The following is a 118,636-nucleotide window of genomic DNA, read 5'->3' as shown; positions in this document are numbered from 1 at the left end:
GGGGATTGGGAATGAGAAAGGTGGTTGGTGGCTGACCTCAATAAACTTCTTCCTGCACTTAATTTTTGGGATCTGTGCAGTGCAGACAAAAGTAGCATTTAGTACCCATCCCTAATTGCCCTTGAGAAGCAATCGTGAGCCTTCTTTATGAACCACTGCAATCCAAAGAGGTACTCCCACAGTGTTGTTGTACAGGGAGGTCTAGGATTTAGATCCAATGATGTATTCCCAAGTGAGCGACTTGGAGGAGAACCTGCAGGTAGTGATGTTCCCATACCCTTGCCGCCCTTATCCTTCTTGGTGGTTGAGGTCACGAGCTGGGGAAGCACTGATAGAGTAGCCTGGGTGAATAACTGAACTGCATTCTATACATGGTATATACTGCAGCCACTGTGGACTGGTGGTAGAGGAGAAGGTTATGTAGGGTAGTTGATGGAGTGTCAATCAAGGGGCTCCTTTGCCCTGGGTGGTGTTGAGTTTCTTGAAAGTTGTTGGCACTGTACCCATCCAGGCAAATTGAGAGTATTCTATCACGCACCTGACTTGTGCCTTGTAGATGATGGAAAGGCCTTTGGGTGTCAGGAGGTGAGTCACTCCCCACGGAACACCCTGCTTCTGACCTGCTCTTGTAGCCACAGTATTTATGTGGCTGGTCCAGTTGAGCTTTCAGTTAATGGTGGCTCCCAAGATATTGATAATGAGGGTCTCAGTGATGTCAATGCCAATGGTAAGTGCTCAGACTTTCTCTTGTTGGCCACAGCCATTGCCTGGCACTTTTGCGACACAAACGTTATTTGCCAGCTAAAGCCCACGCCTTGATGTTATCCAGGTCTTGCTGCAGGCAGGCATGGGGTGCTCCATTTGCAGAATTGCGCAATCATCAGGATGAGGAAGATAGGAGGAGGGGAAGGAGCTCAAAAGGTGTACGTTCCATGGGTAAGAAGAGGACAAAATGCTGGAGTGCATGTGCATCTTTGGAGGGTGGTGGAAAATTGGTTAGGGAAGGTGAGGAGTAAGGTGAGGGAATTGTGGTGGAGAGGATAGTGGTTGGGCAATTGTGGACTTGAGCACTGTCAAGAGATTTCTAGAGGAGATGTAGAGAGTTACAGTCTGGGGAAGGATGGCATGAGGATAATGGTGGGGTGATGGGCTGGGTGGAGGTACGAGGAGGTGTCAGGGAGCTGGCGTTCAGTATCTGTAACCAAAAAGATCAGTTCACCAAACAACAGAACTACTACCCTAGTCAATAAGTTTAATAACAATGTTTGGTTGTGACTGGAGATGGAAGTCCAAGGTGAGATGGTGGGAGGTTAAAGCAGGTGAGTGGGGTGGAGACATTTGATGTCATGCTCGCAGTTGTAAATTGTAAATGGGCAGGGGGAGCTGTTTGGATCTATGTGCCTGTGATGCTACTGCAAGTAAGTTTTTCATTGTACCTGTACTTCACTGTATTTGTGCACATGACAATAAACTTGACTTGACTTGACAGCCTGACCATTCAAGCAATGGGAAAAGGGGATAGTTTGCTGGAGGAAAACTCTTGGCCACAGAAATGGGGGTGGAGGCAAAGACCACAAAGGAGCTGCAAAATCTGCAGTAATTTCCTTTTACCTCAATCTTTTATTTCCTGAGTTTATCTTTCCTGAGTAAATGCAAAATCCAAAACGGACACCATGGGATTTTTAATTCCCTTTCCCTAGATTGTTAACCTCTCAGCTTTGCATCAGGGCTGGCATACAGGCAGCAACCCCACTGTAACTTCTCCTTTCCAAAGTCCAGGTGAATTAGATAAACAAAGGACTGCAGGTGCTGGAATCTAGATGAAAAACGCAACGTTGCTGGAGGAAATCAGCAGGCCAGGCAGCATCCACGGAGAAAAGCAGGTAGTCAACGTTTTGGGTCAGGGACCCTTCTTCAAGACTGAAGATAGGAAAAGGGGAAGCCCAGTACATAGGAGGGAAAAGCAGAGCAGTGATAGGTGGACAAAAGAGGGGAGACAGGGTGGGCACAAGGTGGTGATAGGTAGATACAGGTGAGAGGTAGTGATGGGCAGGTGTGGGGGAGGAGGGGAGAGCAGATCCACCAGGGGATGAGTCAAAGGTAAGGAGAGAGAGGAAAAAAAGGGGTAGAAAAATGAGAGAGAGGCTGGGAAAGGGAAGAAGAGGAGAAGCGTGGTGGGGGGAGGGTTTGTGGGGAAGGGGGGTTGGGGTTATTGAAAGTGGGAGAATTCAATGTTCATGCCGTTAGGCTGCAAGGTTCCAAGACGGAAAATGAGGTGCTGTTCCTCCAGTTTGCGCTTGGAATTCTCCTGGCAGTGGAGGAGGCCGAGGACTGACGTATCAGTGATAGTGTGGGAGGGGGAGTTGAAGTGACCGGCAACGGGGAGATGCAGATCGCGGTTACGGACGGAGCGCAGGTGCTCTTCGAAACGGTCACCTAGTCTGCGTTTGGTCTCACCAATGTAGAGGAGGCCAGGTGAATTATCTTGTTTACTCCTTTTTTTCAGTATGTTAATGCTCCCACAATTGTCACAGGGTACGGGTGTTTAAAACGAATTGAATAGCTTTTAATTGTCTCTTTCAGCCCATTCCCACCTTGTGAGATACCTCTGGGATGCAGGGAGTCAGGCCGTTTGACCCTCACACCTGGGGAGGGCAAGTGCGAGAGGGCAGGTACTGTGGGCATCCAGTCCAGGTGGTGCTGGGCCCAGCACACCCCAGCTGTCATTTTGTTGATCATCTACAGTCTGGCCTGCATTGCAAAGGGGTGGGAGTTTAAGAATGGGGAGGCTTTGTTTCAGTTGTATAGTTGTGTTGGTGAGGCCACACCTGGGATACTGCGCACAGTTTTGGTCCTCTTGCCTTAAAAAGGATATCATGACATTTGAAGGCAGTCCAAAGGAGATTCACCAGGCTAATTCTTGGGATGAGAGGGTTGTCCTATCAAGAGAGGCTGGACAGTTTGGTCTGCATTCCTTAGAGTTTAGACATATAATACTCCAAGGGGACTTGACAGGGTAGATTTTGAAACGCTTTCCCTAAGGCAAGAGTCATGAACAAGGGGACATAGCTACAAAATCAGAGGCCATTTAAAACTGAGGTGCATAGAAGTTTCCTCTCTCGGAGAGTAGTGAATCTCTGGAATTCATTCAGGTCTACCTGTATTTGCTCCAATGATACAATTAGATTAAAATGTCTATCATAGGAACACAGAAATAGAAACTGGAATAGGCTGTTCAGCTCTTCAAATCTGCTCCAGCACACAATAGAAAAATGGTTGATCCTCTATCTCAGTACCATATTTCCCACTCTCTCCCTTGACACTCCCAGTCTCTGGTGCCCAGCTAAAGTGGTGACAGTGGATGCAGAGTCATTGGTGTGTCCTTCCTGCCAGATATGGGAGATCAGGGAGACCTCAAGTTTCCCTTATAACTACATCTGCACGAGGTGCATCCAGCTGCAGCTCCTTACAGACTGTGTTAGGGAACCGGAGCTGCAGCTGGATGACCTTCGGCTCATACAGGAGAGTGAGAAGGTGATAGATAAAAGCTACAGGGAGTAGCCACACTTAAGTTGCAGGAGGCAGGAAGCTGGGTGACTGTCAGCAGAGGGGAAGGGAATAGGCAGATAGTGCAGAGTACCCCTGTGACCGTTCCCCTCAATAACAGGTACACAGCTTTGGATACTGTTGAGGGGGACAATCTACCAGGGGAAAGCCACAGCGGTCAGGTCACTGGCACTGAGTCTGGCTCTGTGGCTCAGAAGGGAAGGGGGGAGAAGAGGAGAGCAATAGTGATAGGGGACTCTATAGTTAGGGGAACAGACAGGAGATTCTGTGGACGTGAAAGAGACTCCCGGATGGTATATTGCCTCCCAGGTGCCAGGGTCAGGGACGTCTCGGATCAGGTCCACAGCATTCTAAAGGGGGAGGGGGAGCAGCCACAAGTCGTGGTACACATTGGTACCAACAACAAAGGATGAGGTCCTGAAAAGTGAATATGGGGAACTATGTAGGAAGCTGAAAATCAGGAGCTCAAGGGCAGTAATCTCTGTATTGCTGCCTGTGCCACATGCCAGCGAGGGGAAGAATAGGTTGATTTGGTCAATGAATGTGTGGCTGAGAAATTGGTGCAGGAGGCAGGGTTTCAGATTTGTGGATCATTGGGATCTCTTCTGGGGAAGGTACAACCTGTACAAAAGGGACGGGTTACATCTGAACTGGAGGGGGGCCAATATTCTTGTGGGCAGGTTTGCTAGAGCTGTTGCAGAAGGTTTAAACTGGTTTGGCAGTGGGATGGGTACCTGAGTGATAGGTCAGAGGATGGAGCATTTGGTGTACAGGCTGATGCAGTGTATAGAGAGACTATGAGGAAGGATAGGCATTCGATTGGGCAAAATTGCAGTCAGCTGGATGGGTTGAAGTGTGTCTATTTTAATGCAAGAAGTATCAAGAACAAGGGTGATGAACTTAGAGCATGGGTCAGTACATGGAACTACGATGTTGTGGCCATTACAGAGACTTGGCTGTCACAAGGGCAGGAATGGCTGCTGGATGTTCCGAGGTATCGATGTTTCAAAACGGACAGGGAGGGAGGTAAAAGAGGTGGGGGAGTGGCATTGCTAATCAGGGATAGTATCACAACTGCAGAAAGGGAAGACATCCTGGAGGGATCGTCAACTGAGTCAGTGTGGGTGGAGGTCAGAAACAGGAAGGGAGCAATCACTCTATTGGGAGTATTCTATTGACACCCTAATAGCAACAGAGACACCGAGGAACAGATCAGGAGGCAGATTTTGGAAAGGTGCAAATGTAACAGGGTTGTTGTCATGGGTGATTTCAACTTACCTAATATTGATTGACACCTCCTTAGTACAAAAGTTTAGGATGGGGCAGAATTTGTTACCTGTGTCCAGGAAGGATTCTTGACACAATATGTAGACAGGCCGACTGGAGGAGAGGCCATTCTAGATCTGGTACTAGACAATGAGCTGGTCAGGTGTCAGATCTCTCAGTGGGAGAGCATTTCGCATACAGTGACCACAACTCCCTGACCTTTATCCTTGCCTTGGAGGGGGATAGGAGCAGACTGTATGGGAAAGTATTTAACTACGGGAGGGGGAATTATGATGCTATTAGGCAGGAACTTGTTAGTGTAAATGGGGAGCAGATGTACTTGTGGAAATGCACAGTGGAAATGTGAAGGTTGTTTAGAGATCACTTGCATGCAGTTCTGGATAGGTTTGTTCCACTGAGGCAGGAAAAGGATGGTAAGGTGAAGGAACCGTGGTTGACAAGAGATGTGGAATATCTAGCAAAGAGGAAGAAAGAAGCTTACTTACAGTTCAGGAAGCAAGGATCAGACAGGGCTCTAGAGAGTTACAAGGTAACCAGGAAGGAGCTTAGGAATGGACTCAGGAGAGTTAGAAGGGGGCATGAGAAGGCCTTGGCGAGTAGGATTAAGGAAAACCCCAAGGCATTCTACTCGTGTGAAGAACGGGAGGATGACTAGAGTGAGGGTAGGACCGATTAGGGATAGAGGAGGAAACATGTGCCTGGAGATGGAGGGGGTAGAGGAGGTCCTTAATGAATACTTTGCTTCAGTATTCACCTGTGTGAGAGAACTTGACGTTTGTGAGGACAGTGTATAACAGGCTGATATGCTAAAACATGTCGATGTTAAGAAGGAGGATGTGCTGGAACTTTGAAAATCATTAGGATAGATAAGTCCCTGGGGCCGGACGGGATATATCCCAGGATACTACGGGAAGTGAGGGAAGAGATTTATGAGCCCTTGGCGATGAACTTTGCATACTCACTGGCCACAGGAGTAGTACCGGATGATTGGAGGGTGGCAAATGCTATTCCTTTGTTCAAGAAAGGGAGTAGAGATAACCCCGGGAATTATAGACCAGTGAGTCTTACTTCAGTAGTGGGCAAATTATTGGAAAAGATTCTTAGGGACAGGATTTAAGAGCATTTGGAGAAGCATAGGCTGATTAGGGACAGTCAGTATGGCTTTCTGAGGGGCAGGTCATGCCTCATGAGCCTGATTGAATTCTTTGAGGATGTGACAAAACATGTTGATGAGGGTAGAGCAGTGGATGTGGTGTATATGGACTTTAGTAAGGTGTTTGATAAGGTTCCCCATGATAGGCTCATTCAGAAGGTCGGGAGGCATGAGATCCAGGGAAACTTGGCTGTGTGGATTTGGAATTGGCTCGCCCATAGAAGGCAGAGAATAGTTGTAGATGGAACATATTCTGCCTGGAGGTTGGTGACCAGTGGTGTCCCTGGTCTTTGTGATTTTTATAAATGACTTGGATGAGGAAGTGGAAGAGTGGGTTAGTAAGTTTGCAGATGACATGAAGGTTGGTGGTGTTGTGGATAGTGTAGAAAGTTGTCAAGAGTTGCAGCAGGACATTGATAGGATGCAGACCTGGGCTGAGAAATGGCAGATGGAGATCAACCCGGAAAAGCGTGAAGTGATTCATTTTGGAAGGTCGAATTTGAAGGCAGAATACAAGGTTAATGGCAGGACTCTTAGCAGTATGGAAGAACAGAAGGATCTTGGGGTCCAAGTCCATAGATCCCTTGAAGTTGCTGTGCAGGTTGATAGGGTTGTTAAGAAGGCATATGGCGTATTGACCTTCATTAGTTGGGGGGTTGAGTTCAAGAGCCACGAGGTAATGTTGCAGCTCTATAAAACCTGGTTAGACTACACTTAGAATATTGTGTTCAGTTCTGATTGCCTCACTATAGAAAGGATGTGGAAGCTTTATAAAGGGTGCAGAGGAGATTTACCAGGATGCTGCCTGGATTGGAGAGCATGTCTTATGAGGATAGGTTGAGCGAGCTAGGGGTTTTCTCTTTGGAGCGAAGGAGGATGAGAAGTGACCTGATAGAGGTGTACAAGATGATAAAAGGCATGGATCGAGTGGACAGTCAGAGAGTTTTTCCCAGGGCTGAAATGGCTAATATGAGGGGGCATAATTTTAAGGTGATTGGAGGAAGGTACAAGGGGGATGTCAGAGGTAAGTTTTTTACACAGAGACTGGTGGGTGTGTGGAACGTGCTGCCAGGGGTGCTGGTAGAGACAGATACATTAGGGACATTTAAGAAACTCTTAGGTAAGCACATGGATGATAGAAAAATGGAGGGGTATGTGGGAGGAAAGGGTTAGATTGATCTTAGAGTAGGCTAAAAGGTCGGCACAACGTCGTGAGCCGAAAGGCCTGTACTGTGCTGTAATGTTCTATGTTCTACGTTCTAGGGAATAGTGAGCCTGTTCTGCACATCGTTGGGTTTCCTGGTTGTTCCTTGTCTTACACACATCTTGGAGGTTTAATGTAATTATCCCACCAGGGTGTTAGAATGTGCATCAGAACTGGACAGTGACGCTTCAAAATAACATATGTGTACCAATGAAAGGAATACTTCTTTTAAGAAATCTCATTGTTAATTTCAAAATATAAACTATGGAACTAATTGATACACAGGGAGATTGAAATCCTGACTTGGAGTTCAGATGGTTCATGATTTATGATGTTATCTTCCCTCAGTCTCATCATTGTTACCACCTGTCATTAAACCAACACAATGCTAAATCAGACTGGAACTGAGAATAAATATCTCTTTGAACTCCTTCCGACTTATTTTCAGATGTTATCTTTCTGTATTGTGAAGCTGTGGTTTATTGTCCATTGGATAACATTTCACTGGGCCAATTTTCTTGTCCATCTGCCATGAGATTCCTGGAAGCACAACAGGAGACAATGTGTCCAGGTGTCAGCTTCTATACTGGTGGCTCCACGGAATGGAAGCCACACATCAAACCCATATCCCTTTCACCTCAAGCTAGCAGAACATCTTAACATCACATGTTCCAGGACCCTTCACCTACTTCTTAAAACTGTAAAATGTAAAAGCTTCAAAATATAACAACTAAATATGACTTACTCTCATTTGTCCACCACCTGGGGTGGTGGTGCAGGCAGATACATTAGACAGGTTCAAGAGTTTGTTGGATAGGCATATGGAGGAATGTGAGATAGAGGGATATGCGGGAGGAAAGGGTTAGATAGTGTGAGGGTGGTTTGATGGACGGCACAACATGGTGGGCCGAAGGGCCTGTTTTGTGCTGTATGGTTCTATGGTTCAATACAATTAATCTTGAGGGATTAGCAATCAGGAAAATAAACCCTTGTAAACCTTATTCAGATTATTCAGAAAGAGGCAAGTTGACACAGCTGATTTTCCTGAGCAGTTCTGCTCCACACCAGCATCCTCATAGCCTCCCTGTCTAACCCTGCAGCTCATCCTTACACTCCTTTCTCATGTGCTTCTCAAGCTTCAGTATTATTTGACTCAACTACACCTGATGTCACCTGGCATATCATCTGCCTCTGTGTGAAAAAGATTATTACGAATTCCCTACTGAACTTAGTGATTAATATCTTAGATTTATGCCCTATAGCTTTAGTTCCCCTACAAATTCTTTCATAATATTGAACACTGGCTGAAAAATTGTTCAGCGCCTGGGAAGGCACGTTAAATGGGACAAAGGAGCTGGTGCTGTAATGCCTATTCAATGGGCTGAACGGCCTTTCCTTCATGTGACCCACCTCTGTAGTAGGTCATGGGCCGTGCTGTCATGAGGAAGAGAGGCTTAAGGACGGTGAGGGGAGGTCAGGGCAGTCACAGGGTGCAGGATCTCAAGGGTTAGCTTGATTTATTGGAGGGCAAGATTCTGAAGGTGGGCATAGGAAGAATTGTTGGCGGTCCCTAGCCCCTGACCACGTTTATCCTAGGACATTGTTGGAAGCAAGGAAAAAAATTCCTGGAGAAACAAAGGACTGCAGATGCTGGAATCAAGATGAAAAACACGATGCTGCTGGAGGAACTCAGCAGGCCAGGCAGCATCCGTGGAGAAAAGCAGGCGGTCGACGTTTTTTTGATCCGTGGAGAAAAGCAGGCAGTAGCCCTTCTTTAGGACTGAAGATAGGAAAAAGGGAAGCCCAATATATAGGAGCGGAAAACAGAGCAGTGATAGGTGGACAAAAGAGGGGAGGCGGGGTGGGCACAGGGAGGTGATAGGTAGATGCAGGTCAGCTGGTTTGATGACAATGTCAGGGTTAGTGCAGAAGAGGCAAGATTGGAGTAGGTGAGGGGGGGCAGAAAAGTCAAGATGGCTGATGTCACACCGATGCTGGTTGGATGACAATGTCAGGGTCCAGAAATTTCTGGAGCCCTGGCAGAGATTTTTGTATTTTCAATAGACATGGGTGAGAAACCAGAAGATTAGACAATACTAATGCTGTGCCTTTATTTAAGAAGGACTGCAAGGAAAAGCCAGGGAACTACAGGCCAGTGAGCCTAACATCAGTGGTGGGAAACTTGCTGGAGGGGATTCTGAGAGACAGGATTTATTTGCATTCGGAAAGGCAAGGACCGATTAGGGACAGTCGGTACGTGGGAAATCACGTCTCACGAACTTGATTGAGTTTTCTGGAAGAGGTGAGCAAGAGAATTGACAAGCGCAGGGTAGTATATGTTGTCTACATGGACTTCAGCAAGGTCTTTGGCAAGGTCCCACATGGTAGGCTGGTCCAGAAGGTGAGATCACATGGGATCCAGGGTGAGCTAGACAATTGGATTCAAAATTGGCTTGGTGATAGAAGGCAGATGGTGGTAATGGAGGTTGCTTTACATATTGGAGCCCTGTGAAGACTGAACTGTGCTGCTCGGTCCCCTGTTGATTGTAATATATATCAATGATTTGCACAAGAATGTAGGTGGTATGATTGCTAAGTTTGCCGATGATTGGTAGTATAATGAATAGTGAGGAAAGTTGTCTAAAGTTTACAATGGGATATTGCTCAACTGGGAAAGTGGGTGAAGAAGTGGCAGATGGAATTTAACTCAGGCAGTGTGAATCGATGCATTTTGGGATGTTAAACTAGGGCAGTACATACACAGCCCTTGGGAGTGTTATAGAACAGAGACCTAGAGTTCACGTTCATCGTCCCCTGAAAATGGCAACACAGGTAGACAGCATGGCAAAGAAAGTGTATGGAGTGCTTGACTTCATCAGCCATGGCATCGAGTACAAGAGTTGCGACGTGTGATACAGTTCTACAAAATATTGGTTAGACCACACTTGGAGTATAGCGTGCAGTTCTGGTCACCGTGCTACAGGAAGAATGTGAGTAAGCTATAGAGGATGCAGAAAAGATTCACGGGACTAGTTGGTTTGTTACAAGGAGAGACTGGAAAGGCTGGCACTGTTTTTCCTGGAGTGAAGGAGGCTGAGGGCTGACCTTATGGAGGTTTATAAAATCATGAGGGGCGCAGATAGGGTAAACAAACACAGTCCTTTCCCCAGGGTAGGGGAGTCTGAAACTAGAGGGCATAGGTTTAAGGAGAGAGTGGGAAAGATTTAAAGGGGATCTGAGGGGCACACTTTTCACACAGATGGTGGTGGTATATCGAACAAGCTGGTACAATTACAACATTTAAGAGTCACTTGGACAGGTACATGGATAGGAAAGAAATAGGGAGATATAGGCCAAACATAGGCAAAGAGACATCTTAGATGTCTACTTGCATCATCTTAGATAACACGAGTTTAGATAGACATCTCACTTGGCATAGATGTGTTGGGCCAAAGGGCCTATTTCCATGCTGTATAAATCTACATAACAAGGCCTGTGAATCCTTAGCCTACATGGTGAAGATGGAGGTGCTTCTCAAGACCAATAACACTCTTGAGCTGGATTACAGTGTTGAAAATGCACAGGCGTTGATTGCTGCTTTGAAGTAACATAAGAAAGCAATATCACTAATGGACCTTGGCTTCAAAGCATGACTCACACTCATCAAGCAAAAAGACAGCCTCATGTGACCACAAGTGGCACTACTCACTGTTATAAATGTGTGAGCAGCCATTCTCCACACAGCAGGACTCTCAAAGAATCTAAGTGCTCTTCATTTAAAAAGAAATGACACATTGCTGTAGCTTGTACAACTAAACACAAGAGAACAGAGAGCAGGAGTGTAGTTTTGAAAGCAGAATCAGCTTAGAGAGAATATATTTCTTACAGATAGTCACTAAAAGGTAATCTGCACAATATTACAAAGTTTCAAATGGCAGAAAATTTTCTTTGTAAAGCATCTATACTGTAGAGAGGAGACCATAGGCTTACAATCCTGATTGATGGAAAGTCAGGAGAGATGCAGAGTGACAGGGCCGCAGACTGTTCCATTATGGGGAAGGACACATATGACTAGCAGTTTAGTCATCTGCCTTTAATAAGGAACAAAGTCAGACCTAAGACCTATTAAGGACAAGTTTTAAAAGACTTCGGACAGATGCGATAGATGGTATGCTATGATGGCCAGTGTCTCAAGTTTACTCACAGTTGCAAAGGACTACACTAGGCAACCAGAGATAATTGGCAACAATTTGTTAACAGGACTAAAAATTGATGGGGCAGAAGTGCTTACTGCTCAGACTAAGGCTGTGTCCAGATTACCACAACACTCACCCAATAATGGGAATGAAAGTTTGCTTTTCACACCACATCCTGAACATGAAGATTTCCCACTAACAGCCACTAAGACTTACATGGACAACTCAGCAAGATGTATTGCTATACCCGGACCATGAACACAGGAGGGACTAGCCTGGGTAAGTGCCCATATGAAGCTACACAGCCACTCTTATTAATGTCAATCTGAATCATCAACCAGCCAAGGGTATTTAAAATGGGGCCATCTGTTAGTCATTCCGTGTGTTTTCTAGAAATTATTGTAGCTGAGCCAAGTGCTGAACACGCAGGAATCAACAATATTGTCAGGATTTTTGTGAAATGGGTGAATATTGATAAAGAGTTGCAGGAGGTTGTGTCTATGTGTACAGAAGGCTGGCATTGCAGAGCAACACTATGTATGATACCTATTACAACCATGGAAATGGCGGAATCAGCCACTCCAGGTAGTCCATCTTGACTTTTGTCAAAAGGGCAATGGTCAATTTCTTGTGCTTGTTGAAAATGTGGTGTAGTCAGACATGTGGGAACTTGCATGACGATTGAATGTTACCATTGAAGAGTCGCGATGTATTTTTGACACACAGTGGAATCTGTTCAATGCAGATTTATCCAGGAGTTTTATTGATCCTTTCATATCATCTTGCTTCCAGTGGCGCATCTATACATGTGTTAAAGGAAGCTTTGAAGAAGCAAGTGTTCAAAGGTAACTAGTTCAGGGTAAATCATTGATTGGCTAACTTCACATTTAAATAGTGTATGACTCCACACTCTACGATTGGTTTTACTCCAGCAGAGATATTAAGGTATCATTGTCATTGCATGAAATTGAATAGTGCAGCCTAGCTTACAGAGGGCGCAGAGAGAGACAATGTTATAAGGGAAAGAAAATCTATTTCAACTGTGTGAATGAGATCAGTGAGCAAGTATATAGGACTATTTATGTTTTTTGTTTAATACTGAAAGCAGTGTTTTGTATTTGTATATAGTTGTGGAGAGAGGACACAATGATGTCTATATGTATGATGTGGGCAACATGTGCAGTGAGAGCTTCTTGTGGTTAATGTTAGAATTGTCAGATCACATCCCTCCAGCAATTAAAATTGACAATAAGTCCCTGGAAAACAGGAACTACTTCCCACATTTCTGAAACCACCACTTGGTGAAGGCAGACATTGATGATAAAATTCACTGTTGCCATGAATGTTCCAGCACAACTTTAAGTTGATTGAGGAAGAGGGCATTTGAAGATCAGGACCTTAGACCTGGCACAACACCTATGGTCCAGCAGGCAGCATTACCCCTGTCCTCCTATATGCCTCTGAGACCTGGACTACCTGCAGCAGACACCTCAAGGGCCTTGGAAGATATGACTAAAGATGTCTCTGCTAAATCCGCCACATTTAATGGAATGATAAGCAAACCACAGAAAGATGCAAGGATGTTCACAAAGCATCTCTGACCCATAACCATGTAAAGTAGAGAAGGAGCATTCAGGACAGCATTGAGGGCATCAAATCCGTGCATCAGGAGCACGCAGAAGCCCTGCATAAGTGGCAGAAGGAACACATCACCTCACATACTACCCACTCTCCCGCTCCGTTAGACACCTCCTGCCTCGTGTTTGGAAGAGTCTATGGTTCCCAAATTGACCCCAGAACCCACAAAACCAGAGTGGGAGGAAGTGATCCCCAATCCTGAGGGAATGTTTAAGCAAAAGAATATTAGAATAAACAGCTTTGTTCAAAGCTCCTGTGGTTGCAGTTATTACAACCTGTGGAACCCCACTGTATGAACAGAATGCCAATAGCTACATACGATGCGTAACATGAAAGATCCCCAAGAGTATAGCACTTGCAAACTTATTTGAGTGGATTAGTCCAGAATTTGGCGTACTTCTCCCTCACCTATTACTTTATTTGAACCAATCCCACCTCCCACATGACCCTACCTCCTTCCATTCAGATGGCAACAGGACACAGCTTAAGCCCTGCAGAGGGTCAATCTCCTTTGGTGCTGAAAAATAGGTGGTCTGCATTCATTTGTTATTTACTTAGGCAGGTGGAAGGTATTCATTGTGAACTTGTTAGGGATTTATACATGAAAACACAGTGAAATACATCTTTTGCGTAGAGTGTTCTGGGGGCAGCCCGCAAGTGTCGCCACGCTTCTTGCGCCAACATAGCACGCCCACAACTTCCTAACCCATACGTCTTTTGGAATGTGGGAGGAAACCGGAGCACCCGGAGGAAACCCACGCAGACACGGGGAGAAGGTACAAACTCCTTACAGGCAGCGGCTGGAATTGAACCTGGGCCGCTGGCGCTGTAAAGCGTTACGCTAACCGCTACACTACCATGCCTGGGTTTCTTCTCATCTATGGGTAAACTTTAATGAACAGTACAAGGTAATGGGAGGAAGGGGACTGCTCCTACACATTCTAAACACTTCCTTTATCCATAAGCAAAGAACGGACAGGGCCTCCAAATGACCAGCAGAAATTGGTAATAGAGTTACTGCTAACTTAGAGAAAAACATAGAAAAACTACAGCACAATTCAGGCCCTTCGGCCCACGGATTATATAGCATTTAGTTAAGGAAAACCATGTGCACAGGACTCATTAGCACTCCACCAGAGGTATCCCAACCGTTCTCCTCATGCACCATCTTCCTGATATGCCACCTCCCCACGTAACCCTTCCGGCACACGTTAACACACAGGAGTGGCAGCAATTGTGAAGGTGACAGCAAGGAAATGGCTCTACCTAGGCCCTAGTGAAGGTGACAGAGGAGAGGCCAAGGTCGGTAGGCAGATGGACCATGGGAGCCTGACAAAGCACAGTTGCACTGGACAGGCTGCAACAACCTCCAACACCACCACTGCCAAGCTCAGGGCAAGTGGTTCCCGCTCTCCCACTGCACCAACACATTGATGCAATCACGAAGAAGGCATGCCAGCGGCTCTACTTCATTAGTAGGAGTTCGAGGAGATTTGGTATGTCACCAAAGAATCTTGCAAATTTCTATAGATGTACGGTGGAGATCTTTCTGACTGGTTGCATCACTGCCTGGTCTGGACCCTCCAATGCACAGAATCGCAAGAGGCTGCAGAGGGTTGTAGACTCAGCCAGCTCCATCACAGGCTCAACCCTCCCCACCATCGAGGACATCTTCAAGGGGCGGTGCCTCAAGAAGACAGCATCCATTATTAAGGACACTCACCATCCAGGATTCTCTTCTCATTACTACCATTGGGGAGGAGGTACAGGAGCCTGAAGACCCACACTCAACGATTCAGAAGCAGCTTCTTCCCTCTGCCGACAGATTTATGAATGATCCATGAACCCACGAACGCTATCTCATTATTCCTTTTTTTATTGCATATTTATTTATTATTGTAATTTATAGATGTTCATGTCTTTGTACTGCTGCTGCAAAACAATGAATTTCACATCATATGTCGGCGGTAATAAACCTGATTCTGATTCTGATTCTGATCACGGATCATGCTTGGACCAGCTAAGAGGGAGGTGAGTAAGAGGGACGGATGAGATAAGTTGAGCCACCCATGGGCTTGCTTTGCCCACCAGTCATCCAGTAGCATACGTTCCATTCTGTCAAGAAACCCATGGATTTCCATGCGGGGTGAGATTTGAATTATCTTCCATTTTCATTGTGGGTTTCCACGACATTTGCCTTGAACTCACCATCTCCAACTCACGTCTGTTGTAAGTGAGCCAGTGAATACCTTCATGATTATCAAGGAACCATTACACCTATTTTGACAAATGGAAATGGAGAAACAATTGAACTGAGGAACGTGGCAATTAATGGAGATCATACACAGGCTGAGATGGAACTATATAGCAAGGAACTGAGCCCGCGACCCACCATGCCTTGACTTGCGCTGTGAACTGCAACTTACTCACTTCAAGAATAAATCTGAAGGATATCATTGGATCTGTTTCCAGCACCCATTCAGGCAGCACTTCCCTCCTTGTGACAACTTGCTGCACGAAAAAATTTTATCTAACCTTCCCTCCCACTAGGCTTTCATCTTAAAACTACTTCAGCCTGTTCCAAACCCTCTTTATAATGGACCAATTTCTACATTATCAAATCTTACACAAGTTATCCCAGCACTGGAAAGATAGGCAGGGGATATTCACCTTTTTGACATTTACTTCACATGGATGAAAATGGTCATCGTTCAAGGAATCTGTCAGTGAAATACAGTAAGGATCAGTGGAGCTATTCTAGAAGCAATTTTCCTTCATCTTTTGTTCTGTAGTACATAAAATCAATTCTGCCAAATCCAGCCTCAAAGAGGAAATAACAGCTGACCCACTAGAGAATTTGTCCATTAACCCTGGCAAGCAGCCAGGTAGCATCTGTGAGAGAGTTCTGGTAATATTTTTATTGTTGTGACTCAAGGAAACAGAGAGATGGACTGAGCCAGCTGTATGTGCCTTACTTTCTCAGCGTGTTAATGATAGGCAAAACAATTCAATTTCATTTATCTCCACTCCTGTAATCCAGATCATTTAAAAACTTTCCCATGCTGGACGAGCTTGCTTGATTTCCTCGTTGATTTACGAACTATCTTCTTTGCTAATGTAATTTTACCTGTGGCTGCTCTCCCATCAGTAAAGTTATTTAATTGTCTGAATCTGACAACTACTAGATGAGGAAATAGGACTTTGAACATGTAAAATTAAGCAACCAATAAATGTAGTTACATACGATGCTTAACATGAAAGATCCCCAAGAGTAGAGCGCTTGCAAGCTTATTTGAGTGGATTAGTCCAGAATTTAGCATACTTCTCCATCATTTACTACTTTATTTGAACCAACCCCACGTCCCATATAACCCTACCATTCAGATGGCAACAGAACACAGCCAAAAAAACAAAAAGGAAACCCTTTATACTGTGCCGTGAGGATCTTCTGTACTCTTTTGTTCTATTTGTTCATCAGGCCGTTCTACAGCCTTAGAGGCAGCTAAATGATTTTCCCGCCCTTCCATAAAGTTATTTTTGTGCTCACCATCAGAATGTTCTAAAATGACTTGGTCTCGAGATTCCTTCCCTTCTAAGAGTTTTTAAGTTTCACTTTTGGCTTTGTTTTGGCACCTTTCTGATCTGTACAGTCTATACCCTACATCACCCACATCAGCACCTGCATCAAGGCAATCTACACATTGCTTTCTAGTACTCATATTCTGGACTCTTGTACAATTATTTCATCCTAATTTTGCCAGTGGTGGGTGCCGTAATCAGCAATGATGCCCAGAGTGCTTAAGTACTCTGGCAGGCATGGTAGTGTAGCAGTTAGCGTAACACTATTACGGCGCACGCGACCCGGGTTCAATTCCGGCCGCTGTCTGTGAGGAGTTTGTATGTCCTCCCCGTGTCTGCGTGGGTTTCCTCCTGGTGCTCCAGTTTCCTCCCACATTCCAAAGACATACGGGTTAGGAAGTTGTGGGCATGCTATGTTGGCGCCGGAAGCGTGGCGACACTTGCGGGCTGCCCCCAGAACACTCTATGCAAAGATGCATTTCACTGTGTGTTTCGATGTACATGTGACTAATACAGAAATCTTATCTTATCTCTTACACAAAGATAATACTAATTTAATTACCAAAAATGCAATTAAAGCTTTTTTGGTTTGGATAATAGTACAAAATTGTTGATATTGACTTGGCTGTAAATTGAGAGAAATGTACAACTTGAACTGAATCAACAGTGTGTGTGTTTCACCATGGTCTGGCGAAATTTCACACCACTTGATGGAAACTTATCCATATGTGCCACAGTACAATAGTGGAATTTGAATGCTTTACACTGAGGAGTCCAGTAGCAATAGACTGCTTGTACCTGCACAAATATTGCACTAACAAGGTGAATATGCTCCGACTGAAATATGCACCTTAAACATTTAGTTTAATTTTACTGTCCTGCGTATTTTAAATCAAAACCGTAATGGATCCTTCTTCAGAATCTGGTAATTACCTGCAAATATTTTTGTCCTGTTCTGAACAGAATCCAACAACATATAGTACCTGTACATATAGTATTGCAGGTGACTTTCAGAGGTGTCGGGTGTAAAACTATCCTGCAGCAGCCATCCTGCAGTATTGGAGGCCCATGTTTTCACTGGTTGATGTGGCGAGTCAGTGCTGAGTATATTTGCAGTCCACTAGTGTAGTTAGGAGTATTTCTCATCAGCAACTAGTACTATTTCTTTGCATTGGAACAAAATCCATGGCATATTGTGCTTGACTTGCTTGTAAGGGCTCCAGAAAAACTATATCTCTTTTTCCCAATTGAGTGTGAGCTGAAGTCAATGTGTGATGGGCATCCATGTGACACTGTGATCATCGATCCAGGCTCTGGGGAGGTTCACGTGCAGGAGTTTCAGTGGGACATCAGGAGTCAGACATAACCAGGCGGGGAATGTGCCAGAGAAATAATTGGTTCAGAGTCCACAAGACATCTGTGGGGAGGTAGACGTGAGGGATATTAAAACCTTGATCGACCTCCCTACAGGAGGATCCACACTTCGAACTCCACAGAATACCAGCTACCCTTATAGTAGCGCAGAGCGATCCTCTTGCAAGGAGCTGCCTCTATGTCGTGGGTGGGCCAGGACTGTGCAGCTGTCATTGAGAATGTCCTGTGGCCTCCATGTGTGCAGGTCACTTGCCTGGAGGACCTGGAGCCAATGTCATGACCTACGCCGTAAGTACGGGCTTGCGTGGGTTTCCGCCGGGTGTTCTGGTTTCCTCCCACATTCCAAAGACGTACGGGTTAGGAAGTTGTGGGTGTGCTATGTTGGTGCCGGAAGCGTGGCGACACTTGCGGGCTGCCCCCAGAACACTCTACACAGAAGATGTATTTCACTGTGTGTTTCAATGTACATGTGACTAATAAAGAAATCTTATCTTATGTTATCTTATTCACACTTCAGCTTTGCAGACAAAGAAACTACAGAAGTATGGATCCAAGTATACTACAAGTTACTAAAGGTTTACAGACCAACCAGTGATTATACAAACATATATGGGTGTAAAGAAAGCTAAAACTACAAGGAAAAACACAGTCTGGACCCTAATCCAACAGTCCTAATGAAGGGTCTCGGCCTGAAACATCAACTGTTCATTTCCCTCCATAGATGCTACCTGACCTGCTGAGTTCCTCCTGCGTGTCGTGTGTGTTGCTCCAGATTCCAGCATCTGCAGAATCTCTTGTGTCCCCCCACAACTGCTCATCTCCCATTAAGGCTTCCATCTGGAGAATAAGGCTGACTTGAATTTGTTGAAATCTTGTGGACCCAAACAAGCTCTAGTACTTTATCTACAATTTCAGTTTTTATTTGGCCTAAAGCAAACTGTTTGCCAAATCGTATAAAAAGCTTACCTAGGACAAAAGTATGTGCTGGCGATGAGTTCTCCAGCATATCTCAGCCCACAGCCAGGCACACTTTCCTTGGAACATTAATGCGGACCTGGAGCTCTCCAGACATCTGTGTTCCCTTTATCTATGGAGGGAAATAAACAGTTGGTGTTTCAGGCTGAGACCCTTCATTAGGACTGTTGGATTAGGGTCCAAATTCTTTAACATGGATCATCTTCCATCTTATCGAGCAACACTTCCTTCAGTCTTACATTATCAGGTAACAATGATATTACTATTATTGTAGAGATCAATTTGATTTATATCACTCTGCTTGCAAGCTTCCTGATATAGCACACCAATTCAAATCTCTGCACCTCACACAGATCTAGATTCTCAGTTCAGTTGCAGGTTTTAATTAACCCAAATTAAAACTTGGTATTGAATTGTTTCATTTACCATTCCATTGCCTTTTGGATCTGATTTAAGGAGGAATACTTTCCACATATGTCCTTTTGAGACCAGTTGTTCTTAATAGTGTGACATCCTTATCTAAAAATCCCTGAAAATAGACCCACTAATTATTTTCATATTCATATTGCCCAGCTGTCGGCTCGTCTGATTTTCTTCCAAAATTGCACATTTCCATAGCAGTACATTTTTCATTCTTGAAAGTATATTAGTTGGAAGGCAAAAAAATTAATAATCATAATATATAAGAATTTCAATTCACTATCAGTACATTACTGGCTCCTTTGCCCTTCTGTTTTAATATAACATTCCACAACGTGAAATGAATACAAGGCTTATACTTATATGCAACTCCTTTGGTCAGGCAACAGCACAATGTAGTACAACTGTACATTTCTCAAGTGGATGAGACATATTGATAAGGCATCTGTAAATAATCACCACTATGATTTGAAAACACACGGTGTCACAATCAGTCGTGAATGTTGTCCAGTGTTACTTGATGACTCCCAAAGTGTTGATCAGCTGGGATGGATGTGTCATTTTGAATCTGCTCATTACCTTGCTTTGATATTACTAGCTGCTAGTGAAATGTATTGGACCTGGGCATAATGCTTTATAAACTAAGAGATGATGGAGGAATCATTTGCAGAAATTTGGATACCTCAGCGCATTCTTTACTCAAATGGGCGGTGTGCGTCTTGATTGACTTGAGAACCTAATTCAAAAACAGCTTAACAAGTCAACAAATTTTTGAGGAGGTAACTAGTCGGATAGATAAAAGAGAACCAGTGGATGTGATTAATTTGGATCTTCAGAAGGTTTTTGATTTGGTCCCACATTAGAGATTGGTGTGCAAAATTAAATCACACGGATTGCAAATAATCTACTGGTATGGATTAAGAATGGGTTGATAGGCAGAAAGTGAGAGTAAGAATAAACAGGCAGTGATTAGTGAAGTGCCACAGGAGTCAGTGCTTGGGGCCCAGCTATTCATAAACTGTCACAAAACAGAGGGCAGGGCAGGGAAGAGACGGTGTGAGCTGTGAGGACGATGCAAAGAAACTCCAATGTGACTTAGACAAGTTGAGTGAGTGGGCAAATGCATGACAGATGCAGTTTAATTTGGGGAAACTGACGTTGTCTGTTATTGGTTCTAAAAACAGAAAGACAAATCGACAGATTATCATCAGAATGTTGATAGATTGGGAATAGGGAAGGTGCAACAACTTGTATACCAGTCATTGAAAGCGAGCCTTCAGGTGCAGTAAGCAGTTAGAAAGGTAAATGGTGTGTTACCATCACCAGTGAGAGAGTGCAATGAAGGTTTACCAGCCTGATTCCTGGAATGGCAAGACCAACATATGAAGAGAGACTCGGTCATTTACGCCAACATTTAGTGGAGTTTAGAAGCATGAGACGGGATCTCAAACATATCTACAGAAATTCTAACAGAACTAGACAAACTAGATGCTCCCAATGAGAAACAAAGGACTGCAGTTGCCGGAATCTAGATGAAAAACACGATGATGCTGGAGGAACTCAGCAGGCCAGGCAGCGTCCATGGAGAAAAGCAGGCAGTCAACATTTTGGGTCAGGACCCTTCTTCAGGACTGAAGATAGGAAAAGGGGAAGCCCGATATAGAGGAGGGAAAAGCAGAGCAGTGATAGGTGGACAAAAGATGGGAGGCGGGGCGGGCACAGGATGGTGATAGGTAGATGCAGGTAAGAGATAGTGATGGGCAGGTGCGGGGGAGGAGGGGAGAGCAGATCCACCAGGGGATGGATCAAAGGTATGAAGAGAAAGGTAGAAAAAAGAGATAGGCTGGGAAAGGGAAGAGGAGAAGAAGCGTGGTGGGGGGGGTGGGGTGTGGGGAAGGGGGTGGGGATTACTTAAAGTGGGAGAATTCAATGTTCACGGCGTTAGGCTGCAAGGTTCCAAGACGGAAAATGAGGTGCTGTTCCTCAAGTTTGCTCTTGGAATTCTCCTGGCAGTGGAGGAGGCCGAGGACTGACGTATCAGTGACAGTGTGGGAGGGGGAGTTGAAGTGACCGGCAACGGGGAGATGCAGATCGCGGTTACGGATGGAGCGCAGGTGTTCTGCAAAACGGTTGTCCCAGATGGTTGGAGAATCCAGAACCAAAGATCACAACATTAGGATACAGAGTGTGCCATTCAGAACCAAGATCAGAAGAAATCTCTTTACTCAGAGAGTGGGAAGCCTGTGGAATTCTCCATCATAGAAGACAGTGGAGGCCAAGTCACTAAATATATTCAAGCCAGAGATGCTAAAGGAATCAAGGGATCCGGAGAGAAGACAGAAATAGGGTACTGAGCTGGCCTGAATCACGTTGAGTGGTGGAGCAGGCCCATGTAACCAAATGGGCTACATCTGTTCCTATTTGCTGTGTTTCTAAAATAACTGATTGGTATTGCATGTGTAGAATAATAAAGATATAGAGTACTAGAACAGGCCATTTGGCTTACTGACTCTGCTTTAACCATCAACCATTCATCCTTTATTAATCCTAATTTTTATTCTCCCCACATTCTCATCAGCTCCCCCCAGATTCTATGCATTAGGGGCAATTTACAGTGGTCAGTTAACCTACCAACCTAAACGTTATTGGGATATGGGAGAAAACCCACGCACCCAGAGGAAACACAAGCAGTCACGGGGAGAACGTGCAAGCTCCACCACACATAACACCAGAGGTCAGGATTGAACCCCTGTCTCTGGTGCTGTGAAGTAGCACCTCTATCGACTGCACACTGTGCCTCCCAGGTGCCCGAGACAGCTATTGGAAAGGATACCAAACTGTCTGAGCTGCTTGTGTTGGTAAAGTCATTGTCACTTTTCAAAATCAAACCAGTTGGAGGTAAAAAAATAAAAGGATATGTCTATGAATAGAATCAGAGAAGAAAATAATCACCATGGCAGATCTGAAAACTATTGACAGAGAACGACGTCAGCATCAACAAAGTGCTATTATTACGGTGGTAACTTCCATCACAAAGCAGTATAAGTCACGTGAAAAGTTCAACCATTTCATGAACGTTTGTCACTCAACAAACTGTGCATCAGATCTCATTAAGGCATGTAACAAACGTTGAAACCACTGTAGGGAATAATAATTCTGATGGTTCTAAGTACAAATTTGTTACTCAGCCATCATCAGAAGTGAACATTTACAGCTTGTAAATCACTTCGCTGGCTGATGCAGGCACATCTGTGAATGTGGTTAGTGAAAAATCTTGCAATAATTTTCTTTGTCATTCTCCCCCAACTCAGGGAGGAAGTGCCAGAACATTTCCCTCCGATATTACATCAGCATCAAGTAACTCCAACAGCCGACGAAATCACTGCAATAGTCAATGCTTCCAAGCGTTTCACAAAGCTGGGCTTTAATGGTGGATATCATCAGACTAAGCTTGCAGAAGAATCCCACATTGTAACACTTATCGTTACCCATTTTGGAGTTTTCCAATGCAAGAGGTTCAACTTCGGCGTGAAATCAATAGCTGAGGTGTTTCGGAATCCCACGTAGGCAAAAAACTGGTAAATGGCCGTACAGATAATGAGCTCCAAATGCAATTTGAAGCACATTTGTATTGGTTTCTATATTACAGTCTCACACTGAACTTCCACCACAAGTTCAGAAGTGGGAATGTTTGCTGTTGATTGTGTAATGTTCTATTCCATTCGCAACACCTCAGCCAATGAAACAGTCCATGCCTGCATGGAGCAAAACCTCGGCAACTTGACGATGAATTGCAAAAACTTTGGAGTCACATGAAGGCCAGTTAATGACTATCACCTTCCAATAAGAGAGAGTATAACCCTTGCCATTCGAAGGCATTATCATTGCCAAGATTCCACCTGGGGGTTCCCACTGAGTAACATACCAGCCACATAAATAGAAGAGGAAGTTAGACGCTGGGTATCATAAGGGTGAGTGACCCCCCCTTTCTACTATGTGAGCAATGTGGTAGAAAACCCTCCACTGGCCTGGATAGCTGTAGCTCCAAAAACACTCAAGAAGGTCGACTTTGTCCAGGTTAGCAAGGCCTCCACCATGCAACAACGAGTTTCTCCAACACCTCCACACAAGGGTTGAGGCAGTTATCATCGATGAAATAACTGGAGTTCATCACTTAGGTTCCTGTGACAGTGCCTCACAAACACACAGGCTCCACCACCAGTGAGGACAAGGGAAACAGATGCATAGAAACACGACCTCCTGCAGGTCCACCTCTAAGTCATTAATTATCCTAACTTGGAAATATATCACCCTTCCTTTATAGTTTCTGGGTCTAAGTCCTGGAACTCACCAGTCTAATACACTGCCAGATTACCTTCACCAGAAGGATTGCAGAAGTCCAAGTGGCTCATGACTACCTTCTCAGTTAGTGCTGGGCCTTGTTAGCAAGTCCATGACCTGTAAAAGGAATAGAAAGTAGCTTGACCAACCAACCAGCTATGGCTGAAGCATCGTGTCTACATCGTGTTCAAACTTTGTTGGTACAGGCTTGAAATAATTCAGACTTAGAGTGCCGTGTGATTGATTCCTTTGCTTATAACCTGCAACTGTATAAATTTAAATGGTCATGGTTCAGGTCGTTCAGGCAGCTGACTGGGTGGTCTGTTCACTGTATTTGGTCACTGCCTGTCACCACAACATGGAATACGAGAGCAGCATTAAGTAAGGGTATGAAAACATATTTGATTTTTCTTTGCTCTACCCAGCTCCTTGTCTTTAATTTTGTGTCCCCCTTCACAGTGGCCCTCACATAATGAGTTTAGTGTGTGAAGAGTTCACAACTGCAGTGTGATCCAGTGCCAAATTATGTAATCATGAGCCACACTGGGAACTGGGATTGCTAATAATGCCTAAATAATCTTTGCCAACGTCTTTAACAGCTGTGGGAAATAGGAGCTATTCATCTGCCATCCAAGGTTTGATCCAGCACTATGTCTCAGATTTGCTGGAGCCGATCTCAATAATATGGGTCGGTTTCCAACCTTCCCCTGTAAAACGTCTGACCACCTCTTCCAAAGTTGCTTTATTATTTGTTTCATGTTTCATTAAGCTCTGAAAGGGAATCTTTTCCATTGGATGTTAGCACCAGGCAGGGCAGCAACTGCTGACCAGAGAAAAGAGGAGGAAAGTAACCTTGTCCTGTTCATAACTTATGAGATAAAATGATGCCTCACATGTTTTGCTGGCTGTGCAGATTCAATACTGGAATGCTGCTGGCAATCACAACTCTTGTTTTTCAAATTACTGAGCACTTTGAGATCTGAAATATACAGCATCCTGGCAAGCTGCTGTGATCAGGGGCAGCAGTGAGAGCCCAGTACCATTTAAAAGTGTTGCAATTGATTTACCAAGCAAAGCAGTTTTGGATTCTGGCAAGAGCTTTGTGTTGAATGCTAAAAACTTAAACAAAGGGAGAAGCAAACAGAACTGAGAAATTGCATGGCAGTATTTTCACTAAGGGATTTAAACAGGCTTAATTTTGTGACAGCTTCAATGTATTCTCTCCTTGTGAATATGAAGAAAATAATCCTACCTTGTACACACTATCCTTCAGCTTAACTGCTTGGTAAACCATCCTGGCAATAAGCCAGCTGCTTTGAGTGATACAGCTGGGTCAAGACTCATTTTGTGTTGCCAGTCAGTCCTTTATTGGTTGTTGGCAGATTATGTGCCAAAAGTAGAAATCATCACAATGTCTGGATTGTGCCTGAATTTATATAACTTTTTAAAGAGGCTGGATCTCAACAGCACTTGCACAGTAATCATAAAGCTTCACTGTCATCATTAACTGCAATGCTTAGCCACTGAAGGAAACATTCATCAAATGGGCATCAAAACTGGCTGCATTCAATGAGCACCTCCTGGGATGACCTGTCTTTTCCCTTACACACGTTGCACGAAATTGGTACTCTCACACAGAATTACTTGCTTTATTCTGAGCTGCTGGAGAAAGACTCAAAGCTGCCAATGAGAGTTGGATGAAACGCAACAATGAGACCAACAGATCTCTCCCTGGTTTTGCTTCAATTTTTTTTATTGTCAAGCCTTTAAAACCTAATTCCCGGAGCAGAGGTGAGGGATCTACCTCCTCATTCAAAATGAACCAGTCTTTCTGGCAGAAAACAGCATGGCAAAAGACAAACTATTTTAACTTCGAGACAAGTGAGAAAAGTGTGAAAAACAAATTCCCTGGACCTTTGAATTCAACCCGACAAAAAATTTCACAGACCAATGGAATTACGGCTTCAATGTGCATTGAATACAGCAAATTCCTGGCAATGCAGTCCTCTGTATTGGAACGTTGCAAGGAATGGGATGAGGATATTTCAGAGAGATTTCTTTGGGATCCCAATCCAGCCATATAATTGGTTTGTCCTCCTGCTTTCATGTACTGCCGTTTTTGCACTGGAACACACCAGTGAGGAAGGAACCAAGCTCATGGATTCACTTTGTGAAAGGTGAAGGAAGCAATTCATCCTTCAAAACAACCCAATTGGAAGCAATGCATAAAATCACAGCCCAATCCACAGTTTGGGATCACTGCAAGTTTCTTAAAATTCAATGTACTTCTCTGCGACCATATCCAGCATGTACAATTAAAGTCATAGAGTTGTACAGCATAGAAACAGGCCACTCTAAAACTAGAGGACATAGGCTTAAAGTAAGAGTGAGGAGATTTAAAAGGGATCTGAGGGGTAGATTTTTCACACAAAGTGTAGTTGGTATCTGGAATGAGCTGTATATTGGAAAAATTAAAACTGAGGGTTTGGATTTAAAAAGGAACGAAAGATAAAACAAAATTCACCTCTTTTACTGTAGAAAATTATCCCAAGGTATTGACGTGACCAGTGTTGGGCGCACAGATTGTGACACTTACGGGCCAGGCTATGCTTAAGGAGTGAGTGGGTGGCTTGTGAGGCGCTGTGCTCTTTCTGCCATCTGTGCTGGGCTACCAAGATCTCCTGGCATATGGAATCGAGGTTTTCAGTGCCATCACTTTGAGCTGTCATGGGCCAGAGATCCCCAAGAGTTATGGGGGATAAGGCAATTTTCTTGAGAAAATCCTTTAATCTTTTCCTCTGTCATAATCTCTTCTCATGGTAGGGCCTGGGATGGAGTGACTGCTGCAGGGGTCTGATGTCAGGCATGCAAACCACTTGGCCTGACCAACGGGCCTGACTGAGTGTAATTAGGGTCTCAGAGCGTGGATTGTTAGCACTTCCACCGATGCACCAATCCTTCCAGTGGATCTGTTGGATTTGGCAGAGGCAGCATTGCTGGCCCCTTTCCAATGCCTTGAGGTGCCTGTTGTAAATAGAACAGGTCTCAGAAGCATACAGAAAGCAGGGATCACGAGTTTTCTGCCAAGTCTGAGATCTTCACCTACAAATATCCTTTTCCTCAATTGACTAAAGGATATGCTGGTGCACTGAAAGCAGTGATAAATTAAAGATAAGATTTCTTTATTAGTCACATGCATATCGAAGCACACAGTGAAATACATCTTTTGCGTAGAGTGTCCTGGGGCCAGCCCACAAGCGTCGCCACGCTTCGGGCGCCAACATGGCACGCCCACAACTCCCTAACCCGTACGTCTTTGGAATGTGAATTGAATGGAATGTAAATCATCAGTGTCTGCCTTTGCTGAAGCGTGACTTCCAAGATATAGGAAATGGTTCCTGTTTTCCAGGGTTTCACCATGAACTTTCATTGTCAGAAGGCAGTATTGTGCATTTAGTATTTAGTAAGATTATATCATCGATAGGTGATTAGCCAATCATGCTTTCTGTAATTATACTTACCTGCTATCCTATGTTTCTCTATCTATATTTTGGTTTGACATATGCTATAGCCTCATTGCATAACATCAGATTAAATCCTAAAAAAGGTACTGAGGTCTTTATCCACAACCACATTCAACTGCATTAATGCTTCATCAATTAGGCAATCTTTCCAAGTACAAGAGACAATAATGATTCAATCAGTGGTTAAAGCACTGTCTTGAAATTAAGCCAGTGAATTCTAGCATTTAAGTACTTAATATACTTATCTAAAATGTCATTCTCTGTGGCAGAGTCATTAATCATTTTGATGTGTACAAGTGCTTAGCATATTTGTTGAAATCTTTTTCTCCGCACTGCATAAACATTGGCATTAACTGGTTTAAAATAAATGCTAAAGTAATGGGGATAGGTATTTATGGCAGGCATGTTAAACATTCACATGGTAATATTGCACAGAATGATCTCAAGGCCTGTATTATTTTCACATAAGGGTCAACAGTCAGCTACCTTTAAAAGCAGAGATGAGCACTTTCTCATTCAACTAAGCTGGAAGCAAACATCTAGGGTAAAGTTTTAAGGTAGGATTTTTCCAACTTGTCATTTTGCAAAAGAGCACAGACACCTTGAAATAAGGGTGCAACACTGTTTATATAATATTTCCATAAGGACTGTGCACATGGGTGAGTCAAGCTGGGCCATGGATCCTTTCCGACCCATAACAGTAATTATCCACAAAAATATGCACAATTTGAGGTCACGGATCCCATGTGATTGCGTTCCCCCCCAAAAGTCACCAAAGCTAAATTCCTGCACACTGCTCCACTTCCAAGATTTCTACAGCTCTTTCACCTACATTGCAGTGGACAAGCAAGGAAACACTCCTAAGATTTACTCCCAGTGTTACCAACAGTTTGGGATTGGGTAGGAAGCATTAGGCACCACTGTACATGGATATCATTATTACATGGGGTTTTATGTTCCAAGCCATACATGTTGTCTCACAAATATTCCACAAGCTCATTTACCAGTTACTAAACTTGCTCGGACTCCACATGTTCTCTGAAGCGCCCGTTTTCATTCATTGGTTTGTTTCCAGGAATTGGCTCTTGGGTTCTCAGTGCCCTTTCATCTTTCTAAAGATCTTGAGTGGATTTATAATAAATGATATGAACAAAACAACTTCCCAGTACTTCTGCCAAGCCAATTGTTCCAGGAATGCTGCCCTGAAGATCCATTAATGACATTGTGAAGAAAATGTTTCATTCATTTCAACTACTTATCCTTCCTTATTTAATGTTCAGATCATCTTCATTTTTACATTCCTTCAGACGGCTGATGACAACAAATTAAATTCTGAGGTGCCTAAACAGAAACTATTTGAATTAGTTTGAGTACATGCTCAAAGTTTATATAATTGGCAATAGCTTTTGCCTTAATTGATTTTAGGAAGTGTCACTGTACATATATAAAGAACAGAACAGTAATTATACATCAGAATGATACATGGTGCTTTGGGATATTCTGTGGTACAGTAGCAAAGTGGTTACATTGCCAGCCTAACAACCAGGGTTATGCCAATTTTTCCAGAAACACGAGTTTGGATCCCACCACAGCAGATGGGGAATTTAAATTCAAGTCATTAAGTAAATCTGAGACAGAAAACAAATGTTTCTCTTGGTACCAGTAACCATGAAACTGCTGGATTGCCATTAACAGCCTACCTTGCTCCCTAACGTCCTTCATCTTAAACCAGTTAATGCCAACGTTTATGCAGTGCAGAGAAAAAGATATCAAAAAATAGGCTAGGTATTTGGACATGTTGAAATGATTAATGACTCTGCCACAGAAAACAACATTTCAGGTGGGTATATTAAGTACTTAAATGTTGGAATTCACTGGCTTAATTTCAAGACCTAATAGTTCTTTGACCACTGATTGAATCATTATTTTTTGTATTTTGAAAGATTGAAGCATTGATACAGTTGAACATGATTTTGGATTAAGACCTCTGTGACATTTCTAGCTGATGTTATGAAATGAGACTATAGCATATGTCAAACCAAGGCATAGATAGAGAAACATAGGATGGTCCTCATCTGGGCTGACCTACCTATGACTATACTTCTCTACTTTATCTTAAAGTGCCCTTCTGTATGTGCAAGAAAACCTCCAAGTACATTCCAGCACATCAGCCACACCAGTGGGATCTGAAGAGAAGAAGAAGGTTAAGCTGATCCTTTTCCTGGGTGTCCTTATTTTCCCTTAATGCAGCTGCCATGGACATGGATGAACCTTTCTTGTGTGGGGAGGCTGTGGGTGGTGAGGACTCCTTGGTGTTGATGGTGAGGACTGAGGCATTGACTGCATCTCCTTTATTTCCCACACCTCTGCTCTCACCCTTTCTCCTCCTGGACAGAGCAAGGACAGTGTTCTCCTGGCCTTTAACTTCCACCCACCAGCCTCTGCATTCAGTGGATCACCCTTTGCAATTTCTGCCAGCTCCACAAGAATCCACCACCGGGCACATTTTCCCTTCTCTCACCATTTCAAAGGGATTCACTCCATTCATGACTCTCTGATGCACTCTCCCTGTCAACGCCACTTTCCCATGTTACTGCAGGAGCTGCAACACCTGTTCTTTCACCTATTCCCATCAGCCAGGACCCTAAACAGTCTTTCCAGGTGAAGCAGTGATTCACTTGTACTTCTAAGCTAGTGCTTTGTGTTCGCTGCTCACAATGTGGTAGCCCCTACAGTGGAGAAACCAAATGCAGATTGGGTGAATGTGGAATACCTCTACTCCATCCCAGGATTGACTCCAAGCTTGCTGTTGCCTGCTAATTTAATTCTCCATCCCACTGCCACTCTAACCTTTCTGCCTCTGACCTCCTGCACTGTCACCAGCTTTAAGATCCTGGGCGTTAACTCATTGGATGACCTGTCCTGGGCCCAGCATGTGGATGCAATCACAAGGAAAGTGTGCCAGCATCTTTGCTTTCTCAGAAGGTAAAGGAGGTTCGGCTTGTCACTGAACACTCTAACTAATTTCTGACTGGTTTCATCATGGTCTGGTACGGCAATTCAAATGCGCAGGAACGTAAGAAGCTGCAGAGAGTAGTGGACTCAGCCCAATGCATCATAGGCACATCCCTCCCCATCATCGGTGGTATCTACAGGAGGCACTGCCTCAAGGAGGCAACATCTATCATCAAAGATCCCCACCATCCAGGCCATGCCATCTTCTTGCAGCTACCATCGGGCAGCAGGTACAGAAGCCTGAAGTCCCACACCACCAGGTTCAAGAACAGCTACTTCCCTTCAACCATTCGATTCTTGAACCAACCTACACAACCCCAATCACTGCCCCAGTACAGTAACACTGTGACCACTTACATCACTTTGCACTACAATGGACTTTGTTTTTTTTTGTTCTAATTGCGTTCTTTCTTGTAAAAATTGTCTCTAATTTATGTTTAATTTATGTTTTTCTTGTGAATGTTGCTTATCTGATGCTGTGTGCCTGTGATGCTGCTGCAAGTAAGTTTTTCATTGCACCTGTGCACACGTGGACTTGTGATTGTGACCATAAACTCGACTTTGATTTTGACTTTGACTTTACTACCAACCCAAGACCCAACACAAAGTCAAGGAAACACACACCTCCTCTTCCATCTGGACACTTTGCAGCCTGCAGGACTCTGTATGAACTCTCCAACTTTAGACAACTCTCTTTCTCTCTGTTCATATCAGAACTGGTCATTTTCGCATACCACCATTTTGATTCAACATTTCTCCTTTTCTTTGTGTTGTCTGGCCTCTTGCACATGCCCCAAGATCTTACCATCGGCAAGACATTGCACAGACAGTTGATGGCAGTCAGGAAGGACGATTCTCTGCAGTAGGTTGAGAGATTGACTCCATCAGCCACTAAGAGCTTCAGGAATGAGCACGATATACAGCATTGGATCACAGATAGGGAGAAGCAAATGGAGACAATGTAGAGGGAGAGCCAGAGGTCCCTTAGGCACGTGGCCCAAGCAGTTTCTCAGCATTATGGTCAAGGGTCTGGTGCACTACTGGGAGAGGTTGTCAAAGAATTGTTCATTGTTCATCAAAGGTTGTTCATTCCCAAAATCTCTGCAATAATGTGCAGAGGACTTTTCACAAATGCAGTGCAATCTGGAGAAGGTGGCAACTTCACAGGAATTGCTCATGGATAGAGAAACAGAATCTGACAGCTGGACTTCAGCTAACGTGAGCAGGCTAATGGGATTCATACATCCCAGTCTAATCCCACACTCTGCTCTGCAGCTTTCAGTCTCTGTGCATGCGCTTGTGAGTTTCACCTTGCAAGAGTCTAAAAGAGACACATTTGCAAATTGTTACTAGTTGACGGGCTAATTAACAGCAATGAATAAAAGGAAGGCAGGTATAAGTAGAGTGGCTATTTTGGGAGTGGACCAGTGTTAGAGTGGGGAGCTCTGGCTCTGGCTCTGGCTCGAGGAGGTGGAGGCGGAGGCCAAGGCCAAGGCCAAGGTAGGTCTCTGCTAAGTTTGTTTCTTTCTCTGATACTTCCTCTAGTGCCAGGCTAGAGTAGTTAAAATGGCTCCAGGGTCAATGGTGTGCTCATCTTGTGAGATGTGAGAGCTCTGGGAGACCTCCAGTCTCCCTGATAACTACATCTGCATGAGGTGCATCCAGCTGCAGCTCCTCACAGACTGTGTTAGGGAACTGGAGATGCAGCTGGATGACCTTTGGCTCCTATGGGAGAATGGAGAGTTCATAGATAAGTTTGACAGGGAGGCTGTCACTCTGAAGCTGCAGGAGACAGGTAGCTGGGTGACTATCAGGAGAAGGATGGAGAATGGGCAGGTAGTGCAGGGTACCCCTGTGGCTGTTCCCTCAATAACAGATGTACTGCTTTGGATACCGTTGGGGGGGGGAAATGACCTACCAGGGGAAAGCTGCAGTGACCAGGTGTCTGGCACTGAGCCAGGTCGTGTGGTGCAGAAGGGAAGGGGGAAGAAGAGGGTGATAGTGATAGAGGATTCAATAGTAAGGGAGGCAGACAGGAGATTCCATGGACATGAGACTCCTGGATGGTATGTTTCCTCCCCAGGGTCAGGGATGTCTTGGATTGGGCCCACAGCATTCTGACGGGAGAGGGTGAACAGCCAGAGGTCCGTGATACATATTGGTACGAATGACATACGTAGGAAAAGAGACGAGGTCCTGAAGAGGGAATATCAGGAGCTAGGTAGGAAGCTGAAAAGCAGGACCGCAAGGGTCGTAATCTCTGGATTGCTGCCTGTGCCACGTGCCAGTGAGGGTAAGAATAGGTTGATTTGACGGATGAATGAGTGGCTGAGGAGCTGGTGCAGGGGGCAGGGTTTCAGATTTATTGATCATTGGGATCTCTTCTGGGGAAGGTACGACCTGTACAAAAGGGATGGGTTACACTTGAACTGGAGCGGGGCCAATATCCTTGCGGGCAGGTTTGCTACAGCTGTTGGGGAGGGTTTAAAATAGTTTGGCAGGGGATGGGAACCAGAGTGATAGGTCAGAGGTTGGGGCATTAGGTGTACGAGTAGATGCAGAGTGTAGAAAGACTGAGGAAGGATAGGCAGTTGAAAGGGCAAAATTGCAGTCAGTTGGATGGGCTGAAGTGTGTCTACTTTAATGTGAGAAGTATCAGGAACAAGACTGATGAACTTAGAGCATGGGTAAGTAAGCATGGAACTCTGACGTGGTGGCCATTAGGACACTTAGCTGTCGCAAGGGCAGGAATGGCTACTAGATATTCTGGGGTTTAGATGTTTCAAAAGGGACAGAGGTAAGAGGTGAGGGGGGTGGCTTTACTGATCAGGGACAGTGTCACAGCTGTAGAAAGGGAGGATGTCCTGGATGAATCATCCACTGAGTCAGTGTGGGTGGAAATCAGAAACAGGAAGGGAGCAATCGCTCCAATGGGAGTATTCTACAGACCACCCCCCCCCCCCCCCCCCACCCCAGTAGCAACAGAGACACTGAGGAGCAGATCGGGAAGCAGATTTTGGAAAAGTGCAAAAATAACAGGGTTGTTGTCACGGGTGATTTCAACTTCCCTAATATTGATTGGCACCTCCTTAGTGTAAAGGGGATAGATGGGACGGGGTTTGTTCAGTGTGTCCAGAAGGATTCCTGACTCAGTATGTGGACAGGCTGACTAGAGGAGAGGCCGTACTGGACCTGGTACTAGGCAATGAGCCTGATCAGGTTTCAGATCTCAGTGGGAGAGCAATTTGGAGACAATGACCATAACTCCTTGACCTTTACCATAGCCTTGGAGAGGGATAAGAGCAGATGATATGGGAAAGTATTTAACTGGAGAGGGGGAATTATGATGCTGTCAGGCAGGAACTTGGGAGTGTAAATTGGGAACAGATATTCTTGGGGAAGTGCACAGTGGAAATGTGGAGGTTGTTTAAGAAATGGGGTTCTGGATAGGTTTGTCCCATTGAGGCATGGTAGAGTGAAGGAACTGTGGTTGACAAGAGATGTAGAATAGCTTGTCAAGAGGAAGAAAGAAGCTTACCTGAGGCTTAGAAAGCATGGATCAAACAGGATTCTGGAGATTTACAAGGTTGCCAGGAGGGAGCTTAAGAATGGACTTAGGAGAGCTAGAAGGGGACATGAGAAGGCCTTGGCAAGTAGGATCAAGGAAAGCCCCAAGGTGTTCTACTTGTATGTGAAGAATAGGAGGATGACTAGAGTGGGGTTAGGAACGATCAGGGATAAAAGAGGAAACGTGCCTGGAATCAGAAGAGGTAGGGGAGGTCCTTAATGAACACCTTGCTTCAGTATTCACCAGAGAGCAGGACCATGACATTTGTGAGAATGGTGTACAATAGGCTGAATCACTAGGGCATGTCAATGTGAGGAAGAGGAGGTTACTGGGAATTTTGAAAACACTTTAGGATAGATAAGTCACTGGGGCCAGACGGGATATATCCAAGGTTATTATGGGAAGCTAGGGAAGAGATTGCTGTGCCTTTGATAATGATCTTTGCATCCTCACTTGCCACAGGAGTAGTGCCAGATGATTGGAGGGTGGTAAATGTTGTTCCTTTGTTCAAGAAAGGGATTTGGGACAAGCAGAATTACAGACTAGTGAGTCTTACTTCAGTGGTGGACAAATTACTGGAGAAGAATCTTAGAGGCAGGATTTATGGGCATTTGGAATAGCATAGGCTGATTAGGGACAGTTAGCATGGCTTTGAGGAGCAGGTCATGTCTCATGAGCCTGATTTGATTGAATTCTTTGAGTATGTGACAAAGCACATTGAAGGTAAAGCAGTAGATGTGGTGTACATGGATTTTAGTAAGGTGTTTGATAAGGTTCCTCATGGAAGGCTCATTCAGTAAGTCAGGAGGCATGGGATCCAGGGAAACTTGGCTGTGTGGATTTAGAATTGGCTTGCCCATAGAAGACAGGGTGGTGGTAGATGGAGCATATTCTGCCTGGAGGTCAGTGACCAGTGGTGTTCTGCAGGGATCTGTTCTGGGACCCCTGCTCTTTGTGATTCTTGATAAATGACTTGGATGAGGATGTGGAAGGGTGGATTAGTAAGTTTGCAGATGATACAAAGGTTGGTGGTGTTGTAGATAGTGTAGAAGGTTGCTGTAGATTACAACAGGACATTGATAGGATGCAGAGCTGGGCTGAGAAGTGGCAGATGGAGTTCAACCTGGAAAAGTGTGAAGTGATAAACTTTGGAAGATTGAATTTGAAGGCAGAATACAAGGTTAAGGGCAGGACTCTTAGCAGTGTGAAGGAACAGAGGGATCTTGGGGTCCATGTCCATAGATCTCTCAAGGTTGCTGCACAGGTTGATAGGGTTGCTAAGAAGGCGTATGGTGTGTTGGCCTTCATTAGTCGGGGTATTGCATTCGAGAGCCATCAAGTAATATTGCAGCTCTATCTAATGCTAGTTAGACCACACTAGGAGTGTTGTTCAGTTCTGGACACCTCATTATAGGAAGGATGTGCAAGCTTGAGGGTGCAGAGGAGATTTACCAGGATGCTACCTGGATTAAAGCATTTCTGATGTCTTAAGTGAGCTTGGGCTTTTCTCTGGAGAGGAGGCTGAGAGGTGACCTGATAGAGGTGTACAAGTTGATAAGAGGCATAGATCAAGTGGACAGTCAGACTTTTTCCCAGGGTAAAAATGGCTAACATGAGGGGGCATAATTTTAAGGTGATTGGAGGAAGAGATAGGGGGGATGTCAGAGCTAAGTTGTTTTTTTTTTACAGAGTGGTGGGTGCATGGAATGCACTGCTGGCAGAGGTTGTGGGGACAGGTACATTAGGGACATTTAAGACACTCTTAGGCACATGAATGATAGAGAAATGGAGGGCTATGTGGGTGGGAAGGGTTAGATAGATCTTAGAGCAGGATAAAATGTCGGCACAACATCGTGGGTCGAAGGGCCTGTATTGTGCTGTAATATTCCATTCTATCTGACAACCTGGGAGGAAAGGTGAAGCACCTTCCTGTCAAGATGACCATAAATTTAATGAGACGACGATGAGCCTGCTACTGGTAGGTGCCGGCAGCCTCCCTCTTCTTGGTTGTGTTTCCTGAAATGGAAGTATGCAGAGTTATCAGAAGTTTAGCACCAGATCAAGTTAAAAAAGTTGAAGAGATTACATTCACCTCAAAATGTGAATACTGGGCCAAATCTTGCTGGGCTGGTGTTGGTGTTTCTGACTGAATGTTATGTCCACCCGCTGAAACATCAGTAAGTCTCAGACCTGCATGCTTGCGGTGGCGATAGTAAAAGTCCGAAACTCACGGAGTGACAGATTACACTGTATGTCATCGTGGTCTGTCCCAGGTTCTGGACCCGCAGGGTACAGGGCAAAGGGGAGGATGTTTAGTTTAATGTTTTAATTATCAGAATCAGATTTATTATCACTGACTTACATGACATGAAATGTGTTTTGCAGCAGTACAGTACAAAGAATTACTATAAATTACAAAAAAAAGTGCAAAAAAATAATAACAAGGTAGTGTTCATTGCCCATTCTACATGCTTTTTTCTTTACATTTTTAATGTTATATTTAAATTATTTACTTCAGAGTTAAAATTTAAATGTCCCTGAATGTCAGAACTTCAAAAATTATTCAAGTGCCTCAAAGCTTTGACAGGAGGCAAGGTTCTGTCTTCTGTCAAATCCAGTTTGGGGGCACTCTGGGTGTGGGGCCATAGGACTGGGCTGCCTGAGGCCTGGTTGCTGATGACATCTCACTATCCAGTTAGAAGGCGAGGATGGCCAGCAAGATCAGCCCCTGCAGCCAGACTGTGTGACTGTGGGCAGTTTGGAACCAAGCCATAGTCTGGGTCCAGTGAGGTCTGGCCCCAGTGCCATAATAAATTTGGGAGAAGCAAAGGACTGCAGATGCTGGAATCTAGATGAAAAACACGACGATGCTGGAGGAACTCAGCAGGCCAGGCAGCATCCGTGGAGAAAAGCAGGTGGTCAACGTTTCGGGTCAGGACCCTTCTTCAGGACTGAAGATAGGAAAAGGGGAAGCCCAGTACATAGGAGGGAAAAGCAGAGCAGTGATAGGTGGACAGAAGAGGGGAGGCGGGGTGGGCACAGGGTGATGATAGGTAGATGCAGGTAAGAAATAGTGATAGGCAGGTGTGGGGGAGGAGGGGAGAGCAGATCCATTGGGGGGATGGGTCAAAGGTAAGGAGGGAAAAGGGGGATAGAAAAAATTGGGACACTTTTTTCTACATGGTAGGCATCACTTCTGTTGAGAAAGACCCTGCTAATATTACAATGAAAAATGATATCACTAAAGCTATACCTGATGGTAATATTCAGGACAATATTCTTGTGACATGTTTGATGCTTGTACAAGAGCCTCATCTGGAGATCACTGCAAGCCAAGATCACTGCATTCTCTTCCGACCTTTCATCCATTCCTTTTATTGTGTTCAGCTGGCACATCCTTTCTGCTAGGAAAGAGCTGAATGTGTTGAATTGGGAAACAAGTGCCTGTCCTTCTCTATATCAGTGGTGTACAGATCGGCTGCTGAGTCCAGCAGCATTGGTATCCTAAGAATTATTGGAGGTGTTCCTCCTGTTCTGGATGCCACCTGCAGATCACTGGGGACCAAGTGACATGGTTCAGTGACTGCCCTCCTTGTAAACCAAATTTCTAGATGTACATGAGTTAGAGCACTAGAGCATAGTCATAGGGCTATGATGGATGTGGATAAACACTCAAGTATTCACATTTTCTGTCCCCTTTATGATCTACCTCATTCAAATTATGGAGATCAAAGGGATCCCTAAATGAGAACTAATTTACTTTGTATGTCTCTGATTCTTGTGAAGCAGCCTTCAATTGTAATGTGAGGAAGACTCAAAAGAAACTGTTTATAAATGGTGGTCTCCAGATTACAATTGCTGCAACAGGGAGAACGATGTAATTAAAACAAAACGAACAACAATTAAACAATGTAATTGAAACAACAAACAATTCCAATGTGTATTCAGAAGAAAAATGAGGCTTTGACAGAACAGCTACAACAGGTTGAGCTGTCAGCTAACAAAGTCATTCATTTGCAGAGAACAGGAAGAGCCAGATGTGAGTCCTTCCATGAATTGTTCATGTAATGTGGGTTCTCACCATCAGTACCCCTCTGTTACAGAGGAAACGGCCTGAAACCCAAACATTGCGGAACCTCAATAGAAAACTTCAAAAATACTACCAGTTGCCCTTCCACCAGTGATGTTACTGAGACATCCATGGTGCAGTACACGGCACTGTGCTGACAAGTGAATTGAACAGGTCACTGCTCCATTCAGTCAATATTGAATATCTGATAATTAAATTTTGAAATCTAGATTGTCATAGTTATTATGACACAGCAGGAAGCTACTCACTCATCGGGTTGATGCTGGCTCCCAGGGTAGTGATCTCATTGATCAAATGACCCCTCTCCTTATTTTTCTGTATCCCAGCAACTTATTCTCTCCCACACATGCCCATCACAGCACCAAAGAGCAAAGTAACCCACCAGGACGCCTTTGAGGTCTGGGAGGAAACTCTCATGGTCACAGAGGGAACATCTACCTGCATTCGGAATTGAAACCAGTCCCTGGAGCTGGGAGGTAGCCACAGTAGCTGCTCCACGACTCTGCTTCCCTTGAGTGAGATTGCCTCCCGAGGTGTCTAGGAGCAAATATGATGCAGGAGAGATTAGTGCAGCACTCACAGCAAATGCTGAAGCTTCAGAAGATCCAGGAATCAAAACTTGGAACAAAATGGCTTGTTCCCTTTTAATATGACAATGCATTGTTTGTTGGTACTCCTGATAAGTGGGAAGTGTCAACTCAGGTAGGTTATGGTAGTGTGTGGTTATTGGATTAGCCGGCAGAGTTCTGGACCATCGATCCAATGTTTCCCACTCTCCCCCTACACTGTTGGGTCCTGGTTCCCTTGCACCCTTGAAACTCTCCAGGGCCCCAGCCACCACACTCCTCAGACTCTCAAGCCAATCCCTTACCTACTCCAGGAATCACTGGGGACCCCTGGTCCCCATGCTTCCTTCAAACTTACCGAGAACTCATAAGATAGTGTAACCCCACTGGTCACATGCTGCCAGTCCAGCAATATCAAAGGACTGAGCTTGTCAGATTGTCCAAGTTTTACTGTACCTTTTTATTTTTGTGGTGGAAATTTGTTTCTAAATCTAAGAACACCTCTGTGCTTTTTGTCAGCAGTACTGCCAAGCTGGAAAGGCACCAAGATCCAAACTGCAACTTTAAAAACATCTCAAAATTGACAGCTCAACCTAAACCAAAAGCAAGTGAAGGAAATGGGTCAGGCTCAAAATGTTAATGTGCACATTTACCAGAACTTATCACTTTTACTGCAGTGCACAGTAACATGTTTAACATTGGAGGAGAATTAGAAATTATCAAAGCTATGTGACTGCAAATGGCATACAAATTATTTGCCATTGGGACGTCCTCCCAAAATATCCATTTCTCATGTCTGATTGTTTCCATTATTTTTCATTTTTTGACTCTTGTAATTCTGAGAGCTCAGTATCAACCTTGTGAGTGTGTGTTTTTAAAAAAAAAAGTCATTCCCCTAACTTCTAGACAGCCTTCCTGCTTTCCTCACAGGCCTTGGCACTTAGACAAATAGAATAATAGGAAATGCCAAATCTTTGCCAGTTAACATATTCACACCAGGAAATATCCACCTTCACTAAAAACAAGTCATCTCCCACCTGCACTGAAAGAACTAAATCCTCATAGAATACATTAATAGGTTTAAGGTGCTGGGGAGTAGATATAGAGGAGATGTTAGGGGTAAGTTTTTTTTTTACTCAGAGTGGTGAGTGTGTGGAATGGGCTGCCGGAAACGGTGGTGGAGGCGGATACGAGAGGGTCTTTCAAGAGACTGTTAGATAGGTACATGGAGCTGAGTAAAATAGAGGGCTATGGGTAAGCCTAGTAATTTCTAGGGTAGGGACATGTTTGGCACAGCTTTGTGGGCTGAAGGGCCTGAATTATGCTGTAATTGTTCTATGTTGTAAGTCTGGTACACTCTGGAAACTTGCTCAGAGTTATAGAGTCATAGATTAATACAGCCCGGAAACAGGCCCTTCAGCCCAACTTGTCCACGCTGATCAAGTTGTCCATCTAAGCTACTCTCATTTGCCAGTGTTTGGCCCATATCCCTCTGAACTTTTCCTATCCATGTCCTTATCCAAAAACAGGCCCTTTGGCCCAACCTGTCTATGCTTAAATCTGTGGAAAGGGTCTAAGACCCTTTCCATGGACTTAAGCACCAAAATCCTGGCAGCACTGATGAAGTGTTGCACTGCCAGAGGTGTTGGCTTTCAAACAAGACACCTTAGTCGGCATGGACAAGCTGTGCTGTGTTACTCTATGACTCCAAGCAAGTTTCCAGAGTCAACCAGACTACTGCATTCTATGAAGATTTAGTTCTTTCGTTGCTCCTGAGAAAAGAAAAACGTTTTAAAAGATGGGTTCTAGCAACTAACTTTCCTATTTATCGCCAAAGAAGTTATAGGTAAAGAAGTACAACCAGAAATGAGACCCTCAGAAACAAACATTTCATATCTTTCTGCCTCAATGTTGTGCATGAGGTAATGGAAAAGAGGAATGCCTAGCTGGCTGCAGGACCACCCTCCAAGCTGTCTAATTCTAACAGGCCACAATCTCACCTTCCAACTGACATGACTGGTGGATGCTCAAAAAAGCTATTTCCTGCAAAACACAGCTAAAAGCTGATGGTTATTATGTATCATATGACATGAAATAACTCAAGTGGTGAATGATTCCACTGGCAAGATGATTCTTGGTCTCCAAGGCTAGGCAGATGTATAGGCTGCAAAGCTTGGCCATGGTGCACCTGTATTTTAGTCAACATGTTTCAAATATGGGAACCCAATACATGCAGGCTATGTTCTCTGTGGCCTCCATGTTGGGGAGGTCATTTGCAGGTGCAGTGCTAGCATCTTCTAATGGTATACAGATCAGTCAGATCACGTCAATCAGTGGGCTGATTTAATGCCAGGACTGCTAAATTAGAACTCAGTGGTTCAGATGCTAGTGTTCAATGTGCACAAAGGATCAAATGTTTAGCAGTAGCAGGGATTCAGCAAAAAGATAGAATATCTCATTGTACAGCACAGAAACAGGCCCTTCAGCTCACCACATCTGTACTGATCATTGTACTTACCCATACTAATTCCATTTACCTGCATTTGGTCTGTAACCTTCTGTGCCTTGGTGACTCAACCACTGGTCTAGGTGCTGCTTAAATGTTGTGTTAGTATCTGTCTCCAACACCTCTTCAGGTAGTGTGTTCTTGATTACAACCACTCTTTGCGTGATAAAATTCCCCCTCAGATCCCCTACCTCTCAGCTGATATCTATGCCCTCTTGTTTGAGACACCCCCACTAAGGAAACAGGATTCTTACTATCCACCTCCTCTATAATTTTGTATACCCCGTCAGGTCATCTCCCAGCCTTCTCAGCTCCTGGGAAAACAAACCTAATCTATCCAATTTCTCCTTGTAACCATAATGCATTAATCCAGGCAACATCTTGGTGAGTCTCCTCTACACCCTCTCCAGTGCCGTCACATCTTTTCCTATAGCGGTGACCAGAACTGCACACAGTACTCCAGATGTGGTCTAACCAACGGTTTATAAATTTGTAACATAACATCCCTGCTCTTATATTTTTCACCAATAGCCAATGAAGGCAGGTATCCTAGATGACCTCTTCACCACCCTATCTACTTATGCTGCCACTTTCTATGGACTTATACCCAAGATCCCTCTGTTCATCAACACTCCCAAGGGTCCTATCATTTGCTATGCAAGTCCCACCCTTGTATGACTTCCCACACAGCATCACAACAAACTTGTATTAGCATGTAGGGAAGTGTGAAGTAATCCTCTTTAGATAAGATTTCTTTACTAGTCACATGTACATCTAAACACAGTGAAATGCATCTTTTGCATAGTGTTCTGGGGGCAGCCTGCAAGTGTTGCCACGCTTCTGGTGCCAACATAGCATGCCCACAACTTCCTAACCTGTATGTATTTGGAATGTGGGAGGAAACCGGAGCACCTGAAGGAAACACACACAGGCACGGGGAGTACAATGGGAAAATTGAATATTTCTTTGCAAATGAGAGACTGTGTGTTGGCATATTGGATTTGGGAATCCCTGTACAGGATCCAGATGACATTTCACTGCAGTAACAGCAGTTACTTGGCAAGATAAGCAATATGTTCGCCATGCAATCAAGGGGATTGATGGGTAACAAAATTTTGCTGCAGCTGTAAGGACATTTATGGGCAATTTTCTGGTTAAATCTGGACAAAGACATGAATAAAAACAGAATGGAAATAACCAGCAGGTATTGGTCACTTTAGAAAGGGGTATTTTGATATTCTAGGCCATGTTGATATTAAGGAGCAGTATTTGTTGGCTGTCTTGGAAAAAAATATTAAGGTAGATAAGTCCCCAGAGCCTGACTGGGGGATCTATGCCAGGATATGGTGGGAAGCAAGGGAAAATATTGCTGGGATCTTGACTCATGGTATGTTGGTCCAGAAGATCAAGTCACATGGGATCTGTGGCTAGTTAGTAAATTGGATCCAAAATTAGTTTAGTCATAGAAGACAAAGTAGTGGTAGAGGGGTGTTTTCGTACCAGAGGTTTGTGACCAGTGGTGTTCAGCAAGGATCAGCATTGGGACCTCTGCTATTTGTAATATATATAAATGATTTTGATGAAAAGGGAGGTGGTCTGATTCACAAATTTGCAGATGACACAAAGTGGTGGACTTGTGAATAGCAAGGAAGGTTTCAAAGGATACAGAAGGACGTAGATCCATTGGAAATTTGGGCGAAGTTATGGTAGATGGAATTTAATTCGGACAAATGCAAGGAGTTGTATTATGGGAAGGCAAATGCAAGAGGGAATTATACAGTAAGTGGCAGGACCCTGTTGGATTTGACTGTTTTAATTAGTTTTTTAACATGTGTAGTGTTTAATACACCTCACGTGGCTGCACAAGGAATGGCCACTTACTAGCTTATTGGTTTGTCCTTCAGGGGAATACGTGTTTTTTTTCATTGGTTGGTTTTGCTGCAGGTATCTAATACGTTTTCTGATTGGACTATTGTTAGCTAAGGAGTATCTCTTATTTCAAGTATAAAAGGTATTGCTTTTTGTTAATCTCTCTTGCTCTCCTCCCCCCCCCCACCCCCCTCCCCCTAGCTCATCTTTTGTTCCTTTGTCTCGGCTCATCAAAGCTAGTGCTGTGTGCTCTGTGACTGTTTCTTTGTTTTAAACTTTTCCAATGAAACTTTGTGAAGCACCAAGTTTTCAACTCATTCCTGGACTCCTGAAAAAACTGGATTCAAAAATAACTGGATCCGACAACCCTTAGCACTCATGTACACAGGGATCTTGGGCTGTGAGTTCATAGCTTCCTGAAAATGGCCACACAATTGGAAAGCATACTCCATGCTTGCCTTCATCGGACAGGGCCTTGAGTATAAAAGTTGGAAAGTCATGTTGCACCTGCATAAAACTTTGGTTAGGCCAAATCTGGAGTATTGTGCACAGCTCTGGTCAAACTGGAGGCTTGGGACAAGGTGCAGCAGAGGTTCACCAGGATGCTGAAGTGCATTAGCTATAAAGAGAGGTTGGACAAACTTGGATCATTTTTTCTGGAGCGTCAGAGGCTGAGGGGTGATCTAATAGTAGATAAAGTAATGAAAGGCATAGGTAGGGTTGATAGTCAGAGTTGTTTCCACCCAGAGTGGAAATATCAAATACTAGAGCAGGTAGGTTTAAGGTGAGAGGGGGAATGTTTAAAGGAGATATGCGAGGAAAGTTTTATTTACACACAGAGTGGTGGGTGCCTGTTACATGCTGCCAAGGGAGGTGGTAGAGGCAGATATTAGGGCAACCTAGAGGCATTTAGACAGACGTGAACAGGCAGGAAAAGAGGGATATGGATCAGGTGCAGGCTGATGAGACTAGTTTAACTTGGTATCAGATTCAGCACAGACGCAGTGGGCCGAATGGCCTGTTCCTGTGCTGTACATTTCTATGTTCTATGTCAGGCAGCATCCGTCACACGAGTTGCTAAAAGGACTACTTATTATTAAAATACACACCTTAGAGAATTGAATTTTATAAAAGGAGTAAACCATTAATCCCAAAAATTCCCCATTCCAGACCATGCTTAGCAGATAATCGACTAGATTACCGATGATATAAACGCCATCAAAAATGTTAATGTATTACTTGAGGAAAGACTTAATCTTGTAGTTCTTGACTAAACTTGATTAGCTTGAGCTACTGATTACACAGAAACTAACAATAAAAGCAAAAACATGGAGACAATAGAGACACGAGACTGTAGACGCTGGAATCTGGAACAGCACAAGGTGCTGGAGGAGCTCAGTGGGTCAGGCAGCATCTATGGAGGGAAGTGGACAGTTGACGTTTCGGGTCGAGACCCTTCAACTGGACTGGAAGAGAGGGGGAGATAGCCGGCATTGCTCCAGGTGATCGGTGGATCCAGGTGAGGGGTGCGATAGGCAGATGAGGGCGGGAATGATGTCAGGAGCTGGGAGGTGGTAGGTGGAAGTGACAGAGGGCTGAAGATGATGCAATATGATAGGACAGGGAGGTGGAGTAGAGGGAGGGAGGTGGGGAGGGGAACCGGTGGGAGGAGTGTGTGGGCGATGGGCAGAAGGAGAGGGCTGGGGAGGGGAAAGAGATCGGCTGATGGGGGCCAGTTGGATCAGGAGGAGAGAAAGAAGAAGAGGGAAAGGGGACAGAGGGGGAGCGGTTACCGGAAGTTTAAGAATCCAATGTTCATGTGGCCGGGTCAGAGACTGCCCAGGCGGAATACGAGGGGCTGTTCCTCCAATTTTCGTTTGGCAGTGACCTGGCAGTGGAGGAGGCTGCGGACAGACATGGTTGGTGTGGGAATGCAAAGTAGAATTGAAACGGCTGGTCACTGGGAGATCCCAGCTGGTACGGCCAGTGGAGTGGAGGCAACATGACATTCATGAAAACAGTCTCAAATGTGTTTTAAGAAGAATAAGTCTGACAAAAGTAAGAGTTCTCAAAGAACATGACATTACCTCTGGTAACATAGTCAATTTTGACTTAATCTCAATATAGAAGAATCTCACATTTGAATTAATGGATTGAAACCTAATACCCAAACAGCATAGAGAATCAGTCTTCACAAGTAACATCCCAGAAGTAGCTGTAACTCTGGAATTAGAGAAGACAGGAAATCAGGGAAATTACAATCACCAGGGCAGTGATACTGAGCAAATTGTTAGATCGTGGACTGATAAGTCTTCAGATCCTGATGGACTTCATCCCAGAAGAGACTAATGAGATAGTTGATGCATTGGTTTAAATTTTCCAAAGTTCTGCAGACTTTGGAAGGTTCCATTAGATTGGAAAATATAAACTGTGTCATCTATTTTCAAAAAGGGAGACCGAAAGCAGGAAACTACGGCCAATTAGCATAACATCTGTCATCGAGAAAATGTTAAAGAAATTCTTGCAGGTCACTTAGAAACATTCAAGTTAATCAGGCAAAGTCGGCATGGTTTTGGTGAAAGGGAAGTCATGTTGAACCAATTTACTGGAGTTCTTTGAAAAAGTTAAACGGGCTGTAAGTAAAGGAGAACTAATTGGATTTCCAGAAGGCATTCAATGTGCTGCATCAAAAATTACAGTGAAAAGTAAAAGCTCATGGCGTAGGAGGCAAGGTACTGGTGTGGATAGACTGGCTGGCCAGAAGACAATAGTAGGCATAAATGGGTCCTTTTCTGATTGACAGGATGCAATGAGTGATGTGACAAAGGGTTCAGTGCTGGGCCTCAACTTTTTTTTTGAACAATATATACAAGACTTGGAAGGTGGCACCAAGCTACGGTTGTTAAGTTTCATTGATGACACAAGGAGAGGTGGGAAAATAAGCTTTAAGAATAAGCACAGTAGTGTAGCGGTTAGCATAACGCTATTACAGCACCAGCGACCGGGGTTCAATTCCGGCCGCTGTCTGTAAGGAGTTTGAATGTTCTCCCCGTGACTGTGGGGGTTTCCTCCGGGTGCTCCGGTTTCCTCCCACATTCCAACAACGTACAAGTTAGGAGCTGTGGGTGCTGGAAGAGTGGTGACACTTGGGGGCTGCCCCCAGCACGTTTGGTGTACATGCGACTAATAAATAAATATCTTACAAGGATATAGATAGGTTAAGTGAGCAGTGGGCAAAAAGCTGGAGATGGAGTATAATGTAGGTGAATGTTAAATTATCCATTTTACTGGAAGACTTAAGTATCTTATCTGTTAGTGTTAGATAAAGGTTAGTGGGAGGTAGATTTTGGAAACCTACTAACCATAAGCACCAGCCACTAATATCCCTCCACTACTTTGCGTTTGCCTCGGATAACTTGAATGCATATAATCACTAATTTTGAGTTGTAGTTAGTCTAAACCCACTAATTGTACAAGCTGAAGTTTGAAACTATACTCTGCACTGTTAAAAATTAATTTGACCAGCTGTCAATTGTTGATAGTTGCCTTTGTCTCAATTGTGCATGGAACAAGCACTTTGTCAGTCTGATTGTGTCAGAACGGAAGCAGAGTTTTAAGAACATTTTTCAGATGGTGGGATGAGGGAGCTGTGGATAAGCTGAGTGAGCGAGGGCTTTTCTCGTTGGAGAGAAGGAGGATGAGAGGTGAGTTGATAGAGGTGTACAAGATGATGAGGAATAGATTGAGTGGACAGCCAGAGACCTTTGTCCCAGGGTGAAAATGGCTAACACGAGGGGGCATAATCTTAAGGTGATTGGAGGAAAGTACAGGGGGTTGTCAGAGGTAAGGTTTTTTTAAACACAGAGGGCAGTGGGTGCATGGAACACACTGCCAAGAGTGCTGATAGAGGCAGATACATATAGGAATTTTAAGAGACTCCTAGAGATGCACAAGGATGATAGAAAAATGGAGGGGTATGTGGGAGGGAAGGGTTAGATTGATCTTAGAGTAGGCTAAAAGGTTGGCACAACATTGTGGGCTGAAGGGCCTGTACTGTGCTGTAATGTTCTATGAATTTAGTCAGATCAGTATTAATTAATATTTCAGGTTCCAACAGCTGAAATGGCATTTGCTTAATTTATGCAGTTGCCTTGAAGTGCCAAGTGACTGACTGTCACTCCCAATTTATGTTCACATTTGGTATCAGTACCTTGGCTGCAATGCATCAATACTACTTTTCACCCTGATTGTTTGTCGTGTCGTTAAAATCAGTTTCAGAGCACGTTAGTCCTGTGAGACTTGAATATCACCTTATAATTTTCCCTCGTGTGAGATGCCTGACAGACTGCTCACAATAACTTTTCCCAAGTAGCATGTTTGCTTTCTCTTTTCGTGTCTGGGTATGGATGCGAGCTGAACCTCAAACACTGCACGAACAGCTTCCTTCTCCCTTGGAGTTCATTCTGCATGAACTGCAAAGTACACTAATTGATGTATAGAATGTAATCTTCCCTGTCAGAGCCAACATATTCAATAAAAAGCAAATGAATCAAATGCAATTCATGCCTTTACAGAGAATTGGGGAATTCCCTATTGATGCAAGGAGGAATTTGGTTGTGTACCCAAAATCCATCAAAACTCTTGACAAAATGGCTCTCATCATCACCCAAAGGCTTTCTAATAAACTCGCATGGAATCTTAATTGTTACCCACTTTTTGCATCTTTCCTTGGTTCCAATTTTGGTGGAGTGGGGGACAGAAAGCAGTGGCCTGTGTAATTTTGGCAGCTTTTGAAAGTGGATGAGAAATGTCTCATCTCTAGATGACCTGCAGCACTGACAGTCCCTGATCTCATCTTCCATACTCACCATTATTCCTGGATAGCTATGGGCTGCAAACTGTGAAAATTAGGACAGAAGAATCACAGACTTGTGCTGATGAAGGAGGCTGTTCAGCCCATCAAATTATTTGCTGTGAAGCGATCCACTTGTCCCCAGATTCAGGGACAGAGTGGATCACTTCACAGCAAATAATTTGATGGGCTGAACAGCCTCCTTCATCAGCACAAGTCTGTGATTCTTCTGTCCTCTGCCCTCCTCCCCCACCTACTTAGCTAGAGTCCAGCCAGTCACTACCTCAGTGCCTTCCCTCCCTTCCCCACACCCACTGAGCCAAACTTCCAAGACAGCCCTGGCTCTAGGTTTGAATACTCAGCTTACCACTGCTTTCTTTCTATTCTCCCCTCATCTAGATCATTTTATCTTTGAGCCCCATACCCTCCAGTCATAAGTCCATTCCCACTGCCATTTTGACCACTCCCTTCCACTTCAGATATTAACAACAATTCTCTTTTAAGTAGAGCATACCTTTCCTCCCCAATCTTGTCAACTACCATCCAATCCTCAACCACCCTTTCCCCCTTCAAAAGTCTTTTACTCCGCTGTTGCCTCCCCATACTTTTCCAGAATTCCAAGTTCGAATCCCTCCAAATAGTTTTCTACCCTGAGCACACTGATGCAGCACTTGAAATTACAGATACGAAACGGCGATGAAAACGGCTCCTAAGAGGCTTCCCAAAGTCTACTTCTCACAGAGATTACTTGAAAACTTGTGGAACTGGCAACGCAATTATAGGAGCATCACATCAGAATGTTTAAGATTTATTCCTGCTTGCCTTCGGTACACATCTGTAGCCTTCGAGGAGGTCAGCCTCACCATTTTCCACTGTGACCTGGGTAGGACCACACACAGATGGTTGCATTCTGACAGGTCCAGTGGCATTGCTTCCTGTTCCCGCACTGGACTTCTGGCATTTCCCGGTGACCAACAATTGGTCACCTCACTTCTCTCATCTGTGTGGTCCTCTCAATGAGATTTTCACACAAACTCATGAAAAACAATTACTTTGCCATTACATGCCAATACAGTACAAATACAGGCCCTTCAGCCCAACCAGTCCATGCCAACCACAGTGCCCACCCAGCTAGTCCCAATTTCCTGCATTTGGCCAATATCCCTCTAAACCCCATCCCTGTATGTACCTTTCCAAGTGCTTAAGTGACACTATTGAACCTGCCTCAACCACTTCCTCTGGCAGCTTGTTCCATATACTCACCACCCTGTGTGTGAAAACGTTGCCCCTCAGGTCCCTTTTAAATCTTTCCCCTCTCACCCTAAATCTATGCCCCCTAGTTCTGGACTCCTGTTACCCTGGGTAAAAGACTGTTACCATCCACCTTATCTTTGCCCCTCATGATTTTATAAACCTCTACAAGGTCACCCCTCAATCTGTGGGCAGGCACGGCAGTGTAGCGGTTAGCGTAACGCTTTACAGCACCAGTGACCTGGGTTCAATTCTGGCCACTGTCTGTAAGGAGTTTGGACGTTCTCCCCGTGTCAGTGTGGGTTTCCTCCAGGTGCTCCAGTTTCCTCTCACGTTCCAAAGATGTACAGGTTAGGAAGATGTGGGCATGCTATGCTGGCACCAAAAGCGTGGCGACACTTGTGGGCTGCCCCCAGAACACTCGACGCAAAAGATGCATTTCACTGTGTGTTTTGATGTAAGTGACTAATAAAGATATCTTATCTTAATCTCCTACATTCCAAGGAATAAAGACCTAGCCTGGCCAACCTCTCCCTATAACTCAGGCCCTCTAGTCCTGGCAACATCCTCGTAAACCTTTTCTGAACTCTCTCCAGTTTAACGGCTTTCCCATAACAGGGTGGCTAAAACTGTACACAGTACTCCAAAGCGCGGTCCAACTTAACAACTGGTACAACTGCAACACCATGTTCCAACTCATATACTCAATGCCTTGACTGAAGGCCAGCATGTTAAATGCCTTTTTCACCACCCTGTTTACCTGTGACGCTGCTTTCAATGAACTACGCACTTGTACTCCTAGGTCCCTCTATTCCATTACACTCCTCAGTGCCCTACCATTCATAGTATAAGTCCTACACTGGTTTGACTTTCCAAAATGCATCACCTCACACTTATCTGTATTGAAATCCATTTGCCACTCCTTAGTCCACTTCCCTAACTGATCAAGACCCCCCTGTAATCTACGATAACCTTCACTATCAATGCCTCCTAAATTTCATGTCATCTGCAACCTTACTGATCATTTATATAAATAACGAATAACAAGAGTCCCAACACCGACCCCAGAGGCACACCATTAGTCACTGGCCTCCATTCCAAGAAACAACCTTCAACCACCACCCTCTGCTTCTGACCTCCAAGCCAACTTGAAGAGGAAGAGAGATCTCCCAGCAGCCTGACCAACACCCCTCCCACAACAATCACTAATGAAACCAATCAATACTGTTTGCTAATTCCAAGATATTGCCATGTCAAAATTTGTCTCTACAACAAAACCAAGTGACCACACCAGTCGTATTGTATAGACTATGAACATTGCAAGAACATTCATTCTCGAAGTGCTGTGATACAACTAATACTCGACTTTTTTTGTTACATATTTATATGTGAACAGATCCAACTCATGATAATATTTTTTGAAACCCAGGAACCCACAGCATGAAACAGAGCTGGTAGTCAAAAGTTTTCAACAGACAAATGGCTTCTTTGTGCAAGAAAAAGAATTTGTTATACAAAGCCATTTAAAACAAACATGTTAGCCAGTATGTTTACTGTCCTTTTATAACTTTAGTTAATACATAAAAGACTTGAAAATTTGGGGCATTGGTTACCACAAGCCCAGTTGAGTACTATGAACAAAATACCATAACTAAAAGATACATACAAGATCAAAATTTATTCAAAGCCTCAATGTGCCTGCAAAGTGTTAGACTGAGGTAAATACAGGCTACAAGGTGCACCATCTTTTTAAGTGTAACAGTTTGTAGAAAATCTTAAATCACAGCTCAAGAAAACAAAAAACATTTAACTAAAAAACACTAAACATAGAAACATTGATATAATTGAACATAGTAACAGTTCAATGGTAATCAACAATTAATCCCGCTGTCAAATAAAACCTCCGAGTTCAAATCCTGGCAACTGCTTGCTTCATTCTTGATCAGACAAGTTATAGCTCTACACACATGGTGGAGAGTTGTAGGTAGGTAGGGTAAAGAACAAACATAGCTGACCGAAGAGTATGCAATAGTTAACTCCAGATTTGTTTAAAAACTGAACCACTCATTTCAACTGAAATGTTAGCTACCAGTTTTTCCAAATGAAAGTGTGGTAAAATTCAAAGCTGCTTTCTGTTTTCTTCCCTTTATTGAAGATAAACAATCTACTCTCCCAGCATTCACTCTGCCTTTGCCAATTAACACTTTGGCATCTAATGCAAAAGGAGTTCCATTTCTACATTCAGTGTACTTTAAAATGTTCTGCATACATCCTGCTCAAAAAGTTAGAGAAATGTGCCCAGAATGTACTCACAAATAGTAATGCAAATTTTAAGAAAAAAAATCTTTGCTGAACTCTGATTATTCCCAATAAATTGAGACACTATCTCAATGCATCATTTAATGCAACCAGGGTGGAGAAAGAAAACAAAAATCAGTCTTATATTCATAACCTAAGAGTTTGCAGTTTCTTTTTCAGAGATTTTTTTTTTTGTCAGGTATCTATCATTGTGGTCAGCAGGAGTTCCAACTTTAGAGAGCCTCATCCTAAAGCCTTGTCCATCATACAAGAACCCAGACTGGCAAATTCTCAGCTACTTCAGTACATTCTACACAAATATTGTTGAAGTGAAATAGAACTCAGAGGGAATGAGTGAAGAGTGATAGCTATTTGTTTTTGGTGGCAAAATAGAACAAATCCATTTATTCCAGAGTTGAGGTATTTCTTCTGCATTTATAATAAAACATCTAATTATATCCTACACCCCACTGTAAACAGAGACAAAATACTGATGTACAAAACATGCTTCTAAGTGTCTAATATATTACTACAACAACACACATCAGGTAAAGCACATCCTAGTTCCAGTGTTTAGAAAACTTTAAACATTCAAATAATGAGGCAGTTCTAAGAAAATTAAAAGTTTATATAAACAAGGCAATGTTATACTCCTGAAGAGCTACGGTGTACTTTCCCTTCTTTCAGTTTCACATGATTTTCCCATGCCACTTTATGACTGACAGCACATTTCCAAATGACCATCTCCTCTTCAGAAGTTAACTTCCTCCATGACCTCCATTACGATGGTGCGTTGGCCAGTGAGGATCAGATTGCTGACAGTTCTATAGTCAAAGTGAAGAACATTCAGACCATTCACAGAAACAACAAATTGCCGAACCTAAGAAAAAATTGAGAAACAAATATTATTTCAACTTTAAGTTTATTATCTCTTTTAAAAAAAAAGACAGAACATCACATTCCCATTTTCTAATTTGAGATGCTTTATTAAGGTGAATCTTCAATAATAAATGGTGCAGCACTATTAGCTGATATTTAATACCAATGTAATCTCCAAGTGTTCATCTGATGTCTGTGCCCAACTACTTTAAATCCTTGTTCATAAGCTTTTGAGAGAGGCATCCCAGCAACATCATTGACTTCCAGCTCAAGATTGAGTTGATGAGCCAACTCAATGATTTTATTGGACACTTTACCAGCTGGTTCCTTGAAACCATGTACCAGCTGAAGACAAGCTTTATTCCAAACCCAATTCATTTTAATCAACGACCACAGACCAGGATGCCACAATGCTCTAGATGGCCTTGTAGATAATGTAGCCCTTCCAAAATTCCTTCAAAGTCTTTCCATTCTCCCTTTCTGTAGCCTGGACATTTTGAGCCACAATTTGACATGGATCATGACAAATATTTACTGGGAAATTTTAATCTTATTCACTGTCAAAGCTTAATGTGGGCTCTTTATGGTTTGGATGATGAATGCAAGTGCTGCGTGTTGGAACTATTTCACAGTATCAACAAATATTCCAGTTAGATATGGCACAGCAATATGGAGAACAAGCCCACCCCACCCCCTCGTTCTCTTGCAAATTGGCCTCAAGTTTCAGAAGTGTATCGTCTTTACATCAGTTCAAGATTTCTTCTGTTCTCATCAGACGTCCCCACTATCCTTGGGAAAAATACAAATCCATCTGAAACCTTGCAGGAGGCAAGCTCAGTTCTGCCAGCAAACTCAAGAAGTAGAGATAAAAGTGAAGGGAACAGAGTTCAAGTGCATTAGGGTAAAGGAGTAGCAGCACTAGAGGTGCAAAATAATTAGAACTGACTAGAACAACCAGCCTGCTTCAAGTACTCTAATTCCTCGTAGTGATAAAGGGCTAAATCTATTACCAATACCAAAACTGCCAGCTAGGATAGCAAAGGATGAACAATGAAAGTGGTGGAGAGTATTAAAAAAGATGGGAATCCTGATTACTGAGATCAGTGCAGACCCACAGGTAGGATCCAACACCATTGAGCTGCTTTGAGATGACCCATTTTGACCTGTTGTACCACTGTGACAAATCAAAGCACCGGTTGTGATGCTGGAAACCAACAAACACTCTTGGATTGAACAAGAGAGAAGCAAATTCTTCTTAAATCTTTTTATCTTGAGCATAAAATTATCCAAAAAAAGCATAAATGAATCTTTCAGCCTGAGCACAAGAGTCAATCCTGATTATACAGCATAATTTCCAGCCATTTAATGCAGATTTTAATTAAACTGGAATTCCAAACTTCCTGCGGGAGAGAAAAATCAATAGCATCTCCCCATCCTCCAACCAGAAAGCATTGATTCCTGCTGATTTATGGTTCTATTTATTCCAGGTACCATCTGGTGCTTTGTCTGAATGGCAGGTATGAGCCTCAACAGTAAATTTTAGGCAGAAGATTTGATTGTACAAACTTATTGCAACAAAACTGGATCTTGTGGAGATCAAATTAAACATTTGTTCATTTTCTTTTGAGTCTGGCATTACACCTGATCGTCCTTTTCCCAAATGGAGACACAGACCCCTGCAAGACCTTAGCTATGATGTTTGCTGCAAGTGTCAAACTCTGATGTATAGAGGCCCTGACTTAACTGCTTGAATCAAGAAGCCATTCCGTAAAGTGAATTTTAAACAAGTCACAGTTGACTGGCACCATGTGCATATTTACGATTTTGTAGTAATGTTTCCAGATTGCTGTCCTATCTATTTTTGTATTGCATGAATACACTGTATTTTGCAATAAAATGAAAAAAATCATGGATTAAATAGTTTTTAATTTCCTTTTTCTACAGAGCCTCAGATTACTTAGAAAGTAACATACCATTAACCTTGCATACCTTCCTAGTGCTGGCTTGCTTGTATGAAGGGGTGCTGGTGGGGCTAGGAGGACTTTGGATAATGTGTCAGATCAGGAGGATGGGAATGAGTATGATTAATGCCATGCTGCTGAATTTGAAGGTGCTGGTGGCTGTTCAACTGTCTTTACGAACTTGCCTAGGAAGGACTGTATAAGCAGCCACTTTTGCAGCCAGAAGATCCTGCTGACCTTGGTGAAGCTGGAGACATTTCCATCTGCAGACCTACAAAGTGCCTCGGCCAAGTCTTTCATTATGAACCTTTCTGACAGTTCAGCCTTGTGTGAATCTTCTGCTTTGGGTCTCTGCAGTGAACCTTTGAGTGCCCAACTCCTTTAAATCCTCGTTCATAAGCTTTTGAGAGAGGCATCCCAGCAACATCATTGACTTCCAGCTCAAGATTGAGTTGATGAGCCAAAACAACGATTTTATTGGACACTTTACCAGCTGGTTCCTTGAAACCATGTACCAGCTGAAGTCACACTTTATTCCAAACCCAATTCATTTTCATCAACAACCACAAACCAGGATGCCACAATGCTCTAGATGGCCTTGTCGATAATGTAGCCCTTCCAAAATTCCTTCAAAGTCTTTCCATTCTCCCTTTCTGTAGCCTGGACATTTGAGCAAACATCCTGCATAGATACCATGCCCTAAAGGTTGCAATAACCACTCAAACTATTGCGTCTAACAGCGAGACTGTGCTTGGCGGGAAGTACATAACCTTACTGTCCAGATGCTAATCGTCCGAATATGAAGGCAAACCAGGGAACAGTCAAATATCAGCAGGGTTTAAGGCTGTTCCTTTGGCCTTACAACAGAGCACAAGGAATGGCAAAAATCCAGCCTCAAAAATGACATTAGTAATTTAGTGGTCTGGTTTGACATCCACACAATGGGGAGAGAGCACTTACTAATCCCTCTCAGTGACCAGAGGTTTTCAGCATGGTGTGTGAGCTTGCAGTTCCAGGTTGTAACTTGCAGTTCCAAGCTGCACTGCCCCCAGCAACACAGTTAGACAATCCTTGTCTATTTTAAATCCAGGCACCGATTTCTCCTCCTTTGCAATCAAGAAACAATCCAGCATTTCTTCCAAAATAAACCAATTTCATCCCAATTGAATACTTGCTTAAACAAATAACCTCATGACTGATTTCCACCAACACTTTTGCAAATTCCTTGGCCTACTCCTCATCAGCACCAGATTTCCTCTCATTTTCACATTATGCAAAGTCCCATGAGTCTTAAACTGACAAAAATCACCTGTGGTTGCAAATGTTCCTGTATTTTACCCTTCTTAGCTTTCAAGTCTTTTTAAAGACTTCTAACCTTTAGCTCTGGGCCTGTACTCGCTGGAGTTCAGAAGGATGGGGGGGGGGGATCTCATTGAAACCTACCAAATATTGAAAGGCCTGGATAGAATGGATGTGGAGAGGTTGTTTCCAGTAGTGGGAGAGTCTGGGACCAGAGGGCACAGCCTCAGTCAACACCCTCTGGCTGAAGAAGTTCCTCCTCATTTCTCTTCTAAAGGGACATCCTTCTATTCTATGTGGAATTCATTGCCACAGGCGGCTGTGGAGGTCAAGTCATTGGGTGTATTTAAAGCGGAGATTGATAGGTTCTTGATTAGTAAGGGCGTCAAAGGTTACAGGGAGAAGGCAGGAGAATGGGGTTGAGAGGGAAAAATAAGTCAGCCATGATCAAATGGCAGAGCAGACTTGATGGGCTGAATGGCCTAATTTTGCTTCAATATCTTTTGGTCTTTGCCTGGATCAGCATGATGCTAAGCAGTATGCAGTATTGATCTTCTACCACAGAAATATTTTACCATTCCAAAAATAGTTGCTTTGTAATTCAATGGATTCATTGTTGCTGGGCCCTTGGCACGCTCCTTAATCAGCTGTTTGTCGCTCACTCCGGGGCTCACGATGCACACAGCTCAACCCAGAGCATGCATTATCACAGATGATGTTTGGCCGTTTTCATACTGTGTCACTATATCAAGTTTCTCCTCCAGTGTGATCACACAACACTTCCTACCACCTTTGGCATAAACGTAACAGTCACAAATTACAAGTTCCCACTTATGTACAAGTATCCATAAAAAAATATGCAAATCCAGTTTTATTTTACATAAGGTTGAAATTGCGCACGTGCCCATAATCTGGGGAGTACCTGAACCTGTCAAACCTGCCCATCACTGCTCACTTTGTTAGATCAAAGAACTTGGGTCTAATTCTTCAAAAGTTTTTATCTCTGAATCCTCTACACAACTAACGTAAGTGGATCCGACTTCAGGGAGGGACGTCTTGCTACAATTAAACAGAACCCTGGTGAGACCACATCTGGAATATCGTGTACAGTTCAGGTCTCCCTAACTTAGGAAGGATAAACTGATGGAGGGAGGTAGTGAAGGTTCACCAGACTGATTCCAGGGATTGGATCTCAGTCACCAAGTACATTCAAGATAGGGATTGCTAGATGTTTAGATATCTAATTAGTCAAGGTATCAAGGGATATGGGGATAAGGCCGGAAATTGGGGCGAGATAGGAATAGTTTTAGTTTAGCTCATGGAGCAGACTCCATGGGCTGAATGGCCTACTTCTGCTCCTTTGTCTTGTGATCTTGTGAAGAGGAATCGAAGGACATGATCATTAATATCTTTAGTATTATTTTTAGAATGAATTTTTTTTCAACTCCCCTCTTTCTATCAAAATGTTAGTTCTCCATTATTTCCCCCAGAGGCTTTTTGTCTCAACTTCTGTGAAAGCAGACAAAATATTTGTTTAATTGCTCTGCCATTTCCTTATACCTCAATATAAGTTTTCCTGTCTTGGTCTGTAAGGGGCCCATGTCAAATTTTGCTAATCTTTTCCTTTCTATAGAAGTTTATGCAATCTGTGTTCCTCTGTGATACTCCCGTATTCTACTTCCTCTATCAATGTCCTTAGCCTCCTTTGCTAAATTCAGAAACATTCCCAATCCTTAAACTAACTGCTCTTGGCAACATTGCAAACTATAAAGAAGTGTATTAACCATCTAGATGTGCAGAAATGTCATGGGAAACTCTCATTATTTTCAGAGAAAGAAACCTGGCTTCAATTGCTTGTCAGTATTACATAGCATCAAAAGCACACAACTTCTTCGGAAATGCAAGATACTAGAGCCATAATGTCTCCCATTTTCTTTTCAGAACTTTTATGTTCACTATTTACTTACAAATTCCTGCAAGCAGCACTTTTATTAATCTCTCTATACAAATGTTCTTTGAATTGTGAAGGTAAAACCCCATCAGCTGGCTGTATATTTTTCATAAGTTATTTTGTATTTTTCAGAGCCACTGAAACTCTGAAGCTGGAGGGAAGGTCACCATTTGTTTTGCCAGAAATTCTGCAAAAAATAAAAGATTCCCTGGAAATATGGAACAAAGAATATTTTATGTTCAAGTTAGTGTTTCCAAGTTTGACAGTTGCACATGATGGTTCCCAGCTCAATAATTCAATAGGTCACAATTGCAAACTGACTGCCTGGATTTGATTGAGGGGATAATTACAGGGTTAATACAGTGAAGGAACGTAGTGGTAAGGATTGAAAATTGGTTGACCAACCAGAATAAATGAGTCTTCTTCAGAGTGGCAGGTGGTCACTAATAGTACGCTGCAGAGATCAATGCTTGGTCTCAAACTAATCACAATACATATTAATAATTTGGATGATGGAACCAATGCGTTTTTTTTTAAATTTACAATGAAACGAAACGGAGTGGGATTACGAATTCTCATAAAGCCTGGCGAATCTCTGGAATGTTCTACCCCACAGGGTTGTGAAAGGTACTTAGAGGAGGCAAGATAAAATTTTGAAAAGGTTGGGGAATTTAGGACTATGTGGAACTGGTACAGAAGAGTTGAGGCCTGGAACAAATCAGACATTACCACATTGAATGGCAGAGAAACAAAAGGACTGCAGATGCCGGAATCTAGATGAAAAACACGATGATGCTGGAAGAACTCAGCAGGCTGGGCAGCATTTGGATGCTCCCTGGCCTGCCGAGTTCCTCCAGCATCATGGTGTTTTTCATACTGAATGGCAGACGAGCTCGAGTGGTCCTACTGTTGTTTCTATTTTCTTGTCTAGTTGAGGAGGATACCAAGTAACTTTAAAGGCAATTTAAACAAGTTGAACAAGTGGGCAAATACATGGCAATGGAAGTACAACATGGATGAAAGCAAAGTTATTCATTTCATTTGGAAAACCAGAAAGGCAGAAGTATACAAAATGGTAAAGATCGTGAACTGTTGATATACAAAGGGATCTGGGTGTCCTTGTATACAAGTCACTGAGAGCAAACATGCAGGTAAAGCAAACAGTTAACTTTGGCCTTCATTGCAAGAGGTCTTGAGTATGGGAGTAAGGATATCTTCCTCCAATTATACAGTGCTTGGTGAGACCACACATTGTTCAGTTTTCGTCTCCTTACCCAAGGAAGAACATACTTGCTATCAAGGGAATGCAGCAAATGTTCACTGAAAACTTATTTCTGAGATGGTGGGACTGCTGTACGAGGAAAGATCGAGTCAACTCAACCTGTAGTCACTTGGGTTTACAACAAGGTCATAACTCACAGAAATGTACACAATTGTGACAAGGCTGGACAGGCTGGCTGCAGAGAAACGTGCCCCAAGGAGAGAGAGAGCGCAAGAGAGGAATGTGCACAGAGCAGGAATATAGTATTAAGATAAGAGATCAATTCTGATTGAACAGCAGAACAGACTCAAAAGGCCAAATGGCCTAATCCTGCTCCTATTTTTGTGTTTAAGAATTCCAACCAAAGATCATCTATCTGAATAAATGTGTCAATCCCCAAAACCTTAAACTTGCTACTGAATAAATGGGGATTATAGAAAAGGATCAAGTAATTCTGGGTAATTGCTATGTTGGCAATCACAGCTGTTCCAATCTTGATTCTGCATGCCTTCAAAATGGCACCATTAATTTGTATGTATGGAACCTTGTGTAATCCTCTTGCAGGATGAAGTCTAAACCATAAAATAAACCATAGTGCAAACTTGGAACTCTCAGAAACTCTCAACATTTGGCCATCTGTACTGTGTGTGTGCCAGGAAAAAAAAAATTACCTTCATTCCAGCTGCAGCAGCGGGACCACTGGGATCCACCGCCTGAATATGACATGGTTTATTTCCACGTACGACAAATCCCCAGCCAACTGCATCTCCCACAATCTGAAAAATAGCCAAGTAGCTTTTTTTAAAAATAGACATTAAATCCTTAACCAAAGGCCGTCTTTAAAGAAAAAGATTCCCATTGCTCAAACCAGCTTCTGTACTCCTCAAAATGATTTTCCAAATGCACACAGTCACCGCTTCTTCCGATGATCAAAACAAACATGTTCAAAATAAGCCTCAAGGATGCTCCTTAATACATTCAAAGTGGCAAAGTACATCATTTTGATTTTTGTTCTACGTGCATCAGAATCTTAAGATTTGTTCGACTCTCAAAGTTGAGAGTTTTGTAGAATTAACTGAGAGTAATTATTGTAGGATAGAGTATCATATACAAGTTACATAACAGAACTTACTGTAAGTGTCTTCTTCATATATGGTGCTCCAGGGGCCAAAAGTTCCTCTGTAGTAACTGGCCTCTTCAGTACTGAAACAAATAACACAGAATTCAAAGTCTGTTCACTTCAACTGCTCACTTCAACTTCTATGACAATGAAGAAGTTATAAGATTAGAATACTTTGGTTACAAGTACAAACAGTAAAGCTAGCAGTTTTGAGGAGCTTGGATCACTTAATGGAGAGATGAGACAGCTGTCCACACACAGGCTGGGAGATCATGTTCCCAGTGCAAAACGAACCACCAAACTTGCCAGCAGGCAGGAGGGTGGAGATTTGACATTCGCACCATCTCCGGTCAATGAGTTGGCCAGTCCAGAAGAAAATAGGAAAGCCTTCTTTTGATTTAGAATTAGTGCAATTGATGCACATACTAGCTACAGAAACAAAGAACGGGAAATTCTGCAAACAGCCGGTCAGACAGCATCTGTGGAAAGAGAAACAGTTAACATTTCAGGATCAAAGACTCTTCGCCAGAACTGATACATTAACTCAGTTTTTCTTTCTGCAGATACTGTCTGTCCCGCTGAGTATTTCCAACATTTTCTGGTTTGATTTCACATTTCCAGCATCTGCAGTGTTTTTGATTTTCATTATCTGCAGAAGATGACATCTAGTTCTTGTGGTAATATCCACTGCATTTTTGCTATTCAGTGGAGCAGAATGCTTTAATCTTGAGGGATCAAATTTGCTGTTTCAGTCTAATTGTTTGAGTAAACTAATGCGGTTTCATATATCCAGATTAAATTTCAGGTTGAAGTGTGTTATTTAAAAAAAAATCTGTATTTTCTGATTAAAAATTAAATTAGGTAAATGTGAGTGCTTCTTTTGGATTAGAAATCTGAGAAATTTACCCCAATTCAAAGCTCTTGACCTTCCCCAGGAACTCTCTCTCCCAGCTTCCTTTTTTAAAAGCCAAATCTTTTTAGACCAGTACTAATTGCCTTCATCACTGACATCATCAAATACCTTACATTCCCCTCCCATTAAAAAAACATAGGGGTAAGTATTGCATTCTGATATACAAACTGAGTTGTGACCCATGATATCAAAAGCACTGAATTTAAGAATGGGCAAAAATATTGAAAGTTTATCACCCACTAAGAACACAGAAATTCAAAGCTATTCCTTTCAACGCACTTAATAAATCTAACTAATTTTGGAGTCCTTTCTACTCAAGAGATAGAGTTGTTTTTACAAAAAAAACACACACTTGATTTACAGTCCCTTTCTGACCTTCCTAAAAGTATCTAGGCTGACATCTAGTTCAATATGGAGTAGTGTAGCAGTATTAGAGGTGTTCTCTTTTGAATGAGGCATTAAACCAAGCCTGTGCTTTACCTCTGATGGACAAGGTCCCATGGTATTACACGAACAGCAAGAAATTTATCCCTGACACCCTGTCGGATATTTATCCCTCAATACACTTCATAAAAACATAGTTGATCATTATCACACTGCTCGTGCGAGCTTACTGTCTGAAAACTGTGCTTTCTGTAATTCAGTTTAAAGTACCTCATTAACTACAAAGAACTTTGGACTATCCTTATAGGTGCACGAAAAGCATTGAGTACACATCCTTCTTCCCTTTCTCCCAGTTTGCAGCATCATGAGGAATTTGATAGGATTGCACACAGACGCATGCCCTTACCCGACTTTGGATTGGACAAGACAGGAGGACTGCTGTTGGGAGTGGGGCTACTGCTGTAGTAACCACTGCTGCCGCAACTGCTGCTCATGCTACATCGTCGGACGGCTGAAGCAATTTTTATTTCCTTTGTCGGGCTCACTATACAAACAGAGCAAAAATCAATTCAATCCAATGAAACTGTACCATGTTGGAAGTTAAAAATAAATTCACATTGTAATGATTACTTCAGTATGGCTAAGTGATATTCAAGAACATTGTAACCCCCTTGGCAGCTTCAGTATTTAGCTTTTTCTTGGCCGTGATGCTAAGTAGCAGAAGAATCAAGGCTTACAAACTAATCACAAGCTCCTATTTTGCCCATGCCAAGTGTTTGGACCTTGGCCTGTGTAATATACGGATCATGGGGATTAAATGGGGACGGCACGATAACGTAGCTGTTGGCGTAATGCTATTACAGCGCCAGCGACCCGGGTTCAATTCCAGCCACTGTCTGTAAGGAGTTTGTACGTTCTCCATGTCTGCGTGGGTTTCCTCCGGGTGCTCCGGTTTCCTCCCACATTCCAAAGGCATACGGATTAGGAAGTTGTGGGCATGCTATGTTGGCGCCGGAAGCGTGGCGACACTTGCGGGCTGTCCCCAGAACACTCTAAGAAAAGATGCATTTCACTGTTTGTTTCGATGTGACTAATAAAGAAATCTTCTCATATAAAAAAATTTATCCAGAATTCCCATTCTGGAATTTAAATAAAACAGATCTCAAGCTGAGTGTTGTTGCTAATGCCAATGTTCCTGCCCATCTCCAGTGATTCTCAAGTCAGTTTGCAGAGTGTCTTTTTGAACTGCAGCAGTCCACATGGAGGGATGGTCCTACTACATGGCACACAGGAAGTTAAGATATCTTTATTAGTCACATGTACATCGAAACAGCCTGCAAGTGTCGCCACGCTTCTGGCGCCAACATAGTACGCCCACAACTTCCTAACCCGTATGTCTTTCAAATGTGGGAGGAAACCAGAGCACCGGGAGGAAACCCACGCAGACACGGGGAGAACGTACAAACTCCTTACAGACTGTGGCCGGTATCGAACCTGGGCCTCTGGCACTGTAATAGCTTTACGCTAACCGCTACACGACCGTACCTGCCCGATCCCATTGCTAAAGGAACAGCAACATCTGTCATGGCAACATGAGGGTTGGAGTACAACTTGAAGATAAATAATGTTCCCTTGCTCCTCCTGCCCTTTCCAATCTCATGTTTCGGATGTGGCACGGAAATATCGCCATGGCTATGATTACTATCCGATCAGCCCTGCTGGTCAAGTGTGCATGTTGACTTGAACACCAGCTGCTCAGTTCAACAATAATGATTCTCGTTGTCAGGATGTGCAATAGAAATGGCTGCCTCAGGATGGGGCAACATTTGGCAAACAATATCCACGCGACGAAGAGGGAAGAATGCAGTGGCAGAAATCCGAGGGACTAGCAGACATTTCTGTCGAATTGCTGGATAATGATCAAGAGTGGACATCCTAGATTTTTCACCCTTGCCTTGACCGAGACATTGGGAAAACAAAAATATCATCCCAGGGAGAGCCAGCTTCACCAACTTAACCTGGAGGCTGATATCCCTTGACATCAAAGCACACTAAACAAAATTCTACACCCTTTGAACCTTCACATCCCATCTGATTTTGTGTTAAACATCCCCATGAATAACTCCCAGGATCCTATCTGCTTTACTAACCAGTATTATCAACATGCTCTGCACTTAAGGATTTATGCACATATACACCCAGCTCTGCTCCTGCACCCCCTTTAGAACTGAAATTTAATTTACATAGAACATAGGACACTACAGCACAGTACAGGCCCTTCAGCCCATGATGTTGTGCCGACATTTTATCCTGCTCCAAGATCTATCTAACCCTTCCCTCCCACATAGCCCCCCATTTCTCTCTCATTCATGTGGCTATCTAAGAGTCTCTTAAATGTCTCTAATGTACCTGCCCCCACAACCTGTGCTGGCAGTGCATTCCACGCACCCACCACTCTTAAAAAAAACATACATCTGACATCCCCCTTATACCTTCCTCCAATCCCCTTAAGATTATGTCTCCTCGCGTTAGTCATTGTCGCACTGGGAAAAAGAAGTCTCCTTTGTTTGTATATAAAAGTTTGTAAGTCTCTATTTTTTTCTACAAAACTATATCAATTCATTCTTCTTTTGTATTAAATCTCATTTGCCACTTGTCTGTCCATTCAGACAGCCCATCTGTCTTCCTTCCTGTGGTCTATGACTTTCCTCCTCACCGTTCACCACACTTCCAAACTGCAACTCATCTACAAATGTAAAAAATTTTTAATGAGTTATTAAAATACAAAGCAAAATTAAATGTTCTTTGCACTGACTCTTAGATAACCTCATTGTCTACCGTTTCACAGTCTACCCAAAGCCACCCTGCTGCTACAGTCCCTTGAATTCCAACAGCCTTAATTCTGTCAGCCAGCCTTATGTGGGACTTGATCAAAACCCTTCTAAAAATCCACGTAGTTAGCATCTATAGCATGATCCTTCTGTTGATCAAAATCCAAGAGCAAAAAATACAGATTATTCACACACAACTGGGAAATAAAAACAACGTCCTGAGAAATGCTGAAGTGTTAACTGTTTCTCTCTCCACAGATACTACTGAACCTGCCATATACCCAAACCATTTTCTATGGCACAGATAGGGTGGACAAGCAATAGCTCTTTCCCATTATTGAGAGATCCAATACCAGAGGGCATGCATTTAAGGTGAGAGGGGGTAGGTTCAGAACAGACATGAGGGGTACGATTTTTTACTCAGAGAGGTGGATGCCTGGAATGCGTTGCCCGATAGGGTGGTGAAGGCAAATTCATTGGGGGCTTTTAAGAGGGGCTTGGATGGGCACATGAATGAGAGGAAAATGGAGGGATATGGGCATTCTGTAGGTAGGAGGCGTTAGCTACATCGGCACAACATTATGGGCAGAAGGGCTTGTTCTGTGCTGTACTGTTCTATGTTCTATTTTTATTTTAGAATTTCAGCACCTGCAGCTTTTTGCTTTGTGATCAACTTTAACTGCCTTTCCTTTATCAACTCAAAGATCTTCATGCCTTTTAATGTTTTCTCTGATTGTTGCATCTCAAAGCTTCCCCCACAACCACCAGTTCAAGTGACTGGCCTGTAGTTACCTGGAACACCCTAGCATCTTTCTTTGAACAACTGTGTGACATTTGCCACTTTCCAGGCTCTGACAGCCCCAACCCCCTTCCCCCAAGGTCAAAGGAGAATCAAAAAATCACGGCAAGTTATTGTACGACACCCGCTCTACCTCCCTAAGCAGCCTGGAATGCATTCCATTTGTACCTGGTGATCTGTTCACTTTATACACATTCAGCTTTTCAGATTCCTCCCTCTAAACTTCCATCGCACCCATTACAAAGGAAGGTGGGGGAGGGGGAGATTTGAGATAAAAGAATACATTGATGATCACTACTTAAAATCTCTCTGGCTGGTTTCTTAACTACACACGCTCGTCCAGACAACTTTCTCTAGCCTGCAGTAGCTGAGAGACCAGAAAGAAACTAGTATCAAATATTCACGGACCTAGAGAATTATTAATTCTGTAACACCATTATAACACATTCCCGGTGAGCAGCTTTCCACAGGAGCTCTGTTCAACTAGCACAGCAATGATAAAACTAGCACAGAAGTCTCAGTAGGGCACATTGCAGGCTGTGAAAACAGCAGATTTCTGGTGTCTTCATTCTCACGAGCTTGTGCTACACATTCTCAGGGCAAAGTACTTTCAAAAGTATGTCTGCAAGAATAATGCTTTAGAGAGTATTTAGCTTCATGAAACAGTAATTAAGAAAACAATTTTACATCTATTTTTAAAGTAGGTATGAAAAAAAGAATAAAATATTTGGATTAGCAAAACAGAATGCAACCAAAAAAATCCAACCTTATCCTAGAGTTAATAATACAAAATCTGTTACCACAGCTGAAATTCAAATACCACACATTGGATGCCTTAAATACAAACATTCACAGTCGGTGCCACACACTGAAAGTCAGTATTTTCCACATTGTAACTAACAAAACTACACTTTCATTTTAAAAAAAACAGGATGCTGGAGGAACTCAGCAGGCCAGGCAGCATCCGTGGAGAAAAGCAGGCAGTCAACGTTTCGTGTCAGGACCCTTCTTCAGGACTGAAGATAGGAAAAGGAGAAGCCCAATATATTGGGGGGGGGGGGGGGGAGCAGAGCAGTGATAGGTGGACAAAAGAGGGGAGGCAGGGTGGGCACAGGGTGGTGATAGGTAGATGCAGGTAAGAGACAGTGGTAGGCAGGTGTGGGGGAGGAGGGGAGCAGATCCACTGGGCAGGTTGGTTTACTTAAAGTGGGAGAATTCGATGTTCATCCCATTAGGCTGCAAGGTCCGAAGGTGGAAAATGAGGTGTTGTTCCTCCAGTTTGCACTTGTATTTCTCCCCACAGTGGAGGAGACCGAGGATTAACATATCAGTGATAGTGTAGGAGGGGGAGTTGAAGTGACCGGCAACGGGGAGATGTGCAGATCGCGGTTACGGACAGAGCGCAGGTGTTCTACGAAACAGTCACCTAGTCTGTGTTTGGTCTCGCCAACATAGAGGAGGCCACACTTGGAGCAATGAATGCAGTAGATGATATTAGGGGAGGTGCAGGTAAATCTCTGCCTCACCTAAAAGGACTGTTTGGGTCCCTGGATGGAGGTGGTGTAGGGGCAGGTGTTGCACCTATGGCGGGGGCAATGGAAGGTCCCCAGGGTGGGAGTGGGATGGGTGGGGAGTGAACTAGGGAGGGAGTGAACTAGGGAGTCGCGGAGAGAGCAGTCCCTGTGAAAGGCTGAAAGGGGTGGGGAGGGGGAAGATATGCTTGGTGGTGGGGTCCCATTGGAGATGGTGAAGTGGCATCTCCCCGTTGCCAGTCACTTCAACTCTCCCTCCCACTCAGTGAAATGTCAGTCCTCGGCCTCCTCCACTGCCAAGAGAAATCCAAATGCAAACTGGAGGTACAGCACCTCATTTTCTATCTTGGGATCTTACAGCCTAACGGGATGAACACCGAATTCTCCCACTTTATGTAAACCAACCCCCCCCCACGACACCTTGCCTCGCCTCTTTTTATCTCCTCACCATTTTTTCTCCTCCCCTTCCCCCGTACTGCCTGCCTCTATTTCTCTGACTCATCCCCCAGTGGATCTGCTATCCTCCCCTGTACCTGCATCTACCTATCGCCACCCTGTGCCCACCCCCTGCCTCCCCTCTTTTGTCCACTTATCACTGCTCTGCTTTTCCCTCCTATATACTGGGCTTCCCCTTTTCCTATCTTCAGTCCTGAAGAAGGGTCCTGACCCGAAACATTGACCGCCTGCTTTTCTCCACAGATGCTGCCTGGCCTGCTGAGTTCCTCCAGCATCTTGTTGTTTTGTTTCATGTAGATTCCAGCATCTGCAGTCCTTTGTTTCTCTACATTTTTGTTTTAGTTTGTATTTGGTGTTCACATTTTCAGGAGACAATTCCTACTTTTAGAATGGAAACCTTGCACCTGCTTCACAGGGGGAAAAAAAACAGCTGCTGCATTTTCAGAAGAGCTGACGATGCACTGTTTTATCATCTAGAGAAGTACTGCCGGATGCTGCATTGATAGACCAGTCCTTCTGCCGCACATGTATAAACACTTCTCAGAAGTGGAGCTAAACTTGAAGCAAAACTGTAAATCATTCTGGTACAAATGTAAAGTAAAATCCTCAAAAAAAAGGTGGAAAACAAGAAAAACAGAACAAAACTTTGAAATTACTTAGTTTTACCTTCGAATTTTAGAATATAAAGCTCTCCTTTAAATCTGATTATATTTAAAATACTTGAATTGAAAACTAAGCCAAAAAGGTGAGACAAATGGAAATTCTCCAGATCACAAAGGATTATTGCTAAAATTATTTTTTGTCAATGGCAAAAATGACTTGGGTTAATACAGACTTCTGCTAGACAATGCTTTGGTTAAGAAGAGAGCTTAGAAGGGTGGTTTGTGGTGGTGGGGGGGGGGTGCACAGGTCACAGAGCAGAAAGAAAACTCATCAATAAAATGTATATGTGCAACTCAAAGATGCAAAACAGGGGGAATGAATGTATAAGCAACGTTAGCTGCTGAAACAAGCTTTCTAATTGTAAAGCACGGCAGAGGGCAGATGTCCAATGATTAATGGAGCAAACAAGGTCAGTCAGAGCGAGAGCGAGAGATCATGAGAAACGATAGTCGTGAATACTGAATTGGACCATAAATGACAGAGCAAATGGGAGTAAATCATTCTTACCTGATAGGAAGCTAGAGTTGGTGTTGTCAGGATTCTGCTTGCGCAAACAAAAAGGGCTCTCATGGTTATCAGGCACCAAGGGCACATTCTCGTTTAACAGCTCCACCAGTCGTCGCCTTCTGCGAAAGTTCATGCGGAACTGGTACAAGAGGTTACCATCCACAAAGTGGTGTTTGTTGGCCACTGTGTGCAGAATGGGAGAGATCATTTGCCTGGTGATACAGATAGAATTAATTACTGTGGTATTACACAGACTGCTTGTCAAAGCAACACAACAGAAATTGAACACTGAATGGACAGCCAATCCAAAGCAAGAACCACAGAAGCACAATCAGGAAAAATAATAAAATGACTGTTTCAATAAAAGCTGCTTTAGTTATTTGGTTTCTACTAGACTGAACTTCATAGCTCTAGAAAATTGTTGGTAAAATTGGATGATTCCAATGAATTGTACACCACCCTTTATGCTATCACAGTTGATTCCATTAGTGTTTTAAGTAATTTATTTGCACATTTTGCTTAGAAAAATAGAGGGCTATGGGTAAGCCTAGTAATTTCTAAGGTAGGGACATGTTTGGCACAGCTTTGTGGGCTGAAGGGCCTGAATTGTGCTGTAGGTTTTCTACGGTCTATGTTCTATCTGTGCCCGGTGTTGAAAACTCCCATCCCAAGAGGATGGGGTTCATCACAAATTAAATCTAAAACATCACCATTCCTGTGTAATATTTAGAAATTTAAAAAAATATTCAAATACTAGGAAGCCCAATCGCCTTTGAACTTTGCCATCAACTCCACACTCTATCACGGTTTCCATTACTCATCTCCAGCAAACATTCAAGGATGACGAAAAGAGCAGAAGAAAACAAGAGCCTGGGCAGGCCTCTCGGCTCCCCAAGCCTGCTCTATCATTAAATACAATCATGGCTGATCTGCCCCGGGATTCAATTCCTCTCCTGTGCCAGTTCCTCAGAGCCCTCAATTCCCCAAGCTTTCAAAAGTGTATCTACCTCCTCTTTAAATACCTTCAGCGCTCCAGCCTCCAGAACCCTCTGGGGGTAGAGGATTCAAGGAGATTCTCCATCCTCTGCAAGAAGAAATTCTTATGCATTTCAGGTTGAAGTGACTGCCCCTTTATCTTGTAATTAGGTCCCCTTATTTGGGACCCTCCATTCTCTCTACTTCATTTCTAAACTTCAACCCCCAAAACAATAGAGGTCAATATGCCATTTGCCTGCACGATAGTGCAGCGGTTGGCATAACGTTTTACAGTGCCAGTGACCCGGGTTCAATTCCGGCCACTGTCTGTAAGGAGTTTGCACGTCCTCCCCGTGGCTGTGTGGGTTTCCTGTGGGTGCTCCGGTTTCCTTCCACATTCCAAAGATGTAAGGGTTAGGAAGTTGTGGCCATGCTATGTTGGCGCCAGAAGCATGGCGACACTTGCGGGCTGCCCCCAGAACACTCTACGCTAAAAGATGCATTTCACTGTGTTTCGATGTACATTTGACTAAGATATTTATCTAAACATCTGCTGCGCCTATATGCTGATTTATTCCACTTCATGTGTAAGAACATCGTTGAACTCCACTCATTTGCAGTCTTCCTCCCTTTAAATAATAGTCTGCCTTATGATTCCTCCCACCCAAATGCATGACCTCACACTTCCTCACAGTAAACTCCATTCGCTAAACTGTTGCCCACTCACTCAATCTGCATCATATTGAAGTCTAAATGTCATCATTGCAGGAGGTCTTCCCACCTATTTTTAAGGCCATCAGTAAACTTGGATACCTCGCACATTGCCCTCTTCTGGTCATTAATAATAAGGGCCCATGAATGATCCTCTATTTCCAGTCTGAAAAAAATCCACTTACTCCAATTCTGCCTTCTCTGTCTAGGTTAAAGCTTAAAGCACTTACTCTAATACCAGGAAATTTCAATCCCAGACTTCTTCCTACACCTAGGCTGTGCATGTGAATCTCTGCCTTACCTGGAAGGGCCATTTAGATCCCTGGACGATGGCGAGGGAGGTGGTGTAGGGACAGATGCTGCGCCTCCTAGAGTTGCGGGGGGAAGTGCCTAGGGACGGGGAAGGATGAACAAACCAGGGAGCCACGGAGAGAGTGGTACCTACAGAAAGGGGAAGAAGATATGACTGCTGGTAGGATTGTGTTGTAGGTGGCAGGAATAGTGAAGAATAATGTGTTGGATGAAGAGGCTGGTGAGGAGAGAGCAGAAGTGCGGGAAATGGAAGAGATGCTTCCAAGAAACTGCAGAGAGTTGTGGACACAGCTCATCACATCACAGAAACCATCCTCCCCTCTGTGGACTCTGTCTATACTTCTCGCTGCCTCGGTAAAACAGTATCAAAGACCTCACCTCCTCTGGACATCCTCTCTTCTCCCCTCTCCCATTGGGCAGAAGATACAAAAGCCTGAAAGCACGTACCACCAGGCTCAAGGACAGCTTCTATCCTGCTGTTATAAGACTATTGAACAGTTCCCTAAAACGATAACAGACTCTTGACCTCGCAATCAACCTCATTATGACCTTGCACTTTATTGTCTATCTGCACTGCACTCTCCCTGTAGCTGTGATACTTTACCCTGCAGCTGTGATACTTTACCCTGCGTTCTGTATTGCTTTACCTTGTACCGCCTCAATGTACTGTATAATGAATTGATCCGTATGAATGGTATGCAAGACAAGTTCTTCACTGTACCTTAGTACAAGTGACAATAATAAACCAATTCCAATTCCAAGATGCAGGTGACAGCTTCATCAACCACAGTAGAGGGAAAGCTACATTTCCTGAAAAAGGAGGACATTTCAGATGTCCTGGAGTGGAAAACCTTATCTGGAGAGCAGCTGTGGTGGAGATGGAGAAACTGGGAGAAAGGGATGACATCCTTACAAGAGACAGGGTGGGAAGAGGTGTGGTCAACGTAGCTATGGGAATCAGTGGGTTTGAAGTAAATGCCAGTGTGTAGTTTGTCTCCTAGGATGGAGACACAAAGATCCAGAAAGGTGAGAGAGGCATCAGAACTAGTCCAGGTGAATTTGATGGCAGGGTGGAAGTTAACAACGAAGGTGACAAAACTAACGAGTTCCGCACAGGTACAGGAGGCAGCACCAATGCAGTCATCGACTAGAATTATTTCTTGCTGGAGTCCTGAACACACCAGCAGCCATCACGCAAGTACCCTCTGGATCTTCCACAGAAAGGGTAGAGTGGGTCACATTTGTAAGTAATCCATTTTTAAAATCAAAACTAACACATCTCATCAAGGCAATGAGGAACAAAAGTTAGGGAGCAGGAACCCAGAGTGCACTTCCTCTTGTCAAACTGTGCTATGCACACCTGACGAGCATCAGATCCAATTAAACTGAAGGCTTGCTCATCATGCACCACAAAGGGCTTTGAGAAGCTATTATATACAAATAGATCGGTAAAGGCAGGCCGTCTTAAGTGCAACAGCTGACCAGGGAGGGGAAAGGCAGTTAATATTTGGCCATTAAAAAATTTAATTAGTACTTAAGCCACATTACATCAAAAATTAAAAAAATAATTAATTTCTCACCATGTTGAATAATGCCATACTCCAGCAGTCTACAACAGAGCTGTTCACCTTCACTCCTTATGGTAACCTCCCCTTCTTGTATCAGCCAGTCAATAAATTCACGTGCTATGAACGCCCGCTGGTATTTCACTCCTTCCTCCTCCCGTGTTTGCATTAGGAAGTTTTCAGTACTCATCAGCCTATCACAGCAAAGATAAAAATACGGTCATCGACTTAAAATAGTTGTGCCTATTTAAACAGTTGCTGACCCTAGGAAGAACAGGAATTCACAAACAGGAATGCAACATCAATGCTCTTGAATCTAAGCCAAAATACAAATTACGTAAGAGAGCTTTCAAGATTCCACTACCAATTATTCTTGAATACAACCTTACACCAAGTCCATGAGTTGGCAAAGAAACTATCATAAGGTAAATCAGGTTCATGACTCCCCGTGGAAATATTTGGCTTAGAAAATTGGCATAGAAGCTTCATGTAGAAACGAACAATGAGGTGATCTTCAAATTCAAGAAAATATTCACTTAATGATAAAATACAAAAACATAAATGTTAAAGCTTCAATTGACTTATTCATGCACAGCCACTGGACTTCATACATTTGCACCAAAGTTAAAAGAAAACAGGCAACTGCAGACCTTGCATGCAGGAATTTCCAAGACAGACCCCTGCCAATTTTCCTCACCTTTGCTTGTGTGGTAAACAGCATTTAAAATGGAATTTTGATAGGGGATACAGAAGGGAGGAAAAAGAAGAGAGGATATTTTAAGCAGCACAGGATACCAGCCTGGAAAAGCCAAATAAAATCTAAGCTAATAACTAACCCAAGCGTCAAGTTACTCTGCATTGTGGCAAAGGTTTTCTTTGTAAAAAGCAATTATTACTTCCTTTCACGTATCTATTGCTAAATGAAATAGGACCACATCCCAAGTTTAGACTGTTCAAAACAGCTAAAATAAATTGATTTGATGGATAAATAGATGAGCCAATATTTCCCAACTTTTGGAATAGTTCAGACTAGTGAATAAAAGTTATTCATTTCAATATTTAAGATGGTCTTTAGGAAATAACAAGTGTGTGCGTGGGGTGTGTGTGTGTGTGTTAATAAGTTTGCAGAAGATGCAAGGATTGGTGGTGTTGTGGGTAGTGTAGAAGGTTGCCAAGGGATACAGAGGGATATAGATCAGTTGCAGATATAGACAGAGAAATGGCAAATGGAGTTTAATCGAAGTATTTGTGAGGTGTTGTACGTTGGCAGATCAAATGTAAAGGAAAAGTACACAGTTAATAGCAGGACCCTTAACAGTGTTGATGTAGAGGGATCTTAGGGTCCATGTCCATAGCTCCCTGAAAATGGCTGCACAAGTGATATGATATCTTTATTAGTCACATGCACATCGAAACACAGTGAAATACATCTTTTGCATAGTGTTCTGGGGGCAGCCTGCAAGTGTCGCCACGCTTCCGGCGCCAACATAGCATGCCCACAACTTCCTAACACGTACGTCTTTGGAATGTGGGAGGAAACCGGAGCACCTGGAGGAAATCCATACAGACAAACAGGGAGAACGTACAAACTCCTTACAGACAGTGGCCGAAATTGAACCCAGGTCGCTGGTGCTGTAAAGCATTACGCTAAGCACTACACTACCATGTCGATAAGTTAGCAAAGAAAGTGTATGGCATGCTTGCCTTTATTGCTCGAGGCGGTGTTCAAGAGTCAGGAAGTTATGTTGCAGTTTTATAAAACTCTGGCTAGGCCACATATGGAGTATTACATTCAGTTCTGGTTGCTCCATTATAGGAAGGATGTGGAGGTTTTGGAAAGGATGCAAAAGAGGTTTACTAGGACACTACCTGGATTAGAGGGCATGTGCTATAAGAGGTTGGACAAATTAGGGTTGTTTCCTCTGGAGCAGCAGAGGCCACGGGGAGACTTTATAGAAGTTAATAAAATTATGAGAGGGATAGATAGAGTAGACAGCCGTTACCTTTTTCCCAGGATGGAAATGTCTAATACTTGACGGCATGCACTTAAGGTGGGGGGGGGGGGGGGGGGGGGGTGGGGGAGGAGTGCTCAAAAGGAGATGTCTGGGGCAGGTGTTAAGTGATGGGTGCCTGGAATGGGCTGTCAGGGGTGGTGGTGGAGACAGATATGATAAAGACGTTTAAGAGGCTCTAAGATAGGCACATGAATATGCAGAGAATGCAGGGATACAGACCACATACAGGCAGAAGGGATTAGGTGTCAATTGCTTAAATGGTTCGGTACAACATCATGGGCCAAAAGGGACTGTTCCTGTACTGTACATTCTATCATATGGCTAAAATAAGGCCAACTATGGAGTCACGAAAACTAACATCTTTTCCATAGCATACTTAAGAGAAGCCCACAATGTGAAATCAGGTGCTACTTACAAAGTGCACCACTGGCAGCATTTCATATTGGCCTTTGGAGGGACCACATGTTGAGTACTGTATACAGTATTGCCTCCTTAAAGGATGTTAATTCATTGGGAGCAGATGAGAGGTTTACTATACTTCTCGCTGCCTTGGTGAAGCAGCCAACAAAATCAAAGACCCCACCCACCTGGATCATCCTCTCTCCTCTCCCATTAAGCGAAACATACAGGAACCACCAGGCTCAAGACAACTTCTATCCCACTGTGATAAGACTATTGAATGGTTCCCTTATACAATGAAACTCTTGACCTCACAATCTATCTTGTTACGAACTTGCACCTTATTGTCTACCTGCAATGCACTTCCCTGTAGCTGTGACACTTTACTCTGTATTCTGTTATTGTTTTTACCCTGTACTACCTCAACGCACTGTATAATGAATTGATCTGTACGATCGATATGCAAGACAAGTTTTTCACTGTACCTCAGTGCAAGTGACAATAATAAACCAATACTAATATCTGGAATGGGTGGCTTGTCTGATGAGGAAATGTGCGAGACTAGAGCTGTATCTGCTGAAGCTTAGGGAGAGGACTTGATGAAAACATACAAGATCCTGAGAGATCTTGACAGGGTGGATGGTTCTTTCCTCTTGTGGGAGAAACTTGAATTGTGGGTCACTGGTGAAAACAAAGGGTTACTCTTTTAAGACACGAGACAAAATTTTCTTTTGGGGTGGTGTATTTTTGAAACTCTTACACAGAAGGGTTTTGGTAGAGGTCTTTGATTTTTAAGGCATTAGTACATGTGTTCTTGATAAACAAGGTGATGAAACGTTACATGGGTAGACTGGAATGCAGAGTTGAAGTTATAATTAGATCGGCCATAGTCTAAATGGCACAGCAGATTCAAGGAGCTGAGTAACCTACGCCTACCCTAATTTGTATGTTCGTATACCATTGTTACTTGGCTACTGGCATTATCGCCATTCAAGTTCTGTGACGATTTCAATGGATGTAACTATTTCACCTCTCATAAAAAATTGCTCGATTACAGGTGTTTTCCCCCAGAATTGGGTTTTGGGAGGAGAAATTTGCATGCCTTTTTCATAAACTCCACATTAGGAATGAACCTTTGGGTTCTAGCTCACTACATGGCTACACGTTTAACCAAAGAGACTCCTCATAGTGACTCAAATATACCATCTAATAACATTTTATTGATCTGTAATAATTTGCTGGTCAACTGATTCAGACAGTGCTTTATTCTTCCAAATGTGACTGCAAATAAGAGCAATACTGTAAAGTCAAAGAAAATCTTCAAAAAGGAGTCTGCTCCTGCTCCTTCATTTATCTAATCTTATCTTACATCATAAAATAAACCTTTATCAACTGTGTACAAGAACTGTACCGCATATGTGCATCTAAACTAAGAGGAAAATGCAACCCCTCATTTGCCACAGAAGTGGCAATGGTCTTCAAAATGCACTCAATATTCATTTCGCCCATAATGGAGCCCAGGATTAAGAGGGCTTCAATCAGAGCAACAAACCAAATTTTGGGAAAAATAGTTATAACCGTCACGTTATTCATCCGGTTAGCCAGTGACATGACCAAGATTGTGAGAGGATAAAAACCAAATTTGGAACAATTATGTTCAAATTTTTCAAGTGTCCATCTCATTTCTTTGTTTTGGGAGGCCAAAAGCCAAAAATTGTTGAAATTTTTTTGGGTAGAACTGTTTTAACTGTCAGGACAAGACAGAAAGACTACCAAACAGCACACTAGGTAGAAGTAAGGGAGTGCTACAGTTACTGACAGCACCATTATTAGGAAAAAAAGGACCTGGCACCTGGAAGAAATGCAAGGCAAAGCCGGCCCCTGCTCACTCACAACACCAATGACCTTTCAGCTCAGGTGCAAGAAACAGTCACCTGGCAAACATTGGAAGGTACCTAATGTATCCTTGAGCAACATCATTGTAAATACCCAAGTTTCTCGGGGAAAAAAAAAGTTAAACTGCTTTTAGAAGAGTAACAAACATCGACCAAGCAGTGCAAGTATATGCATTGGAGAATCACTGGACAGCTCAGAATTACAGCAATTATTAACAAGTAAGCAGCATTTGCCAAGAACTTGTAATTATAGTAGGATATGATTAATTAAGGGATAAATCAAATATGATTTGATGGTAATTAGAACATCTATAACTGTTATTTGATTTTTGAATTAGTATTCATAAAATGAATTGAATTTGCCAAATCATAGTCAACTCTGAATAGACTTGGGAATAGGCTATCAATTTTGTATCATTTCTTGGATCTTGCTTTTTTTTTTCCTCTACTTCTACCAAGAATTTCATTCATGTGGAGACAAAGTTAATGAAATAATCTGCATTGATGAAGCGGATGAATCCTCCCAACAAGTGTTATCAACATCTAAACAACAGTCATTATGTTCTGTCACAGTACGAGTTTTTCACCAAATACCAAAAGCCAAATAAATCCTCATGGCTAGCTCTAGAAAACAAATTAAAAGGCCTCCCCATTTAGAAACAGATCCCAAACATATTGATTACTAACAAAATGGAAGTGCGGCAGCTTTTTATAGGATAAACATTTTGTTTTTAAAAACACAGTATCCATAATATTCACACTGATAATTAGTAAGCAAGCCTTCAGAGTCTTAAGTCCCATCTACAATCTCCCAGTTGGTTATGGGTTCTTTTCGCAATGTTGAGAGTTTTATCAGCTGAGTGATGTCAGGTATGTAAAAGTGTCTCTGCTATCAGCTGCACCCTCACACTTCTGGACTTGCTGGATTTTCCCACATTACCGAGCTCTACCACATTTGCCTCGCTGCCAATAATCCCCTCGAGTTCTGTGCATATGCTTGGCCAAATAACTGCCCAAAACACCTCAATTCCCAGTTGAGGCTGCTGCATATATTCTGATAAATAATCTTAAATCTGTTGCAGCAGAATGTGAGAATCATTCAACTGTAACAACATTAATGAGGTACTTGGCCCCAAGTGAAGACAATTCTCATATACTCTATAGACCACATTTACTTCAATTAATGAAACCCAGAGGTACTTCTGTGAGAGATCAGCCCACAGTAAATGGGATGAATTTAACACGTCAGTCTGTGTGACTGAGAGCAGGTGGGGCGGGGGGGGAGGGGCTGGTCTTAAACAAGTTGCATGTGACACGCTCAGTTCGTGGGATCAGACATTACAGAATTAGGAAGCCACTGGATCGATTGTGTGTCAATTGAAGAAAAACTTCCCACCTCTTAAGATTGTTGCCTTTGAGTAAATCCAAATACTCCAATGTGTTTCTTTCTATGTCATCTTTTCAGGCAGATTATTTAAATCACTTCAAACCAATGCCTGTTTATTGACCTCTCTCTTAAGGGAGGGGCTTTCCAATCCACTGTCAAAACTATTTTCATTATACATTTTAACTAATTGCCTCCTTAACATCTGTTCCAAAGAAATCAACTCTGGCCTACCCAATCCTTCTTCATAGCCAAAATCTCTCACCTTGGCAACATCTTCACAATCCCATTTTCATCCAAATCACAAACTTCCTACAAGTCCATGACTCAATGTGCAGTCTATGCAGGATCCTAGCTGTGGCTTAACTTTAGAATAATCCAGCAATTCCTATATTCCACACTCAGTCAATGAATTCTTCTCAGCCACGTTACCTTCCATCCCACTGCCTTCATTTACCTGCCAAAGGTTCTTCTACAACCCACCATTTACTATGTAATTCCCTTGGTTCATTTGTCCTCTTCAAATGGATTACCTCACACATCTGTAGATTGATGTGTATGTACATTTGTATATCCAAGGACCAGTCCATCACTACATGCCTGCAGTCAACAGCTTTCTTTCTCACTATTGCACAATCAATTCACAAACCGCAATAGGCTAAGCTACAAGTCCTGCCGATAGCCACAGTACGGAGACTTCCAGCCACAAAGGCACGCATCTTCAATTTTAGATCCAATCCCACTTTCCCATTGGATCCCAAGGAGTTTTAATCTTTGGCCAGCCTGCAATAGTACTGTTCTGCAAAGTAAAAGCTCCAATCTAGACCCAACTGGTGCATGACGTTTTAAGAGTGGTTAGAAAGGACCCATTTCTCACAGTGGGTAAAACAAAAACAAGGTTGCAGCAGTAATACAGACTGGAGAGATGGAAGTACACTGACAATAACAAGTGCAACCTCACTGCTCCTTTTGTGTATACATCTAAGAAAGGTTTTGCTTGCAGAATTACAAATTTTTGATGCTGTTACACAATCTGCATTTTGGAGATCTGACCAACCACCAACAATTTAGCCTTCCTTGGGAAATCATGTATCCAGCAGCACCAGCACCACACCAATTAGAACAGAGGCCACAGGAAAAGCACCAGCTTCCTCCTCCCGGACCTTTAGCTCCAGAGCACGTCTCGGGACCTAGTTTCAAGTAATACAGACATTTGCAGCCTGCTCGTCATTCCTTGCCAGTTACCATCACAGACTCCACCTCTTAATTTCCTCGCCTTGAAAGCTTTCCAGATCTCATTTGGGAGACACAAGCAGAAAGTCCCCATCATGTGCACAAAGCAAGTAGCTGATGGCTCGCCTGTCAAAGTGAGCAATTACTTCATCTCTACCAGTGCTGATGCCAATTTGGATCGGGAGCCTGGATTTGCAGTTCTGGGCGACTTCCCACAGGTGCGGAGAGTGGAAGACTGCATTCAGTTGACAAGTATGGCACCTGCAGGAAATCCAACTTGCATTGCAAAGTGTGGCAGTCGGCAACCACAAAATTGTTACACAGGTGAGCAGAGCCCCATGCAACTGCCATAATGCCTTAATCACTTCTAAGCAGACTTGTCTACAAGGTCCAGAATCCTCCCCCTCGTGTTGCTGGCATAGTCAATGTGTTTGAACATATATTTCAACATACCCAAGGAGTCTATATGACTGCTCTCTAGAGATTCCAGCATGTACATAATATTGCAACATCATGTAGTGAGCTTTACCTGCAGGAGGCACACAGCACTGCACAGAAGCTCTTTGCAAGGTAATGACAACCAACGAAAATGGAAGAGGGTAATGAATGCGATGCAGCTGTAGAGGTGGATGTTGACACCCTCATTATTCCAACCTTCTTCAGTCTACTCATCTGATATCTAGAAGCAAAACCCACTCTGCCAAACATCTCCCAACAAAAAGCATTTGGTCACATGTTGTGTTGTTTGCTCCAAGTGACAATCTGTTCCATAGAGAAAGACAATTGAAAAGGCCTCTGACACCATTCCATTCACATTGGAAGTAATACCTCCGATCTCTGCATCCCTTATGCAGTACCCCAAAGCTTGCTGTTATTTCATGACTTACTGTTCAAGGTAAGCAACAAGGCCAATTGTCAAATACTATCCAACAACGTGCAAGACAAGATGGCAGGACAAAGGTGAATTAACAGAAACTTAACACTAATCTTGTGTAAAGCATAACCATTCCCTTTTGTTTTAAATCTCTTCCAATACTTTCACATGGTGTGCAGGTTATCAGCTGCTCAGTGCCATGACAATTGAGATACAATTGTCCAGCATCTTGGTTTTGGAGTTTGTGGGCACCCTGCCACAGACTGGTCCACCTGTGCATGTGCGGGGAAGTCTGGGTCATTGGGACATGAAGTAGTACCTGGGGTGACTGGAGACGGTGAAGTGGGGGGGGGGGGGGGGGGAAGAGAAGAAGAAAAAAAGAATGATTTAGAAGAGAAGGCTGGAACTGCTTTGAGTGAAGTCCCTATTTTCATATTTCCTCTCACCACTCCCTGCTGTTAAGAAACCAGCATTCGCTTTACTGCAAAACAGGATGGTGATGAACAGCCAAGCCTCAGGTTTCATGCATCACTTTCAGGGTAAAAACCCACACGCACTTGTTGCTCCGAGCAATCGACAAGCTGTTCCATAGAGAAAGACAATTGCAAAAGGCGTCTGACACCACTCCACTTGGACTGGAAATGACACCTCCAATCTCCAACTTGAAAGTGTGGCAACTCCGGCCAGCAAAATGCACATTCTACGTTACTGTTCCAGGAATGCATTGTAGACAGAGCAGAACTTACAGTATTATCCCTGCTGTTGGTGCCCATCATTTGATGTTGCTCACATGTGTGAGCCACTAGCTAAGAATGCAATAATTCTTCTCATTACAAAGCATGCGTATCTGGCCTAATGTTTATCAGACATAAATGCAGGAACCATACACTCTCGGAGCAAATACCATGTTGCACATTCTGCAAGATGATCAAATGGCCTTTGGAATTGGAGGACATAACTTCAAATGGTCAAGGCAAGAATGTTTTGGATTGTTATGCACATGACCTTTTATCACTTGTAGCTGACTTCAAGAGTTGAGTAATGTGTCAGTGATCGATTATGGGTCAATGAAATGGAATTCCACCAGTCAGCAGCCGCAAAGCCCTCATCTTCAGCTCCAACAGCCAAGCACTCTCAAAACTGCTGTTACCTCTAACAACATTTACTATGCAGATGTAAGCAGCAAGATGGAGGGTTACTTCTATCTTTTGCTCTCCCTTATGTTCTGTGTTCCCTACTTCTGCAAGGAGAAGAACAGCCCCAGGTGCGAAGGCAACAGCATGTGTTCACTTACACGTAGAGAAGCTTTGTTGAAGGAGGGAGAAGCATCACATTGCAAAAGAAGGGTGTCAATAGTGGTTGGAGAGATGGGGGTGAGAAAATACACTGATGCAAAGGGACGGGTTTACTTTCATGTGAATTGATCTGAGAAGATTTACAAGGGCAGAGGGAAGGTCAGGGTTGGGGAGTGAATAATATGCAGATTACAATATAGGGAGAGTACATCATTATATTTACTGATCTGCTGAGACCATTAAACTACTTCTTCCAGCACCAAACATCTGTGCCAACTTCAGCTGTAATTCCTTACTTCCCTTCAGATTTAGGATTTATTATCACCGACACATGACGTGAAACATGTTGTTTTGTGGCAGCAGTACAGTGCAAAGACATAAAAAAACTGAATTACAAAAATAAATAGTGCAAGAAAACAAAAAGGAATAATGAGGTAGTGTTCATGGATCATTCAGAAATCTGATGGTGGAGAGGAAGAAGCTGTTCCTGAATTGTTGAGTGTGGGTCTTCAGGCTCCTGTACCTCCTCCCTGATGGTAGTGATGAGAGTAGAGCAATGCATCTCTGTGACATCCAGCACAGATTTGTTAAAGGGTAGCATCTGAACCTTCCCCGCATCCACCAAGATCTCCAAAATCCAAGAAATGTCATGTTTATAAAGTCGCATCAAAATGCAGAGGTGAAGTGGATGTATTTATGGCATCACTAAGCTGATTCAACTGAACAAGTCAGGAAACATAGGTACATTGCCAATGCAGGGGCTGGGTTAAGAAAAACACACTATTGACCCCACCACACAATGCTCCACTATCTACTCTGAACTTAAATTTCAACATATTCTATCTTCTCGGTATTCCCAGAAGGTAGCTCCATTTATCAAACACCCAGTTGTCAGCTATAGATATATCAGTATGCAATATTTACCACCATTAACAATGCTTAATACAGTATTTGGGTACTGGTATTAAAGCAGTTCAATACTCGTACTGTCATTTCCTGCATAGCAATAAGTGGACAAAGATGACCATAATCCAAATATATCGTCTCTCCATCTTAAGACAAATAGAATTCACCTACTTTTCATATATCCTTTGACCCCTTGTGAAAACTTTCACTTCACTATCCAATGGGAAAGTACCATCATCTTTTCTGAAGCGGTAGAAAAGTTTGGCATCTTTAAAGTCCTTATGTTCATCACAAACTAAAAAGAAAGCACAGAAAATAAAATGATCTACTTTGTGAAGTCAGAATGGGCCATTACTGTCAGGGTGTTACAGGAATGGTTTACTACAGGTCATAAAATTCCACATTATTACAAGTCATAAAATTCCATGCAAGTAGCAATTTACTGGAGATCTGAGATCAACCCTGCAGTTAAGCTAACCAGAAAATGTACATGGTCACCACTGTTAATGGATTAATGACAACTTTAGTGTAATTAACACAACAGTTAGAAAACTGACTTATTCACTTCTACTATACTGAATTCCAAATAGTTTAAACTTGCACAAGTTGGGTGGAGTAGCAAGAAATCTACTTGAATGAAGGCTGGGATGATCCCACTAATCAACTTTACCACAAAGTCAACTAAACACAGCAAGAACATTTGTTGGTTATAGTGAAGTGTGCATTAGGAGACACTGACTCCACTTCATGTGAAAAGTTGCTAATCTTTGCATCATCCTCTTAATTCTGTTGCTGATATTTAGCTAATGGCAACTTTAAAGGACATGTTTATAGTTCAATACAGTTCAAATGTTGGCAACAGGTAGGTAAACTAGATTGTCTGAAGTTATTCCGACTCTGATAGTATTAAATTATAGGCTGAGAAATGGCCTCTACTGCTAAATCCATGATACAGACTTTGAAAATTCAGGAGAGTTCCAGGGTAGTGTCTTTTTAAATGGGACCTCAATACGGAGATGACAAGAGTTGCTGCCTAATTATGTCTCTGCTTGCATGTGCCTGTGTAAGGTGGAGGAGAGACGGAGGAGAATGAGAATATGGCAAAAAAGAATTTTTCCTCAAGTGCAAGGCTAGGTCACAATTAAGGAACAAATTAATGCCCAAGTTCTCAAATGGCTTAAATTGATGAATTAGAAATGCTGCTTTGAGCAGAGGAAAGGACTGTAGGAACTGTTAAAGATTAGTTTTTATATATGTATAAAAACTAAAGACAGACATGTGCGTAGTCTTCTGTGTGCTATATATATTGTATATACAAGTATATAAAATATTCAGAACAATTTTGCAAAGTGACCAATGTGATGTCAATGGTTTAGTGTCCTGCTTGAAACTATACCAGGTAGGACACAAGGAAGTTCTGAACATATGCACCCCATGAATCCAGCTTCATTTTTAGTCTGAGGCTGCTGTACCTCTCACTTAGCAGCTGCAGAAAAGACTGTTCATCAGAATGTTGGTAAAGCTCATGGGAAACACAAAATAGGCCAAAGTTTGTCTCATTACCCACAGTACACCTCACCATCCCCAAGTAATGGGCAGGTTCAGGATCTTACAGATGTCCATAAGTTGATTTTGTCCACAAGTTGGAAAACACAAAAATCACTCATTGTGGTATACCTCCATAGTACTGTAACGAAAGGCATCAAATGCATACAAGACTGCTAAGAACAATTACTTCAAGTGGAGAGAGGAAACTAGTTCTGCTGTTCATAGCATCTACATACAAACTTCTGAATTTACTATTATGGGAGCTCACTTGTATGTACGGATGTCCACAAGTTGGGTGTTCAGAAGCCAGGGAAGGCTTGTATTTGGCCAAATTAACAAACAGAATAAAATATTTAAATGTTTGTGAACTTACCATGATGGATGACACCATGGTCCAAAAGTTTCTGTACCAACTTAATTGCAGTTTCCCTGTCAGTAGCATCTTTGTGATCCAGAAGCCAATCAATTAATTCTTTAGCAACAAAACAATTTGGATAAGTTCGAAGATGATATCGCCGATCCTTGATAATCTTTTCCTCGTGAAGTCGTAGCCTGAAAGCAGAATTGCAACAATGAGGATTTTAAACAATATATTCTGGACTGAGTTTTCTTCTGGCAGTCACCAGAGCTACCTAAACAAATTATGGAATAAAAGAAAATAAATCAATCTTCTCTGGCTCATTGAGTAGGAATAGATTACTTAAGTGCACTACAGCAATAAATATTAAACAAAATACATTTGCAGCAAGTGGAGAATTGAAGCATAACTAGGTTACTTAAAGCTTCCAGAGATGGTCATAATATTCAGCAGCCCAAAAAATATAAAAACACAAACTGAATTCTTCCTTCCTATTTCACGGAGAAGGTTGTGTGCAGTATCTGCAGGATAGAGGCAGAATTTCCTGGAGGAAGGAATAGAACTACCACTAAAAACACAGTCTTTAAAGGAGACAAGGTCTGTTTTGGCTACAAAAACCACATTTGATAAAATTTACAACAATCCATGCAGGAACCAGTGAAGCTGGTTGACAGAAATTTTGTGGCTATCATGTTTAGATCGCAGTGAGGCATTTTAAAAAAAAGTTGTGGCACACAAGCAGCAAATTGTGAAACTGAAACTTCTGAGCTTACTGAAAACTGGATAACATGGAGGAAACAATGGGCATTCAGTGAAGCATTTGGGGGCTTGCAGCAGGATACTATTTACATTGTACAGAAATGATTGATGAGCAAGGTGACAGTCAGGATGGAGAAGGAGGGCAAGTTTCAAATCAGAGAAAACAAACACTAGGGAATCGTGAGAAGAGGAACAAATTATAATTAATGTGGAAAAGTACACAAGCAGGAGACTGGGAAGGACAATAAAATTAATGGCTCTAGGCTACAAGAGATTTTGAGGCAGTTTGCTGAAACCAGCAGCACATTAATGAAAGCTAATCAGATCAGGAAAATATTTAGCCAGAACCAGGAGGGAAAATCCCTGGTGACAATCAGACTGCAAGGAGCACTGTTATAGTAGTCAAGTATGTGGTAGACATGCTTGCCTAGAATTCTGCTCTTCATATGACAGCAAGGTTACCCAGGTACTAGCAGCAGTACGGAAAATGCAACAAATCTCAAGCTCGAATTATTTCAACTATAAAACGAGGAACCCCGTTCAAATAAGGATAGGTTTCAATATTCTTAAATGGGTGCCAATAGCTGGAGACAGCCACATGCTAGAACTGGGCAACATGTATTCAGGTTGAGGTATATATAGACAAATTAACTTCAGCTCATTTGTGCAGAGATTTGGGATCCAAAAAGCTTAGAACAATAGATAAAAAAGACTGTAAAGCAACAACAAAATTAGGAACAATTTAACAAAACATTAGAAAAATTAGCTACATTCATAATTTATGAATAATTTACTTTAGTAATTGTAGTTTCTAAAATAACCCAAGGCAATTGACAAAATGTAATATTGTTTATAAAACTACATAACATGGAAAAAGGCTGCAATGATTTATGAAAGTCTCACAAAGTAAAATACAGAAGTGTTTATCTAATTAAAATTCTGGCTTGCTATATCCCAGAGCAAATCTCAAGAAATCTTTGCTTGTAAACTTGATTGTAAGTAAATTAAATCTCAAACGAAATCAAATGGAAGACAGCTTTCAACAGCAAAAACAATCTCCAGACAAAAATGGATACAAAGTTGTCTGTTGAATCTCCTTAACATCTTCATGATTGCAACAAAATCACCCATTCATTATCGAATGCCACTTCAATAATGAGCACATTATATTCACTCCAGTCTATTTGAGGAGGACTTTACTTGACATTTTACAAAACCTCGCAAACTGGAGGGACTGCAGTGCACATCGATTTGAATTTCATTTTTCTTGCACAAAGGGAAACTTCATACCAGGATACTTGTTTCAAGGTTCTTCCCGCGGGCCCTCATGGAGGTGATCTTGCCCCAAAGACTAGATCACCAATATTTTCGATCACCCACCACCCTTCCCCAGCATTTTTCATTCGTTGATTAACTCTTCCATTCCCTCCACTCTCCTCAAAAAGAAACTGTTAAACTTGTCACATTCCAACTTCATACTCAATTATTCTGCAATTTCACATTTGAATTCTCTGCCTGTACTTCCACCTTCCCCCTGCAATGAAACAACCCCAGTGTCACAAATTACATCCTACATTACCAAGGCAAACTATTACTTTTCATTTTACTTTCTGAAGTTTTCATAAGTTATTGCACCCTTTTCCCATGGTATGTAGTTTTATAAACAGTATTACATTTTGTCAGCTGTCTTGAGTTTTCAAGAAATCACAATTACTAAAAGTAACAAGTATTCATCCACTCAATGGTTTGTTAAACTTTTCCTAATTTCTCATTGCTTTACAGCCTTTGATACCGTTGACCACACCACTGGGTACTGCCTATTCCCAATTCCATTCCTAGCTTCAAAGTTGATAGCTGGAGAATTGCCTAGAATGTCATCTCTTCCCACTCACTCTGTTCCCCTAACCATCTATACCTGCCCTCCCTACTATCACCACCACCAACCATCCTAATACCAGTCCCTAATTTCTTATTTACATTTTGCCCTCAGGCAATATCTGAAAACATCATAGACGTGGAAGCTGACAGCAGCCAACTCTAACCCTCATTATCATCTTCTTCTGACTGAATATTAAGACTGAACAATATCCCTTGGGTTCTTAATTACAAATTCACCTCCACTGTCACCAGCTCCATTGCTCTCAATGGCCATGTCCCAAAACTGAAGCCAACTGCTCACAATCTTGGTGACCACAAGTGAAATTGTTTTTGCTCTCAGGAAGCCCTTTCCTCAACCTCTCCATTTATTTCACACATTAGTGCAAAGAGGTAGGGTTTAACCATGGCTTTTGGTCACTTGGAATATCCCAAAGTCCAATGGTGACAATTTTTGTTTCAAAAAAATTTTGAATTGCCTTTCACTATTTTAGTGGAGATGTTATTTCATGCAAATTATCGTTCTACAGTCAAAAATTAAAGAGCTACCCCTCCACCCATTCCATTTTGATGAAGCATACATCAGCATAAATTATTTCTTGATTTATATGTGTATGTAACTAATTTTTTTTTAAAAAGAAAACTTAATGGAACTTCCATATCAGCTGTTTAATATGCCTGGAATCCTCCACTTCTAAGCTTCCTCCACTATAATCCACCCTCTTGTACAGAACACAAGAAATAGGAGGAGGCCATCTGGCCCATTGAGGCTGCTCCACCATTTCCTCCATCATGGCTGAGCTGGCTGTGGACTCAGCTCCACCTGCTTCCCTTTTCCCCATAACCCTTGGAATTGTGCAAAATTCTATCTAACTGTGTCTTAAATGTATTTAATGAGGTAGCCTCTACTGCTTCCCTGGGCAGAGAATTCCACAGATTCACTACTCTCTGGGAAAAGCAGTTTCTCCTCATCTCCATCCTAAATCTACTCTCCTAGTTCTAGTCTCACCCACTTGTGGAAACAACCTTCCTGCCTCTACCTTTTCTATTCCTTTCATAATTTTATGTTTCTAGGAGATCTCCTCTCATTCTTCTGAATTCCAGCAAGTATATTCCCAGGCGACTCAATCTCTCCTCATAAGCTAGCCCCCTCATCTCCAAAAATCAACCTGGTGAACCTCCTCTGCACTACCTCCAAAGCCAGAATATCCTTCAAATAAGGAGACCAGAACTGCACGCAGTACTCCAGGTGCGGCCTCAACAGTACCGTGTACAGTTGCAGCGTAGCCTCCCTGCTCTTAAATTCAATCCCTCTAGCAATGAAGGCCAACATTCCATTTGCCTTCTTGATAACCTGTTGCATCTGCAAACCAACTTTTTGCAATTCATGCACAAGCACTCCCAAGTCCCTCTGCACAACAACATGCTGCAATCTTTCACCATCTAAATAATCTGTTTTTCCTTCCGAAGTGGATAACCTCGCATTTACCAACATTATACTCCATCTGCTAGACCCTTGCCCACTCACTTAACCTATCTACATCTCTCTGCAGACTCTCCACATCCTCTGCACAATTTACTTTCCCATTCTATTTAGTGTCATCAGCAAACTTAGATACTCTACACTTGGTCCCCTCTTCCAAATCGTTAATGTATATCGTGAACAGCTGCCGGCCCAGCACCAACCCCTGTGGCACCCCGCTCACTGCTGTATGCCAACCAGAGAAACACCCATTATTCCCAACTCTCTGCCTTCTAGTGGTTAACCAATCCTCTATCCATGCTAATACCTTACCCCTGTTGGATTCGACTGTTTTAAGCAGTTTTTTTTCAAACATGTATAGTGTTTAATACACCTCAAGTGGATGTACAAGGTATAACCGTTTCTCAGCTTATTGGTTCGTCCATCAGGTGAAAACATGTTTTCTCACTGGTTGATTTTGCCACAAGTATCCAACAGAGAATAATAGTCCAATCAGAAAACCTAAGGAATACCTCTTATCTCAGGTATAAAAAGGTGTAGTTTTTCGTTAATCACTCTCTTCCCCCTCCCTGTAGCTCATTTTTAGTTCCTTTGTCTCGGCTCATCTTCCAGTAGTAAAGCTAGTGCCTTGTGCTCTGTGACTGTTTCTTTGTTTTAAACCTATCCAATAAAACATTGTGAAGCACCAAGTTGTTTTCAACTCATTCTTGGACTCCTGAAAGAACCTGTGGATTCGAAAATAACCTGATCTGACACCCCTCCCCCTCCAACTTACGGATAAGTCGTTACAGCCATGAAATGTTCCAAGAACTTAGTACACAATCACAGGTTCGAACAGAGTTGGCATGGATTTATTTTGACAATTCTTCTTAGATGTTTTACTTAAGGTTAAGGGCAAACCATTTAATATGGTACATTTGGACTTTGACGGATTTCAGTAAGGAGCCAAACGGATTATTAAACAAAATTGGAGGATGCAATGATGGATACAATGCATTGTCACAAGTTGAAGAATAAACAGGTCATTTTTGATTTGGGAGGCTGTGACCAGTGGAGTGCAAAGGGGACCCCAGCTGTTCACAATCTGTAGCAATTATTTGGAGGGGGTGTAATATATTGAAATCTGTAGCTTTGGCTGCAAGAAGAGTGCAGGATGGAGAAATGAACCGCACGTGAATAGTCAAGGACATTCTCCCTGGCAGGAAAAAAGTGTCCACTTACACAATTAAAGTTAAGATGCATCCACTGTAAACAACTGTGAGAATGTTAGAGTACAACAGTGGAGATATTTGCTCCAATTATATGGGTTCTGGTACAATGGCATCAGCAATATTGTGTACAAGTCTGGCCTCTCTACCCAAGAAAGAATAGACCTTCAATAGAGGGAGTGCAGAGGAGCTTCACCAGATACACTTATGGAATGTTGGTTTTGTCAAATGAGGAGTGATTAAGTGGAGTGGGCCTATATACTTCAGAGTAGAAGAAATTTACTGGTACTGTTTATTATTGTCACTTATCTTACAAACCGATCGTACAGGTCAATTCATTACACAGTGCAGTTACATTGGGTTAGTACAGAGTGCATTGATGTAGTACAGGTAAAAACAATAACAGTACAGAGTAGTGTCACAGCTACAGAGAAAGTGCAGTGCAATAAGATGCAAGGTCACAACAAGGTAGATGGTGAGGTCAGAGTCCATCTCATCGTACAAGGAAACCGTTCAATAGTCTTATCACAGTGGGGTAGAAGCTGTCCTTAGGCCTGGTGGTACGTGCCCTCAGGCTCCTGTATCTTCTACCTGATGGAAGAGGAAAGAGAGAATGACCCAGGTGGGTGGGGTCTTTGATTATGCTGGCTGCTTCGCCAAGGCAGCGAGAGGTAAAGAATGAGTCCAAGGAGGGGAGGCTGGTGTCCCCTCCTTGGACTCATTCTTTACTGTGTCCACAGCTCTCTGCAGTTTCTTGCGGTCCTGGGCAGAGCAGTTGCCGTACCAAGCCGCGATGCATCCAGATAGGATGCTTTCTATGATGCATCGATAAAAGTTGGTGAGAGTCAAAGGGGACATACCGAATTTCTTTAGCCTCCTGAAGAAGTGGAGGTGCTGGTGAGCTTTCTTGGCCGTGGCATCTACATGATTTGACCAGGACAGGCTATTGGTGATGTTCACTCCCAGGAACTTGAAGCTCTCAACCCTCTTGACCTCAGCACAGTCGATGTTGACAGGTGCATTCATACCGCCTTTCCTGAAACTAATGGCCAGCTCTTTTCTTTTGCTGACATTGAAGGAAAGGTTGTTGTCATGACACCATTCCACTAAGCTATCTCCTTCCTGTACTCCGACTCATCGTTGTTTGAGATACGGCCTACAACGGTGGTATCATCTGCAAACTTGTAGATGGAGTTAGTGCAGAATAAGGCCGCACAGTAGTGAGTATACAAAGGGTAGAGGGCAGAGGATGCAGCCTTGTGGGGCACCAGTATTGAGTATGAAATTTTTGCAGCATTTGACAGGAAATATGCAGAGTTGACATTTTTTCCTGGGAGTGGTGTCTAGAACCAGGGATCAGAGTCTCAAAAATAAGGGGTGAGATGAGAAGAATTTGGGATGCTGTTCCAAATACTGTACTGTGGGAACGCTACTGTCTTAAAGGGGTTGTTCTCAGGTCAAATTAATATTAACAATCAAATGGTAAATATTTAAGTATCATGGCCAACAAATTCCTTAAATCCAGAAATTGCATTATTCATAACATCTGTTGGTGGGATCTTGCACATGGAAACAGCTTGCTTTGCCTGCACAACTTTCATTCAAAATGATTAATGGGAAGAGCTTTGGGACACTTAGGATGAATTAAATGGCCACTTCAAACATAGGCATTAGCTTCAGTTTCACAGGCACAAGCAGCATTCCAGTACTTTGTCCAATTGACAAGTTTAAGACAATAAAGCTTGTATTACTACAGAAGGCATCATTGCCAAGCCTCATCTTGTCTTCCGCCCACGTGGAGCTAAATCCACATTTCAGAAGGACACAATAAACGCCCAAGTAGAACCCGTGACTTTTCTCCTCCTTTGCTCAGTTGCCATCTTTAGATATTTTTATTGATAGAACTCAGCAGAACTAGTGAATGAACCAGAGACCTCCCTCATCCATAAAGCGCAGGACTACAAAGTAGACTTCCCACTGAAGGATCCAAGTGCACTGGTTATAAAGCACTCTAGATTAATCTCACCAACTATTGTAAAAGGTTTAAAAACATTGATTTTAATGTACAGTATCAGAAAACAAAAATTTGCTGAGATTTCTGCACGAATTTAAATGAGGAATATGTCTGCATTCCAGAGGTTGGCAAATTCAACATGTCTGAATAAAGCTAAAGTCCAGCCCCAAGATGAGGAAAAACAACATATCATGGCACACAACCACAATGTTTTGTGGCCCACAATGAAAGATTCATGCATTTTAATTACACAACTATGTACACTGAAAAAAAAGCTCCCCAATTTTTGCACCTTCTACACAGATTGAGTTTTAAAAAAATGAAGCAGACGCTGGTATCCAGAACATTTTTATTCATGATCTCTCCTCCTCCCCCCCCCCCCCCAATATGCTTTTGCTCACCAAAGGCAAACAAAACCCACAAGTTCCTGTGTAAAGGGAATTTTGCCAAGAAATTACATTTAAAAAAAGACTTGACTGTATTTCAGTTGCACACTCATTCCACTGTTATCTTCCAGATATCTGGATGTTCACATGAGACTCAAACATTGTCCAGCCTTACACTGGAGATATTTGAGACATTTCACAGATCTCAGCTAAATTCCAGTGAAAGAAAGAGTGCATTTTTATTCTCGAGCCTATCTGTGGCTAAATCAGGTTTCCCCTCAACAGGATGTCTAGAACTAGGGTGCAGAGTTTCAGAGTAAAGTGGAAGGGAAGGTGGCCCATAAGTTGAAGTAGAGGAGCTACTTCCCCTCATGACACACTACCACAATGCAAATCTCTGGAAAACAGCTCCAACTTCATCCCAAAGAATGCAGCTTGGATACATTTTGCCTTCTCATTTCTGCACTTTGCAGAGGCTCAAAGGTGTTCTATCGAACATTTACACCCGAATCAAAGCTGAGATAACTGACCAGATGTATTCCAATTACATTTGCGAGTAAATGGTACAATATAAATTAGTTGCCAATTTCCCCACATTACGCCAGTGATTACATTAAAAAAACTTTTAAGGCTGTTAAGCACTTTGGGGCATCCCAAGGTCATGCCACATACTACATAATGCAAGTTCCTTTTTCTTTATCCCTGTACTGTTAGACCATGCATGTTAAAAGATAGGTCAGTTTTGCTCTGGTATAGCCTGTTTTTCACAGCTTTAACTGAGTTTGCATTAAACCGGAGACTTAACTGAGTTTGCATTAAACCGGAGACCAAGACAGATTCATGGTCTCAATCCAGTGTATTATATTTTAGGTATGCATCATACTTATAGTAAAGGAAAGCAAAAAACTTGCAATCTCAAAATAGTTCTCTATCATATTTCTGGTTCAGTTTGTACAATTGTTTAACAATAATGTCTAACCTACGACAGTTTTCATGAATTTAATAACTTTTAATCGCCTCTTTAATGATGTACTTTACTTGTAAAGCCTCTCATAAATGTTGCCCAATGAATTAGCCATCCATGTAGTACATCTATAATGTGAAAATAAACATCATGTTCACTCAGTGTAAACTGTTCCCTCAACCCAAGAAGCAAAACTGCCCTCCTGAAAATTACCTTTACAAAATTACATTTAAAAAGCATTTTACTTATAAAACCACCATGCTTGTTTAAGTTAAAAAAAACTACTTCAGATGGAAAATTTAACATGAAAGATTACATCAACTATTTTGCCCAAATGCAAAATCCTGACTTAAAAGCTTTGATATACAAGCAACTATATTACACTTTTGTACAAAGGTAGCCTCTCCCTTCACTACTGAATAACTCTGAGGACTTAGGGTTTTTGAGTTAAAGGAGAATGAAAAATCCATTCTACTTCTAAAGCTGAATAAGTAGCATTAAAAGAGAATACTGCATGCATCAGAAATCACGTGAAGCTTGGCAAGAGCTGTATGGTTATTTTAGGAGAATGAAACAGTGCAAGGTAGGAGTACTTATATAAAATGACAATCTCTCCAATAACTCCCACTAAAATTTACATGTAAATTGCACACACATGCCAGAAATTTTCCATGTTCATTTGTAACTCAAAATATTTTGTTTTCCAAAAACACTGATTTACTGCTGTACTCTTAATATTTTCAATCCTGAAAAATTTGGTATCTAATGACAATGTTTAATGTATAATAGTTATGTAAAAGAATCTACATTAAACTTATAAATTATGTCCACTGGAAACAAACTTCTAGCTCTTGCATACCAAATATTGTAGCATCTTTCCTCAAAAGAAGGAATCAGAAAATTCACTATCTATTTTCACAAATCCTAAACTTTCCATTCATCTGCTAAATAAAAACAATAACCATTTTAATATCTAATCGCTTATATTTAACAATTTGAGGAACAGATGAACATACTTTGGATAAGAATGCACAATTTATAATGCATTAAAAATCTGTGTCTTTAGTGCTCTTGTTGACACAAATGTTGTTGTAACCTACTGCATCCATACTTAAGGAAAATTGGTTACTTATTGCGCAGTCTGGCAACCAGAGATCCAACAACACTGGAGGCATTTAGCTGATACACCACTGCCACTTTTCCCCCTCAAAATATGCAATGATCAAAGCAAGGGCTTAACCAAAATTAAAAGCTTAAATATATAGAAAAGTGAAAAGGTAGGGAACATACAAAGGTACGAGAGCAACTATTTTTATTCTCTGGCAGTCCCTCCGGGTTGAGGATATCTTGATTCCACTCCAGTTATGAGGAATGGAAGGAAGATGCTTGTGCACAAATTCCTGTCATGCAAGGTGGCTGTTATACACCAACTGCCACATGGCCTTGACCCAATAGCAAAGGTATCCAGGACAAAATGGAGATCAGACTCCATCACATGAGGTTATATGAGCAGCACAGTGGCACAGCCACTGTCTTGCAATGGCAGAGACCCAGGTTCAATCCTGACCTTGGGTGCTGCCTGGATGGAGCAGGCGTGTTCTCCGTGACTGTGCGTTTCTCTCTCCAGGTGCTCCAGTTTCCTCCCATTTTCAAGCACCCCCCCCCCCCCCCCCCGACACGAACTACCTTATTCAATCCATCTCAGCCACATCCTCTCAGCTCCAAACCCCTACTTTTCCCCTCCCAAAGTACTGCACACGTGAAAGCATGAGCTCCCTTGTCACCAGGAGACAGTCTACTAATTTGTAAAATAAATAATTGCTTATTTTTGAAGGTAAGAAATAAAAGCAGGAAATGCTGGAAACATTCAGTAGGTCAGGGAGCACCTATGGAAAGAGAAACAGAACATTGCAGGTCATCAGAACTGAGAAAGAGAAAATAAATTGGTTTTAAGATACAGAGAAGGTGGGAAGGATGGAAGAAGAGAAGGAAAAATCTCAGACAGGGAGAGGTCAGGGTGAGGATGAACTGCTGATGGGTTAGAGGCCAGTTCTGAGAGAGAGAGAGACAATCAAAGGAATGGAAAAGTTGCAAAATGCAGAGCCATAGGCAATGTTAAACGGATCAGGTTACGCTGATGGATAATGTACAGCAGAACTGGTCAGTTCTAACACAGAGGACAAGTTACCCGAAACTCTTGCACTTAATATCAAGTCCAGAAGACTGCAACATCCACTAATTTGTAATATTTGGACGAAAGGTTAGTTCACCAATCTATTTTATGAGATCATAACCCAAATCCCTTCAGATAACCGAAGGGAAGATCCATTAATTTGCTTCAATTAGTCACAAAACATACTCTCACACTAGAACAACATCCAGCAATACCACAAATGTCCCTTTGTATAGTGACTGGTTTCTAGCCAGACACACAAATGTGTCAGGAATTCATTAAATAATTCCTCCTGGCTCAGACCCACGTGTTGCCCAGAGGGAAGTTTATCACTCAGAAAGCATAAGAAAGAAAATAGAGTGTTACACAAGAAGCCTGTACAACCTGGTTTCTCAAAACCAAATGTGATCAGGCTTGGCTTCTGAATGGTCAGAATTTGTACAACCACAGAAGCCCAGTGCAGTGTTTCCAAATAGCAGTCTTGTCCTACTGAAAGGAGGTCTGGGACTGGAACACACAGATGTTTTATACAATTCAGTACCAGCATCTGCTGCCTGACAAAAAAAAAGTGGGTGCAGGGATTTTGACCTGTAATTGTTGAACTTAAAGAATCCAACAACACCGACAATTCCAGTCAAACAGCTGCTGTCAATCACCATCTAAGTTCGTTTTAATATTGCTTCCTCATCATGGATCTGACAGCATAAATACAACCAAAAATTCACTTAACAAGATTGAAATGCTCCAGTTTTTCAGCACTTATCACTAGATAACCTGTGGCATGTTTATGCCGCTTTCTTTCAAGTTACTTTAAGTACTTATACACTCACTGTAAAACATTGCCAATGTAATAAAGATTTGCATACTCCTCTTGTACACACATGCCCAGTGCTATCAATCATGCACTGGCTGTGCTCAGTGTTTCACTGCGTATTTATGTTTAGTTCATTGCTGCCTCAGTGGAACAGTGAATCATGTACCAACTTATCCCACAAAAGGTCACCAGCATGGTCTAGTACATCATCTATTCACAATACCATTCTTCACCTCCCTGCCAATCAGATGACTTCCCTCACGGCAAAAATATCCATGCTGACACTCAAGTGCCAGAACGAGGGACAGTCCTCTATGGGCAGAGGTGTCAGATTTGAAAGAGAAAGAGTAATTTTATGTCTTTGCACTATACTGCTGCCGCAAAACAATAAATTTCACATCACAAGTCAGTGATAATAAATCTGATTCTAAACAGAGCCATAATCTCTCAGGTGGATGTGAAATTTCCTATGGCACAATTCAAAGAGAATTCATTCAACTGTTGTCGCATTCTTTATCTTTCAACTAACATCACTAGAAAAGGATTAACTTTTTTTTAAAATATATCTATATTCATTCAAGGACCTGTGGGCTTCAGTGGCTGAGCCAGCACTTAAATGCCCATCCCCAATTGCCCCTGCGAAGGTGGTGGTGAGCTGCTTTCTTGAACCACTGCAGTCCTTGAGGTGTGGGCGCATCCACAGTGCTGTTGTTGAGGGAGATCCAGTGATGGTGAAGGAATGGCAGTATACTTCCAAGTCAGGATGGTGTGTGGCTTGGAGGGAAACTCCCAGATGGTGTCCCCCATGCTTTTGTTGTCCTTGTCTTTCCAGCTGGTAGAGATTGTGGGTTTGGAAGGTGCTATCCAAGGAATCTTGGTGAGTTGCTGCTGTAGCTGGCCCAAACTGCTGCTACTATGTGTCAGTGGAGGAGTGAGTGAATGGTTGTGGATGGGGTGCCTATCAAGTGGGCTGCTATGTTCTGTATGGTGTTGGGTTTCTTGAGTGTTGTTGAAGCTGCACTCAACCAGGCAAGTGGAGAATATTCCAACACATTCCTGACTTGAGCCTTTTAGATGGTGGACAGGCTTTAGGGAGTTTGAAGGAGAGTTATTCTCCACAGGATTCCTCGCCTGTGACCAGAAACTGAACTGGAGCCATATACAAGAGCAAGCCAATGGTTTGAAGAAAAATGCAAAATGCTCATGTTTTAATTTCTTTTCCATTAGCTACTCGTACAATCTCCTCTTTCTATTATTATCTTCTCTGTATTTCCTTATGTTGATTCTCTTTTATGTTAATCAACCTTACATTTGCCACAAGGCTGTTTTCTATTTGTATTCATCTCCATTTGAAGTCAGCCATGCAATTCTAACCTGGATAATTCACCTCATGTCCGTTCTAAAGCTAAATTATCTACTCTTTGATGGTAGTTACATTTTGCCCTCTGATTTTCTGCTGTTATAAGACTATCGAATGGTTCCCTAGTACAGGATGGACTCTTGACCTCACAATATACCTTGTTATGACCTTGCACCTTATTGTCTACCTGCACTGCACTTTCTTTGTAATTGTAGCACTTTATTCTGCATTCTGTTATTGTTTTACCCTATACTACCTCACTGCACTGTTGTAATGAATTGATCTGTACGGACGGTATGCAAGTTTTTCCACTGTACCTCAGTACAAGTGACAATAATAAACCAATTCCAACAAATTCCCATCCACCTGTGTGAGATTCTTAATTAATACATTAAAGGACAAATTTTAAAGATTTTCCTTGCAAAAGAATTTTTTTTTTCTCCTTCCACATCTCCATGAATCCTGATATTATGGACTGTGTTTCCCCAAACCCTTCCTCATGGAAATGTTCTCCAGAAAAGATCCACAACATTTCTTCCTTCCTCTTTGGGCAAAAGGGGAAGTAACATGCACATTACACACGGCTACATTTAAAGAAAATTAGTTTTAAAATCATATGCGGAGTAGTAACAGTGAATGCTTATAGTCCTTTGGTATTATAAATATTAAAGGAATTTCTGATTTAGATTATATTCCAACCTCACCATGGTCATTCACTCACTCTTTCCCAATATAATCTTAATTACCAGCACTTTTTAAAAAGTTATTCTCAAATGAAGAAGATTTATCAGGATATTTATAGAACACCAGTACAAATGGGCTTCCAATGTCAAAACACACAGGTCATTCATTTATTACACAGACAGATCCAAAATAAGAATATACTCCAGCCAAACATTTGTTTTGAACTTCAAACACTTCACTGGTCAGAACTTTCATTTTCCTGTTCAAGCCATTTTGTTTGATAATTTCAGAGGGCCAACAAAGAGATAGTTGCACGATGTGGCTTTCCTCCTGTAAAGATGTGATTAGCTTTAATAGGTGTAGTGAAAGAAAAATTGTCTCTTACTTTAGAAATACAGTATGTGCTCAAACCCAATCCTATTTGTAGAGAATTTTACTTTTATAAGCTATCTTTATTAGTCACACGTACATCAAAACACACAGTGAAATGCATCTTTTGCGTAGAGTGTTCTGGGGGGCAGCCTGCAAGTGTCGCCACACTTCCAATGCCAACATAGCATGCCCACGACTTCCTAACCCCTACGTCTTTGGAATGTGGGAGGAAACCAGAGCACCCGGAGGAAACCCACACAGACACGGGGAGAACGTACAAACTCCTTACAGGCAGTGGCCGGAATTGAATCCGGGTCGCTGGCGCTGTAATAGCGTTACGCTAACTGCTACATTATATTTAACAAATACTGTATAGCACAATATTGTATGAATTTCAACAAGCCAGAAACCCCCATGTTTAATCCCAGTTCTAGGAAGAGTCAACACATCTCTGTACTTCCACCAACACATAGTGGGGAGGCTCCAACATGCTGGCAGCATTGAGTAACTACCTCCAAAGGTGTGGGTAGGGAAGGAAAAACATCATCAGGATAACAAAATGTTTGTATTTTTCTTTTTCCCCCCTTCTTTCAATTTAATGGACAGGGTAAGGGGTTAAATATGAAAGATTCCCCCTTCCCCCACAATCAATCAGCACGGCTGAATCTTCACTGGATTTTTAAAAACATCTTCCCACAAGGTATATTTGTAAGAGGCATGTACATACTCCATTAACTTTAGTTGCTATTACAATGACTAACGTGAAGTTGAGAATGGAGGGGATGAGCTGCTCCCCCTGGTTTCCGAATACCAGTTCCAATTTGCTGACAGATTCTCTCTTGTATCAGTCCTCTTTTAAAGTGAAGTTCGTTTTGGAGCACAAGATATTGAGGTCTCAAAACCCCTTCCACGTGTGTACAATGTGTAAAGAAAATTTAATCTACTCTAGTTCCAGGTTCTCCATGTTGCTAGGCTGCCAAGTGTATGCAGCAGAGTCAAATAATTTGAACCTTGATGTCCCCTTGGTAAAATTCATGGCGCATTGAATACACTGAAGCTCACATGCAGAGAGGGTGAGGAGGATGACACTTAACTGGTCCACTGCCAGGAAGGTCAAATGCAATGTTTTGGCAGGCATGACCTCCAATTATAATTTGGTATTCACTCCCACAATCCCAACACCACCCCCCCCACCCCCATCTCCACTGCAGACATCAGTGCCATTGATCACATGCTCAAATGCCACCCCCACCACCCGATCACGTGCATTTCGAACAACATCCCCTATCCTCCTCCTCCTCTCTGAATACCCAAAGTCCTCCCATCCCAAGCAACCTGCTGCCCACCAGACCTTGGTAAATTTTGACAAAATGCTGATTCAATTGTATAAGGTACCATGGAATTCAACAGAATATTGCTGCCATGGGCCTTGCAATGAACTGTCGCACAGGGCGCAGCAGATTGCAATTCCAGCATTAAATTTAAGATAAAATAAGATATCTTTATTAGTCACATGTACATGGAAACACAGTGAAATGCATCTTTTGCGTAGAGTGTTCTGGGGACAGCTTGCAAGTGTCGCCACGCTTTTGGCGCCAACATAGCATGCCCACGACTTCCTAACCCGTACGTCTTTGGAATGTGGGAGGAAACCAGAGCACCCGGACGAAACCCACGCAGACACGGGGAGAACATACAAACTCCTTACAGACAGTGGCCGGAATTGAACCCGGGTCGCTGGCGCTGTAACAGCGTTACGCTAACCGCTACACTACCATGCGTTCTAGAAAATGGCACTGAGGTAAAAAGATCAGCCGTGATCTCAAGAAATGATGGAATAAGTGAAAAGGACCAAATGCTTCTCATGTTCTTTGAGACTACCTCGCCAATTATAAGAGAAGAGCAGGAAGGCCAAGTGAAGGTTAGCATTCCTCACAAAATTAACAATGTCCAGGAAATTAGTGGCTAATTTGTATGCAATGTTATCACTTACTTTGAAGCTTAGTAAAGATTATGGCATCATTTTTGTTTTCAAAAAAAATATTTGCAGTTAAATGCAACATAGTACAGCACATTGAGAATATTTTCTCTTCACTCCAATCAGAATAAAATGACCACAGAGACATAAGAAATTCTGCAGATGCTGGAATCTGGAGCAATACACACAAAGTGCTGGAGGAACTCAGCAGGTCAGGCAGTATCCATCAAGGGAAATAAACAGTCGATGTTTCGGGCCTAGACCCTTTATCAGGACCGGAAAGGAAGAGGGCAGAAGCCAGAAGAAGGTGGGGGGAGGGGGAGGAGCACACACAGGCAGGTGATAGGTGAGTCCAGGTGAGAGGGGGATGGTAGGTGGGTGGAGGGGGAGAAGATGTAATAAGCTGAGAGGTGATAGGTAAAGGAGGCAAAGGGCTGAAGGAGGAGGAATCCAGTAGGAGAGGGCAGTGATTAAAGGATGGGGGAAGGGGAGAAGAGGAGATGGGCAGGTCAAGGTGGGGGAAGGGAGCCATAGGAATAAGGGAAGACAAAGGAGTGGGGGGGGGGGGGGGGGTTGGGGTGGAGTTAACCAGAAGTTAAAGAAATCAAATGTTGAGGCCATCAGGTTGGAGACTCCCAAGGTGGAATATTAGGTGTTGTTCCTCCAACTTGCATCTGGCCTCAACCTGGCAGTAGAGAATGCCATGGATAGACATGTCAGTTTGGGAATGGGATGTGGAATTGAAGTGGGTGGCCACCGGGAGGTCCTGGCTGTTGTGGTGGACAGAGCGGTCACCCAATCTGAGTCGGGTCTCACTGATGTACAGGAGGCTGCACCGGGAGCACCAAATGCAATAACCGACTCCCTCGGACTCACAGGTGAAGCACTGCCTCACTTGGAAGGATTGGTTGGGAGCCTGAAGGGTGGCGAGGGAGGTGTAGGGACAGGTGAAGCACTTGGTGTGGTATTACAATAAAATGTCCACTTCACACACTAATTAGGCAATGTGCATTGATTAATATCTGAAAACATTATTGCAGGAAGGTTTCTTAAAGCAAGCCTTTTTTTAAAGAAAAGAAGAAGTGTCTAGTCAAATGTTGCAGTCACCAGAATCTCTACAATATAAATATGTAATGTACAAATCCAGCAGATCCATTAACACAAGCATTTCTTTAGCTTTGAATGTACCTCAGTGTTAAGTGCAGGACAGAATTAATGTTACATCTGAACCATTTTTAACTCTGCAAAACTAAAAAGGTCTTCTGCATCAATGAAAGGAACACAATGAATTCCAATTACAGAGTATTCTATTTTTAAGCAGCATCCACAGATGAAAGGAAAGGTTCTCCCTCTGCTCCCAGTTGTTTCAAAATGGTTCTCTTCTGATTAAACATTTCTATCCCCTTCCTGAACTATTTCACAAATGGAGTGCCTCCACTAAGTACACTAAATACAAAACCAACATACTAGAAATTCTTCTGAGGTGGAGGGGTGAAGAGACCACAGCTCTATTTCATAGCTTTTACAGGAATTTCTTCCTGTCATCAACCAAAAGAGAAATCAAATGAGAACACAGGTGGCACACAAGCCAGGGAGTAAAGATAAGAGAATGAATGAAAAAGAAACTCCCATTTATGTTTCCAGTTGAACAGCAACCACTCAGTCCAAGAGAACACCAATCCTTTCAGCTGAATTTACTCTGATTTGCCATTAAGATGGATTGGATTGTGAGGTACAAAAAGCTAAGAAGAAAGATATGGATGATCAGAACTTAAATGTTCTGAATATTAAATTACCCAATTTAGGTGCAAGGAGTAAAAAAAACTGAAGTCTGCGAACACACTCATTAGGGAAGAGGACAGTGGCATGCTGTAGGACAGACTGCTGAAGTGGCAAGTGAAATTTAATTCAAATGCAATTAAAATAAATGCACTTTGGGAAGTTTAACACGGAGAGTCAACAACAGAAATAATATTTTGGCAGGAGGGAAGGGGATGTGCAAATATGCTAGAAGCTGGCAGGATGGGCTAATAAGGTAGTTAAAACATATAGGATTCTTGGCTATGTAAAGGGCATTGAATAGTCATGATAATCTTTCATGACTCAATGGACCTGCTTGAGCATTGTGAACAATTGTGTGCACCATACAATAGGGAGGATGTCAAGGTAGTGGAAAAGTTTAGCAGGATGATACTGGAACAAGGGACCTTGGTTATGTGGAGACACTGATGAAGCTGATTTGCTCTCCTTGCAACAGGGCAAGTTAAGGAATAACAAAATTGAGCAGATTTGTCATCCTTCCCAAATTGCCACTTTCCAATTATCCAACTCTGTTCCCCTGAAGGTCACATAGATGCGTGTCAATCAAAATAAAAAGGGGAAGTGAGGAGACATTTAACCACATGGAACCCTCAATAAAAAGGTTGATTGTGTTTATCTGTAGAGACTTGGAGGAAAACACTGCTGGGAGTGAGAGTGTACGAGACTATTTTCACAACACACCACTGGTGAAATTCAAATTATTAGAAAACTAAATATTGATTTTAACTGTGGACATGAATAACTAAAGCATGAATTGCTTCTGAATATTTTTATTATGAAGTTTGGTGCTCTATTATGCCAAAGATGAAGATAACCAAGAGTTACACCAAAGGCCATTAGGTATGCATTAGTAATAAATAACAAAGCCAGCACTCTCCCATTTTAAGGTCCATTTGTGATATTCTGTCAAATGCTGAGGTTGCTGGGAGGTAATTCGTTAAAAAATATTGGAATGGGTTGACCCGACTACTAACAGCAGTATTGCTGACCAACTGGGAATTGACAGCACAATTAAAGCCAAGTACAGAGAATAAACCTTACTTGTACAAATGACTCAACACTACAATCCTTACTAAATTTACTTACCAAGCTTTTAATGAAAAGGCTAAAGGTTATAATGCACTTTTTGTTCTTTGCTGAACTATCTCAATCACCAAATTAGTCACAATGTTAACCCAATACCATAATCGCATGCTCTGTACTTATTGTAGGTAATTTAATAATGGGAGTGCTTCAATAGAAGTCACAGAAATAAGAACAAGAGCTGCTGGGAATACTCAGACCACCAGGCAGCATCTGTGGTGAAAGAAACGAAGGTTATCTTTCAAGTCAATTATGTAATTCAGTGTTAATTTTGTTTCTCTTTCCACAGATGCTCTGTAACCTCCTTGATATTCCCAGCATTTTCTGCTTTTAATTCAGTTTTCCAGAACTGCAGTTTTTGCTTCACACAAGCCTCAGCAGAAGAGGCACTTGCATCTGGCAGAAGAAATTCCAATCATCAGGGATTCCTCTTTCAATGAAGCTACCATCTGCCTTCACAACCATCCAGAGGCAACCCTGCTGCACCTGCCTGTTACCTACCATCATTGACCACCGAACGGGACAGCAGGTTGTTTTTGACAGCTGTATGAGCAGGTGAAGACGAGGAGGGGGAAAATGGTTGTGGCTAACCTTATGAACAAATAAACCATCAAATGACAGGTAAATCCACATGTTGGTTTGGCAATCAAGAGCCTTCGTCCAAGTATCAATGAACACTTGTGACCCTTCATATCCAATAACAAATCATTTCCCATCTCTATTACTGCATGTGCTTCAACATCCAACAATAGCCCTGGCATGAATTCTTGTGGAACATCAACTCCCTCCTTTTGCTTGCCCAAGCGACCACCATTTATGCTGATTTCTAGCTGTCTTGCCTTCTTTCTAGCCCAACACTTTCTAACAGCAAGTCAGAAATCCACAGTGCAGCACCTTACTTAAGATCTTTGCAAAATCTAAATCAATATTAGAACTTTTGTACTACCCTTGTATACTCCTATTAATTCTTCAATAATATTGACCAAGTCCAACCTATCACTTTGGCATAAATGCTGCTTTTCAGTTTTTACATTTGCCTCCTTCTCCATTATATCATGAACAATTCCATTATTTATCCTATTGTTGACATTAAACTAATCAGTCTGCAGACTTATTGTGGGTTTCCAGACCTGTTCTAACACTTGTTTTTTTTGAAAGAAAGTGCCAGAAGGCACATGAGCTATCACTAATTCTCTAACAACATTCCCCTTCTCCTAAATTAGTGAATAATGAATAGACATACAATAGCTTCTCAGCTTTCCCACCTTAATATTGCAGGAACCTAATACACCAAGAAAGGGGTCTTATCCTCTCCAAGTTTAATTTGTTTATCAAGTATCCACCTCACTTTTTCCAAATGCTAATTCATTCCGATCTCTTCCATTGCCACATTTACTTTATTAGTTTTCCTGATAAAAACCAATGAGCAGACATTGTGATTGCACTGGAAGGGGTGCAGAGGAAATTCAGCAGAATGCTGCCTGGGTTGGAGGACTTTAGTTATGGGGAGAAATTGGACAGGCTGGGTTTGTTTACCGTGGAGCAGAGGAGGCAGAGGTGTGACCTGATAGAAATATACAAGGTTATGAGAGGCATAGATAGATGGTCAGAATGTTTCTCCCATGGCAGGCGTATCAAAAATAAGAGGGCACAGGTTGAAGGTGAGAGCAATGAGATTTAAGATTTCTTAATCTTAATCATGTACATCGGAAACGCACAGTGAAATGACTCATTTGTGTCGTGTGTTCTGGGAGCAGCCTGCAAGTGTCGCCACACTTCTGGACCCAACAATAGCATGCCCACAACTTCCTAACCCATACGTCTTTGGAATGTGGGAGGAAACCAGAGCACCCGGAGGAAACTCACGCAGACACACGGGGAGAACATACAAACTCCTTACAGAGAGCAGCTGGAATTGAACCCGGGTTGCTGGTGCTGTAACAGCGTTACACTAACCTCTAAGATCCCACCCCCCCACCAGAGTAGTTTATACCTGGAACATGCTGCCAGAGGAGGTGGTGGCAGATAGAATCACTTTTTAAGAGACATTTACACAGGCACTTGAATAGGTAAGGTTTGGCAAAATACAGTCCTAATGCAGCCAAATGGGATTACCATGCATAGGCCAGACAGTTGGCATGACATGGTGGGCAGAGGCCCATTTCTATGCTGTACGACTACGACTCTGTGACAAATATGAAACATTAACAGTGTTGCTGCCAATTTGCAATCTATCAAGCCAGATGAATGGCCAGCATTACAAGTGTCGTCCAGGAACAATGTCAGGCAATAGAGGAATTCTCCCCTCTTCCCGAAATCCCATAATGAAGATCTTTTAAAATGGGACATTGGTTTCATTCCCCAAATGAACATGGGTACAGCCCCCACCACTTAGGGTGAACAGTATTTGGCTGCGGCACACGGCAGACAATAGAACCTGACAGGTGAAGTGACATGAGACCATGCAATCACCATGGACACAACTACAGGGCCAAAATCTGGGTAACCTGACCAAACATTTACAGCTTGCAATAGTTTGCAAAGCAGACAGTTAAACAGAACCCTGACAAATCCTGTTACTTTGACGTTTAAAGATGCAGCTGTGATGAAAAAGGTCAGAAGTATCACTGAATCACTGCAGAACATTCTGGGAGCAGGGAGGGTGAACAGCTGACAGACATGACCCACATCTGTATAGATGGCAAAGGCAGCAAAAAGATACAAAGTCCGGCAGGCACATTTTAAAAGATTTACGAAAGGGATTAAGGAGCAGTACCTGATAGGGAAGGCTACTGATTCCCTGTGCCATACACCAGCAGGGACAGAGGACAAGGCAGAAGGAACACATGTGAGACACCAAGAGCTTAATAAAGCAGAAAGCTTAGGAACACTACAGGTACATGAAGAGCAAGGAGGATAAAGGAAACAGCAGGGCGTACTAGAGGCCAAAAAGGTAACATCTATGTGAGACAAAGAATGTGGATAAGATTCTTTCTGAATGGCCAAGTGTGAAATATTGGATGAAAAAAAACTAACAGAAGTAGAGAGGCATGTAGGGGCTGAGCATCTTTAAAAAAGTCATCAGCCCTAGATAAAATATACCCCGGCTTGTTAAAAGTAGAAAATGAAAAAAAACAGTTGGGGAAAACTTGTTTTTCCACTTTTCCTGGCTAAAGGAGTGGAGCTAAAAGATTAGAGAATAGCTAACAATGTATGCTAGCTTCAGGAAGGGTTTAAGAACAAAAAACAGGTCAGTCAGGTAGACTGGTGAACTCAACCTTGGGTGCTGTCTTGAGAGGGAGAAAGAATTAATATAGGTTGCCATGAAATAAATGGGACAACTGGGACTACTGAAGTGCTCTGATCACCACCATAGAGTAAATGGGCTGAAATGGTCTCCTTCTATGAAAGATCAATTTATATGAAATACTGATTCCTTACTTTGGAACGATACAAACCTTCACCTAGGACAGATCAATCAAAGAACATCAGTATGAATACACTTAGAGAAATCTTGTCTAACTGACTATTAAGGAGGTTCGAGAAGAACAGTGCATTTGGTGAAGCCTAGATGGATCTAGCAAGGCTTCTGACAAGATCCCACAAGGCAGGTTGATCAAAATTGGAAAAAAAAATCTCTTGAATTCAAAAGGAAAGTAACAAATTTAATCCAAAATTGGGTCTGTGGCAAGAAGTAAAGAGTAATGGTTGACGGACATTTTTGTGAATGGAAAGCTGTTACCAGTGGGTTTGATGGGGCTCAGTATTCAATCCCCTACAACATCCACTTACCCATGAAGAAGCTTTGCATATGACAGAAGAATTGGCCAGAAGCAGTTCAACTTTAATCATAAATGAAGTGCTATGCTTAACAGGATTGAACCTGGGTTGCTCGAGCTTTATGGTTGACTAACACCAAAATTAACCTAATTGGGGTGTTCCTTTCTTCTTAAATGATACAATATTAGGTTGTCCTACCATCCTCCAGCATAACTCCTTCAACCAGGAAAATTGAAAAATGTTCTCCACAATTCCTTCCTTTGCTGCTTTTAACAACCTGAGACATTTCATCCAGGTCTGATGATTTGATGCTAAACTTTTACGTACCTCTTCTCTTGCCATGTTTCTCCCCATTCTATGTTTCACACATGGCCACGTTGTAGCATGGTTGACAGCAAGGAGGAAAGCTTTAGTCTATAGGATGGTCTAGTTAGTTGTACAGAAGAGTGGCAAATGGAATTCAGTTCAGAGAACTGAGAGCTGATACATGTGGGAGGTCAAGGGAATGTACAATAAATGGGAGGGCATTGAGTGATGTGCAGGAAGGGATTTGGAAGCCTATGCCCACAGATCCTTAAAAAGACAACAGGGCAGGTTGATGATAGTTTAAAAAAAATGCAAGAAGCTTTTTTTTGGAAAAAAAACTTAGCCAAAACAAAGAATACAAGAGCAGTGAGATTATTCTAGAACTTTAAGGAAGATTATACAGACCACATCTCAAATACTGCAGTTCTGGTCACCACATGACAGGAAGATGGAGTTGTACTGGAGAGGGTGCAGCAGAGATTTACAGTGTTGTTGGCAAGACTGGGAAAAAAAATCTATGAGGCAAGATAGGATAAGTTATGGCTGTCTTGTTTGGAACATACCTATATTCTACTAGATATTATTACAAGGTTGGAGCTATACTATGTGCATTCCCTAGAGTATCCAGCTCCTTGCATTGAATAATGCCCAATGTTCCCTGCTTTTTACATGACTTTCATAATATAAAATATAGCCACCAACTTAGAGAGTAAAACACAACCACCAACTTGGCAGAGAAGCTAAATGGCAGGCTATTTGTCAACAGCGTCACATCTAAACTTAATGCTATTGTCAGCACACATCTGTACCCATTCGCATACTTTCAAATGTGATCTCTTCATCATTATCCAGAGACCACATTTGAAAGAACGTGAGTGAGTACAGATGTCTGCTGACAATAGCATTAAGTTTAGATCTGAAGCTGCAACAAGCTCTTATAACCACCAGCTTGGCAGGGAAATATCTTTACTCTCCACATTGTGGAAGTTATACTGCAAAATGTAGGGAACATTGTGGCATTACTCAGTGCAAGTCACAGGATACTCTGTTACAAGGTCAGGAGCAACACAACTTGAACTACAAAATGATATAGACAAGTTTAACATAAGCGACATTGTTTAATTGCATCATGTTTGAAACCAGTTTGTGGTCAATTGAACTTCAATGGATGAACACCTCAAGGCAAATTCTATAATAAAAATGCTGTTGCAAACTTTAGTCATTAACCTTAAAAGTTTGCAATGGGTAGAAAATCTTTTGCCGCCGGTTATGGTTCTTTTTGCACAGTACATCAGGGCTAAGGATGGCTTGGTCCCACTCCAGTTCTGAAGAGTGGAAGTTGCCCAAGCACATATTCTTTTGAACAAAGGGTGCCTGCCACACAGACCTGACAGAGGAAGGTCTTGATCCATTGGCTAGGGGATCCAAGAGTGGCAATCAAGCACAACTGAACTAATATAGGGCACACATTCTGACCAGACACATTCAAGAATATATACATTCCCCCATCCCCCACCACATCCTCAACTCTTCCCCCACCCACCCTGCCCTCTTGTCCCAACATTCTTGCTCAATCACTCCCCATCACCACTCAACACCTCCCACCCCCTCCTCATTTCCTCTTCAATCTGCAAACACACAGCAGACTACGCACAGCAAAATACTACCACTGCAGACTATCCTCACGGCATGCTAGTGTAGCGGTTAGCGTAACACTATTACAGCGCCAGCAACCCGGGTTCAATTCCGGCCGCTGTCTGTAAGGAGTTCGTACTTTCTCCCCGTGTCTGTGTGGGTTTCCTCCGGGTGCTCCGGTTTCCTCCCACATTCTAAAGACGTATGGGTTAGGAACTGTGAGCATGCTATGTTGGCGCCGGAAGCGTGGTGACACTTGCGAGCTGCCCCCAGCACATTCTCAGTAACACAAAAAGACACAGTTCACTGTGTGTTTCAACGTACATGAGACTAGTAAATATCTTATCATTCCGCAATCATGTAACCATTAGATCTCTTGTAATCAAGAGACTATCCAGTAATCATTGCACTTACCTCACAAATGTTCCTTTCATTTCTTATCATGCAAGAGATAATTCACCAATATATTACACTTGGTCATTGACTAAGTTATTTTACAGATAATCCAAGGGAAGATTCATGAATTTATTTCACAAACCATACCCTCCCACTGGAGGTGTGTCCAGTAACAACACTGGTGTCCTTTCCAACAAAATAGGTCTGCCCAGAGATACCAATATGCAAGGAATTCTCTTAAGAAATTAAATAATGCCTCATGGTTCTTTCATATATTGCACAGAGAGAGATTTATCACTTGGACACCATAATACAGAAAATACAAAGTTACTTGGTTTCTTCCTGACTCAGGGTGATCAGGCTTGGCTTCTGAATGAAAATAAAATTACAAAATGCTGGAGATTTGAAATAAAAACAGAAAATCCTGGTCAGGTAGCATCTGTGGGGAAAAAAAAAGTCAGCATTTCAGGTCTGCAACCTTTCATCAGAACAGGAGAACAACTACTGAAAAACCAACTTGCATCTCTCTCTATCCCAGTTCTGATGAAGGGTCACAGACCTGAAATGTTGACCATTTCTCTTTCCACAAATGCTACTTAACTTGCTAAGTTTTTCCAGTGTTTTGTTTTACATATTCGGCTTTTGAACGATTGGAATTCTTACAACCACAGAAACCCAGTCTAGATAACAGTATTATTAAAATAGTAGGCTTGGAGCACTGAAGTTCACTTATAAACACAAGACATTCTCAAAGTATTGTACGGCTAACACCACCTGGAAAAATTCTATTCCAACATACTAAAACTGAAAGGAAAGACAGTCAATCTGACGATCCACTTGCTTATTTTGGTAACCTAATCCACATTTTCTTGCAACTCACTTTAAGAGTTAAAGATGGTAATAATTAGAAGAATTTAATATATCACAACATCATAGAAGCAATAATATTGATGAAAGAGCAAGCAGCAAAATGATTTTTGACTTAACAGTAACCTTTAACCTATGCTGCTGCAAGAGAGGGTATACAGCTCCATCAATGATATGTAAAAGGTGACACAGTAGTAGCAATGGATTGAGAGAACATTACACACTATTCAGAAATTTAAATAAATCAGTATAAAAGCGTTGGCTTAGGTAATAATAAATTGACAATTGAAATTTTAATGAAGATACTTGGAGGAAACCAGACCACCAAGACACACTTCAAAGCCTAGTGTAAGTATTGATCAAATATTAAATTTAACAGCTCTAGAAAGCATGTTCAAAAGTCAAAAAATGTGACTTTATTGGAAGTATACAGATTTTGTGGAATAAATGAACACAAAGCAGAATACATTTCAAATTATTCTCAAAAATATGAAAGGCAATTTTAAAATTAATCGGAAATGGCTGGATATAAACATTAGAAAATGTTCAACAGCAACGTGTTTTGGAATATTTCACTGAAGGAATACTAGAAGTGAAAAACACTTGGTTCAAATTGATATACGATGGAAAAGTTTGATGAACACAGTGTCCATTTCCTTGTGTTCCTGATCCTTCAGTTTCTTTTACTGTAAATGTCTACTGTATAATAACCATTTTAGTTAGATAAACCCCAAGGATATGAAAGCATCATTAAATCCCAGGGATATGATAGAACAAAATTAAAAGTGAAAACATTCTTTTAATTTTGCCCACTTCCTACTAGCAGTATACACAATTTTAGTACAAGTCAACCAGCAAAGTCCGGATTCATTGTTGACTGTTTTCTGTTGCACCAACTGTCTTCAAAATTAAATAGTAGTACCTTAGAATTAATTATACAACATGAACTTGTTTCAAAAATAGTTTAACACCTCCACAAAATAAATTTGCTAAGTACATAGAGCAGCCACCTCATTTCCCACAAATATTATGCAATACAACATTGTTTCTTGCTATTTGACGAGACAGTTAAACTTACTACTGGTTATTAATAGTGCCTTGTTTAAATCCCATGAACATCTACCCCACCACCAAAACTCAATCGAATCACTGCCTGTTTCAGTAGCAATTCTGTTCCTTTAAATGCACAGTATTACCTGGAATGTGGGCTACTCCATAGTGCACCAGAGAGCAGCCATTTGGCTGAGGGAACTGCTGACCAAATGGAACGTGGGAATGGAAACCACAAGCAAGAAACAAAACAAAAATCTGAGGGACCGACCAATTAGACAGGTAGTTTATAATTCATTTTACACCAGTTTATTTACGATTTTTAAGGCAGCGTCAAATTTTAGAATTCTGTTGCAAGCAGCGCTAGTTTCTAATTCTGGAATCACCCAAAGGCACTAAAATGTAACGTTCAAAAACTTGAATAGTTGGCATCAAAGCCCAACATCTCCAGTAATTAAGGGAATGGGAGAAAAAGTGCTCCCTTCTTATTTGAAAAGCAGGTTCTTCACACTTCAGGAGAGAATGCTTTACGCATTATAAAAATTGTTGCCAAATACGCGAATTTACGTTAATATCGCTTTGTTCTGCAAAGATTAATCCTTCGGAAGTATTTTCCTATTAATTAATTGCGGCGGGGGAAAAAAACTTACGTCGTTGAAAGCTAAGCCCTATTCAAATAGCACGGATACAATTGAAATACAGCATAGTCTACGGCAGTGCTCAGCAGCTTCACCAACAACCGCAAGCGCGCTCCGCCAGAGGACAATGCGCTCCAAGCCCCAGCGAAACGGGCAAAAAAAAACACAGCAAGAATTCGGCTCCGTGTAAAAATAGAAGTTGGTCATGTCTAAGAGAAAACGTTTTCCTTCGGCGTTAGAGAGAGGGAAACGATACCGGCGCTTTCCGCAGGCCTGGCTGCTGGCAGATCACACGGCCATCCCTACCTCAGTTGTTCTCCAGTGATTAAAACCTCAGCCATGTGCTCGACATCAGCAGTTTTCCTCTGCAGCGCGTTGCCAGCCTCTTCCATTTCCAGGAAGTCTCCGGGAACGATTGCTGCGCCTTGGGGGGAGGAAGGAAGAGAGAAAAGCCTAGTTCGTATGCTCCAGTTTCGGCAGATTTCCTAGCGGAAAGACCAACAGTCACACACACACACACACAAATGCTCGCAATATCGCATGTTAAAGTTACAACGCCGACACCAGACGCTTTGCATAGAATTGCAAAATACATTTCAGGTGTTAATTTGCTCACACACGACGGTTCTCTCAACAGAAGACATCCATTTCCAGATATACGATTACAGAATGCCACACCGCATGGTCCTCCGCGATGCCCTGATATTAGCGCATTAAACCCCAAGTCAAATATTCGCCGTCGATGATCAACCCGTTCTTTAATAACCACGATACAGACCGGGTTTTGAGCAGCGTGGCCCATTAGACATCCCGGTGTTCTATTTCATTTTGAACCCTCCCTGCATCCACACCTACCCCCGGACCTCAGTTTAAAGATCGGAAGGAATGTTAATAGAATTCCTGACCCGATACCGACCCGAAGGACAATAAGGCAGGCGTGCACACAAACACACAACGCAGCGTCTGGCGGACCCAGTGCTTTCTCTTCAAAATTTCCACGCATAATTCATTAAATCTTACATTTAACTTTGTTATCGGGCTATAAATTCCACAGCACCGCTTAATCCTGACGTAAATATCATATTTCCTGAATCTCTTCAATTTTTACACAGCGATGCCTTTGGTACAAAGGTTCATACCATGCAATCGTTAAAACCCCAAACACAATCACCCTTTCGCCTCTCCTCAACTAAAGCCAGCATTTTAAAAAAACATTAAGCATCGCGTTAATGCAACTTAATCTCGAAGCGCGGCTCCGCTTACTTACGTTCTGTCACAAAAAAAGGAAAGCGTGCCTATTATCCCCCAGTCGCTCACCCACTCTCCCCGTCCGTGTAATGAAAGTTTCTCAGCTCTATTTACAACCGAACTCGCGGCGACCCGGTGCGGCCCCGCCCAGCTCCTCGAACCCAATCCGAGGGGCGGTTCAGATCAGCCCTCAGCTCCCGGGAAACACGTCAGCTGCCCACTGTGGCCGGGACGGGAGATTTCCAACACTCAGGCATAGTGGCTACCTTTGAATTCCAGATTGGGTGGGTAGTGAATTGTAATTTTTTTTTAAATCCAATTTAATGGGCTATTGGGCACAACCGCAATGGCAGCAGAACTGATCTTTGGAGGCAAGCAGCTTGTCCTCTACAACTTCACCAATTAGTGACCTAACAAATCCAGCCTATGTTTAGAACCTCTTCTGTTAATGTTGCACAATTATTGGAGAATTTGAATATTAATATAATATTGGGGATTAGAACATACAACAGTACAGCTGACCTCATAGATTCAAAGAAAGTACAGCACAATACAGGCCCTTCAGCCCACAATGTTGTGCCAACCTTTAAACCTCGCCTAAAAGCTAACCCCTTCCTCCCCCATATCCCTCTATTTCAAATTCCTCCATATGTTTTATCTAGCAATCTCTTGAATTTGACCAATGTACCTGCCTCCACCACCACCCCAGGCAGTGCATTCCATACCCCAACCACTCTCTGGGTAAAAAACCTTCCTCTGATATCTCCCTTGAACTTCCCACCATTTAAAGCCATGCCCTCTTGTATTGAGCATTGGTGCCCTGGGAAAGAGGCGCTGGCTGTTCTCTCTATCTATTCCTCTTAATATTTTGTACACCTCTATCATGTCTCCTCTCATCCTCCTTCTCTCCAAAGAGTAAAGCCCAACTCCCTTAGTCTCTCCTCATAATGCATACATTATGATTAATAAAATATTACTACTTCACTTTTCTCCCTTCTCTGAAGGTCTTGCCTCGTCATCCTTATCAGATCTGCCAGTTGTTGTTTGGTACATCAGTATAAATGTTTCAAAAAATTAAGCTCATCCAAACCTCTACCCACTCCAGTTCCCCCATAAAGCCTGCACTAACTGACTTCCATTGATTCCTGGTTCAATAACACTGCAAATTTAATGCCCTCTTCTCTCCAAATTGCGGGAGCTCTGCAATTGGTAGAGCAGCAATGACAAGACAAGACGAGATCTTTATTAGTCACATGTACATCGAAACACACAGTGAAATGCATCTTTTGCGTAGAGTGTTCTGGGGGCAGCCCACAAGTGTCGCCACGCTTCCGGCACCAGTTTCTGGGAGTAATTTGGAAGACACAGGATCAGTTCATCCCAAGGAAGAAAAGGTAGTGTTCTAAAGGGAGGATGAGGCAGCCGTGGCTGACAAGGGAAGTCAAAGACAGCATAAAAGCAAAAGAGAGGGCATACTACATTGCAAAAATTAGTGGGAAGCTAGAGGAACGGGAAGCTTTTAAGAACCAACAGAAGGCAACTAAAAAAGCAATACTGGAAGAAAAGATGAAATATGAAAGTAAGCTAGCCAATAATATAAAAGAGGATACCAGAAGTTTTTTCAGATATATAAAGAGTAAAAGAGAGGCAAGAGTGGACATCAGAGCACTGGAAAATGACTCTGGAGAGGTAGTATTGGGGAACAAAGAAATGGCGGACAAACTGAATAAGTATTTTGTGTCAGTCTTCACTGTGGAAGACACCAGCAATGTGCCAGAAATTCAAGAGAGTCAGGGAGCAGAAGTGAGTGTAGTCTCTATTACTAAGGAGAAGCTGCTTGGGAAACTGAAAGGTCTGAAGGTGGATAAGTCACCTGGACTGGATGGACTACACCCCAGGGTTCTGAAAGAGGTAGCTGAAGAGATTGTGGAGGCATTAGTAGTGATCTTTTAAGAATCACTTGATTCAGGAATGATTCTGGAGGACTGGAAAATCACAAACGTCACTCCACTCTTTAAGAAGGGAGGGAGGCAAAAGACAGGAAATTATAGCCAGTTAGCCATATATCCATTATGAAGGATGAGGTTTCAGGGTACTTGGAAGCATATGATAAAATAGGCCGAAGTCAGCATGGTTTACTTAAGGGGAGATCTTCCCTGACAAATCTGTTGGAATTCTTTGAGGAAGTAAAAGGTAGGATAGACAAAGGAGAGTCGGTAGATGTTGTTTACTTGGATTTTCAGAAGGCCTTTGACAAGGTGCCGCACATGAGGCTGCTAAACAAGATAGGAGCCCATGATATTACAGGAAAGGTACAAGCATGGATGGAAGATTGGCTGACTGGCAGAAAGCAAAGAGTGGGAATAAAGGGGACCTCTTCTGGTTGGCTGCCGGTGACTACTGGTGTTCCGCAGGGGTCGGTGTTGATTCGCTACTTTTCACGTTATAGGTTACTGATCTGGATGATGGAATTGATGGCTTTGTGGCCACATTTGCAGATGATACAAAGATAGGTTGGAGGGGCAGGTAGTGTTGAGGAAGCAGGGAATCTGCAGAGGGACTTGGACAGATTGGGAGAATAGGCAAAGAAGTGGCAGATCAAATACAGTGCAGGGAAGTGTATGGTCATGCACTTTGGTAGAAGGAATAAAGGTGTGGACTATTTTCTAAACAGGGAGTGAATTCAGAAATCGGAGGTGCAAAGGGACTTGGGAGTCCTAGTACAGGGTTCCCTAAATGTTAACTTGCAGGTTGAGTCAGTAGTAAGGAAGGCAAATGCAATGTTATCATACATTTCAAAAGGACTAGAATATAAAAGCAAGGATGTAATGCTGAGGCTTTATAAGGCGTTGGTCAGACCACATTTGGAGTATTGTGAGCAGTTTTGGGCCCCATATCTCAGGAAGGATGTGCTGGCATTGGAGAGGGTCCAGAGGAGGTTTACGAGAATGATCCTGGGTATGAAAGAGTTAACGTACGAGGAGTGTTGATGGCTCTGGGCCTGTACTCACTGGAGTTTAGAAGGATGAGGGGGGATCTTATTGAAACCTACCGAATATTGAAAGGCCTGGATAGAGTGGACATGATGAGGATGTTTCCAGTAGTGGGAGAGTCTAGGACCAGAGTAGAAGGACATCCCTTGAGAATAGAGATAAGGAGGAATTTCTTTAGCCAGAGGGTGGTGAATATGTGGAATTCATTGTCACAGACGGCTGTGGAGGCCAAGTCATTGGGTATATTTAAAGCAGAGGTTGATAGATTCTTAATTAGTAAGGGCTTCAAAGGTTACAGGAAGAAGGCATGAGAAAGGAGAGTGAAAAATAAATCAGCCAGGATCGAATGGCGGAGCAGACTTGATGGGCTGAATGGCCTAATTCTGCTCCTATGTCTGATGGTCTTTGTGGCCTCAATTTTCCTTTAATAAATTCTCCCTTTTGAAATTCCTTGTGTATTCTGCTACTCATCAAAAAATGTGCCATGTCGTTAAGACTGAGCAGAGGCTCACATTTGGCTTCCAAAACTTCTCAAGCTTGAAGAGAACATGGTTGGATTTATTTTAATGTCTTCTTTGACATGTTTTTTAATGTGATTCTGCTTCTGTGACATATTTTGAGATGTCTTAACATCAGAAGCTTCATATGGATGCATGCTTTTATCTCTCAATTATGACATGTATTACAAGCCAAGTCTGAGCCTCTGCTCATTCTCAACCTCCTCACACATTTTCTCAGAGAATAATCAGTTTATAGTCTGAACTTCAGAAGATACCTTCCTTCAGTTAGCACCTTCCTTAACCTAAGGTTAACAGTAATACCATCACCAGCACTCAAATCAAGTTCAACTAACTGATCGATATCATCCCCTATATCTGCTCAGTGTCACAACATACGCAGTACTTGCTCACAGAACCATCAGAGGAGCCAAGACTGTATGAGTAAAAGAATAGGAAATTAAAATTGCAACAGGAGGAATATGTAACATGATAAAAGAAAGAAAATAATACAATAAATCAATGAAATAAAGTTAGGTGTTGCTATCAAATGTTGAGGGCTTTATGTAAAATCATACCAACTAATTACGGGGTTCCCAAGTTGCCATCATTCATTTTAAATCACAAGGGAAAGTCCCCAATCCAAATGGAATCTCAATCAACTTTCAGGCATCATATTCCAAAAATGGCAGCAGTTTTTACCAATACATGACAGTATAAACCTCATTACAAGTATAGAAATGCAATGTTATGTTACAAATCCTCAAGAATGGATGTTTCAGTGGGATCTTAATCAACTTAGTGAGAGATATAATATTGGAGAAATTGTTTCTCATATATACAGTATATTGGTATTGGTTTATTATTGTCACTTGCACTGAGGTAGGGTGAAAAACTTGTCTTGCATACCGTTCATACAGATCAATTCATTACACAGCGCTAACAGAATACAGAGTGAAGTGTCACAGCTACAGGGAAGTGCATTACAGGTAGACAATAAGGTGCAAGGTCATAACAAGGTAGATTGTGTCAAGAGCCCATCTCATATAAGGGAACCGTTCAATAGTCTTATCACAGTGGGATAGAAGCTGTCCTTGAGCCTGGTGGTAAGTGCCCTCAGGCTCCTGTATCTTCTGCCTGATGGGAGAGGAGAGAAGAGAGAATTGCCCGGGTGGGTGAGGTCTTTGATTATGCTGGCTGCTTCACCAAGGCAGTGAGAGGTATAGGGAGTCCATGGAAGGGAGGCTGGTTTCTGTGATGTGCTGGGCTGCATCCACAACTCTCTGTGGTTTCTTGCGGTCCTGAGCAGACCAATTGCCACACCAAGCCTGATGCATCCAGATAGGATGCTTTCTATGGTGCATCAATGATAAAGGAACAACATTAGCCACCTGCCAGTCCTCTGGGACCTCACCCGTGGTCAAAGAGGACACAAAGATACTGGTCAAGGCCCCAGCAATTCCCTCTCTTGCCTTCCCCAGTAACCCTTTGTTGCCCTTTATGAGAAGCATATATTACCGTGAAACAAACAGCCAGGTTTTCACTGAAATAATTAATTTGAGAAAGTCAGTCAGATGATTGCAGGAGGTGGGTCAGTGATCTGTCACTTTATTGATATGTTGTACAGGAGAAGTTGAAGAAATGAAGGTTATATTATTTTTTCAGGTGATAGGCAGAAAGAATTGGCTCAATTTTAAGGGTTATTTGACAATTTTGATTAAAATCACTGGGGCTAAAAGAGAAATCATATGCTAGTCAGGACACAATTAGGCCAATAGTGACTGCATCAGGAGTAAGTTCAGTTGTAGGTTTTAGAGGGACTAGACTGAGTAGCAAGCCAAGCTTTAAAATTTAGGTGAGATAAACTTGGAAAGGTCGCGCAGAAATTGACCACTGTAGAATATTGATGGATAAAACTGCACTTTAATTGTATGAGTATTAGGTGGAGTGCAATGCAAGTAAGTGTAGCAGTGCTACAGACTGTGGAACACATGAAGAACTGCAAATGAATATAAAAAGTAGGAACTTGAGAAAGGAAATAATATGCTGTTTTTGTATTACAATGACTGAGCATTTGGATAAATATAAATTATCAGAGAGAACCAGAATGGATTGTGAGGGACATATCACGTCCAACAGATTTGCTGATTTTTTGAGGATGTAACTCATGTAGATAGGGAAGAATCTATAGACTTCCAGAAGGCAATCAAGGAGGATTTCATTCCCTTTGCACTTGTTCTAATGGGAAAGTATGAGTTCCAACTAAGGGAAATAAATTTGTAGATCATCCCTTGGGTTCCTTGAAAGAATTCCTAACAAAGTGAAAAAGATTGCTGGAATATCACAAAGAGGAATATTTGTAACTAAGTGCAATAATTTAATGGGCAGAACTTGGTTACAAGAGAATATAATGATTACTTTAGTGCAGTTCAAGAGTGCCTGTACTTTGGGGGAGATTGCAATGGAAATTATTCCCCTTGCCTGCACTCGTGGGCTGAAGGGGAAACATGCAAAGGTGCTGAGAGGGAGTGGAAGAAAAGAGGAGGGAACTAGGAGCAAGGGTGAGGTGAGAGGGGGAACTGAGAGTGAAGGGGATGGATCGACGGAAGGAGGGAGACTGAAGAATGGGGGGTTTAGGGTAGGGGGTGAGGGAAAGGGGCCACAGAAGAGGATGTGGATGATCATATGTGTCTGTGTCTATGGTCAGAGTGCATCTGTGTGTGATTAGGGTACATGTAGGTATCTGTGTTTGTGCGTCCCCACATATGTGGGTGCTAAATCTGTGCAGCACAAACTGCTCTCGAATTGTATTGGACCTCCTTGCCATTGCACCAAGACCTAATTCTGTCACGACTGTGTGGCAGCTGGTGTGCCACAGCCACCTCATGTTGATAGAATTCACACACAGACACCATCCACTCCATAGAACTGGTGTAAAACATGTCATCCTCAA

The 118,636-nt window shown here is 42.5% G+C and overlaps 1 protein-coding gene across 2 annotated transcripts; it reads right to left on the bottom strand.

Moving 5' to 3' along the window:
• Positions 1 to 50,351: 50,351 nt before the first annotated feature.
• deptor (DEP domain containing MTOR-interacting protein) lies at positions 50,352 to 112,326 on the bottom strand. 2 transcript variants are annotated; one of them, XM_052023271.1, is made up of 10 exons: positions 112,213 to 112,326; positions 111,252 to 111,369; positions 83,315 to 83,493; positions 81,565 to 81,688; positions 71,408 to 71,586; positions 67,830 to 68,012; positions 61,448 to 61,585; positions 59,757 to 59,827; positions 59,296 to 59,400; positions 50,352 to 52,153 (listed from the first exon to the last, which is right to left on the bottom strand). In XM_052023271.1, the coding sequence occupies exons 2-10, from the start codon at positions 111,335 to 111,337 to the stop codon at positions 52,025 to 52,027; spliced, it is 1,194 nt and encodes a 397-aa protein (XP_051879231.1). In that variant the 5' UTR covers positions 111,338 to 111,369; positions 112,213 to 112,326; the 3' UTR covers positions 50,352 to 52,024. The 2 variants fall into 2 exon arrangements, with proteins under 2 accessions (XP_051879231.1, XP_051879230.1); XM_052023270.1 differs by lacking the exon at positions 112,213 to 112,326 and adding an exon at positions 111,966 to 112,107 and having other exon boundaries at positions 50,647 to 52,153.
• Positions 112,327 to 118,636: the final 6,310 nt, after the last annotated feature.

Source organism: Pristis pectinata, chromosome 9 (genome assembly GCF_009764475.1).
Source record: "Pristis pectinata isolate sPriPec2 chromosome 9, sPriPec2.1.pri, whole genome shotgun sequence".
Lineage (NCBI taxonomy): Eukaryota > Metazoa > Chordata > Chondrichthyes > Rhinopristiformes > Pristidae > Pristis > Pristis pectinata.
Note: the sequence above shows the minus strand (reverse complement) of the source record. Positions and strands in the feature narration are given on the sequence as shown.

Excerpts from the sequence above, each read along its gene's own strand:
- deptor (XM_052023271.1), bottom strand. The coding sequence starts at position 111,337 with ATGGAAGAGGCTGGCAACGCGCTGCAGAGGAAAACTGCTGATGTCGAG. Across the intron at positions 83,494-111,251 it reads ATCACTGGAGAACAACTGAG|GCTACGACTTCACGAGGAAA; the intron begins GTAGGGATGGCC and ends TTCTGCTTTCAG. Across the intron at positions 61,586-67,829 it reads CAACTCTAGCTTCCTATCAG|TGAGCCCGACAAAGGAAATA; the intron begins GTAAGAATGATT and ends CTGTTTGTATAG.